This window comes from Equus caballus, chromosome 14 (assembly GCF_041296265.1).
Source record: "Equus caballus isolate H_3958 breed thoroughbred chromosome 14, TB-T2T, whole genome shotgun sequence".
Taxonomy (NCBI): domain Eukaryota; kingdom Metazoa; phylum Chordata; class Mammalia; order Perissodactyla; family Equidae; genus Equus; species Equus caballus.
The window spans coordinates 43200452-43302920 of NC_091697.1; the positions used below are offsets into that span (position 1 = coordinate 43200452).

Genomic DNA, 102469 nt, shown 5'->3' on the forward strand with positions numbered 1-102469 from the left:
CGGAAGGGCCTGGACAAGAATCCCGAAGATTTCCTCTGCTCGCCCCGGGTCTCCAACCTGCCTGCTCCTTCCTCAGGCCAGAGGCAGGAGAAGTGGAGCCTGCCCACCAGGCATTCTGAGCTCTGAGAGACAGGGGCAGGCATCCAGGCCCAGAGGGTCGATTTGAGAATGTGGGAGTTGTACCCCTCACGGGGCATGGAGCCCAAGCCCCTTGCTGACAGACGGGAAGTGAGGCCTGGGATTCGCACCAGGCAAGTCGCTGCCCGGTTCAGGGAGTCTGGTTCCAAGGCATGGGCAAGTCTTCATGAGCGTACAAGCAAGCATGCCACCCTGTCCTCAGACACTCTGCTCCTCATGCCCTGCGGGGTCGACATTACCCAGGGTTCCCAGGCTCAAAGGCCCTGGTGAGAAGCATGACAGGAACACTTCTCTTGGTAGACAAGGAAACCACACGCAGCTGGTCCCGCTGAGCATCCAAACTCTCTTCTCCATCCCAGTGGAGAACTTGAGAAAAGGGATCCGGTTCAGAGTTAAAATAGACGCAGGCCCCAGAGGCTGGGAAAGGATCTTTCAAGGTGGGGAGAGCAAGACAGGGATGCAAATGCACATCTGGAACTGAGAAGGCTCCAAGGCACCCTGGCAGGGAAGGAGTGGTTTGTCCCCATATCCTGGAATGAGCAAGGGTGTGACTGAGGGAGGGAGAGGAACCTGGCACAGAGTAGGGTTCCAAGGATGGGCTCAGAGGCAGTGTGGCATTGGAAGAAGAGCACTGGACTCAGAATCGGAGCCTCAAGTTCAGTTCTTGGTCCTGCTCCCCACCAGCTCTGTGACATAGCCAAGGAGGCCACCTCCCCTTTCTGGACCTGTTTCCATACCCGTCGAAAGACCCTTCCAGCCCCAAGACGCTAGTCTTCTGAACAAGACAAGGCTCTCCAGAAAGGATTTCCTGGGTGTCAGTTCGAAGTTGAACTGGCAGTGGGAGGTGCTGGGGAGAGGCACCCAGCTGTAGTCACTTCACATTGTTAAAAGAAGGGGGGTAGGAGCAGACCCCAACCAGAAAATAGCCCAGAGATCCTGTTGTCTGCAGGGGGGCCCTGGAGACAGTTCTGTGGGTCACGGCGGGCATCCCTGCTCCCAGGGCAGCTCCCAACCTAGCACCATGTGAGGGCGAGGGGAATAGGCCAGCCTTCGGCCCCGGGTCTCCTACCCCAGCCCAGCTGTTTCCTTTGGCCAAACTTCCTCCAGGGTCACTGCACTTCATGAAGCCAGATTTCCTGGAGAGAGTAGGTCTTCCTTGTGCATCTCACCACCTCTGTTCACCTGGGGTAGCCCCCAGGACAGCCATGGCACTTGGGAGAGGGAACAGAGACCTCTCCAAGGGCACCTCCAGACTGTCTCCTTGAGGCCCCGACACATGAAGACATGCCCTCCCCCCACCCTCTTCCATTTCATTCTCTAGCACTGACATATGACACCCTTTGGGACTGGGGCTTGCCACCATTTTGTACAACTGAATTAAAAACAAACCCAACCAAAAAAAAATATAATATATATATACACATTATATATATATATATATATATATATATAACACAGTGTGACCCCAGAACCCAGGGTATAAACTCTGGCACCAAGAAAAAAAAAATATTAAAATACTTTAGCTTCTTAGTATTTGGGAGGTTAAGGGGGTCTCTAGGAACCCTCGGCCACAGGTAGCTGGGGCAAAGCCATGGATGGCAGTCAAACTGACTCTGCCCAGTGTCTGCCAGGGGCCAAGGCTGGGTGGGCAGGGGAAAACATATGTACATTGGAACATGTATACTGGCAGACTCCTGAATGCCTCAGTCTTTTACCACAGGAAACACCACACATGTCATATCCCAGGGTGAAGAAAGTGGGTAGGATGCAGGCCTGGGTCTCTGGGTCCAAATGGCATGGCAGTGCCCCAGGGCCCTGAAAGAGGCCTTGAGGACTGGGTGGATACTGTGGAAACCAGCAATTCTTTCCCCAAAAAGGGAAGGTGAGGTGTGAACGTATTAACCAGGATGTGTGTGGACGTTCAGAGTTCTCTTGAGGTGGCCACCCTCACATCCAGCTGAACTCTCTGAAGGGCCCAGCTCGAAACAGTCAGGGAAACATCCAGTCTCTCTCCCTGGTTTGGCAAAAGGCCCGGCTGGGCTCTGCTCCCTTTTGTCTGGAGGACAGGGAAGATGTGGCAGCTAATACTGAGGGGACACCCTGCTAGGACACGGGGTGACGTGATGGAGGAGAGGGTATGGTAGGTAGAACACAGTGAGGAACAGAACAGAGAGTCTCAGGGACTCCCTCCTATCAGGAAGTCGCCTTCCACCAATAGGAAGCGGCCTCCCCATGAAAGGCTATGAACGGAAAGGACCTCAGGTGGCTAGGGAGGTCCTATAGGCCACAGACCCAGCACTGGATGCTCTGAGGCGCTTGTAGACCTGCCTGGGCTCTTCTCCCGGCCCTGCCTGGGCCTCAGCAGAGTATTGCTCATAAGTGCTTGGCCAGCCCGGGGCCCAGCTCCCCACTCTGCAGGTCAGTCTGGCTCAGCATGTGGCGGGATGTCCCTGCCGTCACAAACGTTCAGTCCAGCTGTGGTGGCCACGGCTACCTGGTGTTCTGGAGGTCCTCCCGCAGCCAGGTGGGCAGTGTCTGGCCCATCTTGTACAGCAGTTTGGAAAGCTCGATGTTGTGGTCCCGGTAATAGTCCTTCAGGAAGGTGCGGGACTGTAACAGGAAGGAAAGCTCAGATCTTGGTGACGTGCTGATTCAAGAATGACCCCTCCTCTTTAAAACCATTCTGTTGGCGTCCTCCCATACACCTATTATTTATTCACAATCTTCTTCAACAGGCTGGCCTCCAAAAGAAAACTCCTATACAGTAGAAGCACCAACATATAGCACACAAGGTCAAAATCCTTGTGATATGGGGCCGGCCCAGTGGTGCAGCAGTTAAGTGTGCACGCGCCACTTCAGCGGCCCGGGGTTGGCCGGTTCAGATGTCGGGTGTGGACATGGCACCGCTCGGCAAGCCAAGCTGTGGTGGGCGTCCCACATATAAAGTAGAGGAAGATGGGCACAGATTGTGAGCTCAGGGCCAGTCTTCCTCAGTAAAAAGTGGAGGATTGGCGGCAGATGTTAGCTCAGGGCTAATCTCCCTCAAAGAAAAATAAAAAAATAAAAATAAAACAAAATGTAAAAAAAAAAATCCTTGTGATAGGGAGAAAAGAGAGAGAATTAATCAAAACCAGGAGCAAACGGGAAAAAGGAAACAGAACAAGAGTCACAGTTTGTGACCTTCCCCTAATCCTGTGTACAGGCTGTTGTCTCCTGCAAGAATGCCCGAGCCTCCCACGCCCTGGGTCCAAAGCTACCCCATCCCTCTAGGCCCAACTCCAGAGCCCCCCCCCTCGCCTCTGAGAAGCCTTCTTCACCTTCCCAGCTTTCCAGGGCATCTCCTTGTTCTGAATTCCCATAGCACTTCTGTGCACCTCTCTTACTGCACGAAGCACTTCCTGCCTTGTATTCTCCTTATTGGCGTGTGTGAGTCATTTCCCTCCCAGACTCCTTGTCTGGGACGACATTTCCCTGTGTGCCTCCTTGAAGCCACAGAACATGTCTGATTCCGCCTCAAAGCCCCACAGCATTCAGCCCTCAGTAGAAGGTAATAAATCCTCACTTGACTAAACCAATTCTAACCCAGCATGTCCCAAACCCTATTTCCTCCTCTTAAGAACACCATCCAAGAAATGCCAAGGCCATTAACACGTAGGGTGTGGGGTAAAGGGGAGAGAAGACTCCCTCCAGTATAGGGGCCCCCTCTACCTGTCCAGCCGCCAAGGCAGCGTGTCTACCACTTACATCCAAGTCCATCTCTGGGTATTTCCGGCCCTTGCTTTTGCCCAGACACTTGGTTTTTCCTCCTTCAAGCAGTTGGCACCAAAATCCTTTCTTTGGATCAAACCTGTGGAGGTGGGGAACGCCTGTGGATGAGAGCTGGCCCAGCCCAGCCCCTTCCCACCTTAAGGCAGTGTTCACAGATCCCAGGAATGGCAGAGCCTAGGAGACCACGGAATCCACTCCCCTACACACACTCGAACCCACAGACTGTGAGGGGCTGATGTTCGCATCTGTCGGCCCAAGTTCTGCCCCTGGGCCACACTAACCACGCCTACCCTTCTTCCCAGCAGAGGGCAGCGCACATGCTCTGAGCCTTCTCTGCTGGCTGGGCAGCCTCAGCTCCTGCAGCGTCTAACATGCACACTTCCGTCCTTCATTATTCTGGGAAACCTCTTCTGAGCAGTCTCCAACTCAGGGGTGAGCAACATTTTTTCACCCAAGACCCCAACAAGGGGAAAACGTTTGGTGGAGGTTCTTTTGTTTTTCAGTAAATTGTATTTTTATCAAGAAATGCAATATCTGTAGTTGTACTTAAGCATGTCCATCACTGGAAAGTTTCATTTTTGGGAGTAAATTTCAGAAATGACAGAGCAAGACTGCCTTCAGGTTCTAAGTTATGCTGGAGCTTCAAAAGCATTTTTGGGAGATGAGATCTGAAGGTGTCACAGCAAGGGGAGGCATACTGGCATCAGAATTCAGCCCCAGATCAGGAACCGTCAGGAGATTCCTGGGCATGAGGACAGCAGGAAAACAAAAATTCACATTTGGCAGGCGAGGGAGACATGGAGTCCTGGGTGGGTCACAGAGTAGGCATGGCTGATGATGATGGCGATGGTGATGACGATGATGATGATGATAGTGGTGGTGGTGATGATAACAGCAGCCACTGTTTATTGGGCATCAGTACATGCCAGGCACTGAACTAAGAGCTGCGTGTGCATGCTTTCATTCAATACAGTGACCTTTGGGAGGTAGGAATTAGTACCTTTATCCCAAACTTATAGATGAGCAAAGTAAGGCTTGAAGGAGTTAAGACACTTGTCCAAGGTCACACAGCTAAAGAAGTAGTGGGTGTGGGATCCTAACCCAGGCATCTCTGATGCACAGCCCACACCCTTAGCTGCTGCTCTTTCTGCCTCAAGGTGGACAACGGACTTCCCTTCTCCACCTTCAACTTCCAAGACAGTGAGAAGGGGACATTCTTGCTGCAACACTTTCCCAAGAGGGTAGCCAGGGAAGGTGACTTTACGCCTCCTTCTCTTGAGACCCCCTCATCCAGCTGAGTGTGTCACTTGTCCATGACACAGCACTGGGAGACGGCCTCTCCCCAGCCCTGAGCCCCTGCAGCACAGGTGGCATTCACTCATCCTGGGAGGGCGTTCTTGGAGCACTTCACTGGGTTCTGAGTGAGTGGGATTATTAGCCATCAACAATTTTGTAGTTTCCTTTTCTTGAAATTGTGTTTAAGACATAATCGAATGCTAAGAAACCCTTGTGGGAAAGGGGCTGTTCCTTGTTGGTCTAACTTACTTAGATAAAACACTCTGAAAACGTTCAGCCCAGACTGAAAAGAACATCCCAATGGTATGAATGTCCCAGTGACCAGAGTAGAACAGAAGATTCATTACCTGTTTTTTTTCTTGAGTTGATACCTTTATTAATATGACTCAAGTCATACTAATATTAGCTTTTCGCTAAACTGCCAGCAGGGACATGCGTACTTTCTCACACTTGCTGACTCTCATTAATCTGCGTCTCTCCTGTAATCATTCAAGCCTTAGGCTTTCTGGCCCAGGTGCCTGCTCTAGAAATCCCCCTGTCGCAAGGCCAAGGCAACACTCACGCCAAGGTTTTGTGGTAGTCGATGGTGTTGGTCACCCCAAGGAACTTCTGCACTGTGTCCATCACTTTGGCAGGTTCCGTTCGCAGCAATTTGCCATCCAGGACCAGAATCTGGAAAAGAAGAAAAGGGAGAAGGATGATCAGAACTGTGTTCACTCCAGTGGCAAACAGGCCCCAAGTCTTCTGGGTCGGCAGCCACGGTTACAAATCGGGGACCCCGCACTCTGTGGACTGTGCTTCCTCCTCCAGCTTTGAACGGCAGGTGTCCCCAAGCCTCAGTTCTCTGCAGTCTACCTCCTTGCTCTCTGCCAGCTTCCCCTAACGGAGGTCATCCTCTCCTAGACTGTGAGCATCACCAAACCCTGCCTGTCCCTCACATGCCCACGGCCTCTCCAAGCCTCCACACGTCACTGTCCTGCCGAAGTCCTCCAAGAGCTTCCCTAAAACGCCTCGTGCCATCTGGCCCTGCCTACCTCTCCTTCCATCACCACAGCCCCACACCCCCCTCCCAGGGGCCCAGCCCAGGGCTTTCTGGGTTCCCTTAGGGACATAAAGCCTGTTGTGATGGGACAAGGGCTTGGGGAATTCTTACACATCAACCTTGGGATAAATAAGACTAAAACCTTTGAAGACCTCAAAGGTCTAACTCGCCAGTGACGGCGTTTCTGGCCCCATGACTGGTGAAAGAGATTTTGAGGTTCTCTGCTAACCGCCACAAGCCAGCACTGTGATCGCCCTCCCAGGGGTCAGGCACAGGCAGCTACCTGGTTGGCATGAAAGGCGCTGAGCCAGCGCTCGATGTGGGTGGCGTACCAGCCGGGGACCAGGCAGCGGTTCTGGAGGGCGCGCAGCTTCAAGGACGCGTCGGGCCCAGCCGTGATCACCTCGTGGAAGGTGTACTTCAGTGCCACCGGGTCGTCGTGGGCTCGCTGGTGCTGCAGGCAAGGGGAGAGGGTCAGCATGACACGTGGAGGGCACAAGGGAAGAGGCTTTTGTGGGACAGCAGCCATGAGATGGCCAGAAGATCCTTGGCTGGAACCAGGTGCCGTGGGTTCGAGTCCTGACTCTGCCTCTCATTGCTCTTTGACCTCGGGGAAGTCACCGGCCTCTCTGCGCCCTAGTTTCCCCATCTTAGCAAGATGGGAGTTGGACTAGAGTTTCCAAATGTTGGTCATTGGCACGCATCACTGCGGTCTCTGCCATATCCGCAAACCAACTGTACGTGCCAGTGTCAACATACTTTTCTTTACATTGACTCATTTTTCTTATTCACACAAATTTATTTCAAAATACAACTCACTATCACCTCCATAAATGGAAAACTAAAATCAGTTGTCATATATAGAAGGTAATCATTCATAAACACAATAAAAATAAAGCAATGTTCTCAAACGCCAGCCACATACAAATGTCTGCCACAGGCCCTGAAGCCAAAGTTTGCACTCCCTTTGTCAAAAAAAGAGCTTAGCAGTGTCAGAAAAGACTTCAGAGCTATTTGCAGAAATTAAGAATTTCTCCTTTATAGAAAGGAGATGGCGTGATAAATTGAATGCTTGTGTCCCCTCCCCAAATTTCACATGTTGAAGCCCTCACCCCCAGTGTGGTGCGTTTGGGATGGAGCCGTTGAGAGGTAAGTGGGTTTGGACGAGGTCACAAAGATGCGGAGCTCGTGATGGGATTAGCACCCTAGTAGAAGAGACAGCGGAGAGCTCACTTGCCCTCTCTCTGCCTGTGGGGATGCAGTGACAAGGCGGCTGTCTGAAAGCCAGGAAGAGAGCTCTCACCAGGGACCGAATCAGCCAGCACCGTGATCTTTGACCTCTGGTCTCCAGAACAGTGAGAAACAAATTTCTGTTATTTAAGCCACCCGATCTATGATATTTTATTATGGCAGCCTGAGTCGACTAAGACAGAAGGATCGGAAAAGAACTGGAAAGGGGAAAATGTCAGGTTTGAACCAGCTAAGATAATACCATGGGTTATCGGCATCTGCAGAGTTCCCAAAGTCCCGAGATCAGGAACCTGCCCACCAGGGGCCCCCTCACTCCCACTGAGTAGTACACACAGCTCGGGGTGAGGAGGGAGCTGGGGGGGAGGTCTGTGGGACCAGAGAGCTAAGAGGCTCTTTACCCAACCCCCTGCCAGCACCGTGGACACAGTGAAGCCCCAAAAAGGAGACAGCCATCTGAAGCACCCCGGTGAACAGGCTCAGGATGGCAGGAAGCTGCTGAAAGTGGCTAGGCCTGAGGAGGCCTTCCTGGACTGGCTGGTAGACCAAGTACCCCCCACCACCCTGGCACTGTAGCATAATCCCAGGAAGATTGGCAGGCAGGGAAGTAAACCCCCAAAAGGTCCGAGCCTAAGCTTTCCCATAAGCTTGGTGGAATGGTGCTCAGAAGAAATTAAGTCAGGTCATTAAAATTAAAGAAAGTTCTAGTTCTTACATAGCCAAGCAGGGACTAGGAGTCATACCCTCTCTAGCACAGACCACTGTCCAGGTGACTTCCTTCCTGATTGGGCATTTGCATCCTCCACTAAGAATGGCAGGTCCTGTGTCTCATCCTTCTCTGAATTCCCACCCACCCTGTGCCCAGTGAGGAAGCCACAGTCAGCATGAGCCCAGAGCATTGTTCACCAAATCTAGGCTTTGTCAAGGTGGAACCACTAGTGTCAGAATCAGAGGCAGGATCCCAAACAAAGCTAGGAGGGTGGGCAGGTAACTCCTGGCTGGGAGTCAACACCAACTTCTGCCTGTCTCCTCCCCTAGGCTAGACGCACTGTGGAGGCAAGACTCTGTTCTTACCCACCACCACAGTGCAGGAGGCTAGCTTAAGGCTGGCACAGTAAACATCTGTTGAAGGAACAAGTGAGTAGCTGAGTGGCAGCAGAGCCCCGCGCCCGCACCCAGGGCCCCGCCCCAGCCCTGGCTCACCTGGTACCAGGAATAGGCCCGGTCTGCTGGGTTGATGAGGATGGTCAGGACCTTGGCCTTGGGCAACAGGGCGGCTGCCCGGCGGGGGGCCACTTCTGAATCAAAGTAGTTGGCGCTTTTCTCAAAGTAGAAGTCGGAGGTGGTGTTGGAGGGGATAGGGAAGAACTCCATGTACCTGCAGAAAGCCCAGAGAGGGGCTGGCTCACAGGCCGGACTCATGAGGAAGGGCTTGAGGAACGCAGCACAAGAGGGTGACAGTCACTGGGGGAGAACTTCCGAAAGCAAGCAGGGCACACGGCTCCCTGGCAGGGATTCTAGACAGAAGGGGCACTTGGCAGTCGCCCTTTTCTGAATTCACGCCTTTTCAGGGGAGACCTTAGGGTCAGGAGGATCTGAAGACTTATGGGTATGACAGGGGTTGCCGTGCACAGGAAGGAGGTTGTGTCTTTCCATCCTAACAGGATGCTCCCAGAGTTAAACTGACCGGGCCCGAACTCTCCCTGCCTCTCGGGGGCGAGCTGGGACTCCGAGCAGCTCTACCTCTGACCCCAGGAAGGGAGGGCTGTCCTCTGTGCCTCCAGAGTGCAGGGTTTCCTTCCTGACCTGGGATGGCACTTGCTAGGCACCCCGTGGACCAGGAGACAAAGGAGGGGAGACATCGCCTCCTGCCACCCATAGCCACTCCCCAGCCTCATACGGGTGGGCCTGGCAGCTCTCCAGATGAACCTCTCTCATCTCGCCCAGAGCAACCGTCTACACCAGTCCTTTGGGACCATCCATAGGTAGAGGGCCCCTCAGGAAACTAACGAACACTCCAGACCCTCCCAGGGACACCTACTCACGCAAAACAGAGATACAACTTGAGGGGTTCGTGGGGACCAAAGCCCACAAGGCCCAGCCTAGTGAAAGGGGTAAGACTCCGAGTCTCCCATGAGATGGGGTTTCTCCAGGGTGGTCCCAGGGATCCCATTTATCAGAATAACCTGGAGCCTTGTGAGATTCCTGCATTCCCCCATACACCTACCTACAAAATCAAAATCTTGCTAATGGGGCTGAGGAATTGCTAACTTTATAAAATAATATTTGTATGTCCATAATCCACTGTTCGTAAAACCTAAATCAAGAAAGTCCCGAAAACAGCTTTTTTCCATAAATTTGCATCAAAGCCATTTAGCAGCAAAACCTGATTTATTAATCTTATTTAGTGTAAATATTCACATGCTTTGCTATAGACATTAACGTATTTGCTAATGGAGTGCCACCCCAGGCCCTGCTGAAAGTGTTGCCAAATATCTGGTGTTGGACCGTATTACCTGTCTAAAATCTGCAAAATGCTGACTCCCAATAATACATCTGGCTACTGTGAGTTTTACAAGAGATTATGGCATATTAGAAATACAGACAGATAGATAGGCAGCTGGAGTAGACAGACAGAGAGATGACAGACAGACGAGAGAGAGAGAGAGATACACACAGGAAAACACCAAAAAACAAACCGAAGAACGCCCATAATTCTCCACCCAGGTAAACCACAGACATGGAAATAATAAACAAGAATAATACCTGTATAAGGTTAGAAAAGATGAACAGTAGAGAAAGATGCAAACTGAAAAATCATAGAGTAAAACCACGCTTATGCAGCCCCCACTCCCTGAGGTAACCTCTAGTGACAGGTTCTAGTGGGAACCTGCAATTTCAACCACGTCCCCAGACCACTCTCTGAAGGCAGCGAGCCACTTCTGCAGGGCTCACAAGAACACCTCCTGCTCGCAGTCAGCCAGACACAGAGGGAAGGGCCAGCTCTCAGGTCAGAACCCTTGGATATTGGCCCTGCTCGGGCCCCAGCTCTTGGGACCTCAGGCGAGTCCCTCTTCTCCTCTGGGACTCTGGATGTTTCTGTGCAAGCAAGAGAGGGGCCAGCTCTGACCTCAGCAGTCTCTGACCCCAGGCGATAAGGCAAAGGGGCAAAGGTGTCCCTCATCAAGTGTCCCATCTGTCACAAGGTTCCAAATCACGGCTCAAGGGTTACTGCGTTTTGTCCCTGTTTACAGGAACTTGAGCTGTGTGTGAGCAAGCACCAGCTGCTTCCCGCTGTGGCCACAGAAGCCCTCCTCCCAGGCAGGCTCCACGATGGCCTTCCCGTCCCACTGCGGACAGAAGGGCCCACTCACCAGTCGATGCCTTTGTGATAGTTGTGGCCGTTAAAAAACTGGATCTCCTCAAAGGTCTCTGAGCTGGGGTAGTTGCTGCTGAGGTCCGGGTGCATGCCCAGGAACAGGTAGAGGGCTGTGGTGCCTGGTAGGAATGGAAGGCAGCTGACACCAAGGCCTAGCCCCCAACACAAAGATGGAGTCTGAAATTGTGGGTTCTGGTCCTACCTCTCCATTACTTACTGGGAGATCTTGGGAAAGTTCCTTCCCTTCTCTGGGTTTAGTTTCCTTATGTCTACCATGAAGGATTACACTAAACCCAGGATGGCAAACACACAGCATACATGTGGGCACCCCAACTCCTGCATCCACTGTAGAGAGCACTAATTCACCCCAGCACTCTCAATCACTAAACAAGGACTTGGCCGCAGAACACTTGTCACCGCTGTACTCCAGCAGCCACATCCAATTGATTACTGTCTCCTCATAATCCCAGAACTGGATGGTTTCTGCCGGTCCCTTCTAGCTCTGGGCCCCTGTCCTCTCTTGTACTTGGGAGGAACTGAGAGAAAAGGGAGCTCCAGACCCTCCAGTCTGTTGATGTGAAATTCTTGAAGGGCTAAGATGTGGCTCAGATGTCTCCTCTTCTGGGCGCCCTCTGTCACTCATACCCCTCCCCTATTTGACAGCCTGGGACCTACCCCCTCCCTTAGAGAGTTCATTCCTTTCCTGTGTGTGAGTCTATGCTTTACACGCCTCAATGAGAAGTCCCAGAAAAGGAGGAGACTGCAGAGTTTGGTGATTAAGAATAATCTTGGGGTCACAGAGACCAGGGTTCAAACGCTGGATCTGCCATTTCCTTACTGAACGTGTTAGGGGAAGTCCCTTAACTTCTCTGAGCCGCAAGTTTTTTGTCTATAAAATGGGAGTATCCATTCGTGCCTTACAGACTGTGTGCATGGCAATACTCAGCAACTGTGTCATCACTCCTCCCTCTGGCACCGCTGGCAGACGAGACTAATTGATCGCAGTCCTCTTTGTACTGAACCAGTTTTGCTTGTCACTGCTCAAACTTGCAGAGCAGCAGAGCCAGGCTTCTATGCCTAGACTCAGAGACTCCCAGGAGAACACAGGGCGAGCTCCCCGAGGCTGAAGTTCACGACAGAGAGGAGAATCCCATGCTCACCCTCCATCTCGTTCCCACCTCCACACTGACAGGCAATTCATGATCACCCCAACTTCGCTCCCACTTCCTGGGAAAGAGGAGTCAGATTACTGGGGAGTAGGACCAGGACAAGATGGTCCCCAGAACTCTGTGGCTGAGCCAGCAGGCAGTGAGGGGCTGGTCAAGAGTGGAGAGACCTGCCTGTTTTCTGGGGGCCAATGATGAGGAGCTTTGGGAAGCGGTCACATGTCTTCTCCTTGGACCAGATGTCTTTGTGGCGTTTGTCCTCACAGGGGTCCTAAAACAACAACAGAAGGGACGTTAGGGGGCCCCAGAACCCAGTGAATGGACTTGGACTCCCACTGCACATGGATCTGTGGCTCTTACAGCCACAGACAAGCTAATTGACAAGGATAACTAAGTGTGTCCCTGTCATATCCCCACCTTGGGACACTGAGCTGCTGGAGGCAGGGACCACGTCTGGTCAGTCTCATACCTCGTGCTTGGCACTTAACAGGAGCTCCATGAGCACTTATTGAATTGCGCTGGATGAGCTGTGTCTGAACCAGGGGTCAGCAAACTTCTTGTATAAAGTTTAGTAAATCTTTTGAAATGTTTAGTAAATATTTTAGGCTTTGGATACTGTCCAGTCTCTGCTGCAACTACTCAACTCTGCTGTTGTAGCTTGAAAGCAGCCACAGACGGTACGTAGAAGAATGAGCATGGCTGTGTTCCAATAAAACTTTATTTACAAAAACAGATTGCAGGCCAGATTTGGCCCACGAGCCAAGGTCTGTGGACTCCTAGTCTGAACTATGAGCCGGCCACAAAGCCCAGCTTCTGCATCTAGTTTTTGACAACCCCCTGGGGCAGACTTCCCCAAGAACTGCCCCCCTAACGCCCTCCCATTGGTCCCCTTTCCCATGGCTCAGAGCCTGCTGGGGTGGGAAAGGGCAGCAGAGACTACTAAGAGTCTGATCAGGCCGGGCAGTCACTTTCTACACTTCATCCACACCATGTTCACTTACAGTTTTGTAATGTGCTTTTCAGAGGCTGTGTGTGAGTGTGCATACATGTAGGTCTGTGTGGGAGGTATGTACACATATGTACACATGTACAGATGAATGCACGAGAACAAGTGAGTCTGCCCACGCTGGAGAGCAAGTGTGCGCCCAAGTGTCTACTTGCGGGACTGTGCAGGTATGAGAGCTGAGCCCTTGAGCCCATGCCTGGAGCAGATGCCTGTGAGTGGTGGGCATGCCATCCCTGCAACAAGGTGCCCAGGCCCCCACCCCCACCCACCTGCCAGAGCGGGTCCTTCTCCTCAGAGAAGATCTGGAAGTACTTCTGGGCCAACTGCACAGGGGGCAGCGTCTGCAGCCGGAGGTTGGTCCAGGAGTGCAGGAAGCGCACCAGGTGCTTGAAGGTGTACAGGCCCAGGCGGTCATTCCCATAGTTGGACAGGTGCGTCATGAAGATGCTGATCTGCTCCGGGGGAGGGGAGGGGGGAGGCAGGGGCTGGTCAGCATCTGAGCTGCCTTCACCCCTGCTGCTGACTCTCTGGACTTGCTCCAGCTTGCAGGGCCACTCGATGACTAGTCCAAGGTTCACTGGGGCCGTCAAGAAACTCCTGTGTGACCTTGGGCTAGGCAGAGCCAGGTGAACCTCAGTCTGACTGACCATCAACCAGTACAACCCTGAAATGGGGCGCTGACCCACTGCGCAGCTAATTGGAGCATTCTTTTGTATTTTTTTGTTAAGGGGCACATGAAGAAAAGGAGTACTTGGTTACCCCATAAAGCTGAATAACGCCACCACTTGATATCTATTTAATATTATTAGAGCATGGATGATTATGTCCATTTTACAGAGAAGGAAAGAGAGACCCAAAGAGCTCAGGTGAATAGTTTAATATACATACAGTTTGATAAATTAGCAGCTTACTATGTATATTACTGTATAACATTTATATATTTATACACACACAAAGACTAGAAGAGAACATGGACAAAACCGCAAATGCTATTGTACTGAAGTGCAAGATTATGAAAGGGAAAAAAACCCAGCCTCCCTACCCAAGGTCACGCAGCAGAGCAGGCACAGAGCCAGGGCTGGAGACTGGGGTGTCCAACTCCCAGCCCCCACGCCTGCTCCTGGCCCCCTCCCCAGCTCAGCGAGGCCTGCCTTGACTGCACACGGACTGTCCAGCCGCCCTCCTCCCCACCAGCCAAGGGCTGTGGAGCACTCACAGGATTGAGGAGCACAGTGAGGAAGAGCTCGCCCCCATTGATGATCTTGTCCAGCTCGCTGGAGCCACCAGGGTACTCATTGTAGAATATGGTGTGTGTGAAGAGGCCGCAGGTCTGCCGCGGGAGGACCTGGGGACCGGGCAGGAGAGGGGAACTATGGCATCCAGAATGGATGGTGGTGGAAGGGCCCTTCCTCAGAAGAATGGCCAGTGTGTCTCCTCAGAAAGGCAGCCTCCTGTGTGACCACATGGGCCCCACCTTTGGGGGTCTTCTTCCCCCAAGACCTTCTGCAGCCTGCGCCGTCCCCCTAAGGGAGCCCACAGGCTCTTATTTTTATATACTTCACTGCTATTCTCTGTACGAGATGAGTAGACCTAAAAGTAACAGACAGCCCAGTGAGAATGTTTCTGGAAACTTGGATTGTTTGCCCAGCGAGGGTCCCTGAGCTCTCTAAAGCAGCTCTCCCACTCACGCTCTGCAGCTCCCCTCGCAGCACTAGGACCCGGCCTGTTAGCACTCCTGGTCACACACTGGTTTAACTGTTTATTATCCGTCTCCCCTCATGAAACTGTGGGCTCCAAGACAGCAGGCACTTGCCTGTCTCGTCACTACCTCATCCGCAGAGTTAACATGAATGCTTGGTATCAAGGAGTTCAGTGGATGGACAGATAGATAGATGGATAGATGGATGGATGGATGGATGGATGGATGGACAGAAGGACAGACAAATGCATGAATTTGGCCTTCCCACAGCTGCCCCATCTAGACTGATGACAACTCATCCTTCCAGTGGCTCAGGCCAAAAACCTTTGAGTCATCCTTGACTCATCTCTCTCTCCCACACCCTACATCCAGCTCGTCAGCAGGTGCTGCTGGCTCTAACCTCTAAATAAGTTCAGAATCTGATCACGTCCCAACGTTGCACCCTGGTCCAAGCCACTACCATCTCTTGTCTGGAAGACAGCAGTGGCCTCCTAACTGGTGTCCCTGCTTCCCACTTTGTCCCCTACAGTCTCTGCTCCACAGAGCAGCCAGAATCATGGAAATCCTTTTAAAATATGAGTCAGATCACAATAGCACTCCATTCAAAACCTTTCCATGTCAAACAAAACGCTCAAGTCCATCCAATGGCCTTATGTGGCCCTACATGACCTGGCCCATTAGCCCCTTGACCTTATCTCCCACCACCTCCCCTTCACTCACTCCCCTTCATCCGTACTAGCCTCCGAGATGATCCTCCAACACTTCCAGCACAAGCCGGCCTAGGGCCTTTGCACTTGTTTTCTCTGCCTTGAATGCTCTTCCAGCAGCATAGCTCACTCCCGGAGGCCCTCCCTAACTACCTTATTTAAGATGGCTTCTCCTTTCCCCTGGCACTCCCTGCCTCCCTTCTGCCTGAGTTTTCTCCACAGCTCTTATCACCATCTGACCATTATACACTTTACACACTTATGGGGGGGGGCTTTTGTTGGTTTTGTGCACTTTTGTATCCCCAGTGCCTAGAAAACAGACAGATACACAGTAGAAACTCATGAATAATGTTTCCACGAGCACACAAATGAATGACACAGAAGCCTGTCCCAAGTCCTCACCAGAGACCCCTTTAAAGAACGTCCCTCCCCTGATTCGTCACAGCAGCAGCCCACCTTCCCCGAGACAGAGAGCCTCAGACGCCACAGCGGGCAGCAGGATTGCCCTGAAACCCCTCACAGCTCACCAAAGTCCTATGTCCCAGGCCACACGTGCACCCCACCTCCCAGCTCCCAGGGCCCACCTACCATGATGCCATTGTGGATGAAGCCACGGCGGTAGCGGGCTGGCTTCAGGTGGGGGTATTCCTCTGTGCTGGTCACGCGGATGCTCCACACCTGCTTCCAGGCCTCGTAGAGCTGCACATGCACGGGGTACACGCCCGAGTGGTGGGGTGCCACCGCATACCCCATGTCTGTGGGAATGCCGTGCTCCTGGGGAGAGGAGGGCCAGGGCAGGGTGAGCATGGGGCTCCTTCCCCCCTGGGCCTTCCTTCCCCTCTGTAGAACAGGAGAGAGAAATCAGAGGCCAGAACAGCAGGGCAGTTGGTCCAAGCCCTCTGGTACAGATGGGGAAGTTGAGGCCCAGGGAGGGAAAGGGATGTGCCCCAGATCCCGGAGTGAGGGACTGGCCAAGCTGGGACTTGACCCTTCGGCCCAGTGTCGTGCCCTCCAGCACCCAGCAGCGGGGAACAAGGACGGGGCTCTTCCTGCCTCTCTGGGCCTCTAACTGGCTGTGGACAAAGGCTGAGCCAGCACCGGAGCCTCATTCCCTCCTCACTGAGTGCCTCCTCCAGCTTTCCAGAGCCTCCCACTCTAGCCTGAAACAAGAGCTTGGGCTCAGGAAACAGTCAGGCCTGGGTTTACATCTGGCTGGACTTCTTTTTAGCTGTTGCAACCTCCCTGACCTTTGGTTTCTTGTCTAAAAGTGAGGCCACCGATACCTGCCTCTTGGGGTCTCAGCGAGGCTTCAGGGAGACAGTGGCTGTGAAGATGTTCATAAAAAGCTGTCAGACCCAACTGTGAAAGCAGCGAGAGGCCAGCACTCCGGACCCCCAGTCCAGCCCCTAGCGCACCCAGCTCTGCCCTGTAGGGAATCTTACTCACGACAGCGAACTTCTTGTTCAGGGCCATCTGCTCTGCCAGCACGGACTGGTTGTGGAAAAGGTGGGGCTGCATGTGGCTCCACATGTGGGGGAACCACCAGAATTCCTTCACGTACGACAGCAGCAGGTCATCCCCAGCGTCCTCAGCATCAGTACCTGCAGCCCCAGCACAGGCAACTCAGCCTGGCCCATCCGCCATGAGGCACTCCAACCTGGGCCAGTGCCTAGGGATGGGGGCGCCTGGGCATGGCCCACCCAAGAACTACTTGCAACAGATATCTGAGCTACAGCCCAGGAGCAGACAGAGCCCCAGTCCAGGGCCCTGGATCCCAGTCTAGAGTGTGGCTTTGGCTCAGTGGGTGACTTTGTCCGACTCTTTCTCTCTGGGCCCTCAGGCCCCCTCTGTGCAATGCAGGGTTCAGGAGCAGAGATCCCAAGGCTTTCTTCCAGCTCTGACATGCCTGCTCTGATCCTATTCCTATTGTTCTATTGGGTCATTAGTCTTTTACTTATTGATCTGTGCAAGCTCTTTGTATATATACAGAATGTTTAATCCCCTGTCTCATGTATATTACTACAACTACCTCTGACATGCTAAAGGTTGAGAATAAAGAAATGCAGAGACAACCCAGTATTGCTCTGACTTGGCATATGGGGCTATGTTGCATGCTTTCCCTCCAGAATTGCAGACTAACAGGGTTTTGTCTAGAATTCAAGAGAGGCTGTCCTCACTGTGGCCCGAGCAGAAGGCAGCTAGATGGACTGCTCACGGCAGGTCACCCCTCAGGGGCTGTTGCTGCCTCTTGCCCAGTCCCGAGGAGAGCATGTGAGGGACTTGGGAGAGCCCAAGACAGGAGGGAAGCCCGACCCAGGCAACTCACAGCCCTCAACCTCAACCCTTACACCTTGAAAATCACCTCATTACATGGTCACCTCCAGGGTGGGGTACAGCTACAGGGCATTTTCACTTTCTATGCTAGATATTTCTGTAACGGTCTTAAAATCCAACTAATTACTTTTTAAAGCAAAAACAGTACAAATAATTTTAAAAGGTGGGGGTGAGAGGGAGACAAGGGGAGAAGCAACTCCCCAGGACAGCACATCCCGTGACCAGGGAGGGATGAATGGGAGCTGTCGTGGTGGTGTTGCTCTCACCACACGCCTTCTCCCTGGGGCTGTGGCTGCTCTGTGGGCTGCTGGCTCAGGGGAGGCCACGTGGCCAGATCTGCCCTGATGTGGGCCTGTCAGCCTGCCTGCTGTCCCTGTGGCACACGCTTCGAGGGTCTGGCAGTTGAAGGCCCCTGAAGTTGCTGGTGGGGGCAGAGCCAGGCCCACTTACCTGTGTGGAAGAATTTCCCTGAGTAGCCCAGGTTGAAGGTGAAGTTTGGGATGTGCGTGCGTAGCTCATTCTGCGTATCAAACAGGGCCTAGGATGGGCAGAGGAGGAGGAAAAGGGTGACGGGGAGCCAGAGCTCCCTGCTTCTCCCACTGAGGGCCCAGGAACATCCTGCTGCTTTGTGAGAGTTTGTGGGGCCCAGCAAAAAAAGAAAATGTGGGACCCTTGCTCAAAAATTATTAACAATGTTAAGAAGGCAAGAGTGGAGCATTGAACCTTATACAGTCCCCTTCTGAGTGTGGGGCCCTGTGTGACGGCAAAGGTCCCAGACACATGAAGCCAGCCCTGTGCTACCACTTCCACCAGGCCTCTAACAAGAGAAGACCTCGCTCTGCCATGTGGCCTTGGGAAATCTCTGTAACTTCTCTAGGCCTCAGTTCCCTGAGTGTGAAAGGAGGATAATAACATCTCCCTCACGGAGCTCTTGGGAGGATTAAATGAGATATGGCATGCATGTAAATTGGCCCGACATTTTGGTAAATGATGAAAAACGGTGGTGTTACTATGTCTGTAGTCATGCCACTGTGAGCCTCATGTCGTCATCTGGCAAATGTGGAGGACTCTCTTTGCTGGTGAATGCAAGGCTGATGTCAAGGGACCATGACTCTTCCAAAGATGTACTGTGTACCCAGCAATGCAATGTTCCCACACATGGCACACCCAGCGCTTTGCAAGTCAATGAAGGGATGCCGACACTTGGGAAACAAACGTACAGCTATACTCTGGAGTCAAGACTCAAAAAAACCCCTACCCTGCATAAGCCTGCTATCAGAAGATTTTGCAAATTGAAAGTCCTGGCCCACCTGGGCCACCACTGGTATCTGATGAAGGTCATGCGAGGCTTCAGGGAGACAGTGGCTGTGAAGATGTTCATAAAAAGCTGTCAGACCCAACTGTGAAAGCAGCGAGAGGCCAGCAGTCCGGACATGCAAGCTCTAGCTGTGTGGCCGTGGGCAAGTCACTTCACCTCTCTGAGCCTCAGTGTCCTCCTCTGTAAAATGAGACTTACAACAATACCCGCCTCACAGGGCTGCTGTGAGGATCAGATAACGCCACACACAAAAAGGGCTGAGCACAGAGCCTGGCACTAGCCAAGCCCTGAAAAAGCAGCTGCCATCGGTACTGTTTAAACTGCACTGTACTGCCAGTACTGCACCAGTTAAGGGGGCCGCATCCATGTCGCTGAAAGAAAGGCTCAGCTGTAGCCTGTGGTTGGGATTAAAGAAAAAAACAAACTCTGCCCTTTCTCACTCACGAGATGTTGAAGGTAAATGGGACCCCGGCGGGTGAGGCACCCTGCAGCCTGCACTGCGCTCAGCGCTCAGCAGAGGGTGTCTGTTAGCATTCTTCCATGGAAATGGCTCCAAACTGCCATCACCCCTCTCACTCAAAAACGGGGCAAGTCAGAACCAAGAAGGGCAACCCCTCGGTTCACAGGGGACACAGCGAACTCGGCAGGCTGATTTCCTCACGGGGTCAACCCTGGACAGGCAGCAAAGACCCAGGTCACAGCAGGAGAGAGCAGGGTTGGGCCACTAGAAGAACACTCTAGAAAGAGCAATCCATGGTCATGCGCCACTTAACAACAGAGATATTCTGAGAAATGCGTCCTTAGGTGGTCTCGTCGTTGTGCGAACATCACAGAGTGCACTTCCTCACAGCGAGATGGCACAGCCTACTACACACCTAGGCTCTATGGTACTCATCTTACGAGACCACGTCTTATATGCGGTCCATCGTTGACTGAAATGTCTCTATGCGGCACGTGACTGTGCTTTGCTAGAGGTGGGTTGTGGCATTACATGAAGGCTTAGAGCTGGACAGCTCAACAAGAACCATCTTCAAACTTTGTTTCAACAGGAGAGCCCTTGAGGCACTGAAATCCCAGGAGGAAGCACAATGCGTAAGAGTAGTAAAGCAACACTGCTCTGTCCCACAGGGAGGTGAGGAGGCAGGCCTGGGAGCTCAGAGCCTGGCCCCTGGGCACATATCCCCACCCCAGCTATCCAGGCCCCTCTGTGAGACCCCCTGGGGTGCCAGGAAACAGCCTGAAAGCCTCCAGTCCACCCCGTCTTGTCATTTCATTACTGAGGCTCAGACATGGGAAGGGACGTGCCCAAGTCACCCAGTCAGTCAGGGTCAAACCGGTACTTGAACCCAGATCTCAACTCCCCAGACTGCTCCCCGACACCATCCGCTCCGCTCCTCTCCTGTTCTCCAGAGGTGTGAGGCAGAGTAGACAGGAGGACGAGCCCCCCAAGGGCCTTCCTTCTAAGCCCGGGGCCAATTCTGACCACAACTTCAGGGGACAGAGCACAACCCCCAGCCTGGCTCACCCAGGGACAAGGCTCTCCTCTCACAGTCTCTTCCTCAAGCCTCCTCCTCACATCAAAAAGAAGGCGTGGTTTAGTGCTAATATGTCTCTAGTGCTCGCTAATCTCGTTCGTGTAAGAGAGGACGGGCGGTCAGCAGGCGGCACTATCTCTAGAATTTAATCCCCAGTTTGTTGTCTTTGGCTCTATTGCTATGGCTGCCCTCTATTTATGGCAACCAACTCTGATGTCCCCATTGACATTAGTGATGTCGTTTCCTTTCCAAATACCTTTGAGTAAAACAGTGAGCAGATAAGAACTGTATATTAAAGATTCCTTAATGGTCTTAACTTGCAGGTTTCTCTTTAGTAGCGATACATGTGTGTAGAATTTCCTGGTTTGCAAAATGCTTTTACATACAGTTCAGCTGGGTAATCACTTTTGAATTAAACACATGCATTCCACTATCTATACAGACCTCAGTTAAAATATGCCTTGTGTATGATTCAAGCTCTAATTCTTGTTTTAAGAGTTTTGTGGAAGCTCTGGTAGTGACATAAACATTTTTGAGAGTTAAAAATGATGTCTGGGTTAGAAGGCAGATCCACAACCCTGCACAGCTCCCATCTCTGCGTTTTGGTGACTGGGTCTCTTCCTCTACAGACACATCCTTGAGCTCCACACTCCAGAGGCAAGCTTCGTCTATACAGTGGCCCTCCTTATCCGCAGGGTCTGCATCCACGGATTCAACCAACCGAGGACTAAAAGCCCTATCTATGATGGCTGCATCTGTGCTGAATACCCACAGACTTTTGCTTACTATTCCCTAAACAATACAGTATAACAACTATCTACAAAGCACTTACATTGTATTAAGTATTATGAGTAATCTAGAGATGATTTAAAGTACATGGGAGGATGTGCATAGATTATATGCAAACATGCGGATTTTGGTATCCATGAGGGGGAGGTGTCCCGGAACCCACGTCCTGCAGATATGGAGGGATGACTGTGCTTCAAGATGATTTTAAATGACATCTGCTTTAAGACAATTAACAAAACCAACCGGCTGGGAGAAGCGGACTAACAGCTCAGAGGAGACACAGACAGCAAACTCCGGATAGGGTGCACCCAGGTCTGAAGAAGGTGAGGCCGCCCTACCCGGTCTGGCCCCCACCCCGGCCATACCTTCACGTCCTCCACCTTCATGCGCGTGCCCTCCTTGCCCACAAAGATGTCGTCGATGTCCACCAGGATGTAGCGGTCCAAAGGCAGCGAGAGGCGCTTGCCCGTGAGAAAGGCCACGGCATCGACAAAGACGAGCTTGTGCAGCCAGAAGTTGAGATTGTTGCCAAACAGCACGCGCTGGATGCCGTCGTGGAGGCCCAGGTCCTGGACCACGGTGGCGTGCAGCGCGGCGTGCAGGCCGGCGTCTGCCCCCAGGTGCGGGATGGACTCGGACGAGCGCGTCTTGGCCAGCAGCACCGGCTCGTAGGTGGAGTGGTTGGACTGGAACACGGTCCAGTCCTCGCCAGGCAGCACGCCCTTCTCCACCTCGCTGGGCCGCGTCACGTAGAGCAGCGGGGACTTGGGGTTGATGCTGCAGTCCTTCAGGCCCAGGTTTGAGTGCAGGAACAGGGGGAAGCCTTTGAGCTGCGCACTCAGCAGGCTGTTCTCGTTGGCCTGCAGCCGGGGTGGGGCGGGAAGGGGGAACAGAGCCGTCAGGTCCACAACCACAAGGGACCACGAATCTCAGGTCTGGACCCGTAACAGCAACGGCAACAATGTCTGCTAACATTCCCGGAGGGCTCACCACATCTCTGGCCTGGGCTAACCCAGCTCCACCCTCACAACAACACACAGGACACACTGACCAAAGCCAGGCAGCAGATCCGCGCACTCTGCAAGCAGGGATGCTGTTAACCCTTACAACGACCCAGTGATGGAGCGCTTGCTGCCCTCAGTTTACAGATTAGGAGCCTGAGGCCCAGAGGGGCTAGGTAAACTGCCCAAATCACACCGAGGAAAGTCTAGCAGTTGAGAGCAGGGACTCTGCCCCCAGACCGCCTGGCCCTTGAGCAAGTTAGGGAACCTCTCTGTGCCTCAGTTCCATCTGCTGTAGAAGGTGGCTAAGATTGGTAAACACCTCAAGGCGTGATAGAGGATGATGAGTGTCAATGCCAGCAAAGCGCTCAGAACAGGGTCAGTGGTATTACCAATTGCTCATTCAGTCCTCACATCGGCTTCAGGAGGCAGGTTCCTCTACTATCCCACTTCACAGGTGAGGAAACTGAGGCTCTGAGGGGAGTGCTGCCCTCAGGAACACAGAGGTCGGGAGGAGCCACAATTTGCAGCCAGGCAGTCTGGCCCTGGAGCCCACACACCTGACCACCAGGCTCTCATGCCTCGGGTTTCCAAACTGACTTCTGCTCCCCTACCCTGTCCACAGGAGAAATCTTAGGTGGAAGGCAATGTAGAAGAGATCAAAAAGGAGGATGCTGGGGGTGCAGGAACAAAGACACTCCACCCCACAGCATGCCCAGCGCCTCCTACGTCCCTAGCACCCCCTCTCAGGAGTTCAGCTTCCCTGGCCTCCCTTCTCCTCCCAGGCTCTGCTGTGGCCCAGCTCCCTGGGATCTGCAGACAGTACCCACGATCCCCCTTCTCCTCTTCCACAGGCTCACAGCTCCTTCATGCCATCCCTCACCCTCCAGCCACCTGCCTTTAGATATGTTGTAATTTGCCCTTGTCCTTGTGCCAATTCCACACCACCTTCTCAGTCTGCAAAACTCCTGCTCATCCTTCAAAACCCAATGCACATACTTTCTTCTCTGCACTGGCCTCCCTGGGACCACATTAAAGCCAGCTGCAACACTTTCTACCTTGGCTGCTGCATTTCTGTTCAGGGTCTCTCTCCTACCAGCCAGTACCCCCTCGAGGGCAGGAGCTATGCCATTTCCATCTTTGGATCCCCTGTGTTCAGCATTGGCTCGACAGCCCATGGGAGCAAACATATTTGATGAGTAACTGAATTTTTAAAAGAACAAAAGAGGAACAGACAGCTCTGCAGTACCTGGCACATGACATCTGTTCAGTATATGTTTCACTGGTTCCTTCACAGCTATGCACTGTGCCAGGCACTGTGTTAAGTGCCAGGGACACAGTGAGAAAAAACAGACAGGGCCTCTGCCCTTATGAACCTTAAAGTTGAGCAGGGAAGAGAGCAATCAAAACTGCAGAGACAAACATAAAACTTCAACGTGGCACATGCTACACGGAGAAGGTTCATAGTTCTAGAAGAGTAGATAACTGGGCATAGTCAGTTGGCTCAGGAAGGCTTCCTGGAGAAAGGGACTTTTGAACCAAGACTTAAAGAATGAATAAGCATCAACCAGGGGAAAGGAAGGGGCCAAGTTTCAAGAATAGCAAGTGCAAAGGCCCTGAGGTAGGACAGGGCTCAGCACAGTCAACTAATAGCAAGAAGGCAGCAGAGTGATCAGGAGGGAGAGGAGGAGATGAGGCAGAGAAAGGTCAGCTAGGGCCAGACCTGCAGGACCCTGGAGGCTGGAAGTGGCGGTGGGAAGCCATGAAAGACTCCATCAAAGGGTTCTGAACAGAGGGATGACAGGTTTCCATTTGCATTTTAAAAAGACCCATCTGGCTGCTGTGTGGAGAATAAGTGGGGTGGGGCAAAGCAAGAGTGGACAAAGGGCACCAAGTGACGGTGAAGAGGGAGGCAGGGCGGTGCACGGGGCCGCCCTGGAGAGCTGGCCAGGCGAGCGCTGTACAAGGACGCTCAGCTGAGGACTGGGCCTGGCCCGTGTGGAGCTGCATCTGCATCTGGCTTCAGGAGGCAGGTTCCTCTACTATCCCACTTCACAGGTGAGGAAACTGAGGCTCTGAGGGGAGTGCTGCCCTCAGGAACACAGAGGTCGGGAGGAGCCACCTAACTCCCTAACTCCCACAAAGGTTCTTCAGGGCCCTAGCCTTAGAAACCATGATAAGGAGCATGCCTTCAATTCTCCACACACCATGAGCACCTGCCAACTCCTGGCCCTGTCCCGAGCCAGCCCTGGCTGCTGAGGCCCAAGGCAGAGCCCCATCCTGAGAGGCCACCTCCCCCAGCCTCAGGCTCCCCATGACCCCTAAGCCAGCGCTGATCAAGAATGAGAGCTGCTTGGGCCGCATGGGGGCAAAGGCAGCGGGTGCTGGCAACATTTCAGGCCCTGTCCATCACCTGCTGTGGCCTCAGAGGCCACAGTGGACCGCAGGCACTGGGGGATCCCATTTCAAAGCCCCAACCCTGAGGTGACTGCCAGGTACTGGCAGCTCGGCCAGCTGCCCAGCTGGGAGACGTCGAGGAAGGGAGAACGCCAAGTTGCTGATCGTCCACTCCAGTCAGCAATGAAAGGAGGCCAACAGGGAAGGGGACAGAGAGTAAGCCTCAGCATGGCAGAAACTGAGCCCCTGCTGCGGCCCTCACCCCATGGGAGGGGAACCCCTCCTGCTCCTCAGCCTGGAGGACCCACTCAGGATTCACCAAGTCTTCCAGCGGGGTCATCCAGGCAGAGGAAGGAAGCCCTGCTCCGGGAATTGGGAGGCCCAGTGGACTTAGAGAGTAACCAGCTAGATGACCTAGGGGGCCCCACGTCCCCTCTCCGGGCATCAGGTCCCCCGTCCGCTGGTCAGTTTGCTCTGACATGCTTACCTGTGGTTGGGTTGGAGGATATGAGTGTGCTTGTCAAATCTTGGCTCTGACTTATTCACTGTGTCACTCTAGACAGCCATGTAACTTTTTGAGCCTGACTTTCCTACCTGAAAACAAAGTGCCTACTTCACAGGGTAGTTGTGAGAACTACACATGGCAAGGCCCACTCAGGGGTCGGGTAGCCCTTGTCAGTCTTCTGCCCCTCACGGGTGCCAGGAACCAGGGCTCCCACCCCCAAGGACCTCACAGGGGCACATACAGGTCAGAGCTACAGACAAAGTACTACCACCAGCTGTGTTTGCTGGGTGTAGAGATGACTAAGCATGACAGCTGCCATTTATCACATATTAGGTACTGTGTTAGCGCTTCCCACCCACTGCCTTGTTTTATCTTCAATGTGGTCCAGTGAGGTAGGAGCTACGATTGGCCCCACTTTACAGATGGGCTGACAATTCCACCCAACGTCACTCTGCTTCTAAGTGATGGAAGGATCTGGACCAGGGTCTGGACTTTCCAGTCCCTGCTCTCACACTGACCTGGGAAGCCAGTGCCAGCAGGAGACGGAAAATGAGTCTCCAGATCCCAGGAGTCCACAGCCCCGCTGGGTCTGGCAAGCCCAAAGCACAGCCCTGAAGCGAGCCTTGCAGAAAGAGCCGAAAGATGCCGCTAGACCACCAGAGGGCGCCCGTTTGAGCAGAACATCTCAGGCCTCTGCTCCAAACCAAGGCGGGGTCTTGTCTTATGCAACAGGTCAGGGAGAACACGAACACCTGGAACTGCCCCCACAGTGAGATCTGAGCATGTTTCTCTCTCGTGTTCACCTTCTGTAGAGCACGGAATTGCGGCCGGACAGGATCCAAGCTCTGTAGTACCAAGTGTGCCCATGACCCCGGAGACCGTGGGACTATGCGTTGGACGTGGCCTCTGATTCAAGTTCTACTAATAAACGGTATTTGCGGCTCCTGGACTCATTGCACAATGGTTAGGAGGAAGGCCTGTGGAGCCAGACTGCCTGGGTTCAAATCCTAGATCTGTAGTTACTCGAAGTGTGAGCGTGGGCACGTTTATTCACCCCTCTTTGCCTCGGTTGCCTTGTCTTAAATCAGCATGATCTCCACCTGCCCTGGAGGAGGGTTTATGTGTTCAATGGGTTAGTTCAGGGAAGGTATACAGGACACGAAAGGCACTGGATGGGCACTCAACAAATGTCAGGCACTCCGAGGTCTCACAGGCCTGCGGCCCTGACTCAGGCTGCATGAAGTTCACGGCAGGAAAGGGAACAGAGTCCAGGAGAAAAGAATAAACAGACAGTGAAGACAGTCTGACTTCACGCCACCGTAAAGCCATAAACCAGGCCAGTGTTTCCCAGAGCGTGCTCTGTGAAATCAAGGGTTTTGTGATTGAGCCAGTTGGGGAACAAATCTCACCAGGCTGCTCTGCTGCAGGACTTCTAAGGGCCTTCAATTTCTTGGCCCACAAAACCTCTTTCAATGGCAGCGCATCCTGCTGCATTAGTGCGTGAAACAACACGTTGTGGGAAACCCTCACCCAGACCAGGCTCCTCCCAGCACTGAGCACAGGGCCCAGTGCACAGGGGTGCCCACGAACGCTTGGGCACAAGTGGGCACCTGCTAGTAAGTGGACATGGGTCACTTCTGATCCACTTGCTGCTCCTCTCCCCACTCACACCAAGCAGGAACCTGCTTCGGGACCTGTGCATTTACTGTCCCCTCTGCCTAGAAGACCCTTTGCACAGAGAGCCATGCAGCTCCTTCCTTCCAGTCACTTCATTAAGGATGACTTCCCTGGCCAGTCTATCAAAAACAGCATCAACCACCCATACCCATCACCCCCTAGGCCCTCTCCCTACTTTATTTCTTTTTGTACTTAGCACCGCCTACCACATGGGTATGTTTATTTGTTCACTGTCTGTCACCCACGCTACCCCACTGCACTGAAATGTCAGCTCCGTGACAGCAGGAACCCTGCATACTTAGATCACCACTGTGTCCCCAGTGCCTAGCGCAGGCCCTGGAACAGTAAGTGCTCAGTAAATATTTGCTGAATGAAAGAACAAACACCCCCCTGCCCTGCACACCCAACTAGAGTCCCAATCAGCAGTGGCTTGCTTTCATCTTGCAGGTCAGAATTCTCTGGCCAGAGCCTCTGGATCCCCCATCCAGCCATCACCAACATCCCCCTCTCCAAGGTCAGCTTCTCCACAACCTTTCAGCGAGGACTCTCATCCCAGTAGTTGTTCTGGGTGCCCCACAGAGCCCAGAGGAGCTCACCTGCCCACTGGGATTTCTTTCCTCTTTCTCCTAATGCAAAATGGCTCTGTTCTGGAGGTACATGAATTCCACACCCCACCACAGCCAAGAGGAAAGAGCATAGGATCCAGAGCCCAAACTCTCTAAGTCTGGGTTCAAATCCTGGCTCTCCCACTTAGAGGCTGCATAGCCTCATATGCATAACTCAACCCTCTTGAGCCTTAGTTTGCCATCTGCAAAATGGGGATACACCCCATCCCTTGCGATGACCGCATGACAGGTCCGCAGGGACCCAGCAGAGCATCTGCTCTCCTATCATGCACCCATCACCCATCCCCGGGACTTCCTTCAGGCAAGAGCCTACTGTGTGCCAGGTCTCATGCATGGCAGGCAATCCCGCTGATATGCGCTCCTAATAAGAGTTGATAGTTAAAAAGCACCTACTAGGCACCAGGCCCTGTATGCTCCAAGCACTTTACATACACTCACTCATATAACCTTCACGACAACCCTGGGAGGTGGGTACCACCATTACACCCATTTTACAGATGAGAACAGTCAGGCACTCAGCTAGCGAGTGTGGAGATGGAATTCAAGCTCAGCGGGAGCTCTTAATGGCTTGGGGACTCTGCTCCCTGCGTACCTTGAAGAAGCCAATGATGCCCACGCCATAGGCCACGCAGTACTTGTCCAGCAGCTCCCGGTTCCAGGCATCCAGGTTGACATACTTGAGGATGTTCTCGTAGATGATGAGGGCAAAGCGGCCACGGCCCTTGTCGGTGAGCGTGGGCATATCACCCTTGCCCGGTGCGATCTCTGTGCGGTACTTGAAGCGGCTGGACTCCAGGATGGCCACCACTTCCTGGCCCAGCTGTGAGTAGAGGCTCTCCACGAACACCAGCACCAAAGGGTCTGTGCGGGAGGGGGCGGCCGCCTGCACAGGTTTGAGCGGCAGCAGGCGGCTGGGGGCCACAGGCGGAGGGTCCCCACAGTCAGGCTCAGGGGCATCCGCCGAGGGCTCCAGGCCCCGCTTCCAGCCATATAGGTAGTAGGCTGAGACAAAAACGCTGAACAAGCAGAAGAGGAACAGCAGGAAAAGGACAGCCTGCGGGGACACGTGCCGACACAGCCTGCGGAGGCGCGCCAGGGTGAGCATCCTGGCCCCCGAGACCTCAGCCAATGGAGGCCCGGCCTGCCCTGGCCACCCCAAGGCCCCACGCAGCAGAAGACACCAGAGTTGTCCACTGACCAACAAATTCACAGAGACTTAGCAAGCGAGGCCCTCAGTAGGCCACAGGAGTGGAGGATTGGGCCCCGGCCCTTCCTCCCAGCCAGGGGCGCAGTCCGCAGGCTGGGTGCGCTCCTTCCTTCCTCTGCGCCCCGTTATGTCACCATGGCAAACCCCCACGTGGTCCTGTGCACAGCAGAAGTGCCCCAGGGCATCAGGGCCTCCTGGGGGCGCTGGGCAGCGGGCTGGAGGACACTGGGCAGGCCCGGGGGTGTGGCATGCCGCTCGCTCGGTGGGGCCCCCGGCGCCAAGGCTGAGGAGAGAAGAGGAGAGTCAGAAGGTGAGAAATCAGAGTGTGGCTCTGGGGGTCCGCTGACTGTGGGTGCACAGGACCTGACGTGGGTGGGCCCAAGTCCAAGTACTGCTGCCCAACCTGGCTGCATGCTCTGGGGCCAGCTCCTTAACCTCTCTGAGCCTTCGTTTCTCCATATGTGAAATGGGATTGACAACAGCACCCACCTCATAGGACGCTGGGGGAGTAAGTCCAATCAAGTGTAGGAACCACTTAGAGTAGCACCTAGCAGACGGAATCGAGAATGGCGATTATTATAATTATCAGAGTCTAAGAGTAGACCAAGAAAACTCCAGAAACAGGAAGGACAAAGTGAGACAATAAACATTCACAAGGCCTGGGAGCTAGAGGTGGAATTCTCAATCATGACCAAACACCACGTCCTCGCCATCTTCTCTCACATACCCGCAGGGCTTCCCCCTCTATTTCTTTATGAATGGGCCCAGCAGCCCCATCTGACAGATGAAAAGTATGGGGCTCAGGCAGAGCAGCCAAGCCAGGACTCAAGCCCAGGGCTGTGGGGCATCAGAGTCTTGGTTGTACCAGAAGGCTGTTCTGGAGCATCTGTGAATCAGCGCCCCCGCAACATAGAGTTGGGGCCAAGGGGTAACTGAGTAAACCTGTCTGAGGAGCTGAGCACAGGCAACACTCAAGAAACAGCAGCTGTCACTATGTGTCCCTGATACAACAGGCACCTCTCATCCTCGGGGGGCACATGCCCACAGATGAGCACCCCAGCCCAGGATGGCAGGGGACCAAAGCCCTTCCTGGAGGATCCCATGCTTGCCAAGGGACCAGTGGGGAGGCACCTCCCTCACTGGGCCTCTGCCCATCCAGGCAGCCAGAACTTGGGGTCCCCAGCTCCCCCACAGCCTCACCCCCACCCAGGGCATGCCACCTGTATTGGTCTCACTGGAGAGTTAATGAAGACCAGACACCCACACCCACTACACAAGGGCCCCAGTTTCCTCACTCCAAACAGCACCCACAACCACGGCCCTCCAGTCTCCCTTAAACATGAGAGGAAGCAGCTGCTGAAAGCTGGCAGGACAGCTCCCCACAGCAGGATGGGGGCAGGGACAGGCACGGAAGGTGTGAAGGCCTGGGCTGGCGCAGCCAGGGAGGGAATGTAAGCCTTGGACTTGGACTTGGGGGTGAAGATCTTCAAAATCCCTCCCAGACCCAAGACTCTCCGGCGTGCTCAGCGTGGGCACAGCACACCAGAGCCCCAACCACCGCACTTCCAGGAACTTACCCTAGAGGCAGTGATCGCGGAAGTGCAGAAAGATCTCCCCACAAGAATACGAATCCCGGTGCTGTTGATAATAGCAAAGGATGTTGTTTGTAATAGCAAATGCCCAACAACAGGGGACTGTCTTCTGCAATTATAACGGAAGCACGTGATGGAATCCCAAGCAGCCATTTACAGTATGTCGAAGAAGGACATTCACTGGCATAGAAATATAATTACCATACACGTTGTTAAAGTGGAAAACATTTACCAAACAGTATGCGTGGTCACATATTTGTTAAAGATTAAAGTTAACAAGGATTATCTCTGAGTAATTTTTTTATTTTCCACTTTTTGTCTGTTTTCTAAATTTTCTACAATAATCATTTATTACTTTTGTGAAAATAAGAAAACAAACGTTTGTAAAAGATGTGCTCAGAAGCAAGAGACAGGGGTGAGAAATGAGGAGGCATTTGAGACACCAGGTCTGCTCCCAGCTCTACCATGATGTGCTGTGTGCCTGCGAGCACACCCTGCCCCTCTCTGGGCTTCTGCCCATTAGAGGGGGCTTGGGCTAGATGATCTCTGGGGCTCTTCCACCTCTGATATTCTACAATTCAGTCCCCACTGTGTGCCACCAAGGGGAACCCAAGGCAGCTAAGAAAACAGGCTCCCACAATGCAGGGGGACAAGTGTGGCTGTGGGGAAGGAAGGGGTTTGAGAGAACTGAGGGGCACTTAACGCCCTGTGGAGGGGGAAAGAGGGCGACCAAGGAAGGCTTCCTGGAGGAAGTGGCACCTGAACTGACCAGAACAACAAGTAAGGTTGACCAGGGGTAGAAAGAGGGAGGGGCACATACCACAGCTTGGAGATAAGGGAGCATGCAGAGCTTTCCAGGAAGTCCCTGCAATCCCAGCTGACAGCAGGGAAGAAGGGGCAAGTTTCCTGGGTGGAGGCAGGGCTGGGGTGACTGGTCCTGTTTATGCCCAGGGTGCACCTGTATCCTATTTCCCACTGATAAGGGCAGCCCTCTGCCCTGCTACAGTGAGCCTGGCCCCTTGGCTGGGGGCCAGGACAGGAGCACAGTGGGTGGGGCACCTGCCTACTCAAGCCACCCCACCCCACGTCCCCTGAGGCCTGGGCGCTGTGGTCATGGGCCCTCGGTCCGTGGCATTAACAGTGTGTGTGTTAATGATGCAACCAGCAGTGTCAGGCGTATGGGAGTCACAGACCCCTGTGGGAATCTGACTTTTTCCCATAAAAAATATGCACATATGCTGGAAAATGCCGTGATGGTTTCCAGGAGTCCAGAGCTCACGCCCCCACGCCCACCCACAGACCTAAGCCCTGGGTTAACAGAGCCTAACAGTCACACGTGCAGACTGGAGCCAGGCAGCTTCATCCAAGCCCGAGCCCCACCACCCAGAAGCTGTGCCATCTTGGGCAGGTTACTTAACTTCTCAGTGTCCCCAGTTTCCTAATCTGTAAGATAGGAAAACTTGACATACTTCCCGAAGTTGTGAAAATTAAATAAGTTGCTAGATATGAAGTGCTCAGAACCAGCCGGCACACAGCGCTGAGTGACGGTCAGCCACTGCTTTCATGCCCCGCCGTGGCTTACATAACGCACTCACATGTAGGTAACAACAGGGCCCAGAGAGCAGCGTCCAGCTCCGTGCTCTCTCTGAGGTCTCCGACAGCACTCAGAATCCCTAATCTCCATTTCCAGAGGAAGTGGCCTTTCCCAGGAGCTAGGTGGACAGGCAGGGGCTGGATGGTTAGAGGCCAGGAGGCTGGCAGAAGGCCATGGCAGAGACCAGGCCCAAGAGGCGGTGAAGGGAGAAGGAGAGTGGGCCTCCCAGCTCCTGTCCTCAGGGAAGGCCACAAACCCCGGGGTGGGGGTGGCAGGAGAGCTGGTTGCTTGGTAAACAAGGTGCTGGCCCCCAGTGCACTGGCAGGGGCCTCCAGCACTGCCCCCACTGCACCTCCTCAAAGGCCTGGCGCCTGCCATTCAAGGCCCTCCAGACCCGCCTGCATTCCAGAGCCCCTGTGGCTCAAGGGATGGAGAAGTGGGGGGCTTCTAATCCCCCTGGAGCCACCAAGGCCTTGAGGACAGCTGGGTCTCAGCTGGACTGAGAGCTGAGGCCTCACTACCTCCCTGCAGCCCCAGGCCCGCCAGAACCTCGCCGACATCACCAGCCATTCTCCTAAAGTCCAGCCTTGCCCAGCCAGTCACCAGTCTTGGTCGTGCATCAAGGCCTGTGCTAATAAAGTTCCCACTGCCTGGAATGCCTGCCCCTCGGGATGCTTACTCATCCTTCAAGACCCCAGCTCCAATGTCATCACCTCTCTGAAGTCATCCTATCCACCACCCCTTTCCCACTCCATGTCCCATTCCTCAGGCTCCCGCCCAACCCCACTGGGTCCTAGAGAGGATTGTGGGGAAGCCAGAGAGTGGGAAGCTGAAAATCAGGACCCTCAGGCCAAAACCGGACACAGATGTATGTTCTTTGACTTGCACGCATTTTTCTTTAATTTGAGATTAGTTATTAACGTTTTAAAATCAAGAGATTTCACATAAAAGTCAGAACTTTTCTTTAAAAGGAGCCCATTCTGGTGACACTGGGCATGCATCCCCACCAGCCACTATCAGCAAGGCACATACAACGCCAGGCTCAGATGCGCCAGGCGTGTATTCTCCAGTTAACGCAGCCCATAACCAACCTCCTTCCTGCCCAGCCCCTGGGCGCACCTCAGTGTGTGGTCCATGCAGAGTAGACTCGGGGCATTTCTACACCTGTATCCTGCAGATCCCAGGGCAGGACCAGGACTTACTGACCTGTGTGTGGGCAGATCCTGCCTGGCACCTGGCACACACAGGCTCTCCACAAACACCAACTTCCCTTCTTCCTCTTCCCCACATGCCTGGGAGCCCTAAAGGGCAGGGACCAGTTCAATTCATTGTGGAAGCTCTCACCACTTTCCCAGGCATAGGTCCTTATTGAGCACTCAGGATATGAATGAATGAACAGCTGTAATTATGCCCAGTTGACAGGTAAGCAGCCTGAGGATCCAAGGTGAAGTGACTTGCCACAGTCACACTGGAAACCGCTAAATCTTGACTCAAACAGGTTTCCTTCCTGATTTCAAATTTGGTCTTTCATTCCTCCATAAACCCAGGAGCTTCTACAACAAAAATAACAACAGCAATAGTACCACTATAATTGTCATCATTGTTATTTTTTCTGCTATCGTGTAGTGTGCATTTATCATGAGCTTGGCGCTGTGCTAAGTACTTTTACATACCTTATCTCACTGAATCCTTATGACTAATACTGTCATTATTCACATTTACAGTTGAGGGAAATGAGGCTCAGACAGGTCAAATCACTTGCCCAAAATCACAAATCTAGTCATTGGCAAAGCTGAAATTTGGACCCAGAGTCCACGAGAGGGAGATAGCTCCAGAGCCTATGGAGGAACCTTGGCTGGAATAGGGGAGATAATGAGGGGGCCTCAGCCACCGAAGCCTCCAGTCTTCAGCCAGGCTCCCACTGTGCTCTCCCAGCCCTAGGCCCAGCTTTTCCTGCCAAGGTGCTAGAGATAATGAATGAGATGCTCTGGTCGTCATGGAAATGCCATGGCAACGCCACACTTTCGGGAAATGCCACGGTAACTGTGGCCACTGCTCTGGAGTTGAAAGTCACTCCCTACCCCACCCTCCCCTCCAAAATTCTCTGGCTTCCCCACAATCCTCTCTAGGACCCAGAGGGAAGGAGGCAGAGGTACAAAGGCTGCGTAGCAATGAGGACTGGGGAGGAGTCCAGCCCTGCCCTGGATGGACAGGTGGGCTCCAGGAGTGAGACCGAGAGCTCCCTGAAACTAGGCTTCCTGTGCTTTTCGTGGTGAAACGCACCTAATGACTCAGCTTGCATGTACTTGGTGCCTACTGCATGCAGCAAGCCTCCTGTGAAGGGCTGTACGCATCACGCTGCTGCGCCCCAACAAGCTGAGAGGCAGCAGGACAGTGGTGGCTAACATCACACTTACGGGTTTAGACTGGAGCCAGCCTGCCTGGGTTTGACTCTTGCCTTCAGTCTCCACTAGCCTTGTGACCTTTGGGCAAATCTCTCTGAGTTTCCTCAAGTATAAAGGAGGGTTTACACTACTTACCTATCTCGTGGGGCTGCTGCTAAGACTGAGAGAGATGATGTGTGTAAAACAGCTAAGCGCCTGGCACACGGTGATAGAAGCTAATAAAATTATTATCCATTCAACAGATTTGGAAACTGAGACTCAGGAAGCAACTGGCCCAAGGTCACATATCAAGTTAACAGTGCATTCAAAAAGAGAGGAAGGGAGGTCAGGTTTGGGGGCACACTGGGAGTTGGGAACAAGCAGAGACCCATTCCCCGTTCCTGCATCCTGTGCTCAGTGAGCACTAGGAGCTCCCAAGCATGGCACTGGGCACTGAAGATGCAGGCCTTTGGCCTTTTGTGTCTCTGGTGTGATGCCACTACAGGGTGAATGGAGGAAGGTCCCCACAGCCCCGCATGCTCACCCAGCCCTGCCTGGGTCATTCCTGACAGTGCCCCCAACATCCCCCACACTCACATGCACACAAATGCACAAGCAAATTCACATGGCACTGACACGTTCAAATGGTGTCATCACCGGCACCTGGGCCACAGGCACAGCATGGGGCGGGAGCTGAGGAGAGGTGCAGGAAGAGCCCTGCAAGCAGGCTCAGAAGTGGGTGTACGGGTATCCGAGCTCAGGGAGGATGGGCGGCTACAGGCCCAGGCACTGGCAGCCCCACATGCAATCCCAGGGCCACTCCCCACAGCTAACCCAGCCCCTCCCAGACTGCCACACCCCCGGCACAGTCACACCACCACCCACTACCCAGCCACACCCCACAGCCGCCCAGCTCCACCAGCCACCCTGCCCCAGCCTGCCCCACCCACTATGTACAGCGCAGCAAAGAAAATCCTCCACATTTGCTTCCCAGCTGTGCGGGAGTTTCTCCTGCACAATTACACCCTGGGGATGCCAAGACCAGAAGTAAATCCCTTCCTCTGCTGCAAGCTGCTGCACACCCCATCCCCCACAGCCCCGCAGTGCTGCCTGGCTGGGGGCCAAGTTGCTGCCCATCAGTCACCCCAGAGTCCAGGGCTGCCACCAAGGGACCATCGGCAGTCTAGCTCAGAGTCTCAGGTTGCAGAGTGTGCGGTCTGCCCTGCAGTGAGCACATGGGGACGCTGAGGCCCAGAGAGAGAAAAGGACCTGTGGGGTTGCATCAACTAGGGCTGCCCCACCCCCACCTACCGTGGCCCATTTTCTTATCCATTAAAACCCTGCCATCCTTCTCCAAGGCCAGCGTCAGCCCAGAGTTGACTTCTTCGTCGGCTGTGGATTTCAAAAGTCCTAGATGAGCTCTCCTGCTCTGCATCCCACCATGCAATGCCAGATTCATGCTGCCAGATGTCAGCTATTCTCGCAATTAGAACACTGGTCCCCCAACTGCACCGAAAGCTTTCCAAGGCAGAAGCGGTCGCCTGCCCATGGTAGGTGCTCAAGATGTGCCCTTCCCAACCACCTTCCCCTTTGTGAATCTGCTATGAGAAATCTCCAAGCTAAATGCATTAATAATATGAATTTCCATTTATTAGACACAATATGCCTGTACTACAAGTTATTATTTAACCCTTACAGCAGCACCATGACCTACATTTCCCTCATTTTACAGATGAGGAAACTAAGGCCGGGAGGGGCCCATGACTTGCCCCAGCCCACAGAACTAAGGGTGACTGGGAATCTGAACACGGAGCCACCCTGCTCCGGAGCCCAGGCTCATCCTTTAGCACCAGGGCCCTCTGTGTTCCCCAAGGACAGCGGACACACATGAGTGCCCTGGACCTCCCATTCTCTGCTCCCTCTGGATGGTGTTTTCTGCTTTTGTTTTCATCCATTTGATGTGTGTTTTAACATCAAAAGCAGTCTCTAATGATCCTTCTTGGAAGCAGACCCACAAATCTTCCATCAATAAACAAGCGAACAAAGCATAAAGCACTGGTCGGCTCCCAGGTTCTCAACCCGGGGTTTGTTCTGGGTTCCCCGGCAGGGACTGCCTCACAGAAAATCTCAGGAACTCAGACCCCACTTGGTGAGAACCTGTTTTCTTCCGACTGGACCTGAGATGAGAGTTTACCTTTGCACCAGCTCTGAAGAAAGGGCTTACTGAGAAAACAAACAAGACAGCTGTGGGGAGGGTGGGAGGGGGGAGCAAGACAGGTCAGGACCAGCTGCCCTCCCGTCCCACTGCAGCTCCTAATGCAGACCAAGGTGGGCAGGCCCGTCACAAGGCATGCTATTCACTAGCCCATGAAGCTTCCCAAATAGGGCTCTTTCTCCGCTCAGCTCCCAAATCCATCTACGACAGTCGATCATCCCTAACTATTTTCCCTAGGCTCAGATCATAGGCACTCGAAAGGAATGGAATGATATTTCCTTGCAAATTATCATAACCTCCCTTGCTGACAACAGCCAGCACCGACTGAGCTCCTGGTAACTCACCAGCCCTACACTGGGGCCATGCTGACAGTTTTCCCTGATTAATCACACCCAATCCTCATACCCTGGTGGTAGTGTCACTGACATGTGCACTTTACAGACATGGAAAGCTAGGCTCAGAGAGGGTAAGCAGCTGACTCAACGTCACCTAGCTGGGCAGTGGTAGTGCTAAGATGACCCCACACCAGCCCACCTCAGAGCCCCTACACAGTCCTGCTGCCCAGCATTCCACACCATTCTTGAGTGAGGTCTGAGGCCCAGTGGGCACCCAGAGAGAGGCTTCCTGCAGGTGCTCAGCCTCAGCTGCCTAAACGCAGGCTGACCCAGCTTCTCCAGCAATAGGAAAGCCTTCACTGGCAGAGAAGGGCACCATGCATCCCAGAGAAGCAGGGCCTCAGCTGGAGGGTCCTCACCTTCCCCTGCGCCAGGAGCCTCTGTCAGCCCAGACAGGCAGGGATCCCACATGAGAAAGGGGGACTGCCTCCATGCCCTAAGCAGAGGCCTCATGCCAAGGAAGAGGAGACAGAGGTCGGAGTGAGGCTCAGAAGCACGAGATCCCAGCCAACGAGGACAATGGTGACCTGCACGCCCCACGGGTCTGCCATGCCAGGTATTATACCAAGCACTTCCCAATCATGACCTCATTTATTTGTCACTTATTCCCAATGAAGTAGAACCAAGTTTATCATGCCCTGAACTTCTCCCCTGTCTGCTGCTCCTGCAGAGAAGCCGGGAAATGCCGTCAGCCCCCACCCTCCCACATGCCCCCAACAAGGTTGCCAGATGCCCCTTGAGAGATTCTGAGAAGCAGTCTTAGTTGGGGGGACCTCCATCTCGTGGATGCAAAAGCCAAAACCCATGTGGGCCTAGAGGACATGTCAGCATCCAGCACCTCCACTCGCTCCCTGTGTGCCTCTTGGCAAGACCCTTCCCTTCTCTGAGCCTGTTTCCTCAACTGCACAATGAAGGATGTGGACTAAATCAGAAGTCTGTGACCTCCTGGGGTTACAGAATCCTTTGAGAATCTAATGAAGGCTGTCAGTGGACTCTCCCAAGACAGATGCCACATTCCATACAAATTCAGGGTAGTTGTGACTGGCCCACCAAAAGCCAAGTTAAGAACATGGAAACTCTCTAGGGGCCCCTCTGGCTTTGACGAGCCAAGGCTCTCGGAGTCTAGAGAGGACTGAAGCCACGAATACAACATCCGAGTGCCCTGGGACCTCACCATTCTAGCTCCTGCCCTGGCCCTACAGTAAATCTTTAACTCTTGGACCTGTTGGCTTCAGGTGGATCTGCGGACTTGCCGAGCTGTCAGGAGAAGCCACATGAGAAGCTATGTGTGACACTGAAAAGGCTTCCTTCCCAGCCCTAAGCCGCTGCCTTCTCCTCCAACAGGAATCTGGCAGGTCAGCCCTGGGCCATCTCCCTGGGGCTCCAGGCACTGGGACCCTTGAGGCAACTGCTTCTGGTCCTGACTGGAAACAGAACCCACACCAGGCTCGAGGACCAGCCTGCCCCAACCCCTGCACCCCAGGCCCCTCCTGTGTAGGTATGAACACACACGCTGCACATACACGCACATCCAGATAGACCTAGGAGGACTGGACAGGAGAGAGGGGACTAGGAGCCCACGGTCAGAGGGTATAGGGAGGCCAGGGAAAGAATGACAAGACCCACCAGACCTCCAGGCAGCAGCCACTCAGCTCCGCTTCACTTCGCTGCGTCCTCTCAATGGCTCCACACTCCTCACTTAACAGGGCCGCACCTAATCCGAGAGCCAGGACAAATGGCATTACTGTCGGCGGTCCCCTCCCCGGGGAGGGAGGGAGGAGGGTGGCCCTAGGGCACTCTGAGCCACCAATCACATTCCTGGAAGCCTCCAGCTCCCCGCCATGTCCCTTGTCAGAGGCCACCAGCCCCTACCTCCTGGACCTCAGGAAGAGGTGTCCTGCCTGATTCTGCCCCACACCCAGAGACCCCACAGCAGGCAGGGACCCCGCGTGGAGGTGCCTTTCACAGAAGAGGAGAAAGTATGTCCCTGACCCTCATGCCGATGGGCCCTCTGGTCTCTCTCAAGAAAGGTGGCAGCCAGGGGTGGAAGGAGCCTTCACTGGCACCGAGGATAACTGGGCTCTGGCTGCAGCTCTGTCTGACTTCCTCTGTGATCTTAGGCAAGGCCCCTCCCTGCTCCAGGCCTCAGTTTCCCCACCTGCCCTGAGAAGAGGAAGAAGGACCAATATCCCTATTGGAGCCATCTGGTGGTCAAAGCATCTGCACTGCTAGCTGTTGGCCCCTGCCCCCAGCCCAGCTCACCTGCCAGGCTCTTCCCATTGCCCCACCCTGCAGAGGAGGAGGAAGGGTGACGGCCAGTATGGATGGTGTAGAAACTGTGCCAGAGTGTTGAGGTCCTAGAGCTGAAATGGGCCTTACGAAGCCCAGAGACAAGAAGCAACTCGGCCATGGTCACACAGGCAGCTGGAAAGGGGCGAGGCTAGCCTGGGTTTGCTCTTCAGTAGCAAACACGTAACGGGATCCACCTGCAAGCGTATTTGCCTTTTTAGAGGACACCAAGGAGAGCACAGGGCAACGTGCCAACGTCAGAATTTCAGGCCCCCAAGAGCAGCAGCAGGAAAAAAGATGGTGCGTTTGTACACGTGGAGCTTAGGGATGGAGACTGGGCCGACTGCCCAAGGCCCCCTCATGCCACACCACGAGGGTGGCCTAGGATCCCAGAGGCACTGGGTAAATCCCAGGAACCCCCGCAGGGATTAGCAGCCTTGGCCACCTGAGGCCTAGCCAGCAGGCCTGGCGGTGGTGATGGGGACACACCAGAAAGACGCCCCAAGACCAGGCTGCCCTGAAGACATGAAAGCCTTGGGGACACTGAAAAGGTTCCGGGCCCTGTGGCCAGAGCAGAGGGAAACCAGGTGCTCTGGGGCAACAAAGAGAAAGGGAAAAGCTCTGAGGCCCTTGGAGCCGCAGAAACCCCCTAATCTCCCAGAGGCCTGGGGGCACAACACGGGGCCTGCTGAGACCAGGGAGGCTTCACCCAGGGCCCACACGAAAGCAGCATCGTCCCTCCAGACTCGCTGGGGCTTGTCACCACAACAGGAGCCTGCCGCCAATCCACCTTGGTGCGCGGGGCTCCACACACTTCCACGGAGACGCAGCTGGTGGTGAAGGGGGCAGGGGGTGGGAGGTGGGGGTGAGAGGGCCTTGCTTTCTCTGGAATACAGATGGCGCAGACACACAGCAAAAAGTGCCAGAGGACCTACTTATCATAGGCTGATTTTAAAGGGGCCCAGGGGCCTCGATGAGATTCTAGAAGGTGCCTTGCAGGTATCCCTGCACCCTCAGGACTCAGGGAACAGTTCACGAGGTCAGGAAACCAGAGTTCTAGTCCTAGACCAGGCCAGAATGAGGCAAGCGAGGCAGCAGACACAATTGTTAAGGAGGCACTCACTCGCAGGTGTCCCTGTGCACCTGCATGATGATGAGAGTGAGTGTCACCTCACAGCAGCACCTGAGTGTGAACGTTGCTTAGAATTTGCCTCTAGGTGCCTCACTCGCCTCACCATGGTCCCAGCCTCGCACTAACCTGCCAGTGACCTCAGGCAAACCCCCACTGCTTCCTGGGCCTTGCCTTGGACACCTGCAAAATGGAATCGCACCAAACGACTCCCCCTAACTTCTCCTAACTCTAAGCTGGACGATTCTGTAGGGAGCATAACTGACCTCCACAGCTCATCCCAGAAATGAGCACAATGGCCCCACTCTCCACCATCAATTAACCCATCACTCACCATCTCCAGGCAGAAAACACATTATACAACCACCCTACATACCAGTGTGCTGGGTCCTTTACTAAATGCTGGCTCCACTTCAGCATGGCCTCGTCTTACAAATGTGGAAACTGAGGCTCACGGAAGTTAAGCAACTTGCTCACACTCTCAGTTGGGAAGTGCTTAGCTGAGATTCAAACCAGTGTCTGGCTTTAATTCCTACATTCCATGGCATCAGCCAGATAACCCAAAACCCACTAGGGCCTGGAGGATGCCATCGGGTCTTTGCACCTCCCACATCTTCGAGTGTGCAATGCTTAGGCTAAGATGAAAGGCAGGCTGGTGGAGACCGGGGGCAGGCAGGGATGGGAAGCCCGCGTGGGCGCTGAGTATTTGCAGACTGACCAGTCTCCAGCCAAGCCAGTTGTGCACCACTGTGGCTACAATGTCCTCATCACCATCTGTACGCCACAGCCACTGCTGTGCCATTTTTAAATCATTACACAGACACAAAGCTTTTTCACAGACAGTGCTTTGGTGACACATGACAACCTTAGAAGAACATAGCAGGGATTTCTTCCCCCTTTCTCAAATGAGGAAAGTGGGGTTCCCAGCAGAGGAGTGACTTCCTAAAAATCCCACAATGAGGCAGAGTTTGAGCGTAACTTGGAGCCCGTCTTCTGCCTCCCAGTGCAGGGTGTTGTCTCGCCTCCATGCTCTCGACTTTCAGTTCAACCAGCATTGATGGGCCCTTATAACAATGACCATTTTTGAGAGCTCCCTCTGTGTAGGTATTAAACCCAGCACTTCACACATTATGTCATTTAACCACCATGACATCCTCGTAAATTAAGTATTGCTACTGTCTTTGACAGACTCTCCGGAGACACTGAGGTTCAGAAATGTGGGGTATCTTGCCCTGGGTCGCCGTGCTAGGAAGGGGCAGGGTAGGATTCAAACTGAGGTCGGTCTGGCTCTGGGGCCTGAGCCCAGAACCTCCACTGAGACTGGAGGGGACAGGAGACCAGATGTCCTCAAACAGCGTGTGCGCCTGGCAGGTTACGGCAAGATTATGATAATAGGAGGACAAACAAAGCTCTTGGAGAGCCCACAAGACGGAGGCTGTTACAAACATCCGGGCAGGAGGCCAGGAGTCTGAGCAAGGGACATGGAAACAGAGGGAGGTGACAGATAGGAGGGAGGTGGCCTTGTGAGACCTTGGTCAAGTGCCTTGCTCTCTCTGGATCTCCATTTACTCAGCTGTTAAGAAAAGTCCCTGGAATATCTCCAGAGCCCCCACATCCCTAAAAACCCTTGGACCCTGGGAAAACAAGCAATGCCTGGTGACAGCCTGGCTGCAAGCCCTGGGGGACTCTGAAATGTCCTTGGCTGTCCTGGCATGGCTCAACTGCTGGGAAACAGGCCTACAAAAGCACAGGGTCAGACGGCATGCCTGGGCACCACTGAAGTGTGGGTCCTGAGGGGGCCACATTCCGCCCATTGTCGACCTCTCCATAGCTCCATTGGAGCAACCACCCCCAGCCTGGATCCAGACCAGGCACCGAGGTCACATCCAGGCGCTCAATGGAATGCCACTCAAGGCCTGCCCTGCCCCTGCCAGCCGTGTCCAAAGCCCGACATGCATCAGCTCAAGTCCCCTCAACGTCACCCACCCCTCAAAGCCCCTCACTCACATTCCCTGAGGTCAGCCACGGGGATGTACAGAAAAGGGATCCTATGGGAGACCTTAGGGAAAATGAGCACCCATCCCCGAGGGACCTATGCAAGACGGAGGCTGCCCATGCCAAGTCAGTGAAGACCTCAGTTGGGGAAGCAAGGGAGAGTCCATCAGCCCTCAGTTCTCACTCCGGCAGGTGGAACAGGCTCAGGGGCTTGCCAAGAAGACTCAGCCTCAGTCTCTACACTTACAGCTGCCCCCTCAAAGTACATGCATGACGTGCTCCTGCTCAATAACCTCCCATGGCTCCCACCACCCACCAGGCAAAACCGCTTAACTTGATGGACTACACAGGTCACTGGTACTAACTAACAGCCTCTGTGAACTGGGTATGGTATGTGCCAGGGCCTTTGCTAAGTGTCTTATGTGCATTTCTTCATTTAACTCTCACAGTATCCCTGTGTGGCAGGTACTATGGCTGGCCCATTTTCCAGATGAGAAAATTGAGGCTCCAAGAGGTTATGTCACTGGCCTGGAGTCTCACAGCCAGGCAGCAGAGCAAGGATTCACATCCGTGCCTGGACTCCAGGCCTGGGTTCTGAACCACTGTGCTTTGCGGCCTCCTCAAGCGTTCCCTGCCCGCCTCAGAGCCCTGGGGCCAGCTCAGCACTTCCATGTACAGGAGGGAAAACGAAGGCACAGAGAGAACACTCTCTGTGCTGGTAGCAGAGCCAGGGCAAGGCCTGAGGCCTCGGGTCTCCCCTTCCAGGGCACCCCTGGCCCCTCCCCAGAAGGAACTCCCACCCAAGAGGCATGCCAAAACCTTGACAATGAATTCTCGGAATCTCCCTTCTTCCTCTGTGTAGAAGGAAGGGCAAAGCAGGAAGAGGTTTGCAAAGAGAAAAACGAACATGAAGGGCCCAGGAAACATCTGTTCTCACAGAACAGATTCTCAAGGCTGGGAGGGTCCTACAGGGACCCCTCACCCTCCTGCAGGAATCGCTCCTTCAACAACTGGAACATGCAGGGCCCAGGACCAATCTCTATGCAGGTGTCCCACCCCTCTCCACCCCCAGGGTAGGCTCCAATCTAACACATCTGACCTAAAATCTCCATTTCTCTCCCCAAACCTGCTTGTCCTGCAGCCATCCCAGTCTCAGGAAATGGCAATACTGTCCTTGCAGTCTCTCAGGCCAGAAACCTTGCCGTCAACACCTCTTCCTCTCCCACCCCACATCTAACCCATCAGCTCATTCTGCAAAATCAATCCAGAATCTGACCCCTGGCTGCCTCCCCCACTGTCTCCACTCTGAGCACGCCCTCATCCACATGACTGCAGAGCCTCAGGGCTGGGAGTCCTGCGTCCACCCTCGTCTCGTCTCTGCGTGGCAGCCCACACTATCCCTCTCAAATGTATGTTGAAACAAGTCAGTCCTCAGCCCAGCCCCTCAGCAGCTTCCCCTTTACTCAGACTAAGCAGCAGAGTTGTCTCTGTGGGCCAGGAGGCCCTACACCTTCTACCCTCCACTCTCCCCTGGCTCCATCTCCTAACAGGGCCGCTCGTATTCTTTCTGCCCAGCCACTCCAGCCTCCCTGCTGCGCCCCCAGCACCCGCACCCTCTGGCCTCAAAGCCTTGCACTGCTGTTCCCTCTGCCAGGAACGCTCTTCCCCAGATACCCAGTGGCTCCCTTGCCTGGAGTCTGCTGCCCCCTTACCAGAGAGATTCCACGACCATCCAACCACCCGACACAGAGGAGCCCTCCATCGAGTCACAGTGTCTACCCCCAACCCAGCTTTATTTTTCTTCCAGGCACTTCTCCCCACCTGACATATAGTTGTATTTGTTGGGTTGTTGATTCTACCCCACCAGTCGAACGCCAGCCCCAAGTCTATACAGGGACTGAGTCTGTTTCGTTCACTGCATCCCAGTGCCTAGAAAAGTGCCTGGAACAGAGTAGATGCTCAATAAAAATCTGTTGCATGAGAGACTACAGCCTCGCTCATCTGAACACACCTTTTGGTTTCTGCACCCACTAGGAGACCAGGACCTGGAGGCTGAGATGACACCCCACCTGTGCCAGCTGAAACCCTCAGGGTCGTCGCATGAACAGTTCCCAGCCAAATCCCCTTCCTCTCCCAGGACAACTGACTGCTGGACCAGGATAGGACTTAACAATGGTCCCTGTCTAATGCCTCTGTCCACCTTCTGGCCACTGAGGGAGAACTTCTGGGTCTGACAGCTGGGCCCATGGGGCGGCTCTAGCCGCCAGCAGGATCATGGACGGGGCTGCTGCTGCCCGCCCTCCTAGCCCACTAGTGCTGCCGGGATCCAGCATCCGACAAAGGCTGCCCCATGCGCCCAGCAAGAGGAGGCGGAGGAGGGAGGCCCAGCGCACGCCTGCCCTTCTCCTGTTGTCAGCAGGACGACCATCAGAAGGAAGCTCTGTTCTCAGAAGAAAGAGCATGAAGCCCAGTGCCAGGCGGAAATGGGCACAGAAGCAACTGGCCCATCAGAGACAGTTAAAGGAAAAACAAAAAAATGGGACGGAAGATGTTTGAGGGGTAATTTGCACACCCAACCGGTTTCATGCCTCCAGGGTAGCTGTGACGATGATGGCTTCACTTTTCCAGGCCCAAGGTCCTCACAGACAATCAGATGATTGTCCCAGCTGGGTGATCTGGCACTGACCCTGCAAAGGAAGGTCGCGACAGAGGAGTGTGGCCTTGCCTGGGAGTGAGAAGACGTAGGGTCCAAGCCCAGCTTTCCACACACTCATGTGTGACATTGGGAGAGTCCCTCCCTCTCTATACCTCAGGTTACCCATCTGTAAATGGCTTGTCCAGGCCTGCACTTGAAGCCTCAGCCTGCCTGCCACAGGACCACACAAAAGGGCACCCCTCAGCCTATGCAGGTTGCTGGGCTGCCCAGACCAGTCCTCCAACCTCCCTGGGCTCAGGACCTCCCTATGGGGCCTGACACCAGGGACACAGCCTCTGCCCACTTTGACCGAGGATTCCAGCTTATCTCCTCCTCTGACATCAGGGCACTGCTCTCCTGAGCTGTTACCTGAAGAATGTGAAACCCCTCTGGGCCTGGCCAAGGGGCCCCTCACTCCACCCAGACCCTAACACTTGCTGTGATCCCCGTCATCCTCTCCAAGAATGGCTCACAAGGCACTTTCAGCCACAACCACTAGGAAGAGCTCAGCGTGTTAGTGCACATAGGGCAAAAGAGAAGCCCAGAGAGGGGAAGACGCATGTTGATGTCACACAGCACAACTGCCACCCAGGGGTCCTCCCTACCAGCCCTAGGCTCCATGAGCTAAGACAGGATCCTCAAAGCATGTATACAGACCCCCATGTCTGAATCTTCTAGGAAGGGAGAGGCTGTACCCTAGACTGAAGGAATCGAGGATGGGAGACAGAAATCTGCATGCATTTTTTACAAGCTTCCTAGGTCTTTCTTGCGCCCAGAACAACTGTGACCTCTCAGGTAAGACCTCTTCCAGGAGGAGGCATCTTAGCTGGCCTCGAGGGATGGTTAGGATTTCAATTAAAAGAGTGAAATAAATCTTGGACGGACAGACAGCCGGGCAAAGGAGCTGATGGATAAAGCCCATACTCTAAGAGGAGAATAAAGCAGAGAAAGGCCTGAGGGAGGGGAAGCCCAGTCCAGTAAACATCTGAACTGATCCCCCCGTCCCTCTGTCCCCACAGGACACACAGGGCTGGACAGGATGCCCTCTGAAGGCTGCCACTCCCAGCCTCCCTTCCCCCTAAAGTCCTCCAAACCCCTGGAAGAGTGAGAGGCGGGGACAGCTGCAGGCAAAAGGCTTCTCTCCTTGGTTATATGGCAGCATGGGGACCACACTTTCAGTGACTGTTTATCTGCAGCTTAAGAAGTTGCCTGGGTCAGTGGCTAAGCAGCCACGGCTTATCTGGGAGGAGGATTCGAGGGCCACAGGGCAGACTGATCCAGCAGCCTCTATTAAATGGAAACTTCACAGCTGGTCAAGAGCACCACTGCCATGCCTTCATTCATCACGGAAGCACTCGTTATGCTCCTTCTGTGTACACAGCCCTGAGCCTCAGCACAATGCTCAGCGCTACAGTCAGCACAATAGGATGCAGAAGGAGTCAGCCCCCCAATTTCTACCCGCCTCAAAGAGCCCATGAGGCAGACAGAAGACGCCCCACACCAGAAGGCAGGAGAGAAAACAGGCCATGCCTTCAGGACAGGGCTGTCAATGCAGATGCCTAGGGGCCTGGAAAGGTGATGTAAGTGTGCAAAGGGGCCAGGTTGGGATGGGGCAAAGTGGAGCGTACGTGCCTCATCTCTAGTAGCTGCCACTGGAGAATGCAGGCTTGAGGTTTTCTGATCTTCCTATTTTTGAAGTAAAGCCAGAAGTTGGGATTTTTATATGAAATCTCCTGTTGGCAAATCTCCTGTTAGCTCAATATTTGGCATGGGCCGAGTAAAATCTGCCCGTGGGGCGGATGTGGCCTGCCAGTTTGTGGCCTCTGTTTTCTTAAAAGGGACAGAGAATACAATGTGGAACTCAGTAGAGGAGACTTCCCTGCAGCTGAGGTACCAGGGAAGGCTTCTTGGGAGAGGAGGCATTGGCGCTGGGCTGCAAGGATGGGGAGGGCACTCCTGGGGAGGGAGTCATGGCAGAGGGTGGGCACACCTGCTGGAACCACAGGGGCCGTGGGACAAGAGCCCCCCCAGCCTACAGCCTACCTTTCCCGGATAAAAGGAGTCCCTCTCTCCCTCCCCAGGCACAGAGGTATCAGCTCTGTGCATCCCCAGGTGGCAGAAGGAGGGGCCGCCTGCCCGGCAAACCTCTGGACTAAATCAATTGGTGGCAGAATAGTGTGGGTTCGATTTCATTCTTGGAGCTTGAGGAACAGGTCGGCTAGTGCAACAGCTCCATGGGGGAAGGGAGAGGAAGAGACAATGGAGGACAAAATGAGGTTGAGGATCGTGTCCTGCCTGGCCAGGCCCGGCTGGTTACATAACCCTGCCTCAGGACAAAGCCACGTTTAAGCACCAGGGAGGGCCTAGGCTAGGGAGTCCTGGGAGGCAGAGGGGTACCTCCCCCTCGCCTGCACACCCCTGCTCTTCGGCCTCGCCCTGCAGCTCCTGGAAAGCCCAACAGAGTGCAGAGCTGGAGGTGGAGACCCCAAGATAAGGCACTTAATGGGACCACACAGCAACTCAGTAGCAGAGCCGGAACTAATAGCAAACTTTTACCAAGGGATCACTTTGTACCAGGCACTGGGATAAGTCCTTTACAGGCATCACCTTATTTAAAAGTCTGTAACACCATGAGGCAACTATTCTTATTCCCACTTTACAGAGAGGGAAACTGAAGTACAGACACAGTAACTCACCCAAGGTCACGCAGCTCCTAAGTGGGGAAGCTGGCTTAGAATCCAACAGGGCCCCCCCACTCCCCGCCAAGACCACACGCTGAACCATGATACTGCACTGCCCCCAGGCTACCTTCTACTAGAAGCACACTGCCTCTTCAGCAACCTTCTCTCAGCCTGCAGTGCATGCGAGCGGCCCCCTGCCCTCCTGTCAGCACTTTGCAGGACACCGAGTCCTCTGACAACTCGATGAAACCTACAGAGTTTCTCTGCAGAAAAAGAATGCACAGAAACTCCTACAAAAGGTTGCACATGATTTCAGGGGTTCACAGACCCCTGCATTGGTGAGAATGGATGGGTCAAGATCACAGGATACTCAAGAGATAGGGGGTGGCAGAGGGAGGGGACTCCCCCAAGCCCTTTGGGCCCCTTCACATCTGTAAACTCAGAGCCCTAATGCATAGCCACTCAAGTCCACAGGCGTGGGCACGAATGAGAGCTCAGGGTCTAGTCATCCCTCAGGGCTAGGAGAACAGAATGAATCACAACACACAATAGCCTTCGCCTCTGCACCCACTTGGTGTGACTCACAGCTCCCAGCTGTTGGGCAGACGGTGCACAGCTGGGCCCCAGCATCTGGACGAGGATAGCATCATCAAGCGCACCATTCTGGCCTCCTCCCCACCACGCAGTCACTATCCAGTGGGCCCACCTCGCTGCAGATCAGACCTGGCCTTGCCCCAACCCCAGCAGCTCTGAGTGTTTACAAGAGAGACCCCAGCACAGCCCCTGCCCAGCCTCCACGCGGGCCGTGGCCCTGGGAGTGCTAAGCCAAGAAGACAGCCCCTTGCAAGGCACCGGGAAACCAAGCTCCAGTCCCAAGTCTTCTGCTGCCTCACTGTGGGACCTCAAGCAGGCCCCTCCCCCAACTCAGAGCCTCGGTTTCACCAACTATAAACGGGGGAGACAACCTGGTCAAGTCCTTCCCAGCTCCAAAGCCCTGCGCCTATAAACAACAGCATCTGACAAACTTCACGGAGCTGTGGGATCCTGCTTCAGGAAGTTACATAAACATCCTTCAGAGAAACAAAAGTCAAACCTAAAGACTGCTTTTTTTTTAAGGATATCAAGAAGCCCTTTTTATAGTGCAACTTCCCCCATCCTACTTCCATTGTTCCAAATATCCTCTCAGGACCCAGAAAATACATTTGGTTTCCGTCTGGGGTTTGGGCTTCTTGGTGTTCTTCCTCTTAGAAGCTGCCTCACCCCTCCTTGGCAGCTTTCTCCGCAGGACACACCCATCTCTGCCCCCAGCATTGCTCTGGGCCACCCTGAGGGCTACGGCTCCCCAGCCTGCCAAAGATGGGGGCAGGGACAGTTGTCCGGAAACAAATCCTTCTGTGGTCAGAACAGAGACAGCTCTGGATTCTGGTCCCAGTATGTGGCCCTAGCTGGGCAAGTCTTTGCTTCTCTCTGGGCCTCAGCTCCCCATTGAGAAAGGAAGGGGTCCCTAACTGTGTCAGAAAAGCCCTCGGGTACCTTGGGGCCACTGAGACAGAAAAGAACAGCTGGACAGACAGTGGGCTCTGATCTTCACTTCCCTATCCCCTCCTGCTAGAACCAGAGGAGATCCACTTTTCTGTCTCTGATTTTACCTCTTGTCCTACCTCGGGGACCTTGAACTCAGCACTGAGTCTCTCTGTGCCTCAAATGGCCCAAAAGACAGGGAGAATGACAGTGTCTGCAGTGGGGGCCAGAACTGGGGAGCCTGAGCCCTAACCATCCCAACACAATCGTATCACCGCCCCCCCCCAAGCCTGATTCACTCATTTAATAGAATATATACTTTCACATCTTTAGAAAACCAATCTACGTTGTGCCTTCTACACCAACACTGCAAGACAAGTCCCCACTGCCCTTCTCTCCCATGAGATCATGCTTCTAAACACCTCTACAGAATTCTACAGAACTGCTAGATCTACCACCTTATGGCCTATGGCCTCAGTCTACAAAACGGGGACAATAATAGTGCCTACCTTCCACGATGATTCTGGGGATTACTCCAGATAAGATTACATAGAAGGGCCCAGCAAGTATTGATAAGCTCTCAATAAATGTGAGTAGCAATTATATGATCATCATCATTAAAATTATTGAGATGCTTAAAACCACTGGACCGGTGACAGCTAAGGACCCTTAGCCCCTCTCAGATCACATCCAGACACTGTAATGGCTAATGCATACACGCACCCCTGCCCCCAGCATACACACTTCTCTGAAGCAGGACTCACACTCTCTGCCCAACCCGAAGCCTGGGCCCAGACCCAGAACACAACCAGCTTGCTCCAGGCCCCCATACTTGCCACCCATGCTTCAAGTCTCCAGTCCTGCCTTCCTCAAGTAGCCCCAGCACTGTATCCTGTGATCATCAGAACCACAGTCCTGTGTCACAAGATTGTTTCCTGGGGGTAGGAAGCTGTTATAAGATGGTGGCTCCTTATAAACAGGGTAGAGAGAAACAGGGCTTTCCTCTGGGTCCTCCACATTTGCTCAATGTCTGGATATGCTGAAAACAGGAAAGCCCAAGGAGAGAGGCATCCATTCTTTTTAATACCTAACCAAGTGTTTCTCAAACTTTAGCATGCATTGAAATCCCCTATAGGGCTTCTTAAAACAGATTGCTGGATCCCACCCCTCAGTTTGTGATCTGCAGTGGGACTAGATAATTTGCATTTCCAACAAGTTCCCAGGTAATGCTGATGCCACTGGTCCAGAGACCAACTCTGAGAACCACTGACTTAACCTGCAGGTGAAATCAGGGAGAGTTTCTGTGAATATGTGAGGCTCACACTTCTGTAAAAGCAGAGTAGGAGCTGCCCAGGTGAGGAGAGGAGGGAGGGAATCCAGGCAGAGGGAGCAGCACCAGTGAAGGCCCTGTGATGACGATGCTCATTTCTCCTCACCCGGCCTCTGCCTGGGCAGGTCGTGTAAACCAGAGGTGGCTGCAGCTGCGCAATGACTACAGCAGACCTCCGCCGACGGCCACCCAGACCTGCCTGGACAGGCCGATCCTTGGCCGGCCTGCCGGTGATGAGAATCCTAGCCCTGCCTCATGGAGCCAGACCTCAGGTCTGAACGAGGCCAGTCCTCACATCTCAACCACTTGAGTGCCAGGATTCTGCTCCGCACCTCCAGACGCCACCCCTTCCATCTTGGCTAGATGCGATAGTTTACGTTTCCTCATTTCTGGTGCCTTGCAGAACAAGTCTGCTTCATCTCGCCAGAGCAGCCCCTCAGAAAGCAGCAGACCCTGACAGTAATCCCCCGAGTCTGAACCTCTCCAGGCTGAGTGTCCTCCTCACTAAGCCTTAGGTGCTACATCTGCTAAAAGGGGATAATAATGGTGCCTAATTCCTACCGCTGTCCGGAGGATTAAATGAGCTCCTCCGTCGGTAATAACAACACCAACCACAACCACGACCATAACTAACAGGGACTGAGCTCGTAGTTATGCACCTTCCCTGCATTATCTTTCTAAATGCTGTGAGATGGGGACAATTATTATCTCCTTTGTACAGATGAAGAACTAAACAGCTTGCTCAAGGTCCCATAAGTAGGAAGTGGCCCAGCAGGGATGTGAACCCAGACCGTCTGGCTCCAGAGCCAAGCTCCCAGCCTCTGCTCTGTCTGTGTCCTAGTCACCTGCCCCAAGATCTTGCTCAGATCACCTCTCCCTGCCACCATCCACTCCCCTTCCCAGGGCAGAGGGAGGCCTCTCAAGGCTCCAGCCCACAGTGCACAGAGTCCAGGGTAAGCGCCCCTGGTCCTCAAGGCAGCCTCAGGGCCTGCCAGCCAGACCAACTTATCTGGCACAAGTTTTAGATACCACTCAACATGGCCACGAGGGACGAGGCTGGGCCTACAGATAGCTCTTGAGCACCTTAACCGTGATGAAAGGACAGAAGAGGAAAAACAGGTGTAACGAAGAGAGGAAATTCTGTCAGGCTTCCGGACAAGACCAGCAGCTCCCACACCCCATGCAAATCACCCTATCTCTCAGTGCCTCGGTTTCCTCATCTGAACAAGCCTTCTCAAGCCACTAGACAGAAAGTTTAGCAACTCAAACTCCGGGATTCTGCTCTCCATTTTAAGAGGACAGATCACCTCCCAGGTACAAATAATAATAACAATAACCGTCGTTGTCTGTGAAGAGCACCTATTCACTGGACTCTTACCATGGGTCAAGCACTGATCTGCTCAGCCTCCCTAGCAGAACAGGACTATTATTATCCTCATTTTGCAGATGAGGAAATCAATACCCAGAGAGATTTGGGTAATTTGCTCTAGATCTCACAGTTAATGGTGGCAGAGCTGGGATTTGAACCCAGGACTTCTGACCCCATTCTGCAATGCCGCCCACCCCACTGGTGCAGAAACAAGCCCCACACAGCCCCTGCATCCGGAGCACAGAGCCTAGAGGAGATGAGACACGTCTTTAAGGAACCAGAATTCAAAGCCAGGCATGTGAAGGGCCCCGTGAGAGGTGCAGATAACAGGCTCTGCACATGGAAAGGAGGGAGCGGGCAACGCCAGCTCTGTGGAATTAGGAATGACTGCACGGAAGAGGTGACACTGGAGCTGAGCACTGGCGGGGGAGGATTTTTGGGCGGGTGAGGGGAAGCGACTGGGTGCAGCATTCCTGCCATGAGCAGAGACGTGGAAGCAGGAAGGGACGGGGCACACAGTGGGAGGGAAAAGAGGCAGGTTTTGTTGGAGGGCTGAGGGGGTTGTGGGGGTGACATGGAGCAGCACCTCCCATATCTTGCCCTCCAGTAAATACGCACTCATTCGCAAACCACATTTTAAAATTAAATCCAACTTGTGTCAAGAAATAAAACAGGCAGGAATAAAAAGGGTCAGGAGGCAACTTAACACAAACTCTCCTCCATCTAGATAAGAGCTTCAGTCCCCCCTGTGACTCCGTGACAAACAGGCTCTAGCCCTGAGGACACACAGTCCAAGACATCCACCCCTTGCACCAAGCTCCAAACCTCCAAGCTGGGGCAGAGCTTTGTCACAGCCCCACAGGCAGGAGAAAGCACCTTTGCTGGTGACCCCCAAGACCAGGAGACCCTGCTTTAACCCCTAGTGTGGAGAAGGAAGGGGATAACCCTGGCCCCCCACCCTGACTCCTCCCGTTCCTCACTTTCAAACCCTCCAGCTCTTTCCCCCAGCTCCTACTGATTTGGCATAATTTAGACTTATTTCTTCACATTTGAGGAAAGAGAGACTGAACCCATTTCACAGACTGGGAAATGGAAGCAGAAGGTTCCAGTCCTCTGTGAAACCACAGTCCCAGAAAGCCCAGGCTCCGACAGCTGATCCAGACATCCCCAGGGGCCCCTTGAAGGTCAGCTGGGCTGAGTGCATTCCACAGGGCAAGGACTCTCCCAGGCAGAGCACTGTGGGCTGGGCACATACAGAGAACTTCCCGAGATGCGCAGGAAGGGGCAGCTCCAAAACGCTATGAGAAAAACAGGGGGCGGAAGTAGGCCAAGTGCCACCCCAAGTGTTGAGACTCTCGGGTGAAAAGGGAACTGAAAGAGGTCACCCAGGCCTGACCCTGCTCTTACACACCCTCTGCACCCTCTCCAACTCTCCGGCCTCTCTGCATTCCTTGAGCAGTGGGGACCTTGCCTCCTCCCCAGGTAGCTTATTCCCCTATTAGCTTCCCTGGCACTCTTGGTGCTGTCTCTGTCGTCAGGAGCCGCACAGAACAAGACTATGCCCTCTGCCCGTAGAGAGCCCTGAAGGGATTTGAAAGCAGTAACACTGCCCCCTTAAGGGCCCTTCCCCAAACCTTAGACCACCTGTGATGACCCCAATCCTCAAGGCAGCTACCAAGTCCTGCAGCCTCCCGCTCCTTCTCTCTCAGTCCCATGGCCTGAGTCAGACTTTGGTTAGCTCTCTGCTGGACCACGATCAGCAGCATCCCTGAGCTGGTCTCATCCCTGCCAATCTTGCCACGATCTTTGCCCAAATGACCCATGAGAGGAGCAGCACTACAGGGCAGAAGCAGTTCAGGTCTGGGTTCAAACACAGCTCTGTAAGTGATTCGATGCCTCTGAGCCTCCATTTCCCCATCTGAAAACAGGGCGGGGGTGGCATTACCAGTGGCAGCAGCAGCTACTTTGCAGGAGTATTGTGAGATTTCAATGGGGCATTTGTAAGGAGCCTGGCACAAGGCGCAGTAACAGGCATCGACTCAACGAGCTGCTTAAAACCCTCTGTCCTCTCCACCAGCTACAGAGTAAAATCCAAACTCCCAAGCAGGATCCCGCAGGCTCCCCAGGACCCGAGCTTGCCCCCACTGACCCCCTTCCCGCAGCCTGCATCCTCACAAACACTTCCTCCCCCAGGAAGCCCTGCCGACATTAACAACCAGAAGAGCTTTTCCCCTCCACTGACCTTCCAAAGCCCAGCTATCACTGATCACATCCTGCCTCTTCGCCATCACTTGATCCTTGTCTTCCCTCCCCCATCAGATCAGCAGCCTCTCCAGTCAGAAACCAGCAGCACCTCACCCCACTTCATTTCCCCATCACCCCTGTCCACAGACATTTTCCATACATATTTAACAAATTACCCTAACGTTCCATTTCAAGTAAAGAATGTCCAAGTCCTTCAAACAGTCCAGATATTTCAAGTCATACCCCAAACCAAATTCCAGGCCAGCAGAAGTTTGCCCAGTCTCTAGGGACTTGCAGGCCTGGCTGTGGCCCCAAAGCATGGAAGACAGGTCAAGCAGGGCAGAGAGGGCTCTGCACTGCTGAGGCCAGAGCCTACTTCTAAGTTTCTTAGTCGGCCCCTCGGCCAGCCCCCAGCCTATGATTTCATACTCTTAACCACATCCCCAACTCGTGATTGTAAAACTGTTCCTTGCATACCCCTTGTGATAAGAGGCTCACTATCCATCTTTTCTTCCTTGCTGGCTCCTCTCTTCACCTGTTGATTCTTCCAGAGTCCTCTCCTCCTGCTCTGATCACAAGAACAAGGAGAGTCTGACCACATGCCAACCGTCATCCTATCCCTCAGGACTCCTTTCAGCCTTCTGGCCCCTCCACTCAGTCCTTCACTTTTCTGAGTCCCCACAAAGTCCAACTAAGTAGTGAAATTTTTCACTCTTGTTCCTGAGAGCTGACAGTGAACTGTCAGCCCAGGAGGGCTCCCTATCCCCTGAGCCCAGGAAAAGCCTATGGACCCTGGACACCCCACGCACAGTGCTGCAACAGCCCTCGGAGCAGTTAGAACAGCAATGCACAAACTTCCTCTCCCAAGAACTTCTTTTATCATCTACTCCTACTCCATTGTTTTCAGATGTCACATTAACTAGCAATTTGTTTTCCTTTTTTTAAAAGATTTTTAATTTTTTTTCCTTTTTCTCCCAAAGCCCTCCAGTACATAGTTGTATATTCTTTGTTGTGGGTCCCTCTAGTCGTGGCATGTGGGACAGTGCCTCAGCGTGGTTTGATGAGCAGTGCCATGGCCGTGCCCAGGATTCAAACCAACGAAACACTGGGCTGCCTGCAGCGGAGCACGCGAACTTTAACCACTCGGCCACGGGGCCAGCCCCTCCATTTTTTAAGAAATTATTCAAGGTCCCCAATCAGAGCCTGATCAGGAGTCATGAAATAGTAGCCCCCACCAAAAGATTGGGCCAGCACAGAGCACTAAAACCGGTGGAAGTCTGGGCCACCCCTCGCATTCACTCACAGGGTATTTACTGAGGGCCTACAGAATATGACTCAGAAACCCGTATACACATGCATTTTCCATTAGGATTCTGCCATCCTGACACTGGCTCAAAGTCTACCCCCCATTACTACCCTCAAGGACCTTTGGGGTTGGGGTACCTGGAGCAGCCCATGAGTTTAGCAATGAGGACCCTGTCAATGAGTCCCACAGAAGGACACCTGGGATCTAAACCCCATGGCCTTAGACCTCTCATCGCCCCAAGGGCTCCAATTCTCAGCCCTACCTCTGCCCCCTGCTGATCTGAAAGTGACCTGTCTGAATGGAGATGAAAGGCTCTGCTGTCCCCTGGGTGCTGGGGAGAGGCCTGTTGACAAAGCCACCAGCTGTCCCCAGCCGGAGCCAGGGGGACGGGCTCCTCCCTGTGCTACCCGCACTGGGAGAGTGTTCCTGCCACGGACCCGGCCAGCACAGAACTCGGACCATCACGGAGCTCCAGCCCAGGCTCCAACTGACTTCCCCTCTGCTCCAGCTGCCCACAGTAACAAGAGCCAGGGCACAAGACCTCACCCAGAACCAGCGCCAGCCAGACGGAGCATCACCTGGGAGTAAGGGTATTGGGAAGAGGGGGCAAGTGTCCCCATAATTCCATCCGAAAATGACACCATGAGCTCAGTTGCAGCAGGACCTTAGAGAGTCCTGTAGTTGAGACTCAGGCTGGACGAGGGGAGTCAAATCCAAGCTCCACCACTTCCCTCTTGTGTGACCTTCAGCCATTCTGTGCCTCAGTTTCCCCCTCTGTAAAATGTGGTTAATGGCAGTGTGGGAGAATTAAATGAGATAACATATGGAAAGCAATTAGCCCAGTGCCTGACATATGGTAAACACGCAACAAATACTTGTTGAGCATAAACATGTCACTGTTCACTAAGGTACCACCGTACCTCATTTCATCCCTATTCTGGCAGATACTGTATTTTGCCCATTTTACAGGTGAGGAAACTGAGGCTAGGGGAAGATAAGGAACCACGCCAAAGTCACAGAGCTGAGAATGACAGACACTCAGGTCAATCTGAACTGCAGACCAGGGAGCAATACCGCCCAAGCCATTCGGAATGCTTTGGGGGGAAGGTACAGCACTGGGCGTGACCGTGGGGCTCTGGATCCCCTGGGCCGGGCCGGGCCGGGCCGGGCCTGGCTCCTGGCTGTCCCCGGTGCTCGAATCTGGGAAAAAGCAAAGAGGCCAGTCACCAGCTTCCCGGCCTGTCCCAGAGCCACGCGCTCACGGCGCCCCCTCCTCAACCGGTCCCAGGGAGTTAAAGGACAGCGTTCGACGCCGGGGCTCGTGGCTCCCGAGAAGCGGAGGGAGGAGGGAGTTAGAGACCAGGCCGCTCACAGCCCGGAGAAAACCGGTCCGGCTGCCTTACCCTTCCCGAAGCGGGGACCCGGCCTCTAACCCCCTCCCCCGCCAGACAAAAGTTTCCCCTGTTCGGGAGGAGGGGAGGGGGAGGGGGCATTCCTCGTGAGTGACATTATCCGTGACCTACAGCTGCCGCGCTGCCCTCGCCCGCACCCTGGCCTGCCCCCGGCCCCCGCGCGGCCCCCACCCCTTTGTCCTCCCACCCCGGTGCGCGGGGCCCGGCGGACTGTACTTGCCCGCCCGGCGCCCGCCCGCACCAAACTTGCGCCGGCGGCCGCTTGGGCCCCGCGCGGCCTGCACGCCGGCTCGGGCCCCGCCGGCTCGGCGACAGGGGACTGGCGGCCCCGGCCCTCCTGGCCTCTTACCTGCCACGGGTGGGACGCCGCCCGGGGGAGGAGGCGCTCCCGGCCAGCCGCCGGACGCCTGGTCCCCCGGGCCGTGCGTGCGCCGCTGGGCTCCGGCCCGGGCCGGGTTAACCCCTTCGCGGCCGCCGCCGCCGCTCCCACCCCCGCTCCACGCCGCAGCCGCCGCCGCCCCGCCTCCCGCTCCTCGCCTCCCCCTCTCGCCTCCCCCTGTTGGTGCCCAGCCCCCAGGCCCGGCCCCCGGCCCCGCGCGGGGGCAGCTCGCCGCTCCCGCGGCTGGGCGGTGGGGTGTCCCTGAGACTGGAGTTGGGGCGCGCTGCCTCGCCCCCGCCGGCCCGCGGAGCACAGAGGGGCGAGCCCGCGCGCCGAGGGGCCCCGGCCCGCCGCCCCTCGCCGCCTCCGGCCCCGGCGCCTACCTCCCCGGATCGCGGCCGTGGGAGCGGGGTTCGATCCCGTGATGGAGCGGGGTTGCCGGCCGGAGAGCGGCTCCGAAGGCCCGGGCGGCGAGCGCCCTGGGGCGGGGGCCGGGGCGGGACCGGGCGCTGCTATCAGGGCTGGATTTCTCAGCTTCCACCCGGATTCTCCCTCGGCTCTCCCGGCCGATTCGGTGCTGCTCGGCGACCACGTGACGCGGGCTGCCTTTGACCCCTGTCTTCGAGCGGGTAGGGGGCGGGGGCCGGAGGGGGTGTCAGATGCGGGGCCCACGAGGGCGCGGGGCGGCTGCCAGGCGTCCCGGAGGCGGTGACCCCGGGGAAACAAAGCTCGGGGGAAACCAACAAGTTATTCGGGGTCAAAGAGGGAACAGCACTGGGGGTCGGCGAGGCTGCGGAGAAAACGAGGGAGACAAAGACCCACGCCCGCCGCGCCTCCGAGGGCCCTGGGAGCGCCCTGGCCAGCCCGATGGGACCTCCAGGCTCTGCCGCCACTGGGCCTATGACAACCCCCCAGGCATCCTCAGACGGCTCCCGACAACCAGGTCTCTGCTGGAGTGACCCCTTCTGGGCAGGCCTTCCTGCCCCCTCCCCTTTGCCCTGACTCTCAAAAACCACTTTATATTTCCTTTATCATGATTATCTGGTACACTTACTGGTTTCATTGTTTACTAGACTGTCATCTCCCCCAACAAGTTGTTCCCCGTTGAATCCCCAGCGCCTGGCATTAACAGGCAGATGAAGAGGTGGATGACCTTGTGCACATCTCTTCTCCCACAGAGCCTCACTTTCCCACCCCTGGTATTATTTCAACCATCTGAACGGCCCTGCAAGTTAGGCAAGGCTTCAGTGGTTGTCCTCATCAAACAGACGGGGACAACCAGGCCCAGAGAGATGACATGATTTCTGGGCGTCTCCTATGTAGCTGAGAGCCGCAGCCTAAACTCAGATCTGAGTGCTCCAAGCAGGGGCTTTTTGCCATCCATGAGCCAGCCTGCGAATTGAGGGGTGGGGAGTGGGGGAGTGAATTTGATTTAGGGAGCCTTAAGAGGCCTGCTAATGATGCAGATCACCGGGCCTCTCCCCTGGAGATGCTGATTCAGTGGGCCTGGGGTGAGGCTGGGGCCAATTTGGGAAACAGTGGACTGGTGTTTTCCTAAGGACCTTCAGAGGCTCCTGATCATCTATCTAACTGTAGGAGCAAAGCTCAAAAAACATATGCGCAACAAGAGCAGAGCAAAGGGAGGTAGAGGAGCCAAGCGTGACACATGAGAGGAGGATAGACTCATCTCAGTTCCCCCAAAGGGTAACTTCCTTGTGCTGAGGGGAAAGGGTTTCAGCCAGCCCACTCATGCCTCAGAGGGGGAAGATGCTGAGGCCTGAACAAGGAGAGATGCTGGGGGATGGGACCAGGCTCCTGACTCCCAGACGCACCCATGTGCCAGGTCTGGATGGAGTGTAATCAGACAGGACTGAGCCTAATGGTGGTGGCCACAAGCCCCAACTGCAGGCCATGTTCAAAGATAGGCTTGTGACTTCTTAACACACATTCCAGCCACCCCACCAGTTAGTCCAGGGAAATCAACAAACACTAGCAAATTCTCCTTTGTAGTTTATATTCCTATGGTCAACTAGTAAAGTCCTTGAAGATGGTTTGGGTCTTGGGCAGGTTAAACAAGCCCCTAGAATCTCACTCATGCTAATCTCTACTTTAGAGCATCCACCTGAGGCCCTGTGAGCATCTTCTGTGTGCCAGGCGCTGTGCTCCTGGTAAGGGAGATGCACGGTTGAAAGAGACATGGGTCTGCACTCTCAGAAAGTCTCCAGGCATATGTGGAGATGATCTGTATGTCCCTTCCTATGTCCAAAAGCTGGCTGAGCAAAGAGCCTGCTGGGGAGGCCCAGGGCAAGTGCTATGGCCCATAGTAAGAGGGGAGCAGAATGAAGGAGCTTTTGGGGGAGGCAGCCTCTGAGCAGGACCAAGAGGAATGGGTGGGATTAGGATGGGGAGATGGACATTCTCAGAACAAGGAACAACCTGTGCAAAGGCCACATGGAAAGCGCTCAGGAAAAGCTGAATGTTGCGAGGCTGAGGGTTGAGCACAGAAGGACAGAGGAAGCAGGAAGGAAAGAACAAGCAAGAAAACTGAAGAAGAGGGTTAGGAGCAGATTATGGGCCCTTCTGTGAGGGGCTCTGTGGACTGGACGTTATCCTGAGGGCCTGGTGGAGTGAGAACGCTGTAAGCAGACGAAGGAGGTGATAAGAGCCATGCAGTGGGACGCTGGAGGGGAAGGGAAGCCAGTCAGGTCATGGAGCCATCTTACCAATGAAGCTACAGATCCAAAGCAGGCTCACGCTCAGCATTTGGGGGGCAGCCTGTGAGCTGGGGTAAGCCCCCATCACTGACAGCTCTTCCTACTCTTCTCAAGTCTGCAAAGCTGCTGTTAACTGGGCTGGGCCCAAGACCCTGCAGTCACCGTCACCCAGAAAGCCTGTAGGGAGGGGGGCCCAGGCCCCACCCAGAGGTGGTCCTCTGTGGGTCTAGGTGAAGCTGAGGACCTGCATTTCTAACCACATCCCAGGAGGTTCTGAGAAAGACTGTTGGGATGCCCTGCTCCTCTGTCCCCTCAGGACCCACCCACCTCTCCCAGAGCTTTGGGGACTTTCTTCTGCTGACCATTCCCCCTTCCCAGACCCCTTCCTCAGTGCCAGGTGGTGTCCCCAGTGCACACTTGACATGTCCCTTGGCTGTCCCAGATTCACCTTTATCCACCTCCAGAAATCAAAGGCTGAACTCAGTGTCTTCTACCCAAACCTGCTTCTCCCCCTCCTCCTGTGTGCCCAATTCACATGTCCGGTCCAGAAATCTGACACCAGTCCCTCATCCCCACATCCCATTCATGAGCCAATCCCATTGGCTCTGCCTCCAGGTTTTTTCTCTAATCCAACCCCGTTTCTTCTTCTTCATCACTACCACCCTCTCCAAGCCACCATCTTGTCTCTGCCTTGGCCCATATTAATGGCCTTTTAAGTGCTCTCCCTCCCTCCTGCTTTGGCCCCTCTAATGCAACCTCACCATGCCCATTTCTTACTTAAAATTGCCAACGGCTTCCCATTGCTCTCAGGATAAATTCCCTGCCTTGTTGTCCAGCCTGATCTTTTATCCTAAATGGCATACTCCACCTTCCCCTTTACCTAATTCGTCATTAAAAGCGTGGACTCGAGGGGCCAGCCCAGTGATGTAGTGGTTAAGTTTGCGCACTCTGCTTTGGCAGCCCAGGGTTTGCAGGTTCGGATCCCAGGCGCGGACCTACACACCGTTCATTGAGCCATGTTGTGGTGGCACCCCACATACAAATTAGAGGAAGATTGGCACAGATATTAGCTCAGGGACAATCTCCCTCACCAAAAAAAAGAGCGTGGACTCAAGCCAGACTGCCCAGTTTGAATGCTGGCTCTGCCACTTAAAAGCTGTGTGACCTTGGGCCAGTTTCTCAACCTTTCAGTACTCAGTTTCTTCATCTCTAAAGTGGGGATAACATAGTATGTACTTCACAGGGCTGCTGTGACAATTAAATGAGTTAAATATGTAAAGCCCTCAGTGTGGTGTCTGTCACATGATAAGCACTATATTAGCTAAATGATTAATTGTGATCCTTTGGGTATCAGGTTAAATTTCATTTCCTCCTGGGGCTTTTCCTATGTCCTTAATCTAGGCCACCCTTCCTGGTCTACATGTCACATCTCCGTCTTGGAATTACCTGTCCCTCTCTAGTATGTAAGCTCTGTGTGGGCAGGACTGTGTTTGTCTCAGACTCCACTGAGCCCCAGTGCCCCACACAGCATGAGGCACTGGGTAGGCCACCAGCACATATTTGCTGACTGAACAGATGAAATAAAAGTCAGCAGATTCATCACCAAACAGAGGGCATTGTCTACCCACAAAATGCTCATCAATGGTACTTCATTCATTTATCTGCTTGACATTTTTTAGTACCTCTCCTGTAGTCTTCCTCACACCATCCTGGTGGGGGAGGGCAAGTAGAGGGACACAAACAGATGAACAAGACAATGTGGCCCCTGTCCTGGAGGAATATATAGTCTACTGCAGAGATAGACACGTAAAAATGCGCAGAAGACACAATGCAATGTAACCACGCTGTTATACTGGCCTGTAACAATTTTGCTTCCTGGGAGGGCTCTGGAGCAATGAGAGTGAGAAGTAACTGAAGGCAAACACTGTTGCCTACTTAGCCGCATCCCTAGTTCCCACAGGGGAGTCTTTAGAGCAGAAAGGGGTGGTCCTGTCCCCAGGGCATTCAGCCCGCCCCCCCCCCCCCCTTCCTCAGCCTAAAGACCTCCTATTCGGCCTTCAGGGCCCCATTTAAGCAGCACCTTCTCTGGGAAGTCTTCCTGTTCCTTTCAGGGATCCGTATGGGACCCTGTCAAGGCTCTAGTGATTTTCTGGGACAATAGTGGGATTTGTCAAGGACAATCCAAATTTCATGTCATTTGCTTCTTTAAAAAAGTAAAAGGTGATTCAATGAATGTGTAACTACATGTGATTTCATGTTTGGACTTTAGTGGAGGCAGAAAATAGCCTCTGTCAAACCACGTGACCTGATTTGTGGTTTGGAGAACATGGTCACCATAATTACAGCATTGACCACATGGTGTAACAGTTTCCTCTCTCTCTCTCTCTCTCTTTCTCTCATATATACACACAGTGAGCTCAAGGACAGGGACTATTTACTTCCTGGCAGACCTTAGTATCTGTTAAACAAATGAAGGAGAAAATCTGTGAAACACGCATGTTATCCATGCTTCAGATAGACAATGGATATAAAATGTTCTGGAGGGGCGGGCCCTGCGGCCTAGTGGTTAAGTTCAGCGTGCTTTGCTTTGGCGGCCCAGGTTCCGTTCCTGGGCACAGACCTACACCACTCGCTGGCAGCCATGCTGTGGTGACAGCCCACATACAAAATAGAGGAAGACTGGCACAGATGTTAGCTCAGGGCTAATCTTCCTCAGTGCCCCCCCCAAAAAAATTATTAAAAAAAAATTCTGGAAAGCAACCAAACACTGTCTTAGGTGGGGGATACGAGCAATTAACAGCAATTAATTACTTACTCTGGTGCATGCCACCTGCTTTCCATTTGTTACTCAGCAACCCAGAAAGCATAAAGCTCAGAGATGTGAAGCAACTTCCCCAAGGTCACCCAGACAGAAGTGGCAGAAGAGGTTCAAATCCAGGTCCATCTAACTAAAAGACTAAGTTCTTGTCACTGTTTACCCTGTCTCCCAGTGCTCAGGGGCCATGAGTCCCCAAGTGCTGCAAGACCACCTGGGTTCTGTGCCCCCTTCTGTCCCTTCCACGGGGTTCCTTTTCCACCCTCCCCTGTTGTACACCCACTTTCGTCGATGCTGCTGCTGTTTGAAAAGCACTCACAGCTGGTTTCTAAAGCAGCTCCATCTCTGGGGCCAGGTTTCCTGTTTCAGGCAGAACCTAGGACGTGTGTCACGCCTTCCCCAGCCCATCCCTCACTCCCAGGAGCTGCCCCTGGGTCGAGGACTCAGCTAGCACAGTCCCTTTCACGTGCAGCCCCCGTCCTGTTTTTCAGAAAGCACTTCCCCATTCTGTACGCCACTCCCAGGGACTCCACAGCAGTCCTGAGAGGTAGACACAGTGGAGATCATCACCCCCATTTTACAGGTGAGAAAATGGAGGCTCGGCCAACCTGCGGGAGATCCCCTCAGCTGGCAAAAGAGCTGAGCTGTGGCTAAGCACCGTTTCAGACCACCTGCTCACACTCTTCCAAGTCCCTGGAGGGTTCAACTTGACCCAGAGAACAGGGATGGGGGTGACAGACCTCCAGAATCCTCACAGAGAGAAGATAATGGCTCTGCAAACAAATGTAAATCGGTCAAGTTCCCTTCTTACTGTGTTCATTGTGATGCACCAATTACAACCTGACAGAAGAACAACACTCTCAGCACAAGTGGTCTCTAAGTTCTGAGTCCCCTGAGGGCAGGGCAGGGCCCAGGCCTGGCGCCAGGGCGGCAGGTGCCAAGGGCGGTGGTGAGTCAGTTCCTTCCTGAACCTCTCAGATGCTACTCCGAGGGGCTCTGCGCGGGCCCCGCCCTCACCCCCAGGCCACTGCTCATCCACTCCTCCACTGTCCGACCACCTCACTCTTCAGTTTGCTTCACTTCATCACCTGGAGCTAAATACATCACTCAAGTCAAAAGACTACATTAATCAAAGGGGGTGGGATTCTCCACAAGATTCCCACCAGTTATTCCAGTTCATTCTCACTACTCCTGTGGGATAGGGAGTAGGCACTACCACTCCCCCCCTTTTTTTTAAAGATTTTATTTTTTTCCTTTTTCTCCCCAAAGCCCCCCGGTACATAGTTGTATATTCTTCGTTGTGGGTCCTTCTAGTTGTGGCATGTGGGACACTGCCTCAGCGTGGCTTGATGAGCAGTGCCATGTCCGCACCCAGGATTCGAACCAACGAAACACTGGGCCGCCTGCAGCAGAGCGCGCAAACTTAACCACTCGGCCACGGGGCCAGCCCCAACCACTCCCCCTTTTAAAGAAACTGAGGCCCAGGGTCCCAGTGCCCCCACAGCAGAGATCCAGAAAGCCCCCCTCTCAAGTGAAGTGGGGAGGGATGGTCGAGGTTCCCAGGTCTGGGGGTTGCTGTCCAGTTCTCCTCGGTCCCCACCACTCCATACACACACACCCAGCCCACCTTGTTCATCTGCAGTATCCTCCTGGGCCCCCTTGGCATCTTAGTTTACGATTCCTGAACTAATCCAATCCACCACCTTACAGAAATAGAGAAACTGAGGCCCAGGGAGGAACAGGGGCCTGCCCCCATCACCAGTGACGCAGCAGAGCTAGGACGGCCTGGGCAGGCCCCTGCCTCTCACTGTTCCCCATTGCCTGGCTGTGTGTGCGTCAGACGCTGAGAAGGAGGTGGCACCAGCAAGGCAAGGACTCCCAGGGTCAAGTCTAGACACCATTCCTGGGCCCTTGGAGATGTGCCAGCAAGAAGAGTGGGCAGTGTTGACCCTGGTGGGAAGTTGGCTCTGGAACTGACCTGGTGGCCAGACTCTTGTCTGGGGCTATCTGCTCCAACAGGCATGGAAATTCTTATCATTCCAAGGCCCCCTCTTCACAACCTGTCTGGGCTGGGTCTGTCCTGAGATGGAGTGGGGCTGGGGGAGGGGAGAGTGGGGGAAACAGCAGGGATGCCCTCCCCACACAGGCAGCCCAGTCCACTCATTCACTCATATGCTGCACACACCATGCACGCCCTCCCACCTCCCTTCTCGCCCAACCCACCTCCATCCACTGCTTAAGAGCTTTGGAGCCAGACTGTCTTGTGTTGGAATCCAAGGTCAGCCCTCACTTACTGTCACTTAACTTGGCTTCAAATGTTTATTTGTAGAATGGGGATAATAGTACTTACCTCATAGGGTTGTTGAGAAGATTAAATGAGATATTAGGAAGCCACTTAACACCATGCCTGGCATAGCTATAATTGTTACTATTATTTTATCCTACACTCCCCTATACCTCGTTGGGGTTTCTCCTCTCTATCGTAGACACAGACCCCCCAGATGCTAACTCCAAGGCTGCCCTGAGCCAGCTGACCCATCCTCACAGCCCTATCATCCTCTGACCTCTCTACTCCAGGCAGCCTGGGACCCTCAAGGCCTAGGTACAGACCACATGTGCCCAGCATCCCTTCTGCCCAGAATGCCCTCACCTCTACCTCTTCACAACTCCAACCTCCCCTTGCCTTCAAGTCCCAGCTCCAGTCCCATTTCCTCCAGGAAGCCTTCCCTGACTGACCTCTGGTCTTCCTCCTCTGAATTGCTGAGGCCCTCTGAGTGAGTCATTGCCACTTAGTACCACCTTGGAATTCCTGACTCTGTTGCTGAGAAAGCTTCTTCCTTCTTCCTCCTCAGAGTCTCTTAAAATGGAGCAAAGCATTTTTCAAGCAGATTTGGGGCACTCAATCAAGCTCCTGATTCTCATGTCACCCTATGTCCTAGCACCTGTAGTCTCCCATCACACAGCTTCCTGGAGTTGGGAACAGGGCAGGGCCTAGAGACCATGAAGTGCAGGCCAGTTACCCAGATGGACAGACAGAATAATCTACAAATTGGGACAGGCGGGAAGGAGCCCCTCTCCATTACTGGGGTCCAAGGAACAGTTCTGCTCAGGATGGGGAAGCAGAGAGGGCCATCTGGAGCTGAGGGTCCCTGCTGGAGGGTCCCTGAAGCCCACTTGTAGGAACAGGTATAGAGGTAGGCCCTGCAGCCTGTAGGACAATGGCCTGGGAGAGGGAGGGGCAGGACCAGACTCGCCTTTCCTGGGAAGGAGGATGCAGATTTGTTCTGGGAGACCCTGGAAGGTGCTCTGGGAAGCAACCATGAGGGTAGAAGAGGCTGCAGGGAGCAGATCCCACCCTACATGTAGAAACTCTAACCAGTCAAAAAGCCCAGCAGCTGTGGCAGTGGTGAGCTCTCCACTGGGCAAAGGGAGGAGGTCAGCAGAGGCTGGTCAGCACCATCAGGGTGAGACAGAGGGTGGGAGAAGGACCAGGACTGTTCTCAGATCCTTCCAGGCTCTAAGAGTTAGTGTCTAAGATTCAAAGTCAGCGATGTAAGGATCTGGAAATCTGATTCTAAAATTCTGCCACTTTAGGGGCCAGCCCTGTGGCAGAGTGGTTAGGTTCACGCGCTCCACTTCGGTGGCCCAGGGTTTTGCCAGTTCAGATCCTGTGCATGGACATGGCACCGCTCATCAGGCCACGCTGAGGCGGCGTTCCACATGCCACAACTGGAGGGACCCACAACTAAAATATGCAACAAGGTACTGGGGGGATTTGGGGAGAAAAAATAAATAAATAAAATAAAATAAAATTCTGTCACTTTAAGGTTCTGAAATGCCACAATTTCATGATTCTGAGATTTTAAATATTATGATTCTTAGGTTCTAGAACAGCTCTGTCCATTAGAAATATAATGCAAGCCATACACAAAATTTTAAATTTTCTAGTAGCCATGTTTAAAACAGTAAAAAGGAACATGAAATGAATTTTTAGTAATATATTGTATTTAACCCAATATACCCAAAATATTATCATTTTGATATGTAATTTAATATAAAGAAATTATTAATGAGATGTTTTAACTTCTCTCTCTTGTACTAAATCTTCAAAATCCACTGTGGTTTTTACACTTACAGCACATCTCAAATGTGACAGATGAGTCACATTTCAAGTGCTCAACAGCCACACGTGGCTAGTGGCTATAGTATTGGACAGCACAGTTTAGAAACCTAAAGTCTATGATTCACTTTTCTAAAATTCTAGGATGCTATGCCTCTGAGATTCTAGAATTCTGCAGCATACTAAGGTTCTAAGGCTACAACTGTGATTCCATCAGATTGAAATGTTTCCCCAAGTCTGCCTCAAGTCTGCTTGTGGATAAGGCTTCTCCCCACATATCCTTTGTGTGGAAAGAAGTCCAGGCCCCCACAGAGCCCCTGGGGAGTGAGGGAGCAAGGAACTCTCCCCTCAGCAGCCCCCACCATCTGGTGGAAGGGAGGGTGGGCGTGCTCATGTGCCCAGGGCCCTGGCCTCTCCATGTGGAGCTGCCTCGCCCGCCATCCCTCCAGCTCATCACCTCTCCATCCAAGCGCACAAGCCCAGAAGTGAGACTCCTGCCTTGGAGTCCTCCTGGGGAGAGGGCATGCTCATGCCTCCCTCCCTCTGTTTCTGTCCACTCTGGAGAGCATCTGGGGGCGGCTGCAGCAGATGGAGCTGGGGAGCGTGGTTGAAACCCCAGATGGAATCCCCTGAGGGTGGAACTGGTCTCCATTTGCTCAAAGCTGGAGCCTGGACCCCTGAGGAGGGCAAAAGTCAGAGACCCACCATCTGGGGCTAGGAGAGCCAGAAGGGCTCTCTGAGGTCATGTGATGTATGCCTTGAATGGTGCAGATGGGGAAACTGAGGCCCAAGAGCCAAAGGGGTTTCCCAACCTAAGCAAAAGATGAGTGTTGTGCTCTGCCATAAGGATGTCTCCTGGTTACCCAGGGGTCTCCTCTTCCTACTCCCAAACTCTCCCTCCCACCTCTGCCTGCTGCGAAAGTCAAGGCACAAATCCAGCATAGCAGGATGTCAGCGAGGCTTCGGGAAGCCCCACAGGTATTATATCCAGGTGGGTGAATTCTTGGCTCAGAGACTGCCTGGTTCCAACCTTGCCCCAGGCTTCTCCTTGCCCCAGGGCCACAGTTGCTACAGAGGGTCTGGGTAATGGGAGCGTGAGCACAGGCAGGAGTCTGCATGAGGCAGAAGCTGGGGCTGGACGAGGAGGGTGTCAGTCGACAATGATCAGCTGTTATCCAGCTCTGCATTCCTTTTCCAAGTCCTCCACAGTCCCATTTTTATCCCCATGGGAGCCCAAGAGGAAAGGTGGACACGAAGACTTGCCATAGCACATAAACTCCCAGCACAAATGCCAGCAGGGGGCCTGGTGCTGGAGTTTTGTTACTGTTCCACTTTTGACAGATGGGGAAACTGAGGCCCAGGGTGGGGCTACAACCTGTCGCAGGCTACAGAGCCAGAGGGAGGCTGGGTCCAGGCCCCTGGGGAATCATTGGTTCAGCACCCATCCAGGGAGCCCCCCACCTTGCCCTGCTCCCAGGCAGCCGATGCTCTGCAGCCAAGGAGACAAACATCAGGACTCACCGGGAGACAGATTTTCCAGGCTGGGCTGCTTCCAGGCTGGGTTTCCCCTCCAGGGGAAAGCCCCAAGGTTGTTTCGCATGGTCAGGAGAACCAGAGAGGAAATGACAAAGATCCTGCCACAGAAGGCAACAGAAAACAGCCTGACCTTTGGCCTCTAGGGATCTGGCGCTGCCAAAAGGTGGCGGGGCAGCAGGAAGGTAGACCTGGAATCTAGATTTGGAAAAGCTCGAACTTTGGAGGGAGGCAGGCCTGGGTTTGAGTCCCAGCACTGCTTCTTAGCAGCGGTGTGATCTCGTGTCGTGACTTCACCTGGCCTCCTCTGTACTGGCTAATACCCATCTCCAGGGTAGCGGGAATCTGAGTGTACATAAAGTAAGCCCATAGTTAGTGCTGAATAAATGTTAGTTCTCTCTCAAGTGCCCTTCTAGGAACCAATCAGTCCTGGGGCCCCCATCTGCCATCCTTTGCTACCATAAATATGCTCCATAAATATTTATTGAATAAATAAATGAATGAATGATTGCTGCCAGCCAAAAATATAGCAAAATATAGAGGAAGGCTTTGAACTTAGTCTATCAGGAGATCTGATAGATCTGTTACAACTTGGTGGGTGGCCTCATTTTTTAAAGAATTTAACAACTGACCTTTCTAAAGCACTCACTATGAGTCAGGCTCTGCCACGAACCTTAGAGCGTGTAGCTCTCCCAGCAGCTCTTTGAGAAGGTGTGACGACTACACTCGTGTTCTAGATGAGGAAACTGAGGCACGGGAGGCTAAGTAGGCCCACAGTCACATTGCTGGTTGGTGGCCGCACCTAGATGTGGACCCAGCCATCCTGCCCCCAGAGCTCATGGTCTTCCCTCCAGGACGGCCAAGGATGGCCGAGGATGGCCAAGGGCCCTCTGAGTGCTCCCTTCCAGGTTCCTCTGGCCAGGACTGCTGTGGGGGAGGGGCTCCCCTTCCCAGGCCGGTGCTGGTGCTGCTCAAGGCTTGCCATGAGTTTTGAAGGCTCCTGCAAATCAGCCTTTGGGGGTGTATGTGGGAGATGAAGTGGGGGCTCGAGAGAGTGTTGCCCGGGCCCTTTGTCAGAGACTAATTCTCATGGCTTTCTGCTGCTTCCTGCCCAGGGGGAAGCAGGAAGCAAGGCCACCGGGGATTTGGGCTCCAGCTCCTTTGTCCTCCCTCAGCTCATCCTTCCCCACCCCTGCCCTGCTTCTTGATCTTCCTCTTCCTTGCCCAGCGGTGGACCTTGAACTTGAGCTTCCCTCCCAGGCAGACTTTTTAGCGCAAGGGCAACAACTCAGGGCTGGAAATCCAGCCTGTGTTCCATGTACTGCCGAAAACCCAGGGGTGCTTTTCTCTCTGGGTGGGCAGATTTGGAGAAAACCTGCCCCAGATGGCGGAGATGGGGGGCGAGAATGTGCCAACAACTCACATGTGCACCTCAGTTTACAGAGAAGCACCACAGTGATCGTGTGGGAGCGTCTTGCCACCCTGGTTAGAGATGGGCCAGAGTGCTATCACCCCTCTTTAACGGAAGAGGAAACTGAGGCCCAGGAAGATTAAGTGACGTGTTATGACTATGCAGACATTTAGAGGCTGAAGCAAATGTTTACCCAAGTCTCCAGAGATTGTATGATAAAAATAACTATTATTATTGCAAATATTTACCAAGCACTGGCTCTGCCAAGAGCTTTCCTCTGATTATCTCATTTAACCATCTCAACAATTCTAAGAAGCAATGCCCCCCATTTTACAGATGAGGAAACTGAGGCTCAGAGAAGCAAACCACCTACCCAAAGTCCAGTTATTCACATCCTCTAGTCAGACTGTCAAAGTCAGATTTGAACTCAAGTCTGTCTGGTTCCAAAGTCTCAGGTCTTATAGGCAAAACAGGGTCACCTCCACCTGGGTGGAAGAGTCACCCTGTGTCCCAAAGCCAGGCCTGGACCGAGCCTGGCCTCACCCCTATTCGTGGTGCTGCTTCAGGCATGGTGCACACAGCTCCTGAAAGCCCCACAGGCAGCAGGCCCTGGGAAACGCAGCAGGCGCTGCCGGACGCTGGGCATGTTGGGGCCACATCTGTGTGTGAGCCCTCCACACGGAGCGGCAGCCCCTGTCTAGGCCAGTGTGGCCCCGTGACAGCCTCACAGACGAGCTCACACATGTGTGAGCACAGAATCCTTCCTTCCTTCTTTCACCAGACACTCACCAAGCAGCCCTCACATTCTACACACACACATTCACTTCTTTTGCCGACCTTCCCAACTAGGGATAGCTACATAACTTATGGAGCCCAGGGCAAAATGAAAATGCAGAACCCCTTGTTCGAAAATGAAGAATTTCAAGACAGTGACAGCAGAGCATTCCACCAGGCATAGGCTGGTGCGAGTGCACAGGTGGCACGCCGCCTGCCCTGGCTCAGCTCGCCCCTTCCCCCTCTAGCTCTCCCCTCCTGCCACCTTATCCTCCTTTCACATCCTCACCTATTCCAAGCTCTTTCCTGGCTCAGGGCTTTTGCCCCTGCCGCAGACCCCTTTCCCAATCTTCTCTCATAACTGGGTCCTTCCCATCATTCAGGTCTCAGCCCAAAGGCCTCCTCAGGGAGGCTTCCCTGGGGGCCGGCCTCACGACTGAGTGGTTAAGCTCGTGTGCTCCACTTCAGTGGCCTGGGGTTCGCTGGTTCACATCCTGGGCGTGGACCTACACACCGCTCATCAAGCCATGCCGTGGCGGCGTCCCACATTGAAGAACTAGAACAACTTGAAACTAGGATATACAACTAGGTACTGGGATACTGGGGAGAAGGAAAAAAAAAAAGAGGAAGATTGGCAACAGATGTTAGCCCAGGGCCAATCTTCCTCATGAAAAAAAAAGGAGGCGTCCCTGGTCCCCCAGTCTAATGTGGCCACCCACATAGCTCTCCATCATATCTGTCCTTTAACCCTTCCTAGTGTGCATCACAATCCATGACCTCACGTGCACTGGTCAGTTTACTGTTTATTGTCCCTCTCCACTGATTGAATGTCCCCCAATGGCAGGGCCCATGTCTGTCCTGTTCAGCACTGAATCCCCAGGGCCCAACTCAGTGCTAGGCACAGGGTAGGTGTTCAATAACTATTTGTAAAACAGTGGATGAATGAATGAATGAACACAGACACCCCAACATGCACACCCTCCCCCCATCTCCTTCCACCCTTCCTCTACAACTCAGATGAGCATAGGGTTCCTCTATATCCTGGTACCCTAGACATCTCAGTACAGAGAGCTGAAGAGACCCAGAGATGCAGACGGGTCCTGACCTTGAAACAAGGACAGATGGCAGTGGAGAGGCCTGGAGAAAAAACATGAGAAAGAGAGAGGAGAAGGAAAAAGGAGACAGAGCTGGAGAAAGGAGAGAAGAGGTAGACAAAGACAGGAGAACAAGTTGGGTTTTGTGATAATCCCGTTTCTTCTCTTTATTAGCGAAACTAATAATTACCATTAATACCGGGCCCCTCCCTGGCCCTTTCATCCGGGCTGGTGGGGAAGTTTTGAAGATGAAAGTCTGGGGGGCCTCTCAGATGCAGGTTCCAGGGCTTCACAACCACTAATTAAACTTGGCAGCCCCTCCAATTACCCCCCTCCATGCTGTGCCACCTGACTCAATGCCTTTCCACGTGGGAACACAGCAGCTAGCTGCTCCCTGGGCCTGGCCTTCAGAGATGCTGAGTAGCTGCAGTTGGGGGGGGTGGGGCTGTCAGCAGAGATAGTTATGGGGGAGGTGCCAGAAAGAGGAACCTCACACCAGGTGGCACTGAAACCCAGGAGCCCTGCCCCCAGCTGAAATTACAGCCCCATCCCTGAGGCTGGCCCCCCCAACCCCACTCCAGGGTCTGTGTTTCTGGGCCCTGCCAGATGGCAGTGGGGGAAGTGCCACTGGGAAGGAGGATCTAGCCAGACAAAGAGACAATCAGCACATCCAGCTCCTCCACATAGCCCCAGGGCCACCCAGAGACCGGGTCTCTGGCATCCTCAGAGGCCATTTCATTCCACCTCCCTCAAGGAGGCCTCCCCTCTCTAGCAGCCATGACTGACATCAGCCAGGCTCACCTGCACACCTGCAGTCATGGGGCCCTCACTACCTCCCATTATTGAGCCACCTGGACTGTGGGCTGCATGATCTCATCCACTCCCTTGACATTAAGAACAATCGAGAGGCTCCTGAAGTTCTGTAGGCAGCTCCAACTTTTCCAGTGAGCCCCAACTGTCTGCTCCATCTTTCTACCAGGATGTCACATGGGTGGCTCCAAAGATAACAGGGCCTAAGCTTTTAAAAAATTTTTTTTATTGAATTACATCACTGCGTTGTTATTTAAGTTGTACATTAAAAAGTTGTACATTATTTCTTGTCTGTCACCACACAAGTGCTCCCCTTCACCCCCTGTGTCCAACCCTCAGCCCCCTCCAACGGCCTAAGCTTGATTCCCACCCCCCACTCAAGTTATGACCTCCTCCACCTTGGTCCCAGACTTCTCCACCTTGGTAAATGGCCCCACCGTCCCCCCATTGCTCAGTTCTAGAACCTGGAATCACCCGTGCATCCAATCCATCTGAAAATCCTACAGAGTCTACTTGCGAAGCCTCTCTCAAATCTGGGTGTTGTCCTCCATCTTCCCAGTTGCCATTGTGCTCTGAGCTACCACCATCTCTCACCTGCATGACCATCTTCTCCTGATTCTCCAAACAAAGCCAGAGGGGACTTCGAAATACACAAATCGGAACACGCCACATCCTGCTTAAAGCTCTTCACTGCCTGCCCACGGGATGTAGAATATAACGCACACTCCTCACCAGGGCCCACCAGACGCCTGGTCTCCTAGATGACCTCACCTCTGTCCCCTCTTCTAGGCCCCCCCGCCCTCGTGCAGTCCCTCAGGCTCCTCTCTGCCTGGGCAGCTTTTGCACAAGCTGTTCCCTCTGCCCAAATGCTGTTCCTCCAGCTCTCCTCATGACTGCACCTTCTCACCCTCCAGGTCTCTTCCTCAGAGTCCCGTCCCTGCCCCCTCTAAAAGAGTGAGCCCACTCCTTACAGGTTACACCTTCTCGGGTCTGCCTGTTTCCTTCCCAGCACTTACCACAACCTCTAACGATAAAGCTGTTGGCCAGGTTATTTGTATAATGTCTGGCTGTCCCCTCCACTAGATTGTGCCTTCATGTCTATGGTATCCAGTACTTTATTGCTCACCAGTGCCTAGCAAAGGGGCTGGCACATAGTAGGTGCTCAACAAATGTGCTGAACAAATGAATAAATGAGGGTTGGGACTTGATGCTGGTGGGTGAGAGGCTAAGACCCTGATGGGCAGCCTCTCGGTTTGTTCCTGGGCCCAGCTCTGCCCAGTGAGGATGCTCAGTGCATGGTCCCAGAATCCATATCCTGTACCACCAACCCACTGGGTCCTGTTCTTCCCTTTGAGGTGACTCAGAGCAGGTCTTTCGCAAGTTGGTCCTGCCGCGTGGCAAAGTGAGGCCCGGGTCTGGATCTGGGAGTCCCGGCAGCAATCTCTGTCTACCTACTACACTATGAACCAGCTGAGTGACCCTGGGCACCTCCCTGACCTTCTCCTGCCTCAGCTTCCCCTCTTGGAAATGAAGATACTATCTGAGCTCCTGGGGGTGTGATGAGGACAAAGGGAGAATGTACACCAAGGCCACAACCCAACCATGTCCCACGTGGATGTCCTGACTAAAGCGCAGACTCACACACACTCACACTTGCAATCACACTTCCCAGCCGACTTCTGGGTTCAGAAACTTCAAAGCCCCTCCCTAACTCTCCGGCCCCCTGCACTCCTGCGTGCCAGCCTCAGCCCAGGCCATCCTTCCCCTAGAAGCATGGAGGTCAGACGCCATCTAGTGGACACCTAGGTGAGAGCAGGCATTCCAGCCCCTCTGGCCCACTCAGGGTGGGTGGGGCAGCTCCCTGGGACCGTGCCCTGACCGTCCTCACGCAGCAGAGCTGGGCCCAGGAACAAACCAAGAGGCTGTCCATCAGGGTCTTAGCCTCTCCCCCACCAGCATAAAGTCCCAACCCTTAACCCCCACAGGCCTACCCCCCCAATCTTTAAGCTCACTTCTCACCCTTTGCTGCCCTCCAGCCACACGGGACTGCTCCATGGGAGATCCTGAATGATCCAAGTTTTCCTTTGACTGGAGACCTTCCCACAGGCTGTTTCCTCAGCCTAGGAATTCTCCCCCAGCCTCTTCTCCCTGTCCTGGCTGAGCCTACTCCCGCTCTGGGCCTCTGCTTAAATAGCACCTCCCCAGAGCCCCTGACCAGGCTGGAGCTGCGCTCCAGTGTCCCACAGGCCCCCTCAGCCTGTTCCTAAACCTCCTCCACATGGGCCATGTTTCTTGCCTGTATGCCCCATTAGATAAAGACCTTGACAGCAGGCCTTGCAATGACCCCTCTGCATGCTAACTGCTAAGAGGGTCCAGGGCCCATACACTCAGACGGTGGATAAGTCCTGTGAAAATCAGAAGCAGGCAGGTCACAGCCTGTGGTGGACAGACACTGGGTGTTTCCAGGAAGGATGCAGGGTGCTGCTTCAGGTTGGGCCCTACCTCCAAGCCCCAGGGCCCACTGGGCTGCAGTTAGTCTCTGACTCCTGTTGTGCATCTGTGGTGAACTAACTCACCCTCTCTGGGCCACAGCTGCTTCTCCCCATCCTCCCCTTCCTCGCTTTTGCAAAACTTCCCTCCAGTGGGAGAAGATGGAGCCCATGGGCAAACTAAATATGAACTGTTGCTAAGAATGGGAAGTATGGGGCCTTCCAATCTGGGCTTGAGGGTCCAGGAAAGGGCTTACATTCTGCTTTCTCAAGGCCGAGTCCCTGCTCTTCATTCATCCACTCAACAGATATTTCGAGAATGCCTGGATCCGAGATGGAAAATATTGGGGTTCTGGAGTCAGACTGCCTGGGCTCGGAGCCCAGGACCACCACCATGGCTGCTGACCGCTTACTTGTTTCCTCAGCTGTAAAAGGGGGGGAACAACCATGTCTACCTCATCGAGTTGAGAGGATTCGATGAGACGATAGATGCAACTCACTTAGTACAGGGTCTGGCACGTTGTAAGCGTGCAGTGTAAGGACTATTGTTGCCTATTATTCATCGGGCAACTACAGGGTTCAGTCTCTAATCCCAGGCTGCCTTTCACCCACCCCGAACCAGGGCCTCCCTTGTCTCCAGGGCTCTGGTCCCTGTGGGGCCCTGGGCAGCCACTCCTCAGTCCCCCCCTCAGACTCCTCCTATCCCCTCCAAGCCTTCTGCTGCCCTCAGGAATCCCAGAACATCTGCAGCAGAATCTTCTCCAACCCAGCCCTTTCTCTGAATACTCCTGTCTTGTCCTAGGAAAGCTGGCTGTCCCTGAGGACGCTGTATCCCCCTGCAGGCCTCCAGTGGCTTCTCCCTTGTCTTCCACAGCCTGTGGAACTGAGAGAAGGTGGAGAAAGGGAGGGAGAAACCACAGGATGTGAGTATGTTGTCCTCCCTGCTCCTCATTGTCCCTTTCAGGCCATTCGCTGCCCCGACCCGCCAAAAGACGCCAGTTTTGTATCTTGTCTCTGCACCCTAGCACCCACGGACTCCACCTCAGTGCAGACATCGCCCAACCCCTGGGTCACACCCTCCCATCCTTGAGGGCTTTACCATGGACTCAGTGTCACTCCCAATCAGTTTGTTCCTGTTGTAGTTCTTGGTCATTTCGATATTCACAGAGACGATACTGCCATCACCCTGGCCTCTGGTCCCCTGACCTGCTCCTATCTAGTGATCTTGTCCCCCAGCCCATCTCGGCCACTCACTCGCATGCTTGTTACCAATACCTGTAACTCCTCCCCAAACCATCATCTCAATCTCATGCCCCCTAGTGCCTGACTGCCAGCTCAAAGTAGCAGCAGTACCCTGACTTCAGCATCCCTTGCCCCATCAGGACCTCAAATCCATTGTTCCTAGCACCTTCATGCTGTCCCTCACCCCCTGACGTCCTCACTACCTCAGAGATCCAGTGTGAATGCCACGCTCAGTCCTGAGCATCGTTCCCGTGCACTCGCCTTGATTCCCCTGCTCCTCTCTCAAGTTGTCTTCTCTTAGCAAAACCACAACCCTGGTTAAATCCAACACTCTGCCCATCGAATGCCTGCATCCATGCAGCTGAGCACAGCTGGAGAAAACACCAGCCCCTAACCTCAAGTGGACCCTTAATGCTGCCCCAGAATCACCCTCGATTCCCCTTGACCTCGGTGACCATTTCAAACCTCCTCTCACCTCCGATCTTCAATATCCCTCCCTGCCCTACCCTCCCCAACCCTCGCCCGTGCTGCCTCACAGCTGCTGGCTTCCTCCTGCCCTGCTGACAACTTCCCAAGCTCCCATTCCCAGGTATGCTCACCCTCCAGCATCTTCCTTCTCCCGGTGTGCAGATGTACTATCCACGCCCCCATCTAAAGCAGATTCCTCCACCTGTGAGCTAGAGCTGGTCACCTCCCACTGACTTAAGGACACGGCTTCATCATCAATTTTTCACTCTCAACTAGACCATTCCCATCAGTGTACAAATATCTGTTATTGATGCAATCTTAAAACAAGAAAACAATAGAACCTCTTGATCCCACTTCCTCATTCTTCTGCCCCTTTGCACACCTGCACAGCAAAACCCAAGAGCTGTCTATACTTCCTTCTCTCTCTCTTCAATCTCCTCCATTCCAGCTTTTGCACTCCCACCTGGCACACACACTGCCACTACTCTTGTCAAGGCCCCAATGCCCTCTGAGGTGCTCCATCAGTGGTCATCCTCAGGGCTCACCTCACTCAACCTCTCAGCACACGGACACAGCTGCCCATGCCCTTCTTCTTGCTTCTCTTTCCTCCCTTGGCCTCCTGGATGCCCCTCTCCTGGTGTTCCTCCCGTCTCTCTGCTCCCTCTTCTTTTTCCTTGGCTATCTCCTGCTCTCATCCCCACGCTCCTGACGCTCCATCCTTGGATCTCGTCTCTATTTACACTCAGCCTCTTGGTGGTCACAAGCAGTCTCATGATTTTAAATACCATCTAGATGCTGAAGACTCCCAAATTGACACCTCCAGCCCAGATCCTCTCAATTCCAGACTCATCTATCCCAAAAACTTCCTCAACATCTCTACTTGGATACGTAATAAATATCGCAAACTCAGGCCTGAGACTGAACATCTGATCTCCCCCCACAATCTGCTGCACTCTCAGCCTTCCTTATCCCAGATGATGGCAACTCCATCCTTCCAGTTACTCCAACCAGAGATGCTGGAGTGAGTCATCTATGGTAACTCTCTTTCCCCTACGCTCCATGTCTTATCTATCAGGAAATCTTATTGGATCTACTTTCAAAATACAATCAAATGTGGACCACTTCTTTCTACCCCACTGATACCACCTTGATCTCAGCTACCAATATCTTTCACCCCCACTGAGAGTCTGTTCTCCACAGAGCATCCTCACTGACCCTTTGAGAACATAAGTCAGATTCAGTCACTCCTCTGTTCAGACCCTCCAATGGCTCCACTCAGAGTAAAAGCCAAAGTTCTTACAAGGACCTAAAAGGCCTAGTGATCTGCCCCCACCACCCGTTACCACTGATCGTGACATCTCCTCGTCACCCACTCGCCTCCCCTCACTCACTCCACTCCAGCCACACTGGCCTCCTTGCTCTTCCTAGAAAGGGGCAGTGGTGCTTCCACCTTTAGACCTTTGCACATGGTATTCCCTCTGCCTGCACTAATCTTCCCTTAGATACTGGCAAGGCTTGCTCCCTTTCATCCCTCCCACATGCTCAGATCTCTCCTCAGCAAGGCTACGCTGCCCTCTCTGCTTAACTCCGCCACCTGCCCCAGGCCTTTCCTCAGAACACCCCCATACCCTGTACGCTGCTCAACTTTTTCTTCTTTCTGTATTACTAACCACCCTCCAACATAATAGAAAATCTACTTAGATAATATGTCTGCCCTTCCTGCCAGAATGTAAACCCCAAGAGAGAAGGGATCATTTGTCTGTCATGACGTAGCCCAAGGATCTAAAACAGTGCAAGATACATACTAAGTGCTCAATAAGTATTTATTTATTTATTTTTAAAGATTGGCACCTGGGCTAACAACTGTTGCCAATCTTCCTTTTTTTTTTTTTTCCTACTTTATCTCCCCAAACCCCCCCTGTACACAGTTGTATATCTTAGTTGCAGGTCCTTCTGGTTGTGGGATGTGGGACGCCGCCTCAACGTGGCCTGACGAGCGGTGCCATGTCCGTGCCGAGGATCCAAACCCTGGGCCGCTGCAGTGGAGCACGCAAACTTAACCACTCGGCCACGGAGCCGGCCCCCTCAATAAGTATTTATTGAATCAATGAATAAACGATGAGAAGTGATGGTGAACATGTTCCCTGTGCTCACAGTGTTGACAGTGCATGGGGTGGAGTGGGATGGGGAAAACAGACAAGGCAACAGGGAGGTAAGAGCCTGCAGAAAGTGGCTCCTGCCATTCCTCCAGCTTGATCCCTCATCCCTCTTCCCTCATACACAACATCCCAGCTATACAGGCCATGTTTTTCATTCCTTGAACCCTCCAAGTGCCTTCCCACCTCAGGACCTTTGCATATACTGTTCTCCCTGCCCAGACTATTCTTCCTGCCTTCATCTAGCTAATTCCAACTCTATTTTCAAGTCTTAGATAAATGCCATTATTATTATAGCTCAGAGCTGAGCACTGAGTAAGTGCCCAATAAAGGTATATGTTTCGATATATATTTTTAAAAGTACTGTTATTATCCCATTTTACAGATGAAGAAACTAGAGCCCAGAGAGGTTACAATTTTTGCCCAAGAACCCACAACTAAGAACTATTTGTTGAAATAATAAACATGTTGATTAAATAATCAAAGTGGAGTTTGAAAGCAGTGACCTTGATGGTTTCTGAAAGGAAGATTAGAGTTTCCTGTGGAAAAACTTGTCCTGAGGTGAGTGAGAGGGCTGCCTGCAGCTGTGCAATCAAGCCCTGCTCCCTTCCTGAAGCCCTCCCTCCCCGAGGTTTAGAGGTTTGTTTGTTTAACATAACTCCATCCAAAGCAGGAACTCACTCCACAGTACTCCAGCCTCTGCTAACATACCTCCTCAACTGGGGAACTCACTACTCAAGAACACAAAAGCCCTCTCTTTCAAAGAATATAAAGAGACAATTCACAGAAGAGACACAAATGCTCAAAACAATCCATAAAGAGATGTCTGATCCTACTAACCATGGAAGAAATAAAACACAACATGGAGATATACTTAGTTTCTCAGTTTAGCAGAAGTAAAAATTGATAGGAACTTTCTAGAGGGCAGTTTAGCAACATAGGTCAAAACGTAAAATACATATTCCTTTTGACTGCTGGCAATTTACCCTGAGGAAAGAACAGCACAAGTGTGTTCTTGACAATTTTTGTTTATATTTGCAAATTGTGGAAATAACCTAAATGTCCAACAGTAGAGAACTGGTTAAATAAATAATGGTACAGCTCTACATGTTGTAGTTAAAAATGATGCAACACAGGTATTCCTGGTCGCTTGCAAGGAAGAGGATTGTGTTTCTGGGGACAGAGGGGAGGGGGGAGGGTTGGGCTTTTCTTGTATATTCTTTGGTAACTGTAATTTTTTATTTTTGTGGATGCATTTAACATTCAAAATAATAAATAATATTTAAAATATTTGTTTAAAAAATGCTATAGATCTCTACTAGTTGTTCTGGGATGATCCACAATGTTGAGTGGAAAAAAAGTTACCAAATTCCATATAGAATACAATTTCATTTACATTAGATTGCTTATTATATAATAAAGATATAAGTATAGATGTAGGTACAGAAAGTTATTTGTGGAATGATGCTCCAATTTAATAATGGTGGTACCTCTAGCAGAAAGAATTTAGAGATGATTTTTACTTTTTTCTACATATTTTTATGTATTGTGTGGATTGTTTACAATGAGCATGGATTTTTTTAAAACACCAAGGAAAAATATTTTAAGGTTATTTTTTTTTTCTTAAAAAAGGAAGTGCCTCTTCTGAATGTATCTGCATACATGATGTCTGGGAAGGACATACACCAAGGTGTTAACAGTAGTGGGTAAAACTGTTGCTTCTCTTTATTTTTTTGTTCTCCTTTCCGCATGTTTCTATTTTATGGGTTTTCTGTAGTTAATTAGTTTTGTAAAGGGGAAAGGGGCACTACACTTTGTTTTAAAAAGTTCTTCCCTAAACTGAGCTGAAGTTTTTCAGTGGTATCAATTCCAGTGCATAAAGGGCTATATGCTATTCTGCATAATCCTCATTTTGTCCCAAAAATTATATATATATATGCAATATCTATAACCCATTACATTGGGTTTACATATGTAATGTATGTGTATATACACACACATATATATACATCTATACATATACACACATATATATACGACCTACTTCTTAGCCCTTCCTCATATCTCCATCTGTATTCTCCCAATCCTTCAAGATCCTTCAATATTGCTATTAGAGGGATAGATGAAAGTAGCTATTAAACATAACAGGCTTTGAAGTCAGAATTCCAAGTAGGTCACCAATGTGTGATCTAGAGTAGATATTAAAAATCCTCCCCACAGGAAGAAAAGGTTTTTGTTTTTCCTGCTTTATCCCCCCAAATACCCCTGGTACATAGTCATATATCTCAGTTGCAGGTCCTCCTGGTTGTGGCATGTGGGATGCCGCCTCAACATGGCCTGATGAGCGGTGCCATGTCTGTGCCCAGGATCTGAACCAGCAAAACCCTGGGCCGCCGCAGCGGAGTGGGTGAACTTAACCACTTGGCCATGGGGCTGGCCCCGAAAAGGTTATTTTAAACTATATATAGTGATGGATGTTAACTGGACTTATTGTGGTGATCATTTCATCATATATACAAATATTGAATCATTATATTGTACACCTGAAACTAATAGGTTATATGTCAATTAGACCTCAACTTTTAAAAAAGGGGTGGGAGCAGGCCTGGTGGCCTAGTGATTAAGTTCTGCATGCTCTCCTTCGGCAGCCCAGTTGGTCCTGGTTCGGTTCCTGGGTGCAGACCTACACCATTCATCAAGCCATGCTATGGCAGTGACCCTCATACAAAATAGAGGAAGACTGGCATAGACGTTAGCTCAGGGCCAATCTTCCTTAGCAAAAAAAATATAAATAAATATATTTTTTTTAAAAAGGTGTGATCTCAGTTAACATCCCTTATCTGTAAAAGAGAAATTAAAACAGCATCTCTTTGATAACTTTGTGAGAATTAAATGAAACAATGCATACAAATCGCTTAGCCCAGGCTGGTATATAATAACAAGTATCGAATAATTTATTCTTACTTGGCCCAGTACATGGTAGGCGAAAGTCGGTGATTACCGTGCTGTTGTTGTTATTCCCCTCCACGCCACGAAGTGCGCTGCGGCCTTCAGGCTGACTAGGCCCGGGGTCAGGATGGCGGAAGTCCGTCTAGCCGCGGCCGCCTCCATCTTAGAATACAGGCCCGCCTCATCCCGCAGGCAGAGCTGCTTCGTGCAGTCTCAGAGGCCGACCTGCTCGCAGCGACACCGGGCCCCTTACCTCCTTTGGCACTCCCTCCAGTCAACCGTCTTTCCGCAAGGCGAGTCTTAATCTCCTTGGAAACACTAAAGGCGGCGTCTTCGGGGAGCCGGCTTCGGCCCGTGACCTCAGAAATATACTTCCGGAGACACGGACGTGACCCATCGCCCCGCCCTCTCCTCCTCTCTCTTTCCGGTGGCGGAGCTTGGAGAAGACGTGCAGGTAGGAGGCCTTGGAGAGGACAATCGGGTGGCATCCTGCGTCAGGGGGCGCTCAGCGGGGCCGGGGTCGTGGGACTGGGGTCTTTCCGCGGAGGCCGAGCCAGGTGCCGGGCGAGAGCGGCGCGGCCGGCGGACCCAGACTCAAGTTTGCGCCTGGTCTGAAGGCGGCGGTCTCGCTCCAGGAAGGAACCTGTGAAGTGGGGACGAGCGCGGGTGTAGCTCGAAGGCCCTGGCCCCGCGCTGGGACCGCCGCTGCGTGTAAGCACGTCGTGTTGGGGAGGAGCGGGGCTCTGAGTGTGATGGGGGCTCCCGCCTCTGTCCCGCCAGCGTCTTCCTGGGCGGTCGCAGGCCAGGCGCCTAGTCTCCAGTTTATTTCCTCGTCGGGAAGATGGGAATCGTGGATCCCATGGGGCGTAGTGAGGATTCCACGGGGCCGTGCAGGAAAAGCGGCCCTGTGTCGGGTGCTTCCTCAGTCGGGGCGATGGCAAAGTCGGGCACGTTGCTGATTCTGGGCGCTCGGGGCAGGCTTGTCAAAGCCAGAAACTGGGGGAGAGACTGCACGTCAGTGTCCACTGAGCACCTGCCGTGCGCTTGTACACCTCCGGCTGACCGTTCTCACCTGCCCCTCGGGGTGGCGCGCGGTGGGAGACTGCAAATGGGCATCGGCGTTCCCAGTGCCCACCGTGCAGGAACTGATAGTCATGCTGCTTAGTTCAGCTCTCCTGGAGCCTTTCTGGCCTCCTCCAGGCAGAACGTGGAGCTGCTCCCCTGTGAGTTCCCTTGGCACTTTCCTTGCTATTCTCACCCATTGGGTCTGATTTGAGGGTAGGAACAGTGAGCTTTGTACACCCGGGGCGACACTCAGTGCTTACCGTGATCAGACACTAACTAAACATTCTGTAGGGAAGGCACAGGCTGGATCGAGGGACACGGACTGTCCAGGTCTGGAGTGGTGGTCCCTTATGGGCCAGCGTAGAGAGTGCTGGGCTGGGAGTCAGGACTCTTTGGTTTCAGGTTTGGTTTTGCCACTGTCTTCATGAACCAGGTGAGGTTCTGCTGTCTCTGTCTTCTCCATCCTGGCTTCATCTGAGCCCTTCTTGGTTCTAGTGTCTTCTGAAAGTGTTAGGAAATCGTTCTGATTCTTGAGTCTTGGGAGGGTGAGGAGGCCTGGGGCTTTGGCAGAAGGCAGTCGTCTCCCAGCCTTCCAGATTCTCATGCTCGCCTGCATTCCAGCTGTCCCTGTCTCCTTTCTCTGGGTCCTGTGACACTATGGCTGCTCTTAGACTGCGTGGTATGTCAGAGGGGAATTACTGGGTTTCACAGGCACCTTGAGTTTCTGGGCTAGGTCTTTTCTATTAGCCTTCTGAAGGGACATGTTTTAGTGCCTCTAATATTTAGTTCTGGTAAAAGCTTAAGAGTTTGGTTTTAAACAGTTGTGGAAGGGTGGCAGGAGATGAATTGCCAGAGGATGGGAGGTAGCATTTAAACTGGCTTTTGGAGGCATCTGGTGGGGCACAGAAATAGTAAGAGATGAAGCCAGAGGGGTGTGTTGGTAAGGGAGCCTTGAATTCTAAGCTGAGGCGTTGGTGCAGAATTCAGGCAGTGGGCTCCTCACCCCTCCAAGCGTCTTCAGCTCTCACCAATGCATGCCTGGGTTATTGGCTTTCTACCAGCCTTCGGGGCTGTGGTCTTTTCCGGCTTCTGTGAGCCTAACCTCTAAATGGTGCGTGGGGGCCAGGAAACCCAGAACTCCTGACATTGGAATTATCGTGAGGTATAGACTGAGAATCCCCTGATCTGGTTCTGATCTCTGCTGTGTGACTGACTTGCTATGTTACCCTAAACAAATCATCCAAAATTTGTCAGCTTATGTATTTGGGACACTATGGCCCAAAGAGTTGATTTGCCCAGATCTACAGAGACTTTAGCCAGTGTGTTTCTCATATTTCTGAGCCCCACTGGGTAAACATTTGAGGAATGCTTGTGGTCTGCTGCTAGAACCCTCAGCTTCTATCCTGTGGGTGCTGTGAGCTGTGCTTTGGTACAAAGGTTTAGGAGAAGGGTTACCTCTCAGGGTACTTTGCTTTTTAGCCATCAATTGAAATCCCCTAACTGCAGGGAGAAGTGGGTTTTAGTGAGGCAGAGATGAGAGTATAGCATAGTCCTGGGTGGAGGGAGACAGGACACAGAGGAGCAAAATGTGGGGTTTCCTTTAATAGTGCGGGGAGAGGGATTCTGGAAATCCGTGTCTGTTGTTAACATTGGGGTTCTTTTCCTCGTCTCAGAAATGGCACCTCGCAAGGGAAAGGAAAAGAAGGAAGAACAGGTCATCAGCCTTGGACCTCAGGTGGCTGAAGGAGAAAATGTATTTGGTGTCTGCCACATCTTTGCATCCTTCAATGACACTTTTGTCCACGTCACCGATCTTTCCGGCAAGTGAGTACCTGGGTGGAGAGGCAGAATGCCAAGGGGCTGGGGGGAAAATGACCCCGCAACTGGGTGGTCATTTAAGGTGTTCTTTAAAAAGAATTTAAAAGAATGTTTAGATAGGGGAATGTGCTTGGTTGTTTGGTCCACACATACTGTAATTTCCCAGGCACTGGACTTAAGAAAGAGGAAAAGGCACATCTGCGCCTTTATGGCTTTAGAGTGGGGCGATCATTGAATCCTCGATCTCTTGGTACTTTGTAGGGGCAGTTGTGGACTGGAAGTCCACCCTTGGTGCAGGTGCTGGCTGCCATCAGCAAGTTTTTGTGACTTGTGTGAAGTCACTCAGATTCCAAGTTTTGGTTTCCCTTGTATGTAAAATGAGGTTAACAGTGCCTTCCTCATGGAGTAATTGGGTGGATTAAATGCAAAGTAAATATAATGTGTCAATACCAAGTTTAGCTATCTTGGATCTGTGAACCCCATGAAGGCAGAGCCCATGGCAGTCTTGTCAGAAGGGATGCACACTCAAGTTGACCTTCGTCCTCTGCCATCCCTGAGTGTGGCACTCTTTACTCATTCAAACATATAAGCACTCAGAATCCTTATTGGATGAGAAATGACCGTCTGCTTTTGTCCCAGGGAAACCATCTGCCGTGTGACTGGTGGGATGAAGGTGAAGGCCGACCGAGATGAATCCTCTCCATATGCTGCCATGTTGGCTGCCCAGGATGTGGCCCAGAGGTGCAAGGAGCTGGGCATCACTGCCCTCCACATCAAACTCCGGGCCACGGGAGGAAACAGGTGGGTCAGCCAGGGGCTGGGTGTGAGATCATTGGGCTTGGGTGCCAGAACACGTGGATTTAGGCTTGGTTTTTCTTTTGTGACTTTGTACAGGACATCTTAGATGTGTGCACATATTTAATAACTGATTCCTGCACTGCTCCCCTCTTCTCCAACTTAGTGTGTATAATGAGCACCCACTGTATACCGGGTGCTGTGTTCTACATAGTGGAAGAGAATGTTGAGAAAAGGTGCTTGCCCCCTTGTGTGGTACATAGGCTGGTGGGAGAGTCAGACTTTAAGCCCCATAAGCACAGGAGCATGTGATTGCCATTTGTGGCAAGTTCTGGAACGCAAAAGTATGGTGTCAAGGATGGAGTTAGTGAAATTAGTTAAATTACACTTTAGTTGGTTAAATTACACTTTAATTTAAACTAAAATCTAGATGTTGTGCCAGGAGTCCAGTAAAGGAAGGACGAGGAGAGAGTATTCCAGCCAGAGACAACTACAAAGAAAAGGTCTCGGGTGGGAATGAAGTTGTCACATCTGCAGGAAAGAGTGACAACAGGTGTCATCAGAAATAGGCAGGAGCGAGGTCCTTCTGGGTCTTGAAGGACACAGTAAGGATTTGAACTTTGAGGGAGTGTGAGGGATAAAACGTTTTTTGATAGTAGTGACCTACTGAGAGTAGGGTTTTTAAAGATGACTGCTATGTGGGGACCAGATCAGAGAGGAAGTTGTTAAAGTGGTCCATTGGAGAGATGGTAGTGTCTTGGGTCTTAGGTGAATGGAGCAGTTGGAAATGGACAGATCACTAAAAAAGACTTAGACTCATAGGATGTGTCAGGAAGAGACAGTGCTTTAAAAGGCTGCAGGCAGAGCAGGGCACAAATTATCACCCATGGGCCAAATCTGGCCTGCCACTTGTTTTTATACTGTCAGTGGGCTGCGAATAATTTTTACATTAAAAAAAAAAAAAAAAAGGTATGCTGGGGCCGGCCTGGTGGCGCAGCGGTTAAGTTCGCACGTTCCGCTTCTCGGCGGCCCAGGGTTCACCAGTTCAGATCCTGGGTGCGGACATGGCCCTGCTTGGCACCCCATGCTGTGGTAGGCGTCCCACATATAAAGTAGAGGAAGATGGGCACAGATGTTAGCTCAGGGCTAATCTTCCTCAAAAAATAAATAAATAAAATTTAATTAAATTTTTGAAAGTATACAACAGAAACCATAAATGCCCCGCTAAGCCAAAAATATTTACTGTCTGGCCCTTTATGGAAAGCTTGCAGATCCTGAACTAGAGGGTTGTGGGATTTAAAAAGAAGCCCTGATGACTTGGCCAAAGGCTTTTCTTAATGTAGACCTTCATTTCCTAGGACCAAGACCCCTGGGCCTGGGGCCCAGTCAGCCCTCAGAGCCCTTGCCCGCTCTGGAATGAAGATAGGGCGGATTGGTAAGTGTCCCCCTCTAGCTAGCGCTTGGATCTGCTTTGAAGCGTTGACCCCAGAAAGCATGTGATGTACCCAGTGGAAACAGGGCCTGGTCTGGGCACTGTTGGCAGTCAGGATTGTTGGTGGGGACTGCAAGAGGCACCGTGTGACTTAAAGTCTCTCCCTGGACACCCCTGTTACCTTGATGTGAGTGTTGTCCTTCCTTTCAGCATTGGGACAGCACAGTTTCATTTCTGAATCTGTGTCCCACACTGCCTGGTGCAGGGCTTGAGACAGTAGCTGATAGCACTGACAGGAGAGGAGTTAGCCTTCCTGTCCAATGTTTCTTGAAAGAGTTAATACTATTGGCATTTTGTGTGGCCTGTCTCCTGCATCATAGGACACTCGGCATCTGTGGTCCTTCCTTCCTAAGTATCAGTAGGACCTGCCAGTCATTGTGACAACCAAAAGTGAATGTGGGGAGCTGCGGCTCCCATAGTTGAAAATCACAGCAAGCCCTACCTTTGTGTAGCACCAGTGCCCTCACGTGTGATCTGGCCCCTTTCAGCTCAAAGGAAGAGGACGTGTTAGCCCTATCCTATTGTTTTTGTGCACTTGGCAGCAACATGTACTGATACCTCAGTCTAATGATCCAGCTCTCTCCTCTTAAGATTTTTTTTCAGAATATTTTCAACCTTTTACCTATTTGAAAAGGAGATAGTCTTCACTTGCCCTGTTTCCAAGGACTTTCCCACTAGAGAGTCAGTGGGCTAGGTGTCAGAAACCTGGATTTGTCGTCTGCCTCTGGCATCCTATGGAGGTTGTGTCCCCTCTGAGCCTCAGTTTTCCCTTTGGAGAAGTAAGTTCAGAAGTGAAAATCAAGTTTTGAGGAAACAGCCAGTGGGGCAGCTGCATATCCATCTGTTAGGTACCAAAGACTCATCTGGGGAGCAGCAGCATCTGCTGTCGATCCGTTAGACCACTGGCCTAGGGAGGCATAAAGGCCTTCCCATCCAGCTCCAGGCAATGATGTTTTCTCTTCCTCCCCACAGAGGATGTCACCCCCATCCCCTCTGATAGCACCCGCAGGAAAGGGGGTCGCCGTGGTCGCCGTCTGTGAACAGGACTCCTCAAATTGTTTTCTGTTAATAAATTGTCTTCATGTAAGCTGTTTTGACTCTAGTCTTCTCTCTGTAGTGGCCACCCCTCAGGGATATTTGATTCTTTCCTGCTGTCAGTGTTTGACCAGGACGGGAGACTGACTCAAGGTCACAGATACAGTGATAAACAAGCCGGTATTTCAAAGATATATTGCTTCAGACAATGTAGATAGACACAAAAGGGGTTGATTCAGCCCCTGACATGGGACAGAGGATGAGCCTGTGGTCTGCAAACTGACTTTGCTAGCGGGAGGAGGATAAGGAGAGGTGAGATACTAGTCCTGGAGTTGGGTCTTTTCCCTGCTGCCCATTGCTGCAGTAAGCTGCCTGAGTCGTCCAAAGCAGACCAAGGCCTTAGAGACCTTGTTTGAAAGGGGAGATGTTGGTTCCAAAAATGGACCAATTCTTAAAGAGCCAGAACGGAGTAGAAACTGTTGAGCCAAGTGTACCCTGAGCAGAAGAGGAGCCTTCCAGACTTGAGCCATATATAAACACGTGTGGGTGTACTCGCCCCCCCACACCTTCTGTGCAAAATTGGTAGCACACTCTGCTGCATCTTTTTCTCACTTGGCAGATCTTGGAGATTGTTCCACATCAGTACATAAAGTACATAAAGATTCAGTCATTCCACAAATACACACCAAGCCCTATTTTCATCAACGATAAAAAGTTTTTTGCTTTCCGGAAGCTTGCATTCAGTTCCAAGGACCCAGTGGCACCAGATGGTACTGAGTGTTCTGCAAGAGTTTTAGCATAGGGCCCTGCAATGGTGACTGCTACTCTGACAGGTGGATACAAGATGCAGGACAGTAGCTGGTGGGTGAACAGGGTTAGCCAGGCCTAATGGAGAGGAGAGGATGCTGAGTGTCCCTGGCTAGAGACGTGAGGGCATTGAGAGTACAAGGGAGTGATAAGTTGCGTAGGAAAAGTCAGGACAAGAGGGGAAGGTTTGAAGAATCAAAGCAAATTAGAAATGAGATGTTGCGTTTCAGAAGAACATTTCCTTGCAGATCTTACAGCTGAATGTATAGTCTGCTCTCACCTTTCCTCTCAATGACAAGGCAACAGATGAGGAATAGAAGGAAGCAGAAAATAACGGAGTGAAAAGAATCACAATGCAAGACCTGTCATCAGGATCAATTATTCAACACAATTACTTACTTATTTTAAAAAATAGCCGTTAAAAGCTATTGTGTGTTCTGTGTATTCTCTTTGGGGGTTCATATTGGCCAGTATTCTGATACAGAACAGATTCTACTCTAGACAATTTGAATAAAAAGATATATTACACCATGTCAGGTGGCTTACAGAGTTATTCTCAAGTCAGGCTGCCCAAGGAGCTGCTTGTCCAGTCAGGAATCATCGCTTATTACGAATGTAAACATGCCTCAGTCTGAGCTGCTGGATTAGCTACATTTACTAGTTCCAGAATGGCATCACTGTGCTTGAATCGGGACATCTTGTGTGAAATCGGGAAGCTGCCATGATAGCTTCAGGGTCCCACATCATGCCACCTTTTCTACTATCAAGGCCATTTGCGGTAAGTCTCAGAGACAGTTTGTCTCCAGAACCGTGCCACGTCTGCTGTAATCCACGTGATAAAATACATGCTCAATATCCCGTTTATCTCAATTTAAATTTCAAGTCTCATGATTGTATCTGATGTGGAAGCTCAATCAAACTTGGGTCACCAGCTGAAAATGATTCGGGGAATGTTTTTTAGCTTTCTGTTCTCCAGAGGAAAGGGAAATCACAACTAGAAGAAAATTGGAATAGTGTGAGCCAAACATCCATAGCTGCATTAGACTTCACTCTTCTCCACATTCATCTCTGAAAATTTCAAACTTTCTGTTGTCATCTAGAGAATCATGTATTTGGTCCATCTGTGAGCATAGTCCGCAAGTGTGGAAGTTTCCTACCGTCAGTAAATGTTTAATAAGTACTGAATAAAAAGAGAGGAAGGTATGTTGGGATGCTGTTAACTTAGGGCAGACCTCTGAAGGCTTGTTTTGAGCAGAAACTGACAAAGGAACAAGCCGCTTTCTGAGCAGAGGGAAGGAGTTTGTAGAGAGGTCCTGAGACAGGCGGGTTACTGTGATGAAGCAGCATTGCTTACACGCCAGACCCTGCTGAGCATTTTAATCATCTTGTTGAATCTTAAAGCTGATGGAAAAGCTGCTGTCATTCCCGTAATACAGGTAAGGAAAACCGACATAGAAAGTGACTTGCCAAAGGTCACAGCTTACAAGAGAAAGCAGTTCTGACTCCTGAGCTGCACTTTGAATAACAAATTTATTGAGCTATCATTCACATACCATACAATTCACCTATGTGAAGTGTACAATTCAGTGGTTTTTAGTATATTCAGTTGTGCAGGCATCTCGACAATCAATTTTAGAACATATTCGTGACCGCCCCCCCCCCCCCAAAAACCCCAAACCTGTTAGCAGTCGCTCCTTTTTCTTGCCCGAGGCAACCACTAATCCAAATACTTTCTGTCTATAGATTTGCCTGTTCTGGACATGTCATATAAGCGCAGTCTACAATATGTGGTCTTTTGTGTATAGATTTTATGGATTCTTTAATTCAGAATAATGTTTTCAAGGTTCATGTAGCATGTATCAGTACTTGATTCCTTTTTATTAACTGACTAATATTCCGTTGTCTGGACATACAGATCGCATTCTTTACAACACTCTTCCCCTCAAGAGTCCTGGAGACCTAGGTCCAGCCAGGGCTTTTACCAGCCTGCCTAAAAATATACAACTACGTACCGGGGGGCTTTGGGGAGAAAAAGGAAAAATAAAATCTTTAAAGAAAAATGAGGAGTGAGATTACCACCCACAATGTAAAAAGAGTCCATATAAGTGATTTCAATAAATAAATGAAGAAAGTGCAAGTTTTCCTTATAAAAGAATTCCAAATAGTGTAAGTAGATACTCCCCCTTCCACTGTGTGGAACTTAATTTCTCCTCCCATTGAGTGAGGGCTGGACTTAGTGCCTCACTTTCCAAAGAACAATGTGAAAGAGGGAGAGTGCTAACTTTGCCCTGGAGAAACCTGGCCTGCACCACCTTCCCCACATTCCTAGGGTTGGTATCACTGTGATAAATCATGTTACATGATACCGTGTAGTCTGAGGAGGTGAGAGCACTTCACCTCTGTGGTACTCTTGCTAAAATCCCATTGCCCAGGTGGAAGACGTTCTACAAGATAGCAGTGCTTAAATCGTCAAAAATCAAGAAAAACAAGGACAGAAGACCAGAGGAGGTTAAGGAGACATGATAACTAAATGCAGTGTTGGATCCTGGACCAGAAAGAGGGCATTCGTGTAAAAACTAGCAAAATCCGAATAAAGTCTCAAGTTCAGGTAGTAGTAATGTACCAGTGTTAGTTTCTTAGTTTTGACAAACGTCTCATGGTAACGTAAGATGTTAATGTTAGGGAAAACTGGATGAGTGGTATACAGAAAAGCCATATAAGCTTTGTGACTTTGATAAATCTAAAATTATTCCAAAATAAAATAATTAGGAAAAAAATGTGAATGCTTTCTCACTGTAAGCCTGGTTTCTAAGGCAGGATGTGGTGCGCAGACCCTCAAGAGCTAAACGTGCCCGGGTGAAAATCCTAGTTCCCCAGCTTTAGACTGTGTAACTAGGCAAATTGCTTAACTGCTCAGCCATTTAGTGAAAATTCCTATGATAACGGCTGTATCACAAAAGTTAAATAAGATTAAAGTGTTTAGCACAGTGCCTGGCACTGGAGAAGCTGCTGCTATTCTTGTGCCTGTTCACTTCGTATGCCAACAGCATGAGTGACAGCTGGCTGGAATCCTGGTGGAAAAATGCTGGCAGTTGCTGGAGCATTCTTTCTATTTCCTTTGATGGGACTTTGCAACTTCTGCTGTTTCCTGGTAACCAGAGATGCAATCAGCCAGGTCTTTGAAAGCAGTTCCTTTCAGAGTTTCGTTTGCAAGGAGAGCCAGTTTGTGCAGCTCCGGTTGTAACGTTGCAGCCTATTGGCCACTGAGGCGGGCAGAGCAGGGCAGGACTAGACGAGCTGTTGCCCATCTGCGACTGCAGACCACGGAAGCCCGGACTTGGCAGGTGAGCCTGAAGGCACTGGCTATAACTGCACCCACAACCAGGCCGCTAGAAGTGGTCCCTATTTCTCTCTGGCTGCTCTCTCTTACCTGAGCTCCTGCAACAGTTTCTCTCATAGCAAGTCTCTCTGTATTCCCTCTGGCCCCTGCCTATCCCTAGACCACACTGCAGCTGTGTGATCTAAAACTGATTGAATTGTCGCTCCCCTGCCATCTTGTCACTGCCCCACCCTGTTGTCTTCAGTCTAGAACCCAGTCTCCTCCATGAATCTCCAGTGTTTTATCTGGCCCTGGCATACCCTTCACCCTCTCACTCTGCCCAAGCCAAACCTACTTCCTTTCGCTTTGCCAATTGTCCATGCCTTCAGTCTCTTGCCCCTGTGTCCCCCCCTCCAGCTTGGCTCCTTCACTGTTTACTTTCTCCCACTTGGCTTCACTGCCTCATCTATTAGAATCAGTTATTCGGCACTATCTCAAAGGTATCTTCCAGGATGCCCCTCAAGGTGCTTCTCCACTGAATTCCCACAGCATCCTTACTCCCCGCATGGTTCCACTGGTCGCCCTTTATTCTAATAGCCTATTTTCCTTGCTGAGCTCTGAGAGGGCAGGGAGTATGTCTTGTTCAGTGTCTGCTGCCCCAGCACCCAGCGCAGTCTGCAAAAGTAGGAGCTCAATAAAGATTTGTTTGATGAATCACTGAGAAAATGGACGAATGGGCTTTCACCTGTAGTTCAGCCAGCTAGATACAGGCATGTGTCACTTAATGGGGATATGGTCTGAGAAATGTGTTAGGCGATTTTGTCATTGAACCTCATAGAGTGTACTTAAACAAACCTAGATGGTATGGCCCATTGCACACCTAGGGTATATGGTACTAATCTTATGGGTCAGCTGTCATATATGCAGTCCATCATTGACTGGAATGTTGTTATGTGGCACATGACTGTAGTTTGAAGGATCTTTCTACATCTTGGATAAATTAAGACAAACATGCATTCCTGGGCTCCAGAGAAGTAAAGGAAATCCACAAGGCCATTAAAGAAATGAGAAAGAGAACATCAAACAGAGCTGTAGGCAAAGAAAGTTGGGGGTGGCCGTTGGGGCAAATGCCAGAGTCAATGAGAGGAGGTTAAATTTAGGTTCTGTCCCCTCTCCCATCCCCAGCCCCAAGGTGAGGGAGCTGAACTTGACCACGTTAAGCCAGAAATCCTCAGATTTCTGGGCTAATGTGGTCCCAGGTAGGAGTGTCCTCAGGCTCTTGGCAGAAGCAAAAGCAATCCTTTCTGGAGAAAACCATGCACGGTTGAGGCCCTTCAGTTTCCTACAGGTTAGGTTCAACCAAATATGGCTCCAAAAGAAAAAAAATCAACGCACATGAAAATAAGCCACCTGAATGAGAGCATAAACAGCAGACATGTATACCCCAAAGGCTTCAGATCATATTAGAATTATCAATATAAAATAACTGCATAAGAAATGTTTAAAGAAATACACATGGAACAAAAAAGAGTGGGCAAAAAGTATAAATAATAATCAGGTATGTTAAAAAATGAGCCAAAGAAAACTTTTAGAACTAAAAATACATATGATAATTGAAATTAAATACTCAGTGGATGAGTTCAATGGCAGATTAGAGCCAAGTGAAGAGAGAATTACTGAACTGCAAAATAAACACGAGGAAATTACAAAACGGAAGATTCCAAGAGTACTGGAACTAAATATGAGCCTGCATGGCTTCCTCTGGCTTCTGCCTGAGGTAGAGCACTAGCCTTGCCAGCTGTTTCTGCTTCCAGTTAGCCTTCGTTGACCTGGGTGGTCATGTGGGAGCTCCCTGTCATCCAGGAGGGCACTCTCAAGGCTATTCTCAATCTTTTGATGCAAGATCAGGAGGACCTTTCCCAAGATGTGGTTTCAGGGAAGCATTATTGACCTTAGGCAGTCCAAAGAGATGTTTAAGGGACTTCAAAGAGGTAAAGTTCTGTCTTGGGGAGGAGAGGGCAGGCAGTATTGTGTGTAGTCCTAAGTTGGTAGAACTTGGTCAGTGGTTAGGAGTTGTAGAGAGGTAGAGTTGAACAGTTTTCTAAAAGAGCTGCTCAGGGCTGGCCCGGTGGCGCAGCAGTTAAGTTTGCATGTTCCACTTCCGTGGCCCAGGGTTCGCCGGTTTGGATCCCGAGTGTGGACCTTTGTACCACTTGTCAACCCATGCTGTGGCAGGCATCCCACATCTAAAGTAGAGAAAGATGGGCATGGATGTTAGCTCAGGGCCAATCTTCCTCAGCAAAAAGAGGAGGATTGGCAGCAGATGTTAGCTCAGGGCTAATCTTCCTCAAAAAAAAGGTAAAAGAGCTGCTCAAAGAGGAAATAAAACTGCTTCATGAGATAGTGATCTCCCCATTGTTGGAAGCATACAAGTGTAAACCAGACTCCCAAAGGCTACTTACATCAGGATCGCTTAGTATGGCAGAAACAATTGTTCCCCAGTATACTTTTTCTTCATCTTCTATTGTAAATAGGAGTCTCAGTTTTTAGCTGAATGTATGGTTGATCAGGATAAAGACTACAGTTCCCAGCCCAGGCAGCTAGACGTGGCCCATATGACTGTTTTGTCCAATGCAATATAAGCAGAAGTTGTGTATGCAGTTTACAGGCAGTGTTTGGAAGGTGCAAAGGCATGCCCTTTTTCCCTTTCCTCTAAATATTTGCTTTCAGATCTCTGCTGAATTTTGTCACCTATCAGACAGTTCTTCCCTGACCATCACAGATCAATTAGTATCCCGCCACCTCAGGCCATCTTTCTCAAGCCATTTATCCATGTATCCTGCCACATTCATGTTGCTTAACCCCATCTGATAAGTACATCCACGTCTCTGAGTCCAGTGGTTCTCAACCTTGAGCATGCCTCTGATTCGGATGCAGTAGATCTGGAGAGGAGGCCTGAGAATTTGCGCTTCTAACGAGTCCCCAGGTGGAGACCACACTTGGAGAACCACTGGATTTGTCTGTTTAGGTCACTGCTGTATCCCAGCACCAGGAACAGAGTGTAAGTGATGGTGCTCTGTAAATATTTGTTGACTCAGATTACGGGTGTTATGTCATTCATTCGCTTTGAGGTAAGTACTGTTATTACCCACATCTTACACATGGGGAAACTGAGGGGCAGAGAAGTTCAGCGATTGGTCCAGGGGCACACAGCTAGAAAGGGGCAGAGGCGGGATTCAGACCTGCACTTGTCTGTAACCACAGATTGTGCCCTTAATCACTTCATTGTGACACCCCTGGCAGGCTGGAGCTCAGCGCAGTCAGGCTGGCAAGGAGGTTGAGGAGCTGAGGGAGCCCTGTGCTGTGGGAGCTTGCAGCGGTCATATATGGATGACCACCAGGTGGCATTCTTCTGACAGGAAGCCGCCTGTCGGGATGGGGGAGGTGTCTGGGTTCTGATCTGGCTTCTGCCACTATTAATGGTGTGGCCCTGAGTATATCCCATTTCTTATGGGCTTCAGTTTCCCTATCTTTGCAGAGGGGAGATTGGATCTCTATAATCTCCAAGTAGCCTGTGCGGCTCAGATGCCATCTATGAGACAGGTGCAGCCACTAAAATTCAAATACCCCAAAACCAAATGTACCATTTCTCTTCTCCTCCAATGAAAAAAAAAAACCACCACTATCAAGAAAAGAAAAACTCACCATAGCACTGTCCAAAAGAAATACAATGCAAGCCACAAAACTGAGCCACATATGTAATTTCAAATTTTCTAGTAGCCATATTAAAAAGTACAAAAATGACATTAATTGTAATAATATATTTTGCTTAACCCAATAAATCCAAAATATTTTCCTTTCAACATATGATCAATGTAAAAAATTGTCAAGATATTTTACTTTCTTTTTGTGTATTAAGTCTTTGAAATCCAGTGTGTATTTTACACTTACAGTACATCTCAATTTGGACTAGCCACGTTTCAAGGCTTCACCTGCCACGTGCAGCTAGTGGCTGCCCTATTGCACAGCATGGCCCTGGAATGTTCATGGCAAACGTTTACTGAGGTAGGCACTGTGCTGAGTGGTTTCTATGTATCAGTCAGTCCTCGCCACATCCTATGAAGGAGGCAAGATGATTATTGGTCTCATTTTGCAGATGAGGAAACAGAGGCTCAGGGAGACCAAGTGTCTTGGCTAAGATCTCTTACAGCCAGGAAGCAGAAGAGTCTCGATTTGAACTGGTTCTGTCTAGCTCCAGAGTTTGGGCTCTTCATCATGATGTGATCCTGCCCTGATGGTAGATGCTTAGGATAAGCAGTCACTGGGGCCCAAACCAGGGAATGCAAAAGCCTGGGAGCCAACAAGCAGGCCTGTGAGGGCAGGGGGCGAGGTCTTGAAGCTACATTCTTCCACCCCGAGTTATGAATTTGGCAATGTCAAGTTTGCCAGGCAAACAACCAGTGACTGTCAAGGAGAAGTCATGTTTATAGGAAAATCGTGTTTGCACGGTGAATAACTGAGCTTGCAAAAAAAAAGTTCTGGCGTCAGGAGAAAATGAAAATTGAGAAATGCAGAACAATAGGGATAACCTGCAGGTGAGTGCGGAAGAATTCCAAAGGACAGGGCTGGGCCCACTGTGGAGGCAGAAGGAGGCAAGCTGTATTCTAGCTCAGGAAAAATACAGTAATGATAATGTCAACAGCTAAAGTTTATTAAGCACGTACCAAGCAACTTAAAAGTAGCATCTTGTTTAGTCCTTATAATCATACTAGTACTTGAAGTGGGTACTACTGTTATTACCATTTTACAGATGAGGAAACTGAGGCACAGGATGCCAGTAGGTAGCAGAGTTGAGATTCAACCAAAGCAACTTGAGCTGGAGTCCATACTCTGGGTCACTATGCTATCCTATTGCCTAGAACAGACTACCCATGGAGGTAGTGAGCTCTCTATCTCTGGAGGCATGCAGGCAAACCATCAGGGATGTGAGGAAATGCTCAAAAAGAATCATTCCTGGGTGGGACACAAGCCTGGGAAACTGATATTAAGCTTGTCTGGAGAGTAATGGAGGTAGAAATTGCCCAAATGAAACAAAGATTGGGAAGGCATCCCATCTGCCTTTCTAATCCCTCCCATGGGAGTAGGGGCCACAGGAGACATGGCCTTCCCTAAGACTGGTCAAAGTGAGTAAGGGGTCTGTGGGAGGCAGCAGGGCCTGGTAGGTAAGAGAATGAGCTCTGCAGACAGCTCAGATCTGGGTTCAAATCCCAGCTCTGCCACTTGCTGGCGCTTAACTAGCACTTGTACATCTCATTAATCTCCCTGAGACTCACAGGGCTGTTGTGACAATAAAATGAGAAGCCACGTGGGAATGACGTACATTCAATCAAAGAGATGAGACAGAGCTCCATCAAGAGACAGTGAAAGTCAGGAGCTAGGGTCTTAGTGTAATTCAGTAAGTTTCGTTTTTCCCTCAAACCCAGTGGATGGCACTGTTGGTGGCAGCATTTGGGAAATGAGCTGCCAGGCCCAGGCAGGAGGTCTGAGTCCTGGGGAGCAGGAAAAGAGAGGTGGGAGGGAGCTGGTTTGGTGCCTTGGAGGAGAGACACTCCAGGGCCACCCAGCCTGGGGAGGAGGCTCGACAGCCTAGTGACCTTGCTGTGGAGGGGCAGCTCTGCGGAAGCACCATGGGACTCACTGAGTGGGACCCCTCCTCCTCAGCATCATCAGTCTCTCCCCCCCAACCCTGAGTCACTCCTGTATTCGGACAAACATGCTCTAACACAATGACTGCGTCCTCTTGCAGCTGCTACCCCCCTACCTGCTCCCCGTACCATGCTGGCACCACTCCTTCCCCTCCCGATCTCCTCCCAACCCAATTTGCAGGCCTGCTCTGATCAGTCCCGTGGCTTTAAACACCATCTGCAAATTGATCGTTCGCAAATATACACGTTCACTCTCATTTAAGTTTCGGTCTGGTACCTTCAGTCCTCTTCTTGGTGTCTATGCGTGAGTGGCACTCAGAATACAGCCAGAACCAAACTCTGGAGTTTACCTATTTCAGAATGTGTTCTCCCAGTCGTCCCCATCTCAACGAATGCCACCCTCCATTCACAGCCCGAAACCCAGGCACCATCTTTGACCTCACTCCCACAGCCTGTCCTGCCGTTTATGCCTTCATAACAGCCATAGAATCCATCTGCTTCTCCTTGTCTTCTCCGTCACTTGAAGTCACCTCCATCTCTCACCTAAACTACTTCAACTTCTTTTTCTTTAAGATTGGCCCTGAGCTAGCATCTGTTGCCAGTCTTTTTTTTTTTTTTCCTTCTCCCCAAAGCCCCTCAGTACATGGTTATGTATTCTAGTTGTGAGTGCCTCTGGTTGTGGCGTGTGGGATGCTGCCTCTGCATGGCCAGGTGAGTGGTGTCATGTCCGCACCCAGGATCCAAACCAGTGAAACTCTGGGCCAACGGAGCAGAGCGGGGGAACTTAACCACTGGTCCAGGGGCTGGCCCCCTACTTCAACTTCTAACTGGTCTCCTGCTCCCACTCTGCCCCTTTAAATCTGTATACCACACATCTTTTTTTTTTTTTTTTTTTTGAGGAAAATTGGCCCTGAGCTAACATCTATGGCCAATCTTCCTCTTTTGGCTTGAGGAAGATTGTTGCTGAGCTAACATCTGTGCCAGTCTTCCTCTATTTTATGTGAGATGCCACCACAGCATGGCTTGATAAGCAGTGCTAGGTCCGTACCGGGAATCCAAACCTGCGAACCCCAGGCTTCCAAAGCAGAGCACACAAACTCAACCACTACGCCCCTGGGCCAGCCCCTCACACGTCATTTTAAAACATAAACCAGGTGCCGGCTCTGTGGCCGAGTGGTTAAGTTCGCACACTCCACTGCGGCGGCCCAGGGTTCGGATCCTGGGTGCGGACATGGCACCGCTCGTCAGGCCACATTGAGGCGGCATCCCACATCCCACAACTAGAAGAACCTGCAACTAAGGTATACGACTGTGTACGGGGGGGTTTGGGGAGATAAAGCAGAAAAAAAAGATTGGCGACAGTTGTTAGCCCAGGTGCCAATCTTTAAAAAATAAGGAAATAAATAAAACATAAACCAGGGGCCCGCCCTGTGGCCGAGTGGTTAAGTTCCCGTGCTCCACTTCAGCAGCCCAGGGTTTTACCGGTTTGGATCCTGGGTGCGGACATGGCACCGCTCATCAAACCATGCTGAGGTGACATCCCACATGCCACAACCAGAAGGACCCACAACAAAATACACCACTACATACCGGTGAGGCTTTGGGGAGAAAAAGGAAAAATAAAATCTTAAAAAAAACAAGCGAAACGAAACATAAACCAGACCCAGCCCCTGCCTGGCTGACAGCCTCCACCAGCTTCCCATTGTTCTTGGACTAATAACCAAGCTGCGACAAGGCCTACACAAGCAGGCCCCGGCAAGTCCCTTCAACGGCGTCCGAAACCGCTCTCCCCTCACTCACTAGGCTGGACGCGCTGCGCTTCTTTCTGTTCCTGTAACGTGCCAAGGACTTCCTGTTTCTATGAATGACATCATCTTCTCCATCACCCCAGCAGGAAAGCTCAGCGGCCTCTTGGTCCCACCTCTCTCTGCATATCCAGTCCGGCTCAAATCCTGTGGACTTTCCTTCTGATGTTTTTAGCCTTTGCCCCCTTTCCTCCACACACTCAGACACTGCCTCTCCATCTTGACTTCAGCACAGCCTCCTAACTGGTTGCCCTGCCTCCAGCCTCAGCTGTGACCTGACCCCAGCCACAGATTGACCCCTGACCCCTAAGCCATTGGAACCCTGGTCTCTAACTGATATCTGATTCCTGCCCCACCAGAGGCAGGCTCTGCCCTTGCCAGGTGTCTCCAAATGCCCCTGTGTCCTGGTGCCTGGCGTAGAACTGGTGCTTAATATCTGTGTGTCGGGAGAGTGAGTCATAGGGGAGCACTCGGTCAGTCCTGCTGGCTGTGCTGGCTGAGATCACATGTCCAAAGGCCATCCTATTGACCTACCTGCCAGATGGCAGTGGGGAGGAGAGTCCCAGAGTTCCAGAACCTGAACTGGTTGTAAGAACCTCTGACCTTGGGTGGATCAAATCCTCTCCTTGCTCAATTGCCCCTTCCGTAAGACAGGAAGGAGTCAAGCAGCTAGTCTCTTTCTCCCAGAAACACTGTGCTATGTTCAGGGCCTTTTGTTACACCGTGGTGCCCAGCCAGGCTCTCCCTGGACCTTCACAGCAGTCTCATGAGGCAGTGGGATTATCTGTCCCTATTGGACAGATTCTCAACGCGACAGCCTGAGCCACCCTTTCAAACCACAAGTCAGATAATGTCACTCCTCTGCTCCAAGCCTTCCCACGGCTTCCGATTTCACTCAGAGGAAAAGCCCAAGTCGTGACGATGGCCACAGATCTGGCCCCGTACCTCGCTGACCTCACGTCCACTCACTCTCATCTCAGTGGCTTCACTCCAGCCACGCTGGCCTCCTTGCAGTTCCTCAGCCCTGCCAGGCACATCCCCACCGTGGGGCCTCTGCTTCGGCTGTTCCTTCATGCCCCCAGACGTGGGCTTTGTTAACCACCACGTCTCCTTCACACCTGTACTCAGATCTCGCCTCGCCAGTCAGGCCCATCCCTACACCCTATAAAGCACTCACCCTGCCCCATCCTGCTGCACCAGTGATGCCTTTCCTCTTCCCCTCTCACGCACGGCTCTCATAACAAACAATATCATTTACTTGGTTATCTCTTGCTAGAGTGTAAACTCCCTAAGGGCAGGGACACTTGTCTGCTCTGTTCAACAGCATAGCCCACGTACCCAGTAGACACGCAATAAATAATTGTTGAATGAATGAGTGAGTGAATGAAAGAAGTGATGTCAGTGACTGGCCTGAGGCAGGTGTAGCAGATACAGGGTTGGAGCCCAGGCCAGCTCCTTCCCCACAAAGAGCACCTTTTCCAGCCCCTTGTGCATAGCCAAGGTGTACTAGGGCCCACGGGGGCCCACACAGAAAGGAGGGCCCCAGGCCATGTAGGGTGGTGGACAGGGCTGGACATGCACCGCCTGCCACCTGGGGCAGCTCTTCCCCCTCAGGGACTCAGGACCAAGAAGGAGAATAGGATGGACTGGAGGTCCCGGGACGCTCCACCTCCTGGCTCACCCAGGGGGACTGGCAGGAACTCACACCTCTGGGGCCAGGAGTGCCTAGACCAAGGCAGGGCAGGCATCTCCACCTAGACTAGCTCGAGGGTCTCCGCTGGAGGAGACTTCCAGGAAGGCCCAGAGAGGGAGCAGGAGGCCCCCTCGGGCTCTGTTGAGCAGGTCCAAATCTCTGCACACAGGCAGGGTCCCAGATTCAAATTTAGCAAGTTTGCAGAAAAAAATCCTATCGTTGAACTGCCTAACATTTATTTCACACTTAGTCTCTAGACAGGCATATGTGTATTAATTCATTCAATTTTCCCAACAACCCAATCACGCAGGTTCTATTAGTATGCCCATTTTACAGGTGAGGAAACTGAGGCACAGAGGAGTTAAGTAATTTGCTCAAAATCACACATCTGGTAAGTGGTGGAGCTGGAATTTTTTTCCTATCCAAAAAACTTGTGATAGTCACTGAGAAATTTCAAAGAGGGTTATACAACACACATTTTGTGCTCATGCTGTGAAAGAGCCCACTGTCAGTGTAACAATGTGTCATTGTAACAATGATGGGAATGTAGTGTCTTCCTAGCAGCCTGTACAATTCTTATATAGGAGGAAATCAAATTTGTACACAGTTGCTTTAATTTTTTCCAACCATTTATTATGAAAAATTTCAAACATACAGAAAAGTTGATCATTCATGTACCCACCACCTAGATTCAACTATTATTAATTTTATCTATCTTTCTATCATCTTTTTTTTCTGAACCATTTGAAAATTAGTTGCAAACCTCATGTTACATCACCTCCAAGTACTTCATTCAGACTTCAACTCCTAAAAAGAAAAATATTCTCCTAAGCAGGCTAAAATTCCGTTATCACACCTAAGAAAAGCAGTAATAATTCCCAAATATCATCTAATATTCAGTCCTTATTCAGATTTCCCCAGCTTCTCAAAAATATGGGGTTTTTTTCTGCTTTTTCTCCCCGAATCCCCCCAGTACATAGTTGCACGCTTTA

The 102469-nt window shown here is 52.2% G+C and overlaps 2 protein-coding genes and 1 long non-coding RNA gene across 29 annotated transcripts; 2 read left to right on the plus strand and 1 right to left on the minus strand.

Moving 5' to 3' along the window:
- Nucleotides 1-1586: 1586 nt before the first annotated feature.
- NDST1 (N-deacetylase and N-sulfotransferase 1) lies at nucleotides 1587-82322 on the minus strand. Of its 26 annotated transcripts, none has more exons than XM_023617431.2 (18): nucleotides 57752-57972; nucleotides 38645-38732; nucleotides 30416-30476; nucleotides 29328-29385; nucleotides 28224-29121; nucleotides 21791-22285; nucleotides 18234-18321; nucleotides 16896-17050; nucleotides 16038-16223; nucleotides 14260-14388; nucleotides 13313-13495; nucleotides 12212-12308; nucleotides 10867-10990; nucleotides 8696-8870; nucleotides 6528-6698; nucleotides 5765-5874; nucleotides 3883-3985; nucleotides 1587-2748 (listed from the first exon to the last, which is right to left on the minus strand). In XM_023617431.2, exons 5-18 carry the CDS (start codon nucleotides 28734-28736, stop codon nucleotides 2629-2631), a joined length of 2649 nt encoding a protein of 882 aa, XP_023473199.1. In that variant the 5' UTR covers nucleotides 28737-29121; nucleotides 29328-29385; nucleotides 30416-30476; nucleotides 38645-38732; nucleotides 57752-57972; the 3' UTR covers nucleotides 1587-2628. The 26 variants fall into 26 exon arrangements, with proteins under 26 accessions (XP_023473199.1, XP_070090048.1, XP_070090051.1 ...); XM_070233947.1 differs by having other exon boundaries at nucleotides 38650-38732; nucleotides 57752-57923; XM_070233950.1 differs by lacking the exon at nucleotides 57752-57972 and adding an exon at nucleotides 57339-57474 and having other exon boundaries at nucleotides 38650-38732.
- On the plus strand, nucleotides 55887-78919 carry LOC138917447 (uncharacterized). Its single transcript, XR_011425482.1, has 3 exons — nucleotides 55887-56167; nucleotides 75931-76051; nucleotides 78780-78919. It is a non-coding gene; the product is annotated as an uncharacterized lncRNA (long non-coding RNA).
- RPS14 (ribosomal protein S14) lies at nucleotides 82263-88200 on the plus strand. 2 transcript variants are annotated; one of them, XM_001503714.6, is made up of 5 exons: nucleotides 82263-82397; nucleotides 84682-84832; nucleotides 85466-85627; nucleotides 86980-87056; nucleotides 88086-88200. In XM_001503714.6, the coding sequence occupies exons 2-5, from the start codon at nucleotides 84684-84686 to the stop codon at nucleotides 88151-88153; spliced, it is 456 nt and encodes a 151-aa protein (XP_001503764.1). In that variant the 5' UTR covers nucleotides 82263-82397; nucleotides 84682-84683; the 3' UTR covers nucleotides 88154-88200. The 2 variants fall into 2 exon arrangements, with proteins under 2 accessions (XP_001503764.1, XP_070090076.1); XM_070233975.1 differs by having other exon boundaries at nucleotides 82364-82654.
- Nucleotides 88201-102469: the final 14269 nt, after the last annotated feature.

Bases quoted from the DNA above. Each gene is read 5' to 3' on its own strand.
- RPS14 (XM_001503714.6), top strand. From the start codon at position 84,684: ATGGCACCTCGCAAGGGAAAGGAAAAGAAGGAAGAACAGGTCATCAGC. The intron at 84,833-85,465 runs GTGAGTACCTGG...CTTTTGTCCCAG, and splicing joins GTCACCGATCTTTCCGGCAA to GGAAACCATCTGCCGTGTGA. The intron at 87,057-88,085 runs GTAAGTGTCCCC...TCCTCCCCACAG, and splicing joins AATGAAGATAGGGCGGATTG to AGGATGTCACCCCCATCCCC.
- NDST1 (XM_070233970.1), bottom strand. From the start codon at position 28,736: ATGCTCACCCTGGCGCGCCTCCGCAGGCTGTGTCGGCACGTGTCCCCG. The intron at 16,224-16,895 runs GTGAGTAAGATT...TCCTCTCCCCAG, and splicing joins TGAACAAGAAGTTCGCTGTC to GAGCACGGCATTCCCACAGA. The intron at 13,496-14,259 runs GTGAGTGCTCCA...CCCCCGGAGCAG, and splicing joins TCACTGTGCTCCTCAATCCT to ATCAGCATCTTCATGACGCA.